Here is a 136,790-nt window from a genome sequence, read left to right as displayed (position 1 = left end):
AGGGTCATCATATTTCTGTGTTTATCCAGGGTCTTCTTATGCCTGTGTTGATCCAGGGTCATCGTTTGCCTGTGTTGATCCAGGGTCTTAATATTTCTGTGTTGATCCAGGGTCTTCATATTTCTGTGTTGATCCAGGGTCTTCATATTTCTGTGTTGATCCAGGGTCATCGTTTGCCTGTGTTGATCCAGGGTCTTCATATTTCTGTGTTGATCCAGAGTCTTCATATTTCTGTGTTGATCCAGGGTCATCGTTTGCCTGTGTTGATCCAGGGTCATCGCATTTCTGTGTTTATCCAGGGTCTTCTTATTTCTGTGTTGATCCAGGGTCATCATATTTCTGTGTTTATCCAGGGTCTTCATATTTCTGTGTTGATCCAGGGTCTTCATATTTCTGTGTTGATCCAGGGTCTTCATATTTCTGTGTTGATCCAGGGTCTTCTTATGCCTGTGTTGATCCAGGGTCATCGTTTGCCTGTGTTGATCCAGGGTCTTCATATTTCTGTGCTGATCCAGGGTCATCGTTTGCCTGTGTTGATCCAGGGTCTTCATATTTCTGTGTTGATCCAGGGTCATCATATTTCTGTGTTGATCCAGGGTCTTCATATTTCTGTGTTGATCCAGGTTCTTCATATTTCTGTGTTGATCCAGGGTCTTCATATTTCTGTGTTGATCCAGGGTCTTCATATTTCTGTGTTGATCCAGGGTCTTCTTATGCCTGTGTTGATCCAGGGTCATCGTTTGCCTGTGTTGATCCAGGGTCTTCATATTTCTGTGCTGATCCAGGGTCATCGTTTGCCTGTGTTGATCCAGGGTCTTCATATTTCTGTGTTGATCCAGGGTCATCATATATTTCTGTGTTGATCCAGGGTCTTCATATTTCTGTGTTGATCCAGGGTCTTCATATTTCTGTGTTGATCCAGGGTCTTCATATTTCTGTGTTGATCCAGGGTCATCGTTTGCCTGTGTTGATCCAGGGTCATCAAATTTCTGTGTTGATCCAGGGTCTTCATATTTCTGTGTTGATCCAGGGTCATCATATTTCTGTGTTGATCCAGGGTCTTCATATTTCTGTGTTGATCCAGGGTCTTCATATTTCTGTGTTGATCCAGGGTCTTCATATTTCTGTGTTGATCCAGGGTCATCGTTTGCCTGTGTTGATCCAGGGGCATCAAATTTCTGTGTTGATCCAGGGTCTTCATATTTCTGTGTTGAACCAGGGTCTTCATATTTCTGTGTTGATCCAGGGTCTTCATATTTCTGTGTTGATCCAGGGTCTTCATATTTCTGTGTTGATCCAGGGTCATCGTTTGCCTGTGTTGATCCAGGGTCTTCATATTTCTGTGTTGATCCAGGGTCTTCATATTTCTGTGTTGAACCAGGGTCTTCATATTTCTGTGTTGATCCAGGGTCATCGTTTGCCTGTGTTGATCCAGGGTCATCAAATTTTTGTGTTGATCCAGGGTCTTCATATTTCTGTGTTGATCCAGGGTCTTCATATTTCTGTGTTGATCCAGGGTCATCATATTTCTGTGTTGATCCAGGGTCTTCATATTTCTGTGTTGATCCAGGGTCTTCATATTTCTGTGTTGATCCAGGGTCTTCATATTTCTGTGTTGATCCAGGGTCTTCATATTTCTGTGTTGATCCAGAGTCATCGTTTGCCTGTGTTGATCCAGGGTCTTCATATTTCTGTGTTGATCCAGGGTCTTCATATTTCTGTGTTGATCCAGGGTCTTCATATTTCTGTGTTGATCCAGGGTCATCGTTTGCCTGTGTTGATCCAGGGTCTTCATATTTCTGTGTTGATCCAGGGTCATCATATTTCTGTGTTGATCCAGGGTCTTCATATTTCTGTGTTGATCCAGGGTCTTCATATTTCTGTGTTGATCCAGGGTCTTCATATTTCTGTGTTGATCCAAGGTCATCGTTTGCCTGTGTTGATCCAGGGTCATCATATTTCTGTGTTGATCCAGGGTCTTCATATTTCTGTGTTGATCCAGGGTCTTCATATTTCTGTGTTGATCCAGGGTCTTCATATTTCTGTGTTGATCCAGGGTCTTCATATTTCTGTGTTGATCCAGGGTCATCGTTTGCCTGTGTTGATCCAGGGTCTTCATATTTCTGTGTTTATCCAGGGTCTTCTTATGCCTGTGTTGATCCAGGGTCATCGTTTGCCTGTGTTGATCCAGGGTCTTAATATTTCTGTGTTGATCCAGGGTCTTCATATTTCTGTGTTGATCCAGGGTCTTCATATTTCTGTGTTGATCCAGGGTCATCGTTTGCCTGTGTTGATCCAGGGTCTTAATATTTCTGTGTTGATCCAGGGTCTTCATATTTCTGTGTTGATCCAGAGTCTTCATATTTCTGTGTTGATCCAGGGTCATCGTTTGCCTGTGTTGATCCAGGGTCATCACATTTCTGTGTTTATCCAGGGTCTTCTTATTTCTGTGTTGATCCAGGGTCATCATATTTCTGTGTTTATCCAGGGTCTTCTTATGCCTGTGTTGATCCAGGGTCATCGTTTGCCTGTGTTGATCCAGGGTCTTAATATTTCTGTGTTGATCCAGGGTCTTCATATTTCTGTGTTGATCCAGGGTCTTCTTATGCCTGTGTTGATCCAGGGTCATCGTTTGCCTGTGTTGATCCAGGGTCTTCATCTTTCTGTGTTGATCCAGGGTCTTCATATTTCTGTGTTGATCCAGGGTCATCGTTTGCCTGTGTTGATCCAGGGTCTTCATATTTCTGTGTTGATCCAGGGTCATCATATTTCTGTGTTGATCCAGGGTCTTCATATTTCTGTGTTGATCCAGGGTCTTCATATTTCTGTGTTGATCCAGGGTCTTCATATTTCTGTGTTGATCCAGGGTCATCGTTTGCCTGTGTTGATCCAGGGTCATCAAATTTCTGTGTTGATCCAGGGTCTTCATATTTCTGTGTTGATCCAGGGTCATCGTTTGCCTGTGTTGATCCAGGGTCTTCATATTTCTGTGTGGATCCAGGGTCATCATATTTCTGTGTTGATCCAGGGTCTTCATATTTCTGTGTTGATCCAGGGTCATCGTTTGCCTGTGTTGATCCAGGGTCTTCATATTTCTGTGTTGATCCAGGGTCTTCATATTTCTGTGTTGATCCAGGGTCTTCATATTTCTGTGTTGATCCAGGGTCTTCTTATGCCTGTGTTGATCCAGGGTCATCGTTTGCCTGTGTTGATCCAGGGTCTTCATATTTCTGTGTTGATCCAGGGTCTTCATATTTCTGTGTTGATCCAGGGTCATCGTTTGCCTGTGTTGATCCAGGGTCTTAATATTTCTGTGTTGATCCAGGGTCTTCATATTTCTGTGTTGATCCAGAGTCTTCATATTTCTGTGTTGATCCAGGGTCATCGTTTGCCTGTGTTGATCCAGGGTCATCACATTTCTGTGTTTATCCAGGGTCTTCTTATTTCTGTGTTGATCCAGGGTCATCATATTTCTGTGTTTATCCAGGGTCTTCTTATGCCTGTGTTGATCCAGGGTCATCGTTTGCCTGTGTTGATCCAGGGTCTTAATATTTCTGTGTTGATCCAGGGTCTTCATATTTCTGTGTTGATCCAGGGTCTTCATATTTCTGTGTTGATCCAGGGTCATCGTTTGCCTGTGTTGATCCAGGGTCTTCATATTTCTGTGTTGATCCAGAGTCTTCATATTTCTGTGTTGATCCAGGGTCATCGTTTGCCTGTGTTGATCCAGGGTCATCACATTTCTGTGTTTATCCAGGGTCTTCTTATTTCTGTGTTGATCCAGGGTCATCATATTTCTGTGTTTATCCAGGGTCTTCTTATGCCTGTGTTGATCCAGGGTCATCGTTTGCCTGTGTTGATCCAGGGTCTTCATCTTTCTGTGTTGATCCAGGGTCTTCATATTTCTGTGTTGATCCAGGGTCATCGTTTGCCTGTGTTGATCCAGGGTCTTCATATTTCTGTGTTGATCCAGGGTCATCATATTTCTGTGTTGATCCAGGGTCTTCATATTTCTGTGTTGATCCAGGGTCTTCATATTTCTGTGTTGATCCAGGGTCTTCATATTTCTGTGTTGATCCAGGGTCATAGTTTGCCTGTGTTGATCCAGGGTCATCAAATTTCTGTGTTGATCCAGGGTCTTCATATTTCTGTGTTGATCCAGGGTCATCGTTTGCCTGTGTTGATCCAGGGTCTTCATATTTCTGTGTTGATCCAGGGTCATCATATTTCTGTGTTGATCCAGGGTCTTCATATTTCTGTGTTGATCCAGGGTCTTCATATTTCTGTGTTGATCCAGGGTCTTCATATTTCTGTGTTGATCCAGGGTCTTCTTATGCCTGTGTTGATCCAGGGTCATCGTTTGCCTGTGTTGATCCAGGGTCTTCATATTTCTGTGCTGATCCAGGGTCATCGTTTGCCTGTGTTGATCCAGGGTCTTCATATTTCTGTGTTGATCCAGGGTCATCATATTTCTGTGTTGATCCAGGGTCTTCATGTTTCTGTGTTGATCCAGGGTCTTCATATTTCTGTGTTGATCCAGGGTCTTCATATTTCTGTGTTGATCCAGGGTCATCGTTTGCCTGTGTTGATCCAGGGTCATCAAATTTCTGTGTTGATCCAGGGTCTTCATATTTCTGTGTTGATCCAGGGTCTTCATATTTCTGTGTTGATCCAGGGTCTTCATATTTCTGTGTTTATCCAGGGTCTTCATATTTCTGTGTTGATCCAGGGTCTTCATATTTCTGTGTTGATCCAGGGTCATCGTTTGCCTGTGTTGATCCAGGGTCTTCATATTTCTGTGTTGATCCAGGGTCATCATATTTCTGTGTTGATCCAGGGTCATCGTTTGCCTGTGTTGATCCAGGGTCTTAATATTTCTGTGTTGATCCAGGGTCTTCATATTTCTGTGTTGATCCAGGGTCTTCATATTTCCTTGTTGATCCAGGGTCATCGTTTGCCTGTGTTGATCCAGGGTCATCATATTTCTGTGTTGATCCAGGGTCTTCATATTTCTGTGTTGATCCAGGGTCTTCATATTTCTGTGTTGATCCAGGGTCTTCATATTTCTGTGTTGATCCAGAGTCATCGTTTGCCTGTGTTGATCCAGGGTCTTCATATTTCTGTGTTGATCCAGGGTCATCATATTTCTGTGTTGATCCAGGGTCATCGTTTGCCTGTGTTGATCCAGGGTCTTCATCTTTCTGTGTTGATCCAGGGTCTTCATATTTCTGTGTTGATCCAGGGTCATCGTTTGCCTGTGTTGATCCAGGGTCTTCATATTTCTGTGTTGATCCAGGGTCTTCATATTTCTGTGTTGATCCAGGGTCTTAATATTTCTGTGTTGATCCAGGGTCTTCATATTTCTGTGTTGATCCAGGGTCATCGTTTGCCTGTGTTGATCCAGGGTCATCAAATTTCTGTGTTGATCCAGGGTCTTCATATTTCTGTGTTGATCCAGGGTCATCGTTTGCCTGTGTTGATCCAGGGTCTTCATATTTCTGTGTTGATCCAGGGTCATCATATTTCTGTGTTGATCCAGGGTCTTCATATTTCTGTGTTGATCCAGGGTCTTCATATTTCTGTGTTGATCCAGGGTCTTCATATTTCTGTGTTGATCCAGGGTCTTCTTATGCCTGTGTTGATCCAGGGTCATCGTTTGCCTGTGTTGATCCAGGGTCTTCATATTTCTGTGCTGATCCAGGGTCATCATATTTCTGTGTTGATCCAGGGTCTTCATATTTCTGTGTTGATCCAGTGTCTTCATATTTCTGTGTTGATCCAGGGTCTTCATATTTCTGTGTTGATCCAGGGTCATCGTTTGCCTGTGTTGATCCAGGGTCATCAAATTTCTGTGTTGATCCAGGGTCTTCATATTTCTGTGTTGATCCATGGTCTTCATATTTCTGTGTTTATCCAGGGTCTTCATATTTCTGTGTTGATCCAGGGTCTTCATATTTCTGTGTTGATCCAGTTTCATCGTTTGCCTGTGTTGATCCAGGGTCTTCATATTTCTGTGTTGATCCAGGGTCATCATATTTCTGTGTTGATCCAGGGTCTTCATATTTCTGTGTTGGTCCAGGGTCTACATATTTCTGTGTTGATCCAGGGTCTTCATATTTCTGTGTTGATCCAGGGTCATCGTTTGCCTGTGTTGATCCAGGGTCATCAAATTTCTGTGTTGATCCAGGGTCTTCATATTTCTGTGTTGATCCAGGGTCTTCATATTTCTGTGTTGATCCAGGGTCTTCATATTTCTGTGTTGATCCAGGGTCATCATATTTCTGTGTTGATCCAGGGTCTTCATATTTCTGTGTTGATCCAGGGTCTTCATATTTCTGTGTTGATCCAGGGTCTTCATATTTCTGTGTTGATCCAGAGTCATCGTTTGCCTGTGTTGATCCAGGGTCTTCATATTTCTGTGTTGATCCAGGGTCATCATATTTCTGTGTTTATCCAGGGTCTTCTTATGCCTGTGTTGATCCAGGGTCATCGTTTGCCTGTGTTGATCCAGGGTCTTCATATTTCTGTGTTGATCCAGGGTCTTCATATTTCTGTGTTGATCCAGGGTCTTCATATTTCTGTGTTGATCCAGGGTCATCGTTTGCCTGTGTTGATCCAGGGTCTTCATATTTCTGTGTTGATCCAGGGTCATCATATTTCTGTGTTGATCCAGGGTCTTCATATTTCTGTGTTGATCCAGGGTCTTCATATTTCTGTGTTGATCCAGGGTCATCATATTTCTGTGTTTATCCAGGGTCTTCTTATGCCTGTGTTGATCCAGGGTCATCGTTTGCCTGTGTTGATCCAGGGTCTTCATATTTCTGTGTTGATCCAGAGTCTTCATATTTCTGTGTTGATCCAGGGTCATCGTTTGCCTGTGTTGATCCAGGGTCATCACATTTCTGTGTTTATCCAGGGTCTTCTTATTTCTGTGTTGATCCAGGGTCATCATATTTCTGTGTTTATCCAGGGTCTTCTTATGCCTGTGTTGATCCAGGGTCATCGTTTGCCTGTGTTGATGCAGGGTCTTCATATTTCTGTGTTGATCCAGGGTCTTCATATTTCTGTGTTGATCCAGGGTCATCGTTTGCCTGTGTTGATCCAGGGTCTTCATATTTCTGTGTTGATCCAGGGTCATCATATTTCTGTGTTGATCCAGGGTCTTCATATTTCTGTGTTGATCCAGGGTCTTCATATTTCTGTGTTGATCCAGGGTCTTCATATTTCTGTGTTGATCCAGGGTCATCGTTTGCCTGTGTTGATCCAGGGTCATCAAATTTCTGTGTTGATCCAGGGTCTTCATATTTCTGTGTTGATCCAGGGTCTTCATATTTCTGTGTTGATCCAGGGTCTTCATATTTCTGTGTTGATCCAGGGTCTTCATATTTCTGTGTTGATCCAGGGTCATCGTTTGCCTGTGTTGATCCGGGGTCTTCATATTTCTGTGTTGATCCAGGGTCTTCATATTTCTGTGTTGATCCAGGGTCTTCATATTTCTGTGTTGATCCAGGGTCTTCATATTTCTGTGTTGATCCAGGGTCTTCATATTTCTGTGTTGATCCAGGGTCATCGTTTGCCTGTGTTGATCCAGGGTCATCAAATTTCTGTGTTGATCCAGGGTCATCATATTTCTGTGTTGATCCAGGGTCTTCATATTTCTGTGTTGATCCAGGGTCTTCATATTTCTGTGTTGATCCAGGGTCATCGTTTGCCTGTGTTGATCCAGGGTCTTCATATTTCTGTGTTGATCCAGGGTCATCATATTTCTGTGTTGATCCAGGGTCTTCATATTTCTTACTTCATATTTCATGGCAATCACAATAATTCCAAACACAATCAGTAGAGGAATTAAATGATCCTTCTTTGTACAGTTCAATCTGCGTGTTCAGGTACTCACGTCTCGTCAGCACTCTTAACAGACTTTCCGAAAAGCCCGCTCACAGTAACGTGCACGAGAACAAAGCGCGTTATTGCACAAGATTAAAAAGCTGCGCACGAGCACAAAGCGCATCCTCGCCTGAATTTACGCTCTTTGCATAGAGAATTGTCGACAGTGACAACAGCGCCTACTGCGGTCACAAAATATCACGGGTAACAGAAAATTTTGTAACACCGTTACAAAATAACAGTGTGATAATTTCTTGACAGTTACATCCCTAACGTTAGTTGGATTACATTTCTGTATAAGTACGGTTTTAAGTGTAAGTTACTCTGTTTAATTTGCTTAGAGTTTGTTTGTAGAGTCACTTATACTAAAATGTAGTTTAAATGTAAAATGCTTAAAGATAATTGTATAGTCACTATTAACTATTGCTATTGTCACATGTATAATTGTTTGTTTTAGGACACACTTTGCCATGCAGGCCACTGGATGCTGTCTACTGAAGGTTACGTTGTGTGTGACGGTGCTCAGCACAGCTTCATGTCTGGCCTTCATGTTCATAGCATGTTACATATTCAATCTTGAGTACCAGGATGGGGCAGCGTATATCTTGGAGTCCACTGAAAGGTATTAGTTGAACAACTTCCTTACCTGCTTTTTATAGATATGTTAATGTTATATACCTGTTAAGACCTTTAAAACAATATTTCTCAACGAGAGATGGATTTTTTTTGGGCAAATTATTTAGAAGTCTCCCCTATTTAACACTAGCAAGCTGATGATTTAATTCATGTGTTTTAATATAATATATTTTGTATATTTAATAAATAACATTTTGTTTTTCCTGACTCTTTGTAGATATTAATCCAGAGAGTGGAACAAGAAGAAGCGTCATCTAAAATGCCAGGATACAGAAGAAACAGTTTGCAGTGAACCCACATGTCGCCGCTCTTCTAAACACAATGATGAATTTTCAGTGTAATCGATGATAAGAAGCACGCACACAGACACACGCACACAGACACACACACACACAGACACACGCACACACACACACACAAGCACACACACAGACATACACACACACGCACACACACACACAGATCTCATCATTGAATAACATCATTTTATTATTCTCTGACTGTATATGTTGTCCTGTTTTTTTCTCTGACTATAAATTGAATATCTAACATTATTCTCTTGTTTCGTTTCCATAGTTCCAGCTACTTGTTGTGCTCTGATGGATCAAGATGTGGACCGTTTTACAGACTCACTCGGGCCTTGTTTTGCAATGTTGTTTCATGATGGTAATGTTGGTTAACGTGTTGTTTAAACATGAATGTTTAAAGAGACATGTTGGATACTATGAAGTTGTAACTGAATAAAATTATTTCATGTACAACAACGTACACAATTTGTCTGTAATGTATTTTTGTATCAATTAAAAAAACATAAACACTGTATATCCAGTATGCAAAACGTACTGGATATACAGTGATGTATGTATTTCTTCTAAATAAAATAAATTAAAATCAAGCAATTTGCTGTAAAAAATACAGCATTATACTGTTGCTATTCAAAATTACAGTTTTTCCTGTATTCTACAATTACAGTAAATGGCTGTAAATTAAATTACAGTACTGCGGCTGTACAATTTACAGTAACTGGCTGGCAACCCTGCTGCCAGTAGTTTACTGTAAATTTTACAGGATTTTTTTTACAGTGTACCTAATAGACTTTTTGGATTTTAAAGCGATTATTTATATTTAACGATTATCCACACAAAACGATGATACGGAGGATTTACAGATTCGTATTTCTTAACTTTTATTAATACATTTTAATTTATTTTTCAGCTTTTTCATTGCATTATTTAATGTTGTATTAACTTATTTACGTCTAAGAGTTTAATATTTTACATGTTCTTTTATGATATCGTTCGAAGGTCGTTTGCACATGACGTCACGTCACTGCTTTTCTTAAGCGCAAAACGCAGATGAAGAGCCGTTTATGATCGAAAATTCATGTTTTGCGTCCTTTACGCCAGCTCAAATCGATAGAAACGAGAAGCCACAAGGGAATATGAGCGTACCAAAGATACTAAGAGGAAAAATACAATTGTCGACTGATAAGCGCAGGAAAAAAAGCGCATTGTTAACCTGCGTCTGCGGTCCGGAGGAGCCGAGTTGGAAAACTTTCGCCAGAGTACGTGTAGTGACCACTTCGTCAAAGGTTGAATGCAACTTTCATGGATGGTGTTACGTCATAGGATGACCGGCTCTAGGATGTTGAACAACAAGGCAGGCTCTGGGTTTTAGTGTGTCATTGACATCAGGGAAATGGCTGTGAAGACTCTCAGTTAATGTCTTGACGCATGAATGCTGTATGTTAAAATTTAGTTGACTGTTTGGTCTTTAACTTGGTATGAATGCATTGTAAATAAAGCTGTTTAAAAGCCAAATAACATTCTTGTTTTCATTTATATCATTGTATCCTGCACAATCCTACGAAACATTTACATTCTTCAATTAACTTTCAAGGAGTCATACAAAATCCCACTAAACGTACACAAGCTTGGCTCTTCAAGTTTGCCTCTTGTTTGCTTTTTATCCAAAGTGACTTCAGGTTGCATTAAAGTTGTAGATTCTATCAACATGTGTTCCCTGAGAATCTAATTCCTGACCTTTGCAATACAAACAAATCTGAGCTACAGGAACATTTTATGAGCAATGTAAAGTGTTCGATATGGTACATACATTCATAAAAAGTAAAGTGATGTGTTTGCTGATAAAACACTTTTCTGTATCTATATTGTTTACAAAAGCAGCTTTTAAAGCTGACCCAGATCAATAAAAAGTCTATGCTTAGAAAAATTCAGACTCAAATTCATTCTTATGCTATTTTATTTACATTATGTACAGTTATTTACAATGAAAAGCTTTGACGTGTTCATCAAAGCTTCATGTTGGTCTTGTTCCGCGGGATTCTTCTGCCATAGATCCATTTGTCTGTAAAAACACAGACACGAGTGGTTACACACTAACACAAGCACAACCGTTACATTTAACGCCACATAACAACTCTGTCTGCTCAAGCACAACCTCATAGCATTGATTCACGCATTGCTATATTTTAACAGCAAAATTCCGACACTTACAATGTCTGCGTGTTGTCTGTAGATTCACGATGCTCCAGCTGGTGGGGCAGCTCAGGCTTCTGTACTCCGAACATCTATTTAATGTCGTCCAGAACCGGCGCCCCCACGTGGATGGTGACCGATGTGAAGGCTCACCCAGCTGTTATAGTAGAGAGAAAGATGTGTAAGCCATTGTTTAATTCAACTCAAAGTTTGAATGATCCAAAGTTTCATAAAGAGATTTCTACCTGTTGAGCTTGTGTTTTGACGGGAGCTGTTGCACCATCAGGCAGAATTTTGGGAATCTGAGATACTGCGGGAAACAAGAGAAAAGACAGTCGTATGAAGCAATTAAAGCTCTCCAAGAGTGTTTGTTTGTCTTATTAAATCTAAAGTGATAATCCAAGAGAAACATACACAAGTCTGATTAATAAAACGTGAAGCTACTCACAGTGAGTGATAACTTCCGTATCATCACTGGGTGCAGGCAGGGCGAGCAGTTGCATAGGACGCAAGACATCCAGCTCTGCTTGGCTTGCCTGCGCACACCAACATACATCAGTCTATTATTTGAATACTATTCCTCACTTGTTTCTGTAATCTAGAAGTGGTCGAAGTGAGATCAGATGCATGATGCGTGAGCACTGTCCCGGTATTCCAGAAGCACCTGAGAGACCAGCAGGCGCTGAGGCCGAGTACGAACATCATCCCACAGGACGACAGGCATCGGTGGGCGGAGACTCTCACCTGTAGACATGGAAAGATGTACATCCTCTATAAATACTTGGGAGTGAATAATAATGTGAATACGAAGGGGCTGACGAAGCATCATTTACAGAATGAGTAAGATATGAAAAGGCTACTGACTCTGAGCGAGGTCGCACGCTGCTGTCTGTCGACTGACGGGCTGGAGCGCGAGCTGGTTTTCAGGCTGAACGTCAAGGCGTTTTTGAACCTGCCACATGCAAAAACGAAGTTCAGCTAATTACATGAATTGTTATTGCCTTTCAATCTCGAGAAACCTGTAATAGTGGCTCATCTCACTTGAGGAACAGCAGACGTAAACCGTCCAGCAGGAAGCGATTCACTGCTGCTGTCCTGCTTCTCAGCCTGGGTCTTCTGCTCATTGTGACGAGACAGAGTGACCCGCAACGCCCTGCCGGCAACCACTCGCCCGTTCATGACAGACGCGGCCGTGGTCGCATCGTTGAGGGTGGAGAAGCTGACGAATCCAAAGCCTCGGCTGCGTCCGGCCTCCATCATCAACTGAACAGAGAAAAGCACTCGTTTAAGTCTTTCACTTCGATTGTTAATTACTAATCACAATAAAACAATGAGCGTCATACCTTGGCACTGATGATGCTTCCAAAGGGTGAAAACGCTCTGTACAGCTGCTGCTCACTGAAGCTATAGGGCAGGTTACACACGTACAGACTCAACCCCTGTCGAACAGACAAGATCCAGTCAGTAACACAAGAACGCTTCAACATTCGCTAAAGATTCGTTAGGTGATCAAAGGGTTTGGATACCGGGTAGTGCCTCTCGTTGTCCTGAGCCATGACCTGCTGCTCAACATGACGCTCTTGAAAGGTTTTAAAGTGGCCAATGGACCTTTAAAACACAAACCAAACGAGCTCAACACTATTCGATTAGACAAGACAAAGTACAAGAAGTACAACTGAAATCCACTTACACTAGCTGGTCGTCCAACAACATGCCATCAAGCGCTTTGATGGCCTTCTCTGCCGCTTCAAAGGTGGCAAAGTGGACGAATCCATAACCTTTGGATCCATGTGCATCGCAGACCACCTTGACGACCGACATGAATTCAGACATCAACACATGATCTACCTTATACAAGAAAACAATCAAACTGCAGATATTACCTTGCAGGACAGGATCTTCCCAAAAATTGAGAAGCTGTCATAAAGGCTGGCACCATCGATGCTGCTGGCCAGACCCTTGATGAAGATGTTCCCGACCCCAGTCGTCCTCAGAGTGGAATCACGCTGGGAGAACATGATCCGCATGGGTCTGCCCAGAAGATCCTGACACATCAGGCTGTCCATGGCGCTCTCAGCTGAAAGACAGAGTTGATAAGAGACAAGACCTAGCAAGTTTGTTTGTACGGCACACTTCACATAGCCTAATTTAAAGATGATTTACAGGAAACAACATCGAGGAGAAAAATACACAAGGCTGAAATTTCAAATTCAAATGTTTATTACCAAGATGTCAAGGTGAAGAACGGAGAGATAACTTACCATTGGCGTGGTTAACAAAGTTAACATAACCATACCGCAGGGATCGCCGAGTCACCCTGTCTCTGCAGACCCGCACGGACTGGATCGGACCGAACGGGCTGAACGTCTGATGGAGGACGAACTCGGACACTTCTGGATAAAGGTCCCCCACGAACAACGAGGCGATCTGATCCCTCGGTACGCCAGCTCCACAAGAGCTTCCTCCGATGAACGATGTCATCTGACCTCTGAAAATAACAACTCACGGACTGAGAATACGTTAAAAACAAGAAATGTTAAAACCAGACAAAAATATGACACTGAGTAATTCAGATGAAAATGTATTGATAAATGAATAAATTAACGAAATGAATGTATCAATAAAGTCAAGAAATGGAAAATGCAAATCTGAAGATCGCTCCGTCTCATCCAGCGCCTCGTCAAATCAATGTTTGTTGTTTGTAGAAGGTACGCTACGCGCTCGTTGCCTAGTGATCGACGTTTAAGGTGATACGCAGATGACCACGTCAACGTCATGCGTCGTTTTGTAATGGGACAAAATCGATTTCTTTTTTTAATACTAATCGCGTTTATTTAAAATAATACAAATGAGAAATAGATTTAGTAATAAATTATTAACAAATTAATACATCGCCGGAATGTGGCGTTGCTTTGTATGGAGTCCGATTAAAGTGAGGACTCTTTTGACATAAATGTTTTTTTATGGGTGACCAAAAATCACAATACTAAAATAAAACATCGTACAGTAGAAACTAAAACGATCAAATTAAAATAAAAGACCCAACTGGTCTAAAAAATAAAAAACGAGCAGCGGAACTAATACGAAGTGACGTAGGCTCAATGAACGCCTTCTCCCAAGCTGCGCGTGCCCTACAACATAACGGTATGATTAATGCATTATTTATATTCATTTATTATTCATCTAATTTATTCATTTGTAGATTTTTTATTACTGAAACCGGCTATTAGACTTTTAGTTTTTAAAGCGATTTTTAATGTTTTACGAATTAGGCCGATTTAAAATTCTACACAAAACGATGGATTTACAGATTCGTATTTCTTAACTGTTACTAATACATTTTTATTTAATTTTCAGCTTTTCCATTGCATTATTTTGTGTCGTATAAACTTATTTACGTCTCAACTCAACTCAACTCAACTTTATTTATATAGCGCTTTTTACAATTTTCATTGTTACAAAGCAGCTGTACATGAGACACATTTAATACAAGTATGAATTCTAAAGCAGCCCCCCCGGCCAGGCAGATAGTGCAAAACAATATGCAAACGGTGGTGAGGAACCCAAAACTCCCATCGAGAAAAAAAACCTCAGGGGAACCCAGGCCCAACCAGGGGATTCCAGTTCCCCTCTGGCAAAAGCTGCTGCCTCTGCACAAGCTCATCAGTGCTTGCACAACAAGGCTTAATAAAAATATAAAAATTAAAGATTATCATTAACAATCTAATAGCATTTGAAATGTTGTAGAAAAAAACAAAGTTGTCGCGTCCTTTATCCAGCTCTATCCTCTTAGCACTTGTCAGGTCACCGCTTCCCATTCTCAGCTCTGCCATCAGGTCTGGGCATGAACTGCATCCTGCGGTAACCTTGGAACAAAGAGACAAGACTGGCTGAGAGTAGAGTACTGTTCTGCACTCTTTGATGCAACAAGTACATCATTTGTTGTTGGATGTGTTCCTGGTTCCGGTTGATCTAAATAATGCAGCCTAAATCCTCTGAGGATTAATATTATGGAGGTGTAGTGTATGCAAGATTAAAAAGATGAGTCTTTAGTCTAGATGTAAACTGACAGAGTGTGTCTGCCTCCCGGACCGTGCAGGGAAGAATATTCCAAAGTTTAGGCGCTAGATAAGAAAAGGATCTACCACCTGCACTTGATTTTGAAATTCTAGGTATTACCAACTGACAGGACCCCTTAGAGCGTAATGTACGTGGTGGTCTGTAATACAATAGAAGTTCATTCAAATACTGCGGCGCTAGACCATGTAGGGCTTTATAGGTAATAAGCAAGATCTTAAAGTTAATGCGATGCTTTATAGGTAACCAGTGCAAGGTTGACAGAACCGGGGTTATATGCTCATACTTTTTTGTACGTGTAAGAACTCGAGCTGCCGCGTTTTGAACCAGTTGCAGTTTTTGTAATAGGCCCGCAGGGCAACCACCTAGAAGTGCATTACAGTAATCTAGTCTTGATGTCATGAATGCATGAATTAATTTCTCTGCATCTGACAGTGACAGCATATGACGTAATTTAGATATATTCTTAAGATGGAAAAATGCAATTTTACAGGTGTTTGCGACATGGCTTTCAAATGAGAGAGTACTGTCAAATACAACGCCAAGATTCTTAGCTGATGACGAGGATTTTATGGAGCATCCGTCAATCGTTAAGCAGTATTCTTGGTTGTTACGCATAGCAGTTTTCGGTCCAGTAAGTAACAATTCTGTTTTGTCCGAGTTTAGTAGTAAAAAATTGTTACTCATCCACATTTTTAAGTCAACTATGCAATCCTTTATTCGATGAAACTGCTGGGTTTCATGAGGCATCGAGGAAATATAAAGTTGAGTATCATCAGCATAACAGTGAAAGCTAATTCCGTGTCGCTTTATTATATCTCCTAGAGGTAGCATGTATAATGCGAAGAGCAGGGGTCCCAAGACTGAGCCCTGTGGAACACCGTACTGGACTTGTGATTTGCGGGACACCTCATTGTTTAATGCTACAAATTGAAAACGGTCGGATAAATAAGACTTAAACCATTTCAATGCTATTCCGTTAATGCCGACGTAATTTTCGAGTCTATGTAGAAGTATGCTGTGGTCAATGGTGTCAAATGCAGCACTGAGGTCTAGCAGCACCAATAACGAAATACAGCCACGGTCAGACGCTAAAAGCAGATCATTTGTAACTCTGATCAAAGCAGTCTCTGTACTGTGACATGCTCGAAATCCAGACTGGAATTCATCATTAATGTCATTCCTTTGGAGGAAGGAGCATAATTGGGTTGAAACTACTTTTTCCAGAACTTTAGATATAAAAGGTAAATTCGATATAGGCCTGTAATTCCCTAGTTCTTTAGGGTCGAGTTTGGGTTTTTTTAAAAGAGGCCTTATAACAGCCACCTTAAATGCTTTAGGCACATGTCCTAATGTCAGAGATGAGTTAATAATACTAAGAAGAGGATCTATAATTTCGGGGAGCATTTCTTTCAGTAGTTTTGTAGGTATAGGGTCTAGCATGCATGTTGATGATTTAGATGATTTAATGATTTTAGACAGTTCATCGTGATCTACTGTAGAAAATAATTGCAATTTCTCCTTAGGGGTGCTGTAGTTAGTTTGTTCAGCGGATTTCACTACAGGTTGCATTGTTATAATTTTTTCTCTTATATCTTGGATTTTACTTGTGAAGTAGTTCATAAATTCATCACTGTTATGCTGATAATCAGAATCTGACGTCGATGACGACTTATTTTTTGTTAATTTAGCCACGGTGTTAAATAAGAACCTAGGGTTGTGATGGTTTTCCTCTATTAGTGTTGAAAAGTAGGCGGATCTAGACGTTTTTATTGCATTCCTGTAATTTCGAGTACTATCCTTCCATGCTATACGAAATACCTCTAGATTCGTTTTCTTAAAGTTGCGCTCCATTTTACGGGATGCTTTTTTTAGAGTCTGAGTGTGTTCATTATACCACGGTGTTGGGCTGCTATTTTTAATTTTCTTTAAACGCAGAGGAGCAACTGTGTCTAATATTTCCGAGAAAGTAGAGTTAAAATTTTCAATAGTAGTGTCAAAATCGTCAACGTTATTACTCATGCTGGATATTTTAGACAATTCAGGCAGATTATCGAGAAACGCATCTTTGGTAGTTGAAGTAATCGTTCTACCATATTTGTAACAAGGAGTTTGATTTGCAGCCGTAGGCCATTGAAGCAAACATAATATCAGATAATGATCCGAAATATCTTCACTCTGCTGAACGATTTTAACGTCGTCCACATTTATACCATAAGAAAGTATTAAATCTAAAGTATGATTACGAAGGTGAGTGGGTCCTGACACATGTTGACTAACGCCCATGGAGTTAAGAGTGTCTTTGAAAGCCAGTCCCAAGGCATCTGTATCATTGTCTACATGGATATTAAAGTCACCGACGACAAGGACTCTATCTGCGGCCAGTACTAGTTCTGATAAGAACCCACCAAAATCTTTAATAAAATCTGTGTGGTGCCCTGGAGGCCTATATACAATAGCTAGAATAAATTTTAAAAATGTTTTGTCCTTAGTAATAGGTGTCGATACGTGAAGTACCATGACTTCAAAAGAACTGTACTTAAAATTAGACTTCTGAGAGGTAATAAAAGAATTCTTGTAAAGTGCAGCGACACCTCCCCCTCTACCTTTTAGACGAGGCTCGTGTTTATAGTAATAATCATGGGGAACGGATTCATTTAGAGTAATAAAATCATCTGGCTTTAGCCATGTTTCTGTCAAACAAAGCATGTCTATTTTATGATCGGTTATCAAATCGTTAACAAAAAGTGCTTTATTTGAGAGAGATCTAATATTAAGCAATCCGAGTCGTAACAGCTGATAATCTGTATTTTGTTCATGTTTGATTTGTTTAACGTTTATTAAATTACTTTCAAGAGGTTTACGCAATATCTTATGTTTGCTAATCCGGGGGACAGACACAGTCTCTATTTTATGTTGTTTGTAAGAAGGGATTATTACATGTTGTATATTTTGTGTATTCTGTAACGCGAGACGGCAAGCAGACAGTTGGTTAAGCCATTCTGTCTCCTTCCTGACCTGGGCCCTAGGTAGTCAGCCTTTAGCATTATTAAGACTGTGTGCCAAATTTCTAGAGAGGAGGAAAACCCCATCCCAGGAGGGATGGAGACCATCTCGTTTCAACAGGTCAGGTCTGCCCTCAAAACTCTTCCAGTTATTTATAAAATCTATATTATTCTGCAGGCACCACTCAGACAACCAGCCATTTAGTGATGATAATCTGCTATAAATCTCATCACCACGGTAAGCAGTAAGGGGGCCAGAGAATATTACAGTGTCTGACATCGTTTTTGCGAGCTCACACACCTCTTTAATATTATCTTTAGTGATCTCCGATTGACGGAGTCTAACATCATTTGTGCCGACATGAATAACAATCTTACTGAATTTACGATTAGTCTTAGCCAGCACATTTAAATTTGACTTGATGTCAGGCGCTCTGGCTCCCGGTAAACATTTGACTATGGTGGCTGGTGCCTCTATGTTAACGTTCCGGACAATAGAATCACCGATCACTAGGGCACTTTCAGCAGGTTTCTCAGTCGGTGCGTCACTGAGCGGGGCAAACCTGTTCGAGACTTTAATCGGAACGGTTGAGTGATGTTTTGTCCTGCGACTATGCCGTCTCACCGTCACAAAGTTTCCCAGCTGCAGGGGATTTTCAACCGGAACCGAGCTGTGTGCGCTAACATTGCTCGCATCCGAAGTGTTTTCTACGGTTCTTACACTCTTACTATCCTCAAATAAAGATTGGATGCGAGACTCTAATTCTAAAATCTTCTCCGTCAGCCTAACTACTTCCCTGCATTTATCACATGTAAAACCCTCGCCGCTGACAGAGAAGGCTAAACTAAACATATGACATGAGGTGCAAGTAACAACAATAGGAATAGAAGCCATAACTCACCGGGTATGAAGTGCAATCCTAACTTACCAAGGTTGCTTGATGAGTCTTAGTATATACACTTAAAAAGAGAAACAGTTAGCACACAAGACAAATAGGGGGAGATGATATTCCACAATGTAAACAGAAGGCAAGCTAACACGCTAATATGCTAGCGGCGTTACGTTTCAATGAATATAGGTTTAAAATATAAAGTTATAAATAATTCGGCAACGACAGTGATATGTAACGACAGTGATATGTAACGACAGTGATATGTAACGATAGTAAAATACACTAATAATAAGACCAAGAACAAATGTGAGGTGAAGCAAGTGTCAGAGGATACAAACTAGCCGCCGGCAGCGATGCAATCAGGAACCGGAGTTTAATTACGTCTGCGAGTTTAATATTTTTACAGATTCTTTTAAGATATCGTTCGAATGTCGTTTTCACATGACGTCACGTCACTGCTTTTCTGAAGCGCAAAACGCAGATGAAGAGCCGTAACTTTCGCCAGAGTACGTGTAGTGACCACTTCGTCAAAGGTTGAATGCAACTTTCATGGATGGTGTTACGTCATAGGATGACGGGCTCTATGATGTTGAACAACAAGGCAGGCTCTGGGTTTTAGTGTGTCATTGACATCAGGGAAATGGCTGTGAAGACTCTCAGTTAATGTCTTGACGCATGAATGCTGTATGTTAAAATTTAGTTGACTGTTTGGTCTTTAACTTGGTATGAATGCATTGTAAATAAAGCTGTTTAAAAGCCAAATAACATTCTTGTTTTCATTTATATCATTGTATCCTGCACAATCCTCGAAACATTTACATTCTTCAATTAACTTTCAAGGCGTCATACAAAATCCCACTAAATGTACACAAGCTTGGCTCTTAAAATTCATGTTTGCCTCTTGTTTGCTTTTTATCCAAAGTGACTTCAGGTTGCATTAAAGTTGTAGATTCTATCAACATGTGTTCCCTGAGAATCTAATTCCTGACCTTTGCAATACAAACAAATCTGAGCTACAGGAACATTTTATGAGCAATGTAAAGTGTTCGATATGGTACATACATTCATAAAAAGTAAAGTGATGTGTTTGCTGATAAAACACTTTTCTGTATCTATATTGTTTACAAAAGCAGCTTTTAAAGCTGACCCAGATCAATAAAAAGTCTATGCTTAGAAAAATTCAGACTCAAATTCATTCTTATGCTATTTTATTTACATTATGTACAGTTATTTACAATGAAAAGCTTTGACGTGTTCATCAAAGCTTCATGTTGGTCTTGTTCCGCGGGATTGTTCTGCCATAGATCCATTTGTCTGTAAAAACACAGACACGAGTGGTTACACACTAACACAAGCACAACCGTTACATTTAACGCCATATAACAACTCTGTCTGCTCAAGCACAACCTCATAGCATTGATTCACGCATTGCTATATTTTAACAGCAGAATTCCGACACTTACAATGTCTGCGTGTCGTCTGTAGATTCACGATGCTCCAGCTGGTGGGGCAGCTCAGGCTTCTGGACTCCGAACATCTATTTAATGTCGTCCAGAACCGGCGCCCCCACGTGGATGGTGACCGATGTGAAGACTCACCAAGCTGTTACAGTAGAGAGAAAGATGTGTAAGCCATTGTTTAATTCAACTCAAAGTTTGAATGATCCAAAGTTTCATAAAGAGATTTCTACCTGTTGAGCTTGTGTTTTGACGGGAGCTGTTGCACCATCAGGCAGAATTTTGGGAATCTGAGATACTGCGGGAAACAAGAGAAAAGACAGTCGTATGAAGCAATTAAAGCTCTCCAAGAGTGTTTGTTTTTTTTTCTTATTAAATCTAAAGTGATAATCCAAGAGAAACATACACAAGTCTGATTAATAAAACGTGAAGCTACTCACAGTGAGTGATAACTTCCGTATCATCACTGGGTGCAGGCAGGGCGAGCAGTCGCATAGGACGCAAGACATCCAGCTCTGCTTGGCTTGCCTGCGCACACCAACATACATCAGTCTATTATTTGAATACTATTCCTCACTTGTTTCTGTAATCTAGAAGTGGTCGAAGTGAGATCAGATGCATGATGCGTGAGCACTGACCCGGTATTCCAGAAGCACCTGAGAGACCAGCAGGTGCTGAGGCCGAGTACGAACATCATCCCACAGGACGACAGGCGTCGGTGGGCGGAGACTCTCACCTGGAGACATGGAAAGATGTACATCCTCTATAAATACTTGGGAGTGAATAATAATGTGAATACGAAGGGGCTGACGAAGCATCATTTACAGAATGAGTAAGATATGAAGAGGCTACTGACTCTGAGCGAGGTCGCACGCTGCTGTCTGTCGACTGACGGGCTGGAGCGCGAGCTGGTTTTCAGGCTGAACGTCAAGGCGTTTTTGAACCTGCCACCTGCAAAAACGAAGTTCAGCTAATTACATGAATTGTTATTGCCTTTCAATCTCGAGAAACCTGTAATAGTGGCTCATCTCACTTGAGGAACAGCAGACGTAAACCGTCCAGCAGGAAGCGATTCACTGCTGCTGTCCTGCTTCTCAGCCTGGGTCTTCTGCTCATTGTGACGAGACAGAGTGACCCGCAACGCCCTGCCGGCAACCACTCGCCCGTTCATGACAGACGCGGCCGTGGTCGCATAGTTGAGGGTGGAGAAGCTGACGAATCCAAAGCCTCGGCTGCGTCCGGCCTCCATCATCAACTGAACAGAGAAAAGCACTCGTTTAAGTCTTTCACTTCGATTGTTAATTACTAATCTCAATAAAACAATGAGCGTCATACCTTGGCACTGATGATGCTTCCAAAGGGTGAAAACGCTCTGTACAGCTGCTGCTCACTGAAGCTATAGGGCAGGTTACACACGTACAGACTCACCCCCTGTCGAACAGACAAGATCCAGTCAGTAACACAAGAACGCTTCAACATTCGCTAAAGATTCGTTAGGTGATCAAAGGGTTTGGATACCGGGTAGTGCCTCTCGTTGTCCTGAGCCATGACCTGCTGCTCAACATGACGCTCTTGAAAGGTTTTAAAGTGGCCAATGGACCTTTAAAACACAAACCAAACGAGCTCAACACTATTCGATTAGACAAGACAAAGTACAAGAAGTACAACTGAAATCCACTTACACTAGCTGGTCGTCCAACAACATGCCATCAAGCGCTTTGATGGCCTTCTCTGCCGCTTCAAAGGTGGCAAAGTGGACGAATCCATAACCTTTGGATCCATGTGCATCGCAGACCGCCTTGACGACCAACATGAATTCAGACATCAACACATGATCTACCTTATACAAGAAAACAATCAAACTGCAGATATTACCTTGCAGGACAGGATCTTCCCAAAAATTGAGAAGCAGTCATAAAGGCTGGCACCATCGATGCTGCTGGCCAGACCCTTGATGAAGATGTTCCCGACCCCAGTCGTCCTCAGAGTGGGATCACGCTGGGAGAACATGATCCGCATGGGTCTGCCCAGAAGATCCTGACACATCAGGCTGTCCATGGCGCTCTCAGCTGAAAGACAGAGTTGATAAGAGACAAGACCTAGCAAGTTTGTTTGTACGGCACACTTCACATAGCCTAATTTAAAGATGATTTACAGGAAACAACATCGAGGAGAAAAATACACAAGGCTGAAATTTCAAATTCAAATGTTTATTACCAAGATGTCAAGGTGAAGAACGGAGAGATAACTTACCATTGGCGTGGTTAACAAAGTTAACATAACCATACCGCAGGGATCGCCGAGTCACCCTGTCTCTGCAGACCCGCACGGACTGGATCGGACCGAACGGGCTGAACGTCTGATGGAGGACGAACTCGGACACTTCTGGATGAAGGTCCCCCACGAACAACGAGGCGATCTGATCCCTCGGTACGCCAGCTCCACAAGAGCTTCCTCCGATGAACGATGTCATCTGACCTGTGAAAATAACAACTCACGGACTGAGAATACGTTAAAAACAAGAAATGTTAAAACCAGACAAAAATATGACACTGAGTAATTCAGATGAAAATGTATTGATAAATGAATAAATTAACGAAATGAATGAATCAATAAAGTCAAGAAATGGAAAATGCAAATCTGAAGATCGCTCAGTCTCATCCAGCGGCTCGTCAAATCAATGTTTGTTGTTTGTAGAAGGTACGCTACGTTCGTTGCCTAGTGATCGACGTTTAAGGTGATACGCAGATGACCACGTCAACGTCATGCGTCGTTTTGTAATGGGACAAAATCGATTTCTTTTTTTAATACTAATCGCGTTTATTTAAAATAATACAAATGAGAAATAGATTTAGTAATAAATTATTAACAAATTAATACATCGCCGGAATGTGGCGTTGCTTTGTATGGAGTCCGATTAAAGTGAGGACTCTTTTGACATAAATGTTTTTTTATGGGTGACCAAAAATCACAATACTAAAATAAAACATCGTACAGTAGAAACTAAAACGATCAAATTAAAATAAAAGACCCAACTGGTCTAAAAAATAAAAAACGAGCAGCGGAACTAATACGAAGTGACGTAGGCTCAATGAACGCCTTCTCCCAAGCTGCGCGTGCCCTACAACATAACGGTATGATTAATGCATTATTTATATTCATTTATTATTCATCTAATTTATTCATTTGTAGATTTTTTATTACTGAAACCGGCTATTAGACTTTTAGTTTTTAAAGCGATTTTTAATGTTTTACGAATTAGGCCGATTTAAAATTCTACACAAAACGATGGATTTACAGATTCGTATTTCTTAACTGTTACTAATACATTTTTATTTAATTTTCAGCTTTTCCATTGCATTATTTTGTGTCGTATAAACTTATTTACGTCTGCGAGTTTAATATTTTTACAGATTCTTTTAAGATATCGTTCGAATGTCGTTTTCACATGACGTCACGTCACTGCTTTTCTGAAGCGCAAAACGCAGATGAAGAGCCGTAACTTTCGCCAGAGTACGTGTAGTGACCACTTCGTCAAAGGTTGAATGCAACTTTCATGGATGGTGTTACGTCATAGGATGACGGGCTCTATGATGTTGAACAACAAGGCAGGCTCTGGGTTTTAGTGTGTCATTGACATCAGGGAAATGGCTGTGAAGACTCTCAGTTAATCTCTTGACGCATGAATGCTGTATGTTAAAATTTAGTTGACTGTTTGGTCTTTAACTTGGTATGAATGCATTGTAAATAAAGCTGTTTAAAAGCCAAATAACATTCTTGTTTTCATTTATATCATTGTATCCTGCCAGGGGCGTCGCAACCGTGGGGGATGTGGGTGTTTTAACACCCACACTTTTCCCGGTGAAAGGGTTAAACACCCGCACTTTTTTTGCAGTTTTTCAGCAGTTTTTACAAAACGCCTTACAGCAGTCACTCCAGCGTTTCTCTGTCCGCTCTGTGTCTGCGCTCGATGCGGCTGCTTCCTCTCCTCTCCCCTCCCACTCAATCAGAACACCGGCTTTGAGTGTGACCGGATGATGATTGGCTGTTCTGCCTTAAGTCCCGCCTCTCTTGGTGTGTTAGATTTATCGGTTAGCTCGTGCTGAGGAGGCGGGAACGGTTATGGTTATTTACGTCTTCCTTTTCCAGCGACTTTGAATGAGTGTTTATGCTTTCAAAGTTTTTAAATAACCTTGATATGTGTTTGGGGAGATGTTCTGTTTATGTTTTGTTGATATGTCGAGTGTTTTCTGAATTATATTTAGTTTTTAGACTAATGCTAATTGGAAATTGGGATATTGTTCAGAAATAGCTAAATTGGGTTATTTATGTGGCATGCAATGTATAAAGTAACTGTGATGAAGAAGGCAGGGAATTGACGAGGAGGAGGGACAAATTGTCCTTGTTAAGCACTGTATTTATGGGTTTATTGATTTTGATATTTTGAACATTGCTTTTTTTGTTTAGCTGAATACTTTTGTGGATACTTACCTATTATGTTTGATTGTACCTGTTGAAGAACTATGAACGAAAAGTGTATATTATTTTAATGTTTAAAAACAGAAAATTGTTACATTATTTATACCACCAGAGAAAAAGCTTTGTGTGGGCGTTTTTTTATATCTCCCCTTTTTAAGGTGCAAGTAAGCAAACTTTAGCGGTCACAGTCCTGCCAGACCAATGTCACTATCAAGCTTTCCACTGTCTTCCCCCCTGTGATTATTAAAGTTTTTCTGATTCATTAGCAAGGTTGTGTATTTTCACAACAGAGTTTTGACTTATTTTCTGTGTGTTCCGAATGTGTTTTTATACTTTACTAGTATCACACATTTAAATGGGAAGCTTTTTATATCTTGTATGTTATACCTTTTGTACCTTTCTGTCATTACGTTCAAGGTTTTCATTGTTTACAAACAAAACACATCCATCCCCCGCACTTTTGAAAAGCTTGCTACGCCCCTGTATCCTGCACAATCCTACGAAACATTTACATTCTTCAATTAACTTTCAAGGAGTCATACAAAATCCCACTAAACGTACACAAGCTTGGCTCTTCAAGTTTGCCTCTTGTTTGCTTTTTATCCAAAGTGACTTCAGGTTGCATTAAAGTTGTAGATTCTATCAACATGTGTTCCCTGAGAATCTAATTCCTGACCTTTGCAATACAAACAAATCTGAGCTACAGGAACATTTTATGAGCAATGTAAAGTGTTCGATATGGTACATACATTCATAAAAAGTAAAGTGATGTGTTTGCTGATAAAACACTTTTCTGTATCTATATTGTTTACAAAAGCAGCTTTTAAAGCTGACCCAGATCAATAAAAAGTCTATGCTTAGAAAAATTCAGACTCAAATTCATTCTTATGCTATTTTATTTACATTATGTACAGTTATTTACAATGAAAAGCTTTGACGTGTTCATCAAAGCTTCATGTTGGTCTTGTTCCGCGGGATTCTTCTGCCATAGATCCATTTGTCTGTAAAAACACAGACACGAGTGGTTACACACTAACACAAGCACAACCGTTACATTTAACGCCACATAACAACTCTGTCTGCTCAAGCACAACCTCATAGCATTGATTCACGCATTGCTATATTTTAACAGCAAAATTCCGACACTTACAATGTCTGCGTGTTGTCTGTAGATTCACGATGCTCCAGCTGGTGGGGCAGCTCAGGCTTCTGTACTCCGAACATCTATTTAATGTCGTCCAGAACCGGCGCCCCCACGTGGATGGTGACCGATGTGAAGGCTCACCCAGCTGTTATAGTAGAGAGAAAGATGTGTAAGCCATTGTTTAATTCAACTCAAAGTTTGAATGATCCAAAGTTTCATAAAGAGATTTCTACCTGTTGAGCTTGTGTTTTGACGGGAGCTGTTGCACCATCAGGCAGAATTTTGGGAATCTGAGATACTGCGGGAAACAAGAGAAAAGACAGTCGTATGAAGCAATTAAAGCTCTCCAAGAGTGTTTGTTTGTCTTATTAAATCTAAAGTGATAATCCAAGAGAAACATACACAAGTCTGATTAATAAAACGTGAAGCTACTCACAGTGAGTGATAACTTCCGTATCATCACTGGGTGCAGGCAGGGCGAGCAGTTGCATAGGACGCAAGACATCCAGCTCTGCTTGGCTTGCCTGCGCACACCAACATACATCAGTCTATTATTTGAATACTATTCCTCACTTGTTTCTGTAATCTAGAAGTGGTCGAAGTGAGATCAGATGCATGATGCGTGAGCACTGACCCGGTATTCCAGAAGCACCTGAGAGACCAGCAGGCGCTGAGGCCGAGTACGAACATCATCCCACAGGACGACAGGCATCGGTGGGCGGAGACTCTCACCTGTAGACATGGAAAGATGTACATCCTCTATAAATACTTGGGAGTGAATAATAATGTGAATACGAAGGGGCTGACGAAGCATCATTTACAGAATGAGTAAGATATGAAAAGGCTACTGACTCTGAGCGAGGTCGCACGCTGCTGTCTGTCGACTGACGGGCTGGAGCGCGAGCTGGTTTTCAGGCTGAACGTCAAGGCGTTTTTGAACCTGCCACATGCAAAAACGAAGTTCAGCTAATTACATGAATTGTTATTGCCTTTCAATCTCGAGAAACCTGTAATAGTGGCTCATCTCACTTGAGGAACAGCAGACGTAAACCGTCCAGCAGGAAGCGATTCACTGCTGCTGTCCTGCTTCTCAGCCTGGGTCTTCTGCTCATTGTGACGAGACAGAGTGACCCGCAACGCCCTGCCGGCAACCACTCGCCCGTTCATGACAGACGCGGCCGTGGTCGCATCGTTGAGGGTGGAGAAGCTGACGAATCCAAAGCCTCGGCTGCGTCCGGCCTCCATCATCAACTGAACAGAGAAAAGCACTCGTTTAAGTCTTTCACTTCGATTGTTAATTACTAATCACAATAAAACAATGAGCGTCATACCTTGGCACTGATGATGCTTCCAAAGGGTGAAAACGCTCTGTACAGCTGCTGCTCACTGAAGCTATAGGGCAGGTTACACACGTACAGACTCAACCCCTGTCGAACAGACAAGATCCAGTCAGTAACACAAGAACGCTTCAACATTCGCTAAAGATTCGTTAGGTGATCAAAGGGTTTGGATACCGGGTAGTGCCTCTCGTTGTCCTGAGCCATGACCTGCTGCTCAACATGACGCTCTTGAAAGGTTTTAAAGTGGCCAATGGACCTTTAAAACACAAACCAAACGAGCTCAACACTATTCGATTAGACAAGACAAAGTACAAGAAGTACAACTGAAATCCACTTACACTAGCTGGTCGTCCAACAACATGCCATCAAGCGCTTTGATGGCCTTCTCTGCCGCTTCAAAGGTGGCAAAGTGGACGAATCCATAACCTTTGGATCCATGTGCATAGCAGACCACCTTGACGACCGACATGAATTCAGACATCAACACATGATCTACCTTATACAAGAAAACAATCAAACTGCAGATATTACCTTGCAGGACAGGATCTTCCCAAAAATTGAGAAGCTGTCATAAAGGCTGGCACCATCGATGCTGCTGGCCAGACCCTTGATGAAGATGTTCCCGACCCCAGTCGTCCTCAGAGTGGAATCACGCTGGGAGAACATGATCCGCATGGGTCTGCCCAGAAGATCCTGACACATCAGGCTGTCCATGGCGCTCTCAGCTGAAAGACAGAGTTGATAAGAGACAAGACCTAGCAAGTTTGTTTGTACGGCACACTTCACATAGCCTAATTTAAAGATGATTTACAGGAAACAACATCGAGGAGAAAAATACACAAGGCTGAAATTTCAAATTCAAATGTTTATTACCAAGATGTCAAGGTGAAGAACGGAGAGATAACTTACCATTGGCGTGGTTAACAAAGTTAACATAACCATACCGCAGGGATCGCCGAGTCACCCTGTCTCTGCAGACCCGCACGGACTGGATCGGACCGAACGGGCTGAACGTCTGATGGAGGACGAACTCGGACACTTCTGGATAAAGGTCCCCCACGAACAACGAGGCGATCTGATCCCTCGGTACGCCAGCTCCACAAGAGCTTCCTCCGATGAACGATGTCATCTGACCTCTGAAAATAACAACTCACGGACTGAGAATACGTTAAAAACAAGAAATGTTAAAACCAGACAAAAATATGACACTGAGTAATTCAAATGAAAATGTATTGATAAATGAATAAATTAACGAAATGAATGTATCAATAAAGTCAAGAAATGGAAAATGCAAATCTGAAGATCGCTCCGTCTCATCCAGCGCCTCGTCAAATCAATGTTTGTTGTTTGTAGAAGGTACGCTACGCGCTCGTTGCCTAGTGATCGACGTTTAAGGTGATACGCAGATGACCACGTCAACGTCATGCGTCGTTTTGTAATGGGACAAAATCGATTTCTTTTTTTAATACTAATCGCGTTTATTTAAAATAATACAAATGAGAAATAGATTTAGTTATAAATTATTAACAAATTAATACATCGCCGGAATGTGGCGTTGCTTTGTATGGAGTCCGATTAAAGTGAGGACTCTTTTGACATAAATGTTTTTTTATGGGTGACCAAAAATCACAATACTAAAATAAAACATCGTACAGTAGAAACTAAAACGATCAAATTAAAATAAAAGACCCAACTGGTCTAAAAAATAAAAAACGAGCAGCGGAACTAATACGAAGTGACGTAGGCTCAATGAACGCCTTCTCCCAAGCTGCGCGTGCCCTACAACATAACGGTATGATTAATGCATTATTTATATTCATTTATTATTCATCTAATTTATTCATTTGTAGATTTTTTATTACTGAAACCGGCTATTAGACTTTTAGTTTTTAAAGCGATTTTTAATGTTTTACGAATTAGGCCGATTTAAAATTCTACACAAAACGATGGATTTACAGATTCGTATTTCTTAACTGTTACTAATACATTTTTTTTTAATTTTCAGCTTTTCCATTGCATTATTTTGTGTCGTATAAACTTATTTACGTCTCAACTCAACTCAACTCAACTCAACTTTATTTATATAGCGCTTTTTACAATTTTCATTGTTACAAAGCAGCTGTACATGAGACACATTTAATACAAGTATGAATTCTAAAGCAGCCCCCCCGGCCAGGCAGATAGTGCAAAACAATATGCAAACGGTGGTGAGGAACCCAAAACTCCCATCGAGAAAAAAAACCTCAGGGGAACCCAGGCCCAACCAGGGGATTCCAGTTCCCCTCTGGCAAAAGCTGCTGCCTCTGCACAAGCTCATCAGTGCTTGCACAACAAGGCTTAATAAAAATATAAAAATTAAAGATTATCATTAACAATCTAATAGCATTTGAAATGTTGTAGAAAAAAACAAAGTTGTCGCGTCCTTTATCCAGCTCTATCCTCTTAGCACTTGTCAGGTCACCGCTTCCCATTCTCAGCTCTGCCATCAGGTCTGGGCATGAACTGCATCCTGCGGTAACCTTGGAACAAAGAGACAAGACTGGCTGAGAGTAGAGTACTGTTCTGCACTCTTTGATGCAACAAGTACATCATTTGTTGTTGGATGTGTTCCTGGTTCCGGTTGATCTAAATAATGCAGCCTAAATCCTCTGAGGATTAATATTATGGAGGTGTAGTGTATGCAAGATTAAAAAGATGAGTCTTTAGTCTAGATGTAAACTGACAGAGTGTGTCTGCCTCCCGGACCGTGCAGGGAAGAATATTCCAAAGTTTAGGCGCTAGATAAGAAAAGGATCTACCACCTGCACTTGATTTTGAAATTCTAGGTATTACCAACTGACAGGACCCCTTAGCGCGTAATGTACGTGGTGGTCTGTAATACAATAGAAGTTCATTCAAATACTGCGGCGCTAGACCATGTAGGGCTTTATAGGTAATAAGCAAGATCTTAAAGTTAATGCGATGCTTTATAGGTAACCAGTGCAAGGTTGACAGAACCGGGGTTATATGCTCATACTTTTTTGTACGTGTAAGAACTCGAGCTGCCGCGTTTTGAACCAGTTGCAGTTTTTGTAATAGGCCCGCAGGGCAACCACCTAGAAGTGCATTACAGTAATCTAGTCTTGATGTCATGAATGCATGAATTAATTTCTCTGCATCTGACAGTGACAGCATATGACGTAATTTAGATATATTCTTAAGATGGAAAAATGCAATTTTACAGGTGTTTGCGACATGGCTTTCAAATGAGAGAGTACTGTCAAATACAACGCCAAGATTCTTAGCTGATGACGAGGATTTTATGGAGCATCCGTCAATCGTTAAGCAGTATTCTTGGTTGTTACGCATAGCAGTTTTCGGTCCAGTAAGTAACAATTCTGTTTTGTCCGAGTTTAGTAGTAAAAAATTGTTACTCATCCACATTTTTAAGTCAACTATGCAATCCTTTATTCGATGAAACTGCTGGGTTTCATGAGGCATCGAGGAAATATAAAGTTGAGTATCATCAGCATAACAGTGAAAGCTAATTCCGTGTCGCTTTATTATATCTCCTAGAGGTAGCATGTATAATGCGAAGAGCAGGGGTCCCAAGACTGAGCCCTGTGGAACACCGTACTGGACTTGTGATTTGCGGGACACCTCATTGTTTAATGCTACAAATTGAAAACGGTCGGATAAATAAGACTTAAACCATTTCAATGCTATTCCGTTAATGCCGACGTAATTTTCGAGTCTATGTAGAAGTATGCTGTGGTCAATGGTGTCAAATGCAGCACTGAGGTCTAGCAGCACCAATAACGAAATACAGCCACGGTCATACGCTAAAAGCAGATCATTTGTAACTCTGATCAAAGCAGTCTCTGTACTGTGACATGCTCGAAATCCAGACTGGAATTCATCATTAATGTCATTCCTTTGGAGGAAGGAGCATAATTGGGTTGAAACTACTTTTTCCAGAACTTTAGATATAAAAGGTAAATTCGATATAGGCCTGTAATTCCCTAGTTCTTTAGGGTCGAGTTTGGGTTTTTTTAAAAGAGGCCTTATAACAGCCACCTTAAATGCTTTAGGCACATGTCCTAATGTCAGAGATGAGTTAATAATACTAAGAAGAGGATCTATAATTTCGGGGAGCATTTCTTTCAGTAGTTTTGTAGGTATAGGGTCTAGCATGCATGTTGATGATTTAGATGATTTAATGATTTTAGACAGTTCATCGTGATCTACTGTAGAAAATAATTGCAATTTCTCCTTAGGGGTGCTGTAGTTAGTTTGTTCAGCGGATTTCACTACAGGTTGCATTGTTATAATTTTTTCTCTTATATCTTGGATTTTACTTGTGAAGTAGTTCATAAATTCATCACTGTTATGCTGATAATCAGAATCTGACGTCGATGACGACTTATTTTTTGTTAATTTAGCCACGGTGTTAAATAAGAACCTAGGGTTGTGATGGTTTTCCTCTATTAGTGTTGAAAAGTAGGCGGATCTAGACGTTTTTATTGCATTCCTGTAATTTCGAGTACTATCCTTCCATGCTATACGAAATACCTCTAGATTCGTTTTCTTAAAGTTGCGCTCCATTTTACGGGATGCTTTTTTTAGAGTCTGAGTGTGTTCATTATACCACGGTGTTGGGCTGCTATTTTTAATTTTCTTTAAACGCAGAGGAGCAACTGTGTCTAATATTTCCGAGAAAGTAGAGTTAAAATTTTCAATAGTAGTGTCAAAATCGTCAACGTTATTACTCATGCTGGATATTTTAGACAATTCAGGCAGATTATCGAGAAACGCATCTTTGGTAGTTGAAGTAATCGTTCTACCATATTTGTAACAAGGAGTTTGATTTGCAGCCGTAGGCCATTGAAGCAAACATAATATCAGATAATGATCCGAAATATCTTCACTCTGCTGAACGATTTTAACGTCGTCCACATTTATACCATAAGAAAGTATTAAATCTAAAGTATGATTACGAAGGTGAGTGGGTCCTGACACATGTTGACTAACGCCCATGGAGTTAAGAGTGTCTTTGAAAGCCAGTCCCAAGGCATCTGTATCATTGTCTACATGGATATTAAAGTCACCGACGACAAGGACTCTATCTGCGGCCAGTACTAGTTCTGATAAGAACCCACCAAAATCTTTAATAAAATCTGTGTGGTGCCCTGGAGGCCTATATACAATAGCTAGAATAAATTTTAAAAATGTTTTGTCCTTAGTAATAGGTGTCGATACGTGAAGTACCATGACTTCAAAAGAACTGTACTTAAAATTAGACTTCTGAGAGGTAATAAAAGAATTCTTGTAAAGTGCAGCGACACCTCCCCCTCTACCTTTTAGACGAGGCTCGTGTTTATAGTAATAATCATGGGGAACGGATTCATTTAGAGTAATAAAATCATCTGGCTTTAGCCATGTTTCTGTCAAACAAAGCATGTCTATTTTATGATCGGTTATCAAATCGTTAACAAAAAGTGCTTTATTTGAGAGAGATCTAATATTAAGCAATCCGAGTCGTAACAGCTGATAATCTGTATTTTGTTCATGTTTGATTTGTTTAACGTTTATTAAATTACTTTCAAGAGGTTTACGCAATATCTTATGTTTGCTAATCCGGGGGACAGACACAGTCTCTATTTTATGTTGTTTGTAAGAAGGGATTATTACATGTTGTATATTTTGTGTATTCTGTAACGCGAGACGGCAAGCAGACAGTTGGTTAAGCCATTCTGTCTCCTTCCTGACCTGGGCCCTAGGTAGTCAGCCTTTAGCATTATTAAGACTGTGTGCCAAATTTCTAGAGAGGAGGAAAACCCCATCCCAGGAGGGATGGAGACCATCTCGTTTCAACAGGTCAGGTCTGCCCTCAAAACTCTTCCAGTTATTTATAAAATCTATATTATTCTGCAGGCACCACTCAGACAACCAGCCATTTAGTGATGATAATCTGCTATAAATCTCATCACCACGGTAAGCAGTAAGGGGGCCAGAGAATATTACAGTGTCTGACATCGTTTTTGCGAGCTCACACACCTCTTTAATATTATCTTTAGTGATCTCCGATTGACGGAGTCTAACATCATTTGTGCCGACATGAATAACAATCTTACTGAATTTACGATTAGTCTTAGCCAGCACATTTAAATTTGACTTGATGTCAGGCGCTCTGGCTCCCGGTAAACATTTGACTATGGTGGCTGGTGCCTCTATGTTAACGTTCCGGACAATAGAATCACCGATCACTAGGGCACTTTCAGCAGGTTTCTCAGTCGGTGCGTCACTGAGCGGGGCAAACCTGTTCGAGACTTTAATCGGAACGGTTGAGTGATGTTTTGTCCTGCGACTATGCCGTCTCACCGTCACAAAGTTTCCCAGCTGCAGGGGATTTTCAACCGGAACCGAGCTGTGTGCGCTAACATTGCTCGCATCCGAAGTGTTTTCTACGGTTCTTACACTCTTACTATCCTCAAATAAAGATTGGATGCGAGACTCTAATTCTAAAATCTTCTCCGTCAGCCTAACTACTTCCCTGCATTTATCACATGTAAAACCCTCGCCGCTGACAGAGAAGGCTAAACTAAACATATGACATGAGGTGCAAGTAACAACAATAGGAATAGAAGCCATAACTCACCGGGTATGAAGTGCAATCCTAACTTACCAAGGTTGCTTGATGAGTCTTAGTATATACACTTAAAAAGAGAAACAGTTAGCACACAAGACAAATAGGGGGAGATGATATTCCACAATGTAAACAGAAGGCAAGCTAACACGCTAATATGCTAGCGGCGTTACGTTTCAATGAATATAGGTTTAAAATATAAAGTTATAAATAATTCGGCAACGACAGTGATATGTAACGACAGTGATATGTAACGATAGTGATATGTAACGACAGTGATATGTAACGACAGTGATATGTAACGACAGTGATATGTAACGACAGTGATATGTAACGATAGTAAAATACACTAATAATAAGACCAAGAACAAATGTGAGGTGAAGCAAGTGTCAGAGGATACAAACTAGCCGCCGGCAGCGATGCAATCAGGAACCGGAGTTTAATTACGTCTGCGAGTTTAATATTTTTACAGATTCTTTTAAGATATCGTTCGAATGTCGTTTTCACATGACGTCACGTCACTGCTTTTCTGAAGCGCAAAACGCAGATGAAGAGCCGTAACTTTCGCCAGAGTACGTGTAGTGACCACTTCGTCAAAGGTTGAATGCAACTTTCATGGATGGTGTTACGTCATAGGATGACGGGCTCTATGATGTTGAACAACAAGGCAGGCTCTGGGTTTTAGTGTGTCATTGACATCAGGGAAATGGCTGTGAAGACTCTCAGTTAATGTCTTGACGCATGAATGCTGTATGTTAAAATTTAGTTGACTGTTTGGTCTTTAACTTGGTATGAATGCATTGTAAATAAAGCTGTTTAAAAGCCAAATAACATTCTTGTTTTCATTTATATCATTGTATCCTGCACAATCCTCGAAACATTTACATTCTTCAATTAACTTTCAAGGCGTCATACAAAATCCCACTAAACGTACACAAGCTTGGCTCTTAAAATTCATGTTTGCCTCTTGTTTGCTTTTTATCCAAAGTGACTTCAGGTTGCATTAAAGTTGTAGATTCTATCAACATGTGTTCCCTGAGAATCTAATTCCTGACCTTTGCAATACAAACAAATCTGAGCTACAGGAACATTTTATGAGCAATGTAAAGTGTTCGATATGGTACATACATTCATAAAAAGTAAAGTGATGTGTTTGCTGATAAAACACTTTTCTGTATCTATATTGTTTACAAAAGCAGCTTTTAAAGCTGACCCAGATCAATAAAAAGTCTATGCTTAGAAAAATTCAGACTCAAATTCATTCTTATGCTATTTTATTTACATTATGTACAGTTATTTACAATGAAAAGCTTTGACGTGTTCATCAAAGCTTCATGTTGGTCTTGTTCCGCGGGATTGTTCTGCCATAGATCCATTTGTCTGTAAAAACACAGACACGAGTGGTTACACACTAACACAAGCACAACCGTTACATTTAACGCCATATAACAACTCTGTCTGCTCAAGCACAACCTCATAGCATTGATTCACGCATTGCTATATTTTAACAGCAGAATTCCGACACTTACAATGTCTGCGTGTCGTCTGTAGATTCACGATGCTCCAGCTGGTGGGGCAGCTCAGGCTTCTGGACTCCGAACATCTATTTAATGTCGTCCAGAACCGGCGCCCCCACGTGGATGGTGACCGATGTGAAGACTCACCAAGCTGTTACAGTAGAGAGAAAGATGTGTAAGCCATTGTTTAATTCAACTCAAAGTTTGAATGATCCAAAGTTTCATAAAGAGATTTCTACCTGTTGAGCTTGTGTTTTGACGGGAGCTGTTGCACCATCAGGCAGAATTTTGGGAATCTGAGATACTGCGGGAAACAAGAGAAAAGACAGTCGTATGAAGCAATTAAAGCTCTCCAAGAGTGTTTGTTTGTCTTATTAAATCTAAAGTGATAATCCAAGAGAAACATACACAAGTCTGATTAATAAAACGTGAAGCTACTCACAGTGAGTGATAACTTCCGTATCATCACTGGGTGCAGGCAGGGCGAGCAGTCGCATAGGACGCAAGACATCCAGCTCTGCTTGGCTTGCCTGCGCACACCAACATACATCAGTCTATTATTTGAATACTATTCCTCACTTGTTTCTGTAATCTAGAAGTGGTCGAAGTGAGATCAGATGCATGATGCGTGAGCACTGACCCGGTATTCCAGAAGCACCTGAGAGACCAGCAGGTGCTGAGGCCGAGTACGAACATCATCCCACAGGACGACAGGCGTCGGTGGGCGGAGACTCTCACCTGGAGACATGGAAAGATGTACATCCTCTATAAATACTTGGGAGTGAATAATAATGTGAATACGAAGGGGCTGACGAAGCATCATTTACAGAATGAGTAAGATATGAAGAGGCTACTGACTCTGAGCGAGGTCGCACGCTGCTGTCTGTCGACTGACGGGCTGGAGCGCGAGCTGGTTTTCAGGCTGAACGTCAAGGCGTTTTTGAACCTGCCACCTGCAAAAACGAAGTTCAGCTAATTACATGAATTGTTATTGCCTTTCAATCTCGAGAAACCTGTAATAGTGGCTCATCTCACTTGAGGAACAGCAGACGTAAACCGTCCAGCAGGAAGCGATTCACTGCTGCTGTCCTGCTTCTCAGCCTGGGTCTTCTGCTCATTGTGACGAGACAGAGTGACCCGCAACGCCCTGCCGGCAACCACTCGCCCGTTCATGACAGACGCGGCCGTGGTCGCATAGTTGAGGGTGGAGAAGCTGACGAATCCAAAGCCTCGGCTGCGTCCGGCCTCCATCATCAACTGAACAGAGAAAAGCACTCGTTTAAGTCTTTCACTTCGATTGTTAATTACTAATCTCAATAAAACAATGAGCGTCATACCTTGGCACTGATGATGCTTCCAAAGGGTGAAAACGCTCTGTACAGCTGCTGCTCACTGAAGCTATAGGGCAGGTTACACACGTACAGACTCACCCCCTGTCGAACAGACAAGATCCAGTCAGTAACACAAGAACGCTTCAACATTCGCTAAAGATTCGTTAGGTGATCAAAGGGTTTGGATACCGGGTAGTGCCTCTCGTTGTCCTGAGCCATGACCTGCTGCTCAACATGACGCTCTTGAAAGGTTTTAAAGTGGCCAATGGACCTTTAAAACACAAACCAAACGAGCTCAACACTATTCGATTAGACAAGACAAAGTACAAGAAGTACAACTGAAATCCACTTACACTAGCTGGTCGTCCAACAACATGCCATCAAGCGCTTTGATGGCCTTCTCTGCCGCTTCAAAGGTGGCAAAGTGGACGAATCCATAACCTTTGGATCCATGTGCATCGCAGACCGCCTTGACGACCAACATGAATTCAGACATCAACACATGATCTACCTTATACAAGAAAACAATCAAACTGCAGATATTACCTTGCAGGACAGGATCTTCCCAAAAATTGAGAAGCAGTCATAAAGGCTGGCACCATCGATGCTGCTGGCCAGACCCTTGATGAAGATGTTCCCGACCCCAGTCGTCCTCAGAGTGGGATCACGCTGGGAGAACATGATCCGCATGGGTCTGCCCAGAAGATCCTGACACATCAGGCTGTCCATGGCGCTCTCAGCTGAAAGACAGAGTTGATAAGAGACAAGACCTAGCAAGTTTGTTTGTACGGCACACTTCACATAGCCTAATTTAAAGATGATTTACAGGAAACAACATCGAGGAGAAAAATACACAAGGCTGAAATTTCAAATTCAAATGTTTATTACCAAGATGTCAAGGTGAAGAACGGAGAGATAACTTACCATTGGCGTGGTTAACAAAGTTAACATAACCATACCGCAGGGATCGCCGAGTCACCCTGTCTCTGCAGACCCGCACGGACTGGATCGGACCGAACGGGCTGAACGTCTGATGGAGGACGAACTCGGACACTTCTGGATGAAGGTCCCCCACGAACAACGAGGCGATCTGATCCCTCGGTACGCCAGCTCCACAAGAGCTTCCTCCGATGAACGATGTCATCTGACCTGTGAAAATAACAACTCACGGACTGAGAATACGTTAAAAACAAGAAATGTTAAAACCAGACAAAAAAATGACACTGAGTAATTCAGATGAAAATGTATTGATAAATGAATAAATTAACGAAATGAATGAATCAATAAAGTCAAGAAATGGAAAATGCAAATCTGAAGATCGCTCAGTCTCATCCAGCGGCTCGTCAAATCAATGTTTGTTGTTTGTAGAAGGTACGCTACGTTCGTTGCCTAGTGATCGACGTTTAAGGTGATACGCAGATGACCACGTCAACGTCATGCGTCGTTTTGTAATGGGACAAAATCGATTTCTTTTTTTAATACTAATCGCGTTTATTTAAAATAATACAAATGAGAAATAGATTTAGTAATAAATTATTAACAAATTAATACATCGCCGGAATGTGGCGTTGCTTTGTATGGAGTCCGATTAAAGTGAGGACTCTTTTGACATAAATGTTTTTTTATGGGTGACCAAAAATCACAATACTAAAATAAAACATCGTACAGTAGAAACTAAAACGATCAAATTAAAATAAAAGACCCAACTGGTCTAAAAAATAAAAAACGAGCAGCGGAACTAATACGAAGTGACGTAGGCTCAATGAACGCCTTCTCCCAAGCTGCGCGTGCCCTACAACATAACGGTATGATTAATGCATTATTTATATTCATTTATTATTCATCTAATTTATTCATTTGTAGATTTTTTATTACTGAAACCGGCTATTAGACTTTTAGTTTTTAAAGCGATTTTTAATGTTTTACGAATTAGGCCGATTTAAAATTCTACACAAAACGATGGATTTACAGATTCGTATTTCTTAACTGTTACTAATACATTTTTATTTAATTTTCAGCTTTTCCATTGCATTATTTTGTGTCGTATAAACTTATTTACGTCTGCGAGTTTAATATTTTTACAGATTCTTTTAAGATATCGTTCGAATGTCGTTTTCACATGACGTCACGTCACTGCTTTTCTGAAGCGCAAAACGCAGATGAAGAGCCGTAACTTTCGCCAGAGTACGTGTAGTGACCACTTCGTCAAAGGTTGAATGCAACTTTCATGGATGGTGTTACGTCATAGGATGACGGGCTCTATGATGTTGAACAACAAGGCAGGCTCTGGGTTTTAGTGTGTCATTGACATCAGGGAAATGGCTGTGAAGACTCTCAGTTAATCTCTTGACGCATGAATGCTGTATGTTAAAATTTAGTTGACTGTTTGGTCTTTAACTTGGTATGAATGCATTGTAAATAAAGCTGTTTAAAAGCCAAATAACATTCTTGTTTTCATTTATATCATTGTATCCTGCACAATCCTACGAAACATTTACATTCTTCAATTAACTTTCAAGGCGTCATACAAAATCCCACTAAACGTACACAAGCTTGGCTCTTAAAATTCATGTTTGCCTCTTGTTTGCTTTTTATCCAAAGTGACTTCAGGTTGCATTAAAGTTGTAGATTCTATCAACATGTGTTCCCTGAGAATCTAATTCCTGACCTTTGCAATACAAACAAATCTGAGCTACAGGAACATTTTATGAGCAATGTAAAGTGTTCGATATGGTACATACATTCATAAAAAGTAAAGTGATGTGTTTGCTGATAAAACACTTTTCTGTATCTATATTGTTTACAAAAGCAGCTTTTAAAGCTGACCCAGATCAATAAAAAGTCTATGCTTAGAAAAATTCAGACTCAAATTCATTCTTATGCTATTTTATTTACATTATGTACAGTTATTTACAATGAAAAGCTTTGACGTGTTCATCAAAGCTTCATGTTGGTCTTGTTCCGCGGGACTGTTCTGCCATAGATCCATTTGTCTGTAAAAACACAGACACGAGTGTTTACACACTAACACAAGCACAACCGTTACATTTAACGCCACATAACAACTCTGTCTGCTCAAGCACAACCTCATAGCATTGATTCACGCATTGCTATATTTTAACAGCAGAATTCTGACACTTACAATGTCTGCGTGTTGTCTGTAGATTCACGATGCTCCAGCTGGTGGGGCAGCTCAGGCTTCTGGACTCCGAACATCTATTTAATGTCGTCCAGAACCGGCGCCCCCACGTGGATGGTGACCGATGTGAAGACTCACCAAGCTGTTACAGTAGAGAGAAAGATGTGTAAGCCATTGTTTAATTCAACTCAAAGTTTGAATGATCCAAAGTTTCATAAAGAGATTTCTACCTGTTGAGCTTGTGTTTTGACGGGAGCTGTTGCACCATCAGGCAGAATTTTGGGAATCTGAGATACTGCGGGAAACAAGAGAAAAGACAGTCGTATGAAGCAATTAAAGCTCTCCAAGAGTGTTTGTTTGTCTTATTAAATCTAAAGTGATAATCCAAGAGAAACATACACAAGTCTGATTAATAAAACGTGAAGCTACTCACAGTGAGTGATAACTTCCGTATCATCACTGGGTGCAGGCAGGGCGAGCAGTCGCATAGGACGCAAGACATCCAGCTCTGCTTGGCTTGCCTGCGCACACCAACATACATCAGTCTATTATTTGAATACTATTCCTCACTTGTTTCTGTAATCTAGAAGTGGTCGAAGTGAGATCAGATGCATGATGCGTGAGCACTGACCCGGTATTCCAGAAGCACCTGAGAGACCAGCAGGCGCTGAGGCCGAGTACGAACATCATCCCACAGGACGACAGGCATCGGTGGGCGGAGACTCTCACCTGTAGACATGGAAAGATGTACATCCTCTATAAATACTTGGGAGTGAATAATAATGTGAATACGAAGGGGCTGACGAAGCATCATTTGCAGAATGAGTAAGATATGAAGAGGCTACTGACTCTGAGCGAGGTCGCACGCTGCTGTCTGTCGACTGACGGGCTGGAGCGCGAGCTGGTTTTCAGGCTGAACGTCAAGGCGTTTTTGAACCTGCCACATGCAAAAACGAAGTTCAGCTAATTACATGAATTGTTATTGCCTTTCAATCTCGAGAAACCTGTAATAGTGGCTCATCTCACTTGAGGAACAGCAGACGTAAACCGTCCAGCAGGAAGCGATTCACTGCTGCTGTCCTGCTTCTCAGCCTGGGTCTTCTGCTCATTGTGACGAGACAGAGTGACCCGCAACGCCCTGCCGGCAACCACTCGCCCGTTCATGACAGACGCGGCCGTGGTCGCATAGTTGAGGTTGGAGAAGCTGACGAATCCAAAGCCTCGGCTGCGTCCGGCCTCCATCATCAACTGAACAGAGAAAAGCACTCGTTTAAGTCTTTCACTTCGATTGTTAATTACTAATCTCAATAAAACAATGAGCGTCATACCTTGGCACTGATGATGCTTCCAAAGGGTGAAAACGCTCTGTACAGCTGCTGCTCACTGAAGCTATAGGGCAGGTTACACACGTACAGACTCACCCCCTGTCGAACAGACAAGATCCAGTCAGTAACACAAGAACGCTTCAACATTCGCTAAAGATTCGTTAGGTGATCAAAGGGTTTGGATACCGGGTAGTGCCTCTCGTTGTCCTGAGCCATGACCTGCTGCTCAACATGACGCTCTTGAAAGGTTTTAAAGTGGCCAATGGACCTTTAAAACACAAACCAAACGAGCTCAACACTATTCGATTAGACAAGACAAAGTACAAGAAGTACAACTGAAATCCACTTACACTAGCTGGTCGTCCAACAACATGCCATCAAGCGCTTTGATGGCCTTCTCTGCCGCTTCAAGGGTGGCAAAGTGGACGAATCCATAACCTTTGGATCCATGTGCATCGCAGACCGCCTTGACGACCAACATGAATTCAGACATCAACACATGATCTACCTTATACAAGAAAACAATCAAACTGCAGATATTACCTTGCAGGACAGGATCTTCCCAAAAATTGAGAAGCAGTCATAAAGGCTGGCACCATCGATGCTGCTGGCCAGACCCTTGATGAAGATGTTCCCGACCCCAGTCGTCCTCAGAGTGGGATCACGCTGGGAGAACATGATCCGCATGGGTCTGCCCAGAAGATCCTGACACATCAGGCTGTCCATGGCGCTCTCAGCTGAAAGACAGAGTTGATAAGAGACAAGACCTAGCAAGTTTGTTTGTACGGCACACTTCACATAGCCTAATTTAAAGATGATTTACAGGAAACAACATCGAGGAGAAAAATACACAAGGCTGAAATTTCAAATTCAAATGTTTATTACCAAGATGTCAAGGTGAAGAACGGAGAGATAACTTACCATTGGCGTGGTTAACAAAGTTAACATAACCATACCGCAGGGATCGCCGAGTCACCCTGTCTCTGCAGACCCGCACGGACTGGATCGGACCGAACGGGCTGAACGTCTGATGGAGGACGAACTCGGACACTTCTGGATGAAGGTCCCCCACGAACAACGAGGCGATCTGATCCCTCGGTACGCCAGCTCCACAAGAGCTTCCTCCGATGAACGATGTCATCTGACCTGTGAAAATAACAACTCACGGACTGAGAATACGTTAAAAACAAGAAATGTTAAAACCAGACAAAAATATGACACTGAGTAATTCAGATGAAAATGTATTGATAAATGAATAAATTAACGAAATGAATGAATCAATAAAGTCAAGAAATGGAAAATGCAAATCTGAAGATCGCTCCGTCTCATCCAGCGGCTCGTCAAATCAATGTTTGTTGTTTGTAGAAGGTACGCTACGTTCGTTGCCTAGTGATCGACGTTTAAGGTGATACGCAGATGACCACGTCAACGTCATGCGTCGTTTTGTAATGGGACAAAATCGATTTCTTTTTTTAATACTAATCGCGTTTATTTAAAATAATACAAATGAGAAATAGATTTAGTAATAAATTATTAACAAATTAATACATCGCCGGAATGTGGCGTTGCTTTGTATGGAGTCCGATTAAAGTGAGGACTCTTTTGACATAAATGTTTTTTTATGGGTGACCAAAAATCACAATACTAAAATAAAACATCGTACAGTAGAAACTAAAACGATCAAATTAAAATAAAAGACCCAACTGGTCTAAAAAATAAAAAACGAGCAGCGGAACTAATACGAAGTGACGTAGGCTCAATGAACGCCTTCTCCCAAGCTGCGCGTGCCCTACAACATAACGGTATGATTAATGCATTATTTATATTCATTTATTATTCATCTAATTTATTCATTTGTAGATTTTTTTAGACTTTTAGTTTTTAAAGCGATTTTTAATGTTTTACGAATTAGGCCGATTTAAAATTCTACACAAAACGATGGATTTACAGATTCGTATTTCTTAACTGTTACTAATACATTTTTATTTAATTTTCAGCTTTTCCATTGCATTATTTTGTGTCGTATAAACTTATTTACGTCTGCGAGTTTAATATTTTTACAGATTCTTTTAAGATATCGTTCGAATGTCGTTTTCACATGACGTCACGTCACTGCTTTTCTGAAGCGCAAAACGCAGATGAAGAGCCGTAACTTTCGCCAGAGTACGTGTAGTGACCACTTCGTCAAAGGTTGAATGCAACTTTCATGGATGGTGTTACGTCATAGGATGACGGGCTCTATGATGTTGAACAACAAGGCAGGCTCTGGGTTTTAGTGTGTCATTGACATCAGGGAAATGGCTGTGAAGACTCTCAGTTAATGTCTTTACGCATGAATGCTGTATGTTAAAATTTAGTTGACTGTTTGGTCTTTAACTTGGTATGAATGCATTGTAAATAAAGCTGTTTAAAAGCCAAATAACATTCTTGTTTTCATTTATATCATTGTATCCTGCACAATCCTACGAAACATTTACATTCTTCAATGAACTTTCAAGGCGTCATACAAAATCCCACTAAACGTACACAAGCTTGGCTCTTAAAATTCATGTTTGCCTCTTGTTTGCTTTTTATCCAAAGTGACTTCAGGTTGCATTAAAGTTGTAGATTCTATCAACATGTGTTCCCTGAGAATCTAATTCCTGACCTTTGCAATACAAACAAATCTGAGCTACAGGAACATTTTATGAGCAATGTAAAGTGTTCGATATGGTACATACATTCATAAAAAGTAAAGTGATGTGTTTGCTGATAAAACACTTTTCTGTATCTATATTGTTTACAAAAGCAGCTTTTAAAGCTGACCCAGATCAATAAAAAGTCTATGCTTAGAAAAATTCAGACTCAAATTCATTCTTATGCTATTTTATTTACATTATGTACAGTTATTTACAATGAAAAGCTTTGACGTGTTCATCAAAGCTTCATGTTGGTCTTGTTCCGCGGGACTGTTCTGCCATAGATCCATTTGTCTGTAAAAACACAGACACGAGTGTTTACACACTAACACAAGCACAACCTTTACTTTTAACGCCACATAACAACTCTGTCTGCTCAAGCACAGCCTCATAGCATTGATTCACGCATTGCTATATTTTAACAGCAGAATTCTGACACTTACAATGTCTGCGTGTTGTCTGTAGATTCACGATGCTCCAGCTGGTGGGGCAGCTCAGGCTTCTGGACTCCGAACATCTATTTAATGTCGTCCAGAACCGGCGCCCCCACGTGGATGGTGACCGATGTGAAGACTCACCAAGCTGTTACAGTAGAGAGAAAGATGTGTAAGCCATTGTTTAATTCAACTCAAAGTTTGAATGATCCAAAGTTTCATAAAGAGATTTCTACCTGTTGAGCTTGTGTTTTGACGGGAGCTGTTGCACCATCAGGCAGAATTTTGGGAATCTGAGATACTGCGGGAAACAAGAGAAAAGACAGTCGTATGAAGCAATTAAAGCTCTCCAAGAGTGTTTGTTTGTCTTATTAAATCTAAAGTGATAATCCAAGAGAAACATACACAAGTCTGATTAATAAAACGTGAAGCTACTCACAGTGAGTGATAACTTCCGTATCATCACTGGGTGCAGGCAGGGCGAGCAGTCGCATAGGACGCAAGACATCCAGCTCTGCTTGGCTTGCCTGCGCACACCAACATACATCAGTCTATTATTTGAATACTATTCCTCACTTGTTTCTGTAATCTAGAAGTGGTCGAAGTGAGATCAGATGCATGATGCGTGAGCACTGACCCGGTATTCCAGAAGCACCTGAGAGACCAGCAGGCGCTGAGGCCGAGTACGAACATCATCCCACAGGACGACAGGCATCGGTGGACAGAGACTCTCACCTGTAGACATGGAAAGATGTACATCCTCTATAAATACTTGGGAGTGAATAATAATGTGAATACGAAGGGGCTGACGAAGCATCATTTGCAGAATGAGTAAGATATGAAGAGGCTACTGACTCTGAGCGAGGTCGCACGCTGCTGTCTGTCGACTGACGGGCTGGAGCGCGAGCTGGTTTTCAGGCTGAACGTCAAGGCGTTTTTGAACCTGCCACATGCAAAAACGAAGTTCAGCTAATTACATGAATTGTTATTGCCTTTCAATCTCGAGAAACCTGTAATAGTGGCTCATCTCACTTGTGGAACAGCAGACGTAAACCGTCCAGCAGGAAGCGATTCACTGCTGCTGTCCTGCTTCTCAGCCTGGGTCTTCTGCTCATAGTGACGAGACAGAGTGACCCGCAACGCCCTGCCGGCAACCACTCGCCCGTTCATGACAGACGCGGCCGTGGTCGCATCGTTGAGGGTGGAGAAGCTGACGAATCCAAAGCCTCGGCTGCGTCCGGCCTCCATTATCAACTGAACAGAGAAAAGCACTCGATTTAGTCTTTCACTTCGATTGTTAATTACTAATCTCAATAAAACAATGAGCGTCATACCTTGGCACTGATGATGCTTCCAAAGGGTGAAAACGCTCTGTACAGCTGCTGCTCACTGAAGCTATAGGGCAGGTTACACACGTACAGACTCACCCCCTGTCGAACAGACAAGATCCAGTCAGTAACACAAGAACGCTTCAACATTCGCTAAAGATTCGTTAGGTGATCAAAGGGTTTGGATACCGGGTAGTGCCTCTCGTTGTCCTGAGCCATGACCTGCTGCTCAACATGACGCTCTTGAAAGGTTTTAAAGTGGCCAATGGACCTTTAAAACACAAACCAAACGAGCTCAACACTATTCGATTAGACAAGACAAAGTACAAGAAGTACAACTGAAATCCACTTACACTAGCTGGTCGTCCAACAACATGCCATCAAGCGCTTTGATGGCCTTCTCTGCCGCTTCAAAGGTGGCAAAGTGGACGAATCCATAACCTTTGGATCCATGTGCATCGCAGACCGCCTTGACGACCAACATGAATTCAGACATCAACACATGATCTACCTTATACAAGAAAACAATCAAACTGCAGATATTACCTTGCAGGACAGGATCTTCCCAAAAATTGAGAAGCAGTCATAAAGGCTGGCACCATCGATGCTGCTGGCCAGACCCTTGATGAAGATGTTCCCGACCCCAGTCGTCCTCAGAGTGGAATCACGCTGGGAGAACATGATCCGCATGGGTCTGCCCAGAAGATCCTGACACATCAGGCTGTCCATGGCGCTCTCAGCTGAAAGACAGAGTTGATAAGAGACAAGACCTAGCAAGTTTGTTTGTACGGCACACTTCACATAGCCTAATTTAAAGATGATTTACAGGAAACAACATCGAGGAGAAAAATACACAAGGCTGAAATTTCAAATTCAAATGTTTATTACCAAGATGTCAAGGTGAAGAACGGAGAGATAACTTACCATTGGCGTGGTTAACAAAGTTAACATAACCATACCGCAGGGATCGCCGAGTCACCCTGTCTCTGCAGACCCGCACGGACTGGATCGGACCGAACGGGCTGAACGTCTGATGGAGGACGAACTCGGACACTTCTGGATGAAGGTCCCCCACGAACAACGAGGCGATCTGATCCCTCGGTACGCCAGCTCCACAAGAGCTTCCTCCGATGAACGATGTCATCTGACCTGTGAAAATAACAACTCACGGACTGAGAATACGTTAAAAACAAGAAATGTTAAAACCAGACAAAAATATGACACTGAGTAATTCAGATGAAAATGTATTGATAAATGAATAAATTAACGAAATGAATGTATCAATAAAGTCAAGAAATGGAAAATGCAAATCTGAAGATCGCTCCGTCTCATCCAGCGGCTCGTCAAATCAATGTTTGTTGTTTGTAGAAGGTACGCTACGCGCTCGTTGCCTAGTGATCGACGTTTAAGGTGATACGCAGATGACCACGTCAACGTCATGCGTCGTTTTGTAATGGGACAAAATCGATTTCTTTTTTTAATACTAATCGCGTTTATTTAAAATAATACAAATGAGAAATAGATTTAGTAATAAATTATTAACAAATTAATACATCGCCGGAATGTGGCGTTGCTTTGTATGGAGTCCGATTAAAGTGAGGACTCTTTTGACATAAATGTTTTTTTATGGGTGACCAAAAATCACAATACTAAAATAAAACATCGTACAGTAGAAACTAAAACGATCAAATTAAAATAAAAGACCCAACTGGTCTAAAAAATAAAAAACGAGCAGCGGAACTAATACGAAGTGACGTAGGCTCAATGAACGCCTTCTCCCAAGCTGCGCGTGCCCTACAACATAACGGTATGATTAATGCATTATTTATATTCATTTATTATTCATCTAATTTATTCATTTGTAGATTTTTTATTACTGAAACCGGCTATTAGACTTTTAGTTTTTAAAGCGATTTTTAATGTTTTACGAATTAGGCCGATTTAAAATTCTACACAAAACGATGGATTTACAGATTCGTATTTCTTAACTGTTACTAATACATTTTTATTTAATTTTCAGCTTTTCCATTGCATTATTTTGTGTCGTATAAACTTATTTACGTCTGCGAGTTTAATATTTTTACAGATTCTTTTAAGATATCGTTCGAATGTCGTTTTCACATGACGTCACGTCACTGCTTTTCTGAAGCGCAAAACGCAGATGAAGAGCCGTAACTTTCGCCAGAGTACGTGTAGTGACCACTTCGTCAAAGGTTGAATGCAACTTTCATGGATGGTGTTACGTCATAGGATGACGGGCTCTATGATGTTGAACAACAAGGCAGGCTCTGGGTTTTAGTGTGTCATTGACATCAGGGAAATGGCTGTGAAGACTCTCAGTTAATCTCTTGACGCATGAATGCTGTATGTTAAAATTTAGTTGACTGTTTGGTCTTTAACTTGGTATGAATGCATTGTAAATAAAGCTGTTTAAAAGCCAAATAACATTCTTGTTTTCATTTATATCATTGTATCCTGCACAATCCTACGAAACATTTACATTCTTCAATTAACTTTCAAGGCGTCATACAAAATCCCACTAAACGTACACAAGCTTGGCTCTTAAAATTCATGTTTGCCTCTTGTTTGCTTTTTATCCAAAGTGACTTCAGGTTGCATTAAAGTTGTAGATTCTATCAACATGTGTTCCCTGAGAATCTAATTCCTGACCTTTGCAATACAAACAAATCTGAGCTACAGGAACATTTTATGAGCAATGTAAAGTGTTCGATATGGTACATACATTCATAAAAAGTAAAGTGATGTGTTTGCTGATAAAACACTTTTCTGTATCTATATTGTTTACAAAAGCAGCTTTTAAAGCTGACCCAGATCAATAAAAAGTCTATGCTTAGAAAAATTCAGACTCAAATTCATTCTTATGCTATTTTATTTACATTATGTACAGTTATTTACAATGAAAAGCTTTGACGTGTTCATCAAAGCTTCATGTTGGTCTTGTTCCGCGGGATTGTTCTGCCATAGATCCATTTGTCTGTAAAAACACAGACACGAGTGGTTACACACTAACACAAGCACAACCGTTACATTTAACGCCACATAACAACTCTGTCTGCTCAAGCACAACCTCATAGCATTGATTCACGCATTGCTATATTTTAACAGCAGAATTCCGACACTTACAATGTCTGCGTGTCGTCTGTAGATTCACGATGCTCCAGCTGGTGGGGCAGCTCAGGCTTCTGTACTCCGAACATCTATTTAATGTCGTCCAGAACCGGCGCCCCCACGTGGATGGTGACCGATGTGAAGACTCACCAAGCTGTTACAGTAGAGAGAAAGATGTGTAAGCCATTGTTTAATTCAACTCAAAGTTTGAATGATCCAACGTTTCATAAAGAGATTTCTACCTGTTGAGCTTGTGTTTTGACGGGAGCTGTTGCACCATCAGGCAGAATTTTGGGAATCTGAGATACTGCGGAAACACGAGAAAAGACAGTCGTATGAAGCAATTAAAGCTCTCCAAGAGTGTTTGTTTGTCTTATTAAATCTAAAGTGATAATCCAAGAGAAACATACACAAGTCTGATTAATAAAACGTGAAGCTACTCACAGTGAGTGATAACTTCCGTATCATCACTGGGTGCAGGCAGGGCGAGCAGTCGCATAGGACGCAAGACATCCAGCTCTGCTTGGCTTGCCTGCGCACACCAACATACATCAGTCTATTATTTGAATACTATTCCTCACTTGTTTCTGTAATCTAGAAGTGGTCGAAGTGAGATCAGATGCATGATGCGTGAGCACTGACCCGGTATTCCAGAAGCACCTGAGAGACCAGCAGGCGCTGAGGCCGAGTACGAACATCATCCCACAGGACGACAGGCATCGGTGGGCGGAGACTCTCACCTGTAGACATGGAAAGATGTACATCCTCTATAAATACTTGGGAGTGAATAATAATGTGAATACGAAGGGGCTTACGAAGCATCATTTACAGAATGAGTAAGATATGAAGAGGCTACTGACTCTGAGCGAGGTCGCACGCTGCTGTCTGTCGACTGACGGGCTGGAGCGCGAGCTGGTTTTCAGGCTGAACGTCAAGGCGTTTTTGAACCTGCCACATGCAAAAACGAAGTTCAGCTAATTACATGAATTGTTATTGCCTTTCAATCTCGAGAAACCTGTAATAGTGGCTCATCTCACTTGAGGAACAGCAGACGTAAACCGTCCAGCAGGAAGCGATTCACTGCTGCTGTCCTGCTTCTCAGCCTGGGTCTTCTGCTCATAGTGACGAGACAGAGTGACCCGCAACGCCCTGCCGGCAACCACTCGCCCGTTCATGACAGACGCGGCCGTGGTCGCATCGTTGAGGGTGGAGAAGCTGACGAATCCAAAGCCTCGGCTGCGTCCGGCCTCCATCATCAACTGAACAGAGAAAAGCACTCGTTTAAGTCTTTCACTTCGATTGTTAATTACTAATCTCAATAAAACAATGATTGTCATACCTTGGCACTGATGATGCTTCCAAAGGGTGAAAACGCTCTGTACAGCTGCTGCTCACTGAAGCTATAGGGCAGGTTACACACGTACAGACTCACCCCCTGTCGAACAGACAAGATCCAGTCAGTAACACAAGAACGCTTCAACATTCGCTAAAGATTCGTTAGGTGATCAAAGGGTTTGGATACCGGGTAGTGCCTCTCGTTGTCCTGAGCCATGACCTGCTGCTCAACATGACGCTCTTGAAAGGTTTTAAAGTGGCCAATGGACCTTTAAAACACAAACCAAACGAGCTCAACACTATTCGATTAGACAAGACAAAGTACAAGAAGTACAACTGAAATCCACTTACACTAGCTGGTCGTCCAACAACATGCCATCAAGCGCTTTGATGGCCTTCTCTGCCGCTTCAAAGGTGGCAAAGTGGACGAATCCATAACCTTTGGATCCATGTGCATCGCAGACCGCCTTGACGACCAACATGAATTCAGACATCAACACATGATCTACCTTATACAAGAAAACAATCAAACTGCAGATATTACCTTGCAGGACAGGATCTTCCCAAAAATTGAGAAGCAGTCATAAAGGCTGGCACCATCGATGCTGCTGGCCAGACCCTTGATGAAGATGTTCCCGACCCCAGTCGTCCTCAGAGTGGAATCACGCTAGGAGAACATGATCCGCATGGGTCTGCCCAGAAGATCCTGACACATCAGGCTGTCCATGGCGCTCTCAGCTGAAAGACAGAGTTGATAAGAGACAAGACCTAGCAAGTTTGTTTGTACGGCACACTTCACATAGCCTAATTTAAAGATGATTTACAGGAAACAACATCGAGGAGAAAAATACACAAGGCTGAAATTTCAAATTCAAATGTTTATTACCAAGATGTCAAGGTGAAGAACGGAGAGATAACTTACCATTGGCGTGGTTAACAAAGTTAACATAACCATACCGCAGGGATCGCCGAGTCACCCTGTCTCTGCAGACCCGCACGGACTGGATCGGACCGAACGGGCTGAACGTCTGATGGAGGACGAACTCGGACACTTCTGGATGAAGGTCCCCCACGAACAACGAGGCGATCTGATCCCTCGGTACGCCAGCTCCACAAGAGCTTCCTCCGATGAACGATGTCATCTGACCTGTGAAAATAACAACTCACGGACTGAGAATACGTTAAAAACAAGAAATGTTAAAACCAGACAAAAATATGACACTGAGTAATTCAGATGAAAATGTATCGATAAATGAATAAATTAACGAAATGAATGAATCAATAAAGTCAAGAAATGGAAAATGCAAATCTGAAGATCGCTCCGTCTCATCCAGCGGCTCGTCAAATCAATGTTTGTTGTTTGTAGAAGGTACGCTACGCGCTCGTTGCCTAGTGATCGACGTTTAAGGTGATACGCAGATGACCACGTCAACGTCATGCGTCGTTTTGTAATGGGACAAAATCGATTTCTTTTTTTAATACTAATCGCGTTTATTTAAAATAATACAAATGAGAAATAGATTTAGTAATAAATTATTAACAAATTAATACATCGCCGGAATGTGGCGTTGCTTTGTATGTAGTCCGATTAAAGTGAGGACTCTTTTGACATAAATGTTTTTTTATGGGTGACCAAAAATCACAATACTAAAATAAAACATCGTACAGTAGAAACTAAAACGATCAAATTAAAATAAAAGACCCAACTGGTCTAAAAAATAAAAAACGAGCAGCGGAACTAATACGAAGTGACGTAGGCTCAATGAACGCCTTCTCCCAAGCTGCGCGTGCCCTACAACATAACGGTATGATTAATGCATTATTTATATTCATTTATTATTCATCTAATTTATTCATTTGTAGATTTTTTATTACTGAAACCGGCTATTAGACTTTTAGTTTTTAAAGCGATTTTTAATGTTTTACGAATTAGGCCGATTTAAAATTCTACACAAAACGATGGATTTACAGATTCGTATTTCTTAACTGTTACTAATACATTTTTATTTAATTTTCAGCTTTTCCATTGCATTATTTTGTGTCGTATAAACTTATTTACGTCTGCGAGTTTAATATTTTTACAGATTCTTTTAAGATATCGTTCGAATGTCGTTTTCACATGACGTCACGTCACTGCTTTTCTGAAGCGCAAAACGCAGATGAAGAGCCGTAACTTTCGCCAGAGTACGTGTAGTGACCACTTCGTCAAAGGTTGAATGCAACTTTCATGGATGGTGTTACGTCATAGGATGACGGGCTCTATGATGTTGAACAACAAGGCAGGCTCTGGGTTTTAGTGTGTCATTGACATCAGGGAAATGGCTGTGAAGACTCTCAGTTAATCTCTTGACGCATGAATGCTGTATGTTAAAATTTAGTTGACTGTTTGGTCTTTAACTTGGTATGAATGCATTGTAAATAAAGCTGTTTAAAAGCCAAATAACATTCTTGTTTTCATTTATATCATTGTATCCTGCACAATCCTACGAAACATTTACATTCTTCAATTAACTTTCAAGGCGTCATACAAAATCCCACTAAACGTACACAAGCTTGGCTCTTAAAATTCATGTTTGCCTCTTGTTTGCTTTTTATCCAAAGTGACTTCAGGTTGCATTAAAGTTGTAGATTCTATCAACATGTGTTCCCTGAGAATCTAATTCCTGACCTTTGCAATACAAACAAATCTGAGCTACAGGAACATTTTATGAGCAATGTAAAGTGTTCGATATGGTACATACATTCATAAAAAGTAAAGTGATGTGTTTGCTGATAAAACACTTTTCTGTATCTATATTGTTTACAAAAGCAGCTTTTAAAGCTGACCCAGATCAATAAAAAGTCTATGCTTAGAAAAATTCAGACTCAAATTCATTCTTATGCTATTTTATTTACATTATGTACAGTTATTTACAATGAAAAGCTTTGACGTGTTCATCAAGGCTTCATGTTGGTCTTGTTCCGCGGGATTGTTCTGCCATAGATCCATTTGTCTGTAAAAACACAGACACGAGTGGTTACACACTAACACAAGCACAACCGTTACATTTAACGCCACATAACAACTCTGTCTGCTCAAGCACAACCTCATAGCATTGATTCACGCATTGCTATATTTTAACAGCAGAATTCCGACACTTACAATGTCTGCGTGTCGTCTGTAGATTCACGATGCTCCAGCTGGTGGGGCAGCTCAGGCTTCTGTACTCCGAACATCTATTTAATGTCGTCCAGAACCGGCGCCCCCACGTGGATGGTGACCGATGTGAAGACTCACCAAGCTGTTACAGTAGAGAGAAAGATGTGTAAGCCATTGTTTAATTCAACTCAAAGTTTGAATGATCCAACGTTTCATAAAGAGATTTCTACCTGTTGAGCTTGTGTTTTGACGGGAGCTGTTGCACCATCAGGCAGAATTTTGGGAATCTGAGATACTGCGGAAACACGAGAAAAGACAGTCGTATGAAGCAATTAAAGCTCTCCAAGAGTGTTTGTTTGTCTTATTAAATCTAAAGTGATAATCCAAGAGAAACATACACAAGTCTGATTAATAAAACGTGAAGCTACTCACAGTGAGTGATAACTTCCGTATCATCACTGGGTGCAGGCAGGGCGAGCAGTCGCATAGGACGCAAGACATCCAGCTCTGCTTGGCTTGCCTGCGCACACCAACATACATCAGTCTATTATTTGAATACTATTCCTCACTTGTTTCTGTAATCTAGAAGTGGTCGAAGTGAGATCAGATGCATGATGCGTGAGCACTGACCCGGTATTCCAGAAGCACCTGAGAGACCAGCAGGCGCTGAGGCCGAGTACGAACATCATCCCACAGGACGACAGGCATCGGTGGGCGGAGACTCTCACCTGTAGACATGGAAAGATGTACATCCTCTATAAATACTTGGGAGTGAATAATAATGTGAATACGAAGGGGCTTACGAAGCATCATTTACAGAATGAGTAAGATATGAAGAGGCTACTGACTCTGAGCGAGGTCGCACGCTGCTGTCTGTCGACTGACGGGCTGGAGCGCGAGCTGGTTTTCAGGCTGAACGTCAAGGCGTTTTTGAACCTGCCACATGCAAAAACGAAGTTCAGCTAATTACATGAATTGTTATTGCCTTTCAATCTCGAGAAACCTGTAATAGTGGCTCATCTCACTTGAGGAACAGCAGACGTAAACCGTCCAGCAGGAAGCGATTCACTGCTGCTGTCCTGCTTCTCAGCCTGGGTCTTCTGCTCATAGTGACGAGACAGAGTGACCCGCAACGCCCTGCCGGCAACCACTCGCCCGTTCATGACAGACGCGGCCGTGGTCGCATCGTTGAGGGTGGAGAAGCTGACGAATCCAAAGCCTCGGCTGCGTCCGGCCTCCATCATCAACTGAACAGAGAAAAGCACTCGTTTAAGTCTTTCACTTCGATTGTTAATTACTAATCTCAATAAAACAATGATTGTCATACCTTGGCACTGATGATGCTTCCAAAGGGTGAAAACGCTCTGTACAGCTGCTGCTCACTGAAGCTATAGGGCAGGTTACACACGTACAGACTCACCCCCTGTCGAACAGACAAGATCCAGTCAGTAACACAAGAACGCTTCAACATTCGCTAAAGATTCGTTAGGTGATCAAAGGGTTTGGATACCGGGTAGTGCCTCTCGTTGTCCTGAGCCATGACCTGCTGCTCAACATGACGCTCTTGAAAGGTTTTAAAGTGGCCAATGGACCTTTAAAACACAAACCAAACGAGCTCAACACTATTCGATTAGACAAGACAAAGTACAAGAAGTACAACTGAAATCCACTTACACTAGCTGGTCGTCCAACAACATGCCATCAAGCGCTTTGATGGCCTTCTCTGCCGCTTCAAAGGTGGCAAAGTGGACGAATCCATAACCTTTGGATCCATGTGCATCGCAGACCGCCTTGACGACCAACATGAATTCAGACATCAACACATGATCTACCTTATACAAGAAAACAATCAAACTGCAGATATTACCTTGCAGGACAGGATCTTCCCAAAAATTGAGAAGCAGTCATAAAGGCTGGCACCATCGATGCTGCTGGCCAGACCCTTGATGAAGATGTTCCCGACCCCAGTCGTCCTCAGAGTGGAATCACGCTAGGAGAACATGATCCGCATGGGTCTGCCCAGAAGATCCTGACACATCAGGCTGTCCATGGCGCTCTCAGCTGAAAGACAGAGTTGATAAGAGACAAGACCTAGCAAGTTTGTTTGTACGGCACACTTCACATAGCCTAATTTAAAGATGATTTACAGGAAACAACATCGAGGAGAAAAATACACAAGGCTGAAATTTCAAATTCAAATGTTTATTACCAAGATGTCAAGGTGAAGAACGGAGAGATAACTTACCATTGGCGTGGTTAACAAAGTTAACATAACCATACCGCAGGGATCGCCGAGTCACCCTGTCTCTGCAGACCCGCACGGACTGGATCGGACCGAACGGGCTGAACGTCTGATGGAGGACGAACTCGGACACTTCTGGATGAAGGTCCCCCACGAACAACGAGGCGATCTGATCCCTCGGTACGCCAGCTCCACAAGAGCTTCCTCCGATGAACGATGTCATCTGACCTGTGAAAATAACAACTCACGGACTGAGAATACGTTAAAAACAAGAAATGTTAAAACCAGACAAAAATATGACACTGAGTAATTCAGATGAAAATGTATCGATAAATGAATAAATTAACGAAATGAATGAATCAATAAAGTCAAGAAATGGAAAATGCAAATCTGAAGATCGCTCCGTCTCATCCAGCGGCTCGTCAAATCAATGTTTGTTGTTTGTAGAAGGTACGCTACGCGCTCGTTGCCTAGTGATCGACGTTTAAGGTGATACGCAGATGACCACGTCAACGTCATGCGTCGTTTTGTAATGGGACAAAATCGATTTCTTTTTTTAATACTAATCGCGTTTATTTAAAATAATACAAATGAGAAATAGATTTAGTAATAAATTATTAACAAATTAATACATCGCCGGAATGTGGCGTTGCTTTGTATGTAGTCCGATTAAAGTGAGGACTCTTTTGACATAAATGTTTTTTTATGGGTGACCAAAAATCACAATACTAAAATAAAACATCGTACAGTAGAAACTAAAACGATCAAATTAAAATAAAAGACCCAACTGGTCTAAAAAATAAAAAACGAGCAGCGGAACTAATACGAAGTGACGTAGGCTCAATGAACGCCTTCTCCCAAGCTGCGCGTGCCCTACAACATAACGGTATGATTAATGCATTATTTATATTCATTTATTATTCATCTAATTTATTCATTTGTAGATTTTTTATTACTGAAACCGGCTATTAGACTTTTAGTTTTTAAAGCGATTTTTAATGTTTTACGAATTAGGCCGATTTAAAATTCTACACAAAACGATGGATTTACAGATTCGTATTTCTTAACTGTTACTAATACATTTTTATTTAATTTTCAGCTTTTCCATTGCATTATTTTGTGTCGTATAAACTTATTTACGTCTGCGAGTTTAATATTTTTACAGATTCTTTTAAGATATCGTTCGAATGTCGTTTTCACATGACGTCACGTCACTGCTTTTCTGAAGCGCAAAACGCAGATGAAGAGCCGTAACTTTCGCCAGAGTACGTGTAGTGACCACTTCGTCAAAGGTTGAATGCAACTTTCATGGATGGTGTTACGTCATAGGATGACGGGCTCTATGATGTTGAACAACAAGGCAGGCTCTGGGTTTTAGTGTGTCATTGACATCAGGGAAATGGCTGTGAAGACTCTCAGTTAATCTCTTGACGCATGAATGCTGTATGTTAAAATTTAGTTGACTGTTTGGTCTTTAACTTGGTATGAATGCATTGTAAATAAAGCTGTTTAAAAGCCAAATAACATTCTTGTTTTCATTTATATCATTGTATCCTGCACAATCCTACGAAACATTTACATTCTTCAATTAACTTTCAAGGCGTCATACAAAATCCCACTAAACGTACACAAGCTTGGCTCTTAAAATTCATGTTTGCCTCTTGTTTGCTTTTTATCCAAAGTGACTTCAGGTTGCATTAAAGTTGTAGATTCTATCAACATGTGTTCCCTGAGAATCTAATTCCTGACCTTTGCAATACAAACAAATCTGAGCTACAGGAACATTTTATGAGCAATGTAAAGTGTTCGATATGGTACATACATTCATAAAAAGTAAAGTGATGTGTTTGCTGATAAAACACTTTTCTGTATCTATATTGTTTACAAAAGCAGCTTTTAAAGCTGACCCAGATCAATAAAAAGTCTATGCTTAGAAAAATTCAGACTCAAATTCATTCTTATGCTATTTTATTTACATTATGTACAGTTATTTACAATGAAAAGCTTTGACGTGTTCATCAAGGCTTCATGTTGGTCTTGTTCCGCGGGATTGTTCTGCCATAGATCCATTTGTCTGTAAAAACACAGACACGAGTGGTTACACACTAACACAAGCACAACCGTTACATTTAACGCCACATAACAACTCTGTCTGCTCAAGCACAACCTCATAGCATTGATTCACGCATTGCTATATTTTAACAGCAGAATTCCGACACTTACAATGTCTGCGTGTCGTCTGTAGATTCACGATGCTCCAGCTGGTGGGGCAGCTCAGGCTTCTGTACTCCGAACATCTATTTAATGTCGTCCAGAACCGGCGCCCCCACGTGGATGGTGACCGATGTGAAGACTCACCAAGCTGTTACAGTAGAGAGAAAGATGTGTAAGCCATTGTTTAATTCAACTCAAAGTTTGAATGATCCAAAGTTTCATAAAGAGATTTCTACCTGTTGAGCTTGTGTTTTGACGGGAGCTGTTGCACCATCAGGCAGAATTTTGGGAATCTGAGATACTGCGGGAAACAAGAGAAAAGACAGTCGTATGAAGCAATTAAAGCTCTCCAAGAGTGTTTGTTTGTCTTATTAAATCTAAAGTGATAATCCAAGAGAAACATACACAAGTCTGATTAATAAAACGTGAAGCTACTCACAGTGAGTGATAACTTCCGTATCATCACTGGGTGCAGGCAGGGCGAGCAGTCGCATAGGACGCAAGACATCCAGCTCTGCTTGGCTTGCCTGCGCACACCAACATACATCAGTCTATTATTTGAATACTATTCCTCACTTGTTTCTGTAATCTAGAAGTGGTCGAAGTGAGATCAGATGCATGATGCGTGAGCACTGACCCGGTATTCCAGAAGCACCTGAGAGACCAGCAGGCGCTGAGGCCGAGTACGAACATCATCCCACAGGACGACAGGCATCGGTGGGCGGAGACTCTCACCTGTAGACATGGAAAGATGTACATCCTCTATAAATACTTGGGAGTGAATAATAATGTGAATACGAAGGGGCTGACGAAGCATCATTTACAGAATGAGTAAGATATGAAGAGGCTACTGACTCTGAGCGAGGTCGCACGCTGCTGTCTGTCGACTGACGGGCTGGAGCGCGAGCTGGTTTTCAGGCTGAACGTCAAGGCGTTTTTGAACCTGCCACATGCAAAAACGAAGTTCAGCTAATTACATGAATTGTTATTGCCTTTCAATCTCGAGAAACCTGTAATAGTGGCTCATCTCACTTGAGGAACAGCAGACGTAAACCGTCCAGCAGGAAGCGATTCACTGCTGCTGTCCTGCTTCTCAGCCTGGGTCTTCTGCTCATTGTGACGAGACAGAGTGACCCGCAACGCCCTGCCGGCAACCACTCGCCCGTTCATGACAGACGCGGCAGTGGTCGCATCGTTGAGGGTGGAGAAGCTGACGAATCCAAAGCCTCGGCTGCGTCCGGCCTCCATCATCAACTGAACAGAGAAAAGCACTCGTTTAAGTCTTTCACTTCGATTGTTAATTACTAATCTCAATAAAACAATGAGCGTCATACCTTGGCACTGATGATGCTTCCAAAGGGTGAAAACGCTCTGTACAGCTGCTGCTCACTGAAGCTATAGGGCAGGTTACACACGTACAGACTCACCCCCTGTCGAACAGACAAGATCCAGTCAGTAACACAAGAACGCTTCAACATTCGCTAAAGATTCGTTAGGTGATCAAAGGGTTTGGATACCGGGTAGTGCCTCTCGTTGTCCTGAGCCATGACCTGCTGCTCAACATGACGCTCTTGAAAGGTTTTAAAGTGGCCAATGGACCTTTAAAACACAAACCAAACGAGCTCAACACTATTCGATTAGACAAGACAAAGTACAAGAAGTACAACTGAAATCCACTTACACTAGCTGGTCGTCCAACAACATGCCATCAAGCGCTTTGATGGCCTTCTCTGCCGCTTCAAAGGTGGCAAAGTGGACGAATCCATAACCTTTGGATCCATGTGCATCGCAGACCGCCTTGACGACCAACATGAATTCAGACATCAACACATGATCTACCTTATACAAGAAAACAATCAAACTGCAGATATTACCTTGCAGGACAGGATCTTCCCAAAAATTGAGAAGCAGTCATAAAGGCTGGCACCATCGATGCTGCTGGCCAGACCCTTGATGAAGATGTTCCCGACCCCAGTCGTCCTCAGAGTGGAATCACGCTGGGAGAACATGATCCGCATGGGTCTGCCCAGAAGATCCTGACACATCAGGCTGTCCATGGCGCTCTCAGCTGAAAGACAGAGTTGATAAGAGACAAGACCTAGCAAGTTTGTTTGTACGGCACACTTCACATAGCCTAATTTAAAGATGATTTACAGGAAACAACATCGAGGAGAAAAATACACAAGGCTGAAATTTCAAATTCAAATGTTTATTACCAAGATGTCAAGGTGAAGAACGGAGAGATAACTTACCATTGGCGTAACATAACCATACCGCAGGGATCGCCGAGTCACCCTGTCTCTGCAGACCCGCACGGACTGGATCGGACCGAACGGGCTGAACGTCTGATGGAGGACGAACTCGGACACTTCTGGAAGAAGGTCCCCCACGAACAACGAGGCGATTTGATCCCTCGGTACGCCAGCTCCACAAGAGCTTCCTCCGATGAACGATGTCATCTGACCTGTGAAAATAACAACTCACGGACTGAGAATACGTTAAAAACAAGAAATGTTAAAACCAGACAAAAATATGACACTGAGTAATTCAGATGAAAATGTATTGATAAATGAATAAATTAACGAAATGAATATATCAATAAAGTCAAGAAATGGAAAATGCAAATCTGAAGATCGCTCCGTCTCATCCAGCGGCTCGTCAAATCAATGTTTGTTGTTTGTAGAAGGTACGCTACGCGCTCGTTGCCTAGTGATCGACGTTTAAGGTGATACGCAGATGACCACGTCAACGTCATGCGTCGTTTTGTAATGGGACAAAATCGATTTCTTTTTTTAATACTAATCGCGTTTATTTAAAATAATACAAATGAGAAATAGATTTAGTAATAAATTATTAACAAATTAATACATCGCCGGAATGTGGCGTTGCTTTGTATGGAGTCCGATTAAAGTGAGGACTCTTTTGACATAAATGTTTTTTTATGGGTGACCAAAAATCACAATACTAAAATAAAACATCGTACAGTAGAAACTAAAACGATCAAATTAAAATAAAAGACCCAACTGGTCTAAAAAATAAAAAACGAGCAGCGGAACTAATACGAAGTGACGTAGGCTCAATGAACGCCTTCTCCCAAGCTGCGCGTGCCCTACAACATAACGGTATGATTAATGCATTATTTATATTCATTTATTATTCATCTAATTTATTAATTTGTAGATTTTTTATTACTGAAACCGGCTATTAGACTTTTAGTTTTTAAAGCGATTTTTAATGTTTTACGAATTAGGCCGATTTAAAATTCTACACAAAACGATGGATTTACAGATTCGTATTTCTTAACTGTTACTAATACATTTTTATTTAATTTTCAGCTTTTACATTGCATAATTTTGTGTCGTATAAACTTATTTACGTCTGCGAGTTTAATATTTTTACAGATTCTTTTAAGATATCGTTCGAATGTCGTTTTCACATGACGTCACGTCACTGCTTTTCTGAAGCGCAAAACGCAGATGAAGAGCCGTAACTTTCGCCAGAGTACGTGTAGTGACCACTTCGTCAAAGGTTGAATGCAACTTTCATGGATGGTGTTACGTCATAGGATGACGGGCTCTATGATGTTGAACAACAAGGCAGGCTCTGGGTTTTAGTGTGTCATTGACATCAGGGAAATGGCTGTGAAGACTCTCAGTTAATCTCTTGACGCATGATTGCTGTATGTTAAAATTTAGTTGACTGTTTGGTCTTTAACTTGGTATGAATGCATTGTAAATAAAGCTGTTTAAAAGCCAAATAACATTCTTGTTTTCATTTATATCATTGTATCCTGCACAATCCTACGGAACATTTACATTCTTCAATTAACTTTCAAGGCGTCATACAAAATCCCACTAAACGTACACAAGCTTGGCTCTTAAAATTCATGTTTGCCTCTTGTTTGCTTTTTATCCAAAGTGACTTCAGGTTGCATTAAAGTTGTAGATTCTATCAACATGTGTTCCCTGAGAATCTAATTCCTGACCTTTGCAATACAAACAAATCTGAGCTACAGGAACATTTTATGAGCAATGTAAAGTGTTCGATATGGTACATACATTCATCAAAAAGTAAAGTGATGTGTTTGCTGATAAAACACTTTTCTGTATCTATATTGTTTACAAAAGCAGCTTTTAAAGCTGACCCAGATCAATAAAAAGTCTATGCTTAGAAAAATTCAGACTCAAATTCATTCTTATGCTATTTTATTTACATTATGTACAGTTATTTACAATGAAAAGCTTTGACGTGTTCATCAAGGCTTCATGTTGGTCTTGTTCCGCGGGATTGTTCTGCCATAGATCCATTTGTCTGTAAAAACACAGACACGAGTGGTTACACACTAACACAAGCACAACCGTTACATTTAACGCCACATAACAACTCTGTCTGCTCAAGCACAACCTCATAGCATTGATTCACGCATTGCTATATTTTAACAGCAGAATTCCGACACTTACAATGTCTGCGTGTCGTCTGTAGATTCACGATGCTCCAGCTGGTGGGGCAGCTCAGGCTTCTGTACTCCGAACATCTGTTTAATGTCGTCCAGAACCGGCGCCCCCACGTGGATGGTGACCGATGTGAAGACTCACCAAGCTGTTACAGTAGAGAGAAAGATGTGTAAGCCATTGTTTAATTCAACTCAAAGTTTGAATGATCCAACGTTTCATAAAGAGATTTCTACCTGTTGAGCTTGTGTTTTGACGGGAGCTGTTGCACCATCAGGCAGAATTTTGGGAATCTGAGATACTGCGGAAACACGAGAAAAGACAGTCGTATGAAGCAATTAAAGCTCTCCAAGAGTGTTTGTTTGTCTTATTAAATCTAAAGTGATAATCCAAGAGAAACATACACAAGTCTGATTAATAAAACGTGAAGCTACTCACAGTGAGTGATAACTTCCGTATCATCACTGGGTGCAGGCAGGGCGAGCAGTCGCATAGGACGCAAGACATCCAGCTCTGCTTGGCTTGCCTGCGCACACCAACATACATCAGTCTATTATTTGAATACTATTCCTCACTTGTTTCTGTAATCTAGAAGTGGTCGAAGTGAGATCAGATGCATGATGCGTGAGCACTGACCCGGTATTCCAGAAGCACCTGAGAGACCAGCAGGCGCTGAGGCCGAGTACGAACATCATCCCACAGGACGACAGGCATCGGTGGGCGGAGACTCTCACCTGTAGACATGGAAAGATGTACATCCTCTATAAATACTTGGGAGTGAATAATAATGTGAATACGTAGGGGCTGACGAAGCATCATTTACAGAATGAGTAAGATATGAAGAGGCTACTGACTCTGAGCGAGGTCGCACGCTGCTGTCTGTCGACTGACGGGCTGGAGCGCGAGCTGGTTTTCAGGCTGAACGTCAAGGCGTTTTTGAACCTGCCACATGCAAAAACGAAGTTCAGCTAATTACATGAATTGTTATTGCCTTTCAATCTCGAGAAACCTGTAATAGTGGCTCATCTCACTTGAGGAACAGCAGACGTAAACCGTCCAGCAGGAAGCGATTCACTGCTGCTGTCCTGCTTCTCAGCCTGGGTCTTCTGCTCATAGTGACGAGACAGAGTGACCCGCAACGCCCTGCCGGCAACCACTCGCCCGTTCATGACAGACGCGGCCGTGGTCGCATCGTTGAGGGTGGAGAAGCTGACGAATCCAAAGCCTCGGCTGCGTCCGGCCTCCATCATCAACTGAACAGAGAAAAGCACTCGTTTAAGTCTTTCACTTCGATTGTTAATTACTAATCTCAATAAAACAATGAGCGTCATACCTTGGCACTGATGATGCTTCCAAAGGGTGAAAACGCTCTGTACAGCTGCTGCTCACTGAAGCTATAGGGCAGGTGTGACGGGGTACGAGACACGGCAGACACAGAGCAACGGTGCAAGCAACCCCAGCGGGGAATTTATTAAACAACTTAAAATATACTGTCCCACAAGGTAACATCCTGGGTGCTCTTAAATCATAATTGGCCAGTCCGTGCTCGTGTATGAAGGTCCTCGTCCCTGCTTCCCTCGCTGTCCTTCCGTTTTCCATTCCGGGGCAAATGGTGACAGCGGTGTTGTCTCTCGACCCAGGACCTCGAGTGATCTTCGCACGCGGCCTTTATGCCCGGCAGCTAATCCAGCGCAGGTGTAGCGCAATCAGCGCTAGCTGCCGGGCTGTTGCCCAGGTGACGCTGATCCCAAGTCAGCTCCGCGTCACAGCAGGTTACACACGTACAGACTCACCCCCTGTCGAACAGACAAGATCCAGTCAGTAACACAAGAACGCTTCAACATTCGCTAAAGATTCGTTAGGTGATCAAAGGGTTTGGATACCGGGTAGTGCCTCTCGTTGTCCTGAGCCATGACCTGCTGCTCAACATGACGCTCTTGAAAGGTTTTAAAGTGGCCAATGGACCTTTAAAACACAAACCAAACGAGCTCGACACTATTCGATTAGACAAGACAAAGTACAAGAAGTACAACTGAAATCCACTTACACTAGCTGGTCGTCCAACAACATGCCATCAAGCGCTTTGATGGCCTTCTCTGCCGCTTCAAAGGTGGCAAAGTGGACGAATCCATAACCTTTGGATCCATGTGCATCGCAGACCGCCTTGACGACCGACATGAATTCAGACATCAACACATGATCTACCTTATACAAGAAAACAATCAACTGCGGATATTACCTTGCAGGACAGGATCTTCCCAAAAATTGAGAAGCAGTCATAAAGGCTGGCACCATCGATGCTGCTGGCCAGACCCTTGATGAAGATGTTCCCGACCCCAGTCGTCCTCAGAGTGGAATCACGCTGGGAGAACATGATCCGCATGGGTCTGCCCAGAAGATCCTGACACATCAGGCTGTCCATGGCGCTCTCAGCTGAAAGACAGAGTTGATAAGAGACAAGACCTAGCAAGTTTGTTTGTACGGCACACTTCACATAGCCTAATTTAAAGATGATTTACAGGAAACAACATCGAGGAGAAAAATACACAAGGCTGAAATTTCAAATTCAAATGTTTATTACCAAGATGTCAAGGTGAAGAACGGAGAGATAACTTACCATTGGCGTGGTTAACAAAGTTAACATAACCATACCGCAGGGATCGCCGAGTCACCCTGTCTCTGCAGACCCGCACGGACTGGATCGGACCGAACGGGCTGAACGTCTGATGGAGGACGAACTCGGACACTTCTGGATGAAGGTCCCCCACGAACAACGAGGCGATCTGATCCCTCGGTACGCCAGCTCCACAAGAGCTTCCTCCGATGAACGATGTCATCTGACCTGTGAAAATAACAACTCACGGACTGAGAATACGTTAAAAACAAGAAATGTTAAAACCAGACAAAAATATGACACTGAGTAATTCAGATGAAAATGTATTGATAAATGAATAAATTAACGAAATGAATGTATCAATAAAGTCAAGAAATGGAAAATGCAAATCTGAAGATCGCTCAGTCTCATCCAGCGGCTCGTCAAATCAATGTTTGTTGTTTGTAGAAGGTACGCTACGCGCTCGTTGCCTAGTGATCGACGTTTAAGGTGATACGCAGATGACCACGTCAACGTCATGCGTCGTTTTGTAATGGGACAAAATCGATTTCTTTTTTTAATACTAATCGCGTTTATTTAAAATAATACAAATGAGAAATAGATTTAGTAATAAATTATTAACAAATTAATACATCGCCGGAATGTGGCGTTGCTTTGTATGGAGTCCGATTAAAGTGAGGACTCTTTTGACATAAATGTTTTTTTATGGGTGACCAAAAATCACAATACTAAAATAAAACATCGTACAGTAGAAACTAAAACGATCAAATTAAAATAAAAGACCCAACTGGTCTAAAAAATAAAAAACGAGCAGCGGAACTAATACGAAGTGACGTAGGCTCAATGAACGCCTTCTCCCAAGCTGCGCGTGCCCTACAACATAACGGTATGATTAATGCATTATTTATATTCATTTATTATTCATCTAATTTATTCATTTGTAGATTTTTTATTACTGAAACCGGCTATTAGACTTTTAGTTTTTAAAGCGATTTTTAATGTTTTACGAATTAGGCCGATTTAAAATTCTACACAAAACGATGGATTTACAGATTCGTATTTCTTAACTGTTACTAATACATTTTTATTTAATTTTCAGCTTTTCCATTGCATTATTTTGTGTCGTATAAACTTATTTACGTCTGCGAGTTTAATATTTTTACAGATTCTTTTAAGATATCGTTCGAATGTCGTTTTCACATGACGTCACGTCACTGCTTTTCTGAAGCGCAAAACGCAGATGAAGAGCCGTAACTTTCGCCAGAGTACGTGTAGTGACCACTTCGTCAAAGGTTGAATGCAACTTTCATGGATGGTGTTACGTCATAGGATGACGGGCTCTATGATGTTGAACAACAAGGCAGGCTCTGGGTTTTAGTGTGTCATTGACATCAGGGAAATGGCTGTGAAGACTCTCAGTTAATCTCTTGACGCATGAATGCTGTATGTTAAAATTTAGTTGACTGTTTGGTCTTTAACTTGGTATGAATGCATTGTAAATAAAGCTGTTTAAAAGCCAAATAACATTCTTGTTTTCATTTATATCATTGTATCCTGCACAATCCTACGGAACATTTACATTCTTCAATTAACTTTCAAGGCGTCATACAAAATCCCACTAAACGTACACAAGCTTGGCTCTTAAAATTCATGTTTGCCTCTTGTTTGCTTTTTATCCAAAGTGACTTCAGGTTGCATTAAAGTTGTAGATTCTATCAACATGTGTTCCCTGAGAATCTAATTCCTGACCTTTGCAATACAAACAAATCTGAGCTACAGGAACATTTTATGAGCAATGTAAAGTGTTCGATATGGTACATACATTCATAAAAAGTAAAGTGATGTGTCTGCTGATAAAACACTTTTCTGTATCTATATTGTTTACAAAAGCAGCTTTTAAAGCTGACCCAGATCAATAAAAAGTCTATGCTTAGAAAAATTCAGACTCAAATTCATTCTTATGCTATTTTATTTACATTATGTACAGTTATTTACAATGAAAAGCTTTGACGTGTTCATCAAGGCTTCATGTTGGTCTTGTTCCGCGGGATTGTTCTGCCATAGATCCATTTGTCTGTAAAAACACAGACACGAGTGGTTACACACTAACACAAGCACAACCGTTACATTTAACGCCACATAACAACTCTGTCTGCTCAAGCACAACCTCATAGCATTGATTCACGCATTGCTATATTTTAACAGCAGAATTCCGACACTTACAATGTCTGCGTGTCGTCTGTAGATTCACGATGCTCCAGCTGGTGGGGCAGCTCAGGCTTCTGTACTCCGAACATCTGTTTAATGTCGTCCAGAACCGGCGCCCCCACGTGGATGGTGACCGATGTGAAGACTCACCAAGCTGTTACAGTAGAGAGAAAGATGTGTAAGCCATTGTTTAATTCAACTCAAAGTTTGAATGATCCAACGTTTCATAAAGAGATTTCTACCTGTTGAGCTTGTGTTTTGACGGGAGCTGTTGCACCATCAGGCAGAATTTTGGGAATCTGAGATACTGCGGAAACACGAGAAAAGACAGTCGTATGAAGCAATTAAAGCTCTCCAAGAGTGTTTGTTTGTCTTATTAAATCTAAAGTGATAATCCAAGAGAAACATACACAAGTCTGATTAATAAAACGTGAAGCTACTCACAGTGAGTGATAACTTCCGTATCATCACTGGGTGCAGGCAGGGCGAGCAGTCGCATAGGACGCAAGACATCCAGCTCTGCTTGGCTTGCCTGCGCACACCAACATACATCAGTCTATTATTTGAATACTATTCCTCACTTGTTTCTGTAATCTAGAAGTGGTCGAAGTGAGATCAGATGCATGATGCGTGAGCACTGACCCGGTATTCCAGAAGCACCTGAGAGACCAGCAGGCGCTGAGGCCGAGTACGAACATCATCCCACAGGACGACAGGCATCGGTGGGCGGAGACTCTCACCTGTAGACATGGAAAGATGTACATCCTCTATAAATACTTGGGAGTGAATAATAATGTGAATACGTAGGGGCTGACGAAGCATCATTTACAGAATGAGTAAGATATGAAGAGGCTACTGACTCTGAGCGAGGTCGCACGCTGCTGTCTGTCGACTGACGGGCTGGAGCGCGAGCTGGTTTTCAGGCTGAACGTCAAGGCGTTTTTGAACCTGCCACATGCAAAAACGAAGTTCAGCTAATTACATGAATTGTTATTGCCTTTCAATCTCGAGAAACCTGTAATAGTGGCTCATCTCACTTGAGGAACAGCAGACGTAAACCGTCCAGCAGGAAGCGATTCACTGCTGCTGTCCTGCTTCTCAGCCTGGGTCTTCTGCTCATAGTGACGAGACAGAGTGACCCGCAACGCCCTGCCGGCAACCACTCGCCCGTTCATGACAGACGCGGCCGTGGTCGCATCGTTGAGGGTGGAGAAGCTGACGAATCCAAAGCCTCGGCTGCGTCCGGCCTCCATCATCAACTGAACAGAGAAAAGCACTCGTTTAAGTCTTTCACTTCGATTGTTAATTACTAATCTCAATAAAACAATGAGCGTCATACCTTGGCACTGATGATGCTTCCAAAGGGTGAAAACGCTCTGTACAGCTGCTGCTCACTGAAGCTATAGGGCAGGTGTGACGGGGTACGAGACACGGCAGACACAGAGCAACGGTGCAAGCAACCCCAGCGGGGAATTTATTAAACAACTTAAAATATACTGTCCCACAAGGTAACATCCTGGGTGCTCTTAAATCATAATTGGCCAGTCCGTGCTCGTGTATGAAGGTCCTCGTCCCTGCTTCCCTCGCTGTCCTTCCGTTTTCCATTCCGGGGCAAATGGTGACAGCGGTGTTGTCTCTCGACCCAGGACCTCGAGTGATCTTCGCACGCGGCCTTTATGCCCGGCAGCTAATCCAGCGCAGGTGTAGCGCAATCAGCGCTAGCTGCCGGGCTGTTGCCCAGGTGACGCTGATCCCAAGTCAGCTCCGCGTCACAGCAGGTTACACACGTACAGACTCACCCCCTGTCGAACAGACAAGATCCAGTCAGTAACACAAGAACGCTTCAACATTCGCTAAAGATTCGTTAGGTGATCAAAGGGTTTGGATACCGGGTAGTGCCTCTCGTTGTCCTGAGCCATGACCTGCTGCTCAACATGACGCTCTTGAAAGGTTTTAAAGTGGCCAATGGACCTTTAAAACACAAACCAAACGAGCTCGACACTATTCGATTAGACAAGACAAAGTACAAGAAGTACAACTGAAATCCACTTACACTAGCTGGTCGTCCAACAACATGCCATCAAGCGCTTTGATGGCCTTCTCTGCCGCTTCAAAGGTGGCAAAGTGGACGAATCCATAACCTTTGGATCCATGTGCATCGCAGACCGCCTTGACGACCGACATGAATTCAGACATCAACACATGATCTACCTTATACAAGAAAACAATCAACTGCGGATATTACCTTGCAGGACAGGATCTTCCCAAAAATTGAGAAGCAGTCATAAAGGCTGGCACCATCGATGCTGCTGGCCAGACCCTTGATGAAGATGTTCCCGACCCCAGTCGTCCTCAGAGTGGAATCACGCTGGGAGAACATGATCCGCATGGGTCTGCCCAGAAGATCCTGACACATCAGGCTGTCCATGGCGCTCTCAGCTGAAAGACAGAGTTGATAAGAGACAAGACCTAGCAAGTTTGTTTGTACGGCACACTTCACATAGCCTAATTTAAAGATGATTTACAGGAAACAACATCGAGGAGAAAAATACACAAGGCTGAAATTTCAAATTCAAATGTTTATTACCAAGATGTCAAGGTGAAGAACGGAGAGATAACTTACCATTGGCGTGGTTAACAAAGTTAACATAACCATACCGCAGGGATCGCCGAGTCACCCTGTCTCTGCAGACCCGCACGGACTGGATCGGACCGAACGGGCTGAACGTCTGATGGAGGACGAACTCGGACACTTCTGGATGAAGGTCCCCCACGAACAACGAGGCGATCTGATCCCTCGGTACGCCAGCTCCACAAGAGCTTCCTCCGATGAACGATGTCATCTGACCTGTGAAAATAACAACTCACGGACTGAGAATACGTTAAAAACAAGAAATGTTAAAACCAGACAAAAATATGACACTGAGTAATTCAGATGAAAATGTATTGATAAATGAATAAATTAACGAAATGAATGTATCAATAAAGTCAAGAAATGGAAAATGCAAATCTGAAGATCGCTCCGTCTCATCCAGCGGCTCGTCAAATCAATGTTTGTTGTTTGTAGAAGGTACGCTACGCGCTCGTTGCCTAGTGATCGACGTTTAAGGTGATACGCAGATGACCACGTCAACGTCATGCGTCGTTTTGTAATGGGACAAAATCGATTTCTTTTTTTAATACTAATCGCGTTTATTTAAAATAATACAAATGAGAAATAGATTTAGTAATAAATTATTAACAAATTAATACATCGCCGGAATGTGGCGTTGCTTTGTATGGAGTCCGATTAAAGTGAGGACTCTTTTGACATAAATGTTTTTTTATGGGTGACCAAAAATCACAATACTAAAATAAAACATCGTACAGTAGAAACTAAAACGATCAAATTAAAATAAAAGACCCAACTGGTCTAAAAAATAAAAAACGAGCAGCGGAACTAATACGAAGTGACGTAGGCTCAATGAACGCCTTCTCCCAAGCTGCGCGTGCCCTACAACATAACGGTATGATTAATGCATTATTTATATTCATTTATTATTCATCTAATTTATTCATTTGTAGATTTTTTATTACTGAAACCGGCTATTAGACTTTTAGTTTTTAAAGCGATTTTTAATGTTTTACGAATTAGGCCGATTTAAAATTCTACACAAAACGATGGATTTACAGATTCGTATTTCTTAACTGTTACTAATACATTTTTATTTAATTTTCAGCTTTTCCATTGCATTATTTTGTGTCGTATAAACTTATTTACGTCTGCGAGTTTAATATTTTTACAGATTCTTTTAAGATATCGTTCGAATGTCGTTTTCACATGACGTCACGTCACTGCTTTTCTGAAGCGCAAAACGCAGATGAAGAGCCGTAACTTTCGCCAGAGTACGTGTAGTGACCACTTCGTCAAAGGTTGAATGCAACTTTCATGGATGGTGTTACGTCATAGGATGACGGGCTCTATGATGTTGAACAACAAGGCAGGCTCTGGGTTTTAGTGTGTCATTGACATCAGGGAAATGGCTGTGAAGACTCTCAGTTAATCTCTTGACGCATGAATGCTGTATGTTAAAATTTAGTTGACTGTTTGGTCTTTAACTTGGTATGAATGCATTGTAAATAAAGCTGTTTAAAAGCCAAATAACATTCTTGTTTTCATTTATATCATTGTATCCTGCACAATCCTACGAAACATTTACATTCTTCAATTAACTTTCAAGGCGTCATACAAAATCCCACTAAACGTACACAAGCTTGGCTCTTAAAATTCATGTTTGCCTCTTGTTTGCTTTTTATCCAAAGTGACTTCAGGTTGCATTAAAGTTGTAGATTCTATCAACATGTGTTCCCTGAGAATCTAATTCCTGACCTTTGCAATACAAACAAATCTGAGCTACAGGAACATTTTATGAGCAATGTAAAGTGTTCGATATGGTACATACATTCATAAAAAGTAAAGTGATGTGTTTGCTGATAAAACACTTTTCTGTATCTATATTGTTTACAAAAGCAGCTTTTAAAGCTGACCCAGATCAATAAAAAGTCTATGCTTAGAAAAATTCAGACTCAAATTCATTCTTATGCTATTTTATTTACATTATGTACAGTTATTTACAATGAAAAGCTTTGACGTGTTCATCAAGGCTTCATGTTGGTCTTGTTCCGCGGGATTGTTCTGCCATAGATCCATTTGTCTGTAAAAACACAGACACGAGTGGTTACACACTAACACAAGCACAACCGTTACATTTAACGCCACATAACAACTCTGTCTGCTCAAGCACAACCTCATAGCATTGATTCACGCATTGCTATATTTTAACAGCAGAATTCCGACACTTACAATGTCTGCGTGTCGTCTGTAGATTCACGATGCTCCAGCTGGTGGGGCAGCTCAGGCTTCTGTACTCCGAACATCTATTTAATGTCGTCCAGAACCGGCGCCCCCACGTGGATGGTGACCGATGTGAAGACTCACCAAGCTGTTACAGTAGAGAGAAAGATGTGTAAGCCATTGTTTAATTCAACTCAAAGTTTGAATGATCCAAAGTTTCATAAAGAGATTTCTACCTGTTGAGCTTGTGTTTTGACGGGAGCTGTTGCACCATCAGGCAGAATTTTGGGAATCTGAGATACTGCGGGAAACAAGAGAAAAGACAGTCGTATGAAGCAATTAAAGCTCTCCAAGAGTGTTTGTTTGTCTTATTAAATCTAAAGTGATAATCCAAGAGAAACATACACAAGTCTGATTAATAAAACGTGAAGCTACTCACAGTGAGTGATAACTTCCGTATCATCACTGGGTGCAGGCAGGGCGAGCAGTCGCATAGGACGCAAGACATCCAGCTCTGCTTGGCTTGCCTGCGCACACCAACATACATCAGTCTATTATTTGAATACTATTCCTCACTTGTTTCTGTAATCTAGAAGTGGTCGAAGTGAGATCAGATGCATGATGCGTGAGCACTGACCCGGTATTCCAGAAGCACCTGAGAGACCAGCAGGCGCTGAGGCCGAGTACGAACATCATCCCACAGGACGACAGGCATCGGTGGGCGGAGACTCTCACCTGTAGACATGGAAAGATGTACATCCTCTATAAATACTTGGGAGTGAATAATAATGTGAATACGAAGGGGCTGACGAAGCATCATTTACAGAATGAGTAAGATATGAAGAGGCTACTGACTCTGAGCGAGGTCGCACGCTGCTGTCTGTCGACTGACGGGCTGGAGCGCGAGCTGGTTTTCAGGCTGAACGTCAAGGCGTTTTTGAACCTGCCACATGCAAAAACGAAGTTCAGCTAATTACATGAATTGTTATTGCCTTTCAATCTCGAGAAACCTGTAATAGTGGCTCATCTCACTTGAGGAACAGCAGACGTAAACCGTCCAGCAGGAAGCGATTCACTGCTGCTGTCCTGCTTCTCAGCCTGGGTCTTCTGCTCATTGTGACGAGACAGAGTGACCCGCAACGCCCTGCCGGCAACCACTCGCCCGTTCATGACAGACGCGGCCGTGGTCGCATCGTTGAGGGTGGAGAAGCTGACGAATCCAAAGCCTCGGCTGCGTCCGGCCTCCATCATCAACTGAACAGAGAAAAGCACTCGTTTAAGTCTTTCACTTCGATTGTTAATTACTAATCACAATAAAACAATGAGCGTCATACCTTGGAACTGATGATGCTTCCAAAGGGTGAAAACGCTCTGTACAGCTGCTGCTCACTGAAGCTATAGGGCAGGTTACACACGTACAGACTCACCCCCTGTCGAACAGACAAGATCCAGTCAGTAACACAAGAACGCTTCAACATTCGCTAAAGATTCGTTAGGTGATCAAAGGGTTTGGATACCGGGTAGTGCCTCTCGTTGTCCTGAGCCATGACCTGCTGCTCAACATGACGCTCTTGAAAGGTTTTAAAGTGGCCAATGGACCTTTAAAACACAAACCAAACGAGCTCGACACTATTCGATTAGACAAGACAAAGTACAAGAAGTACAACTGAAATCCACTTACACTAGCTGGTCGTCCAACAACATGCCATCAAGCGCTTTGATGGCCTTCTCTGCCGCTTCAAAGGTGGCAAAGTGGACGAATCCATAACCTTTGGATCCATGTGCATCGCAGACCGCCTTGACGACCGACATGAATTCAGACATCAACACATGATCTACCTTATACAAGAAAACAATCAACTGCGGATATTACCTTGCAGGACAGGATCTTCCCAAAAATTGAGAAGCAGTCATAAAGGCTGGCACCATCGATGCTGCTGGCCAGACCCTTGATGAAGATGTTCCCGACCCCAGTCGTCCTCAGAGTGGAATCACGCTGGGAGAACATGATCCGCATGGGTCTGCCCAGAAGATCCTGACACATCAGGCTGTCCATGGCGCTCTCAGCTGAAAGACAGAGTTGATAAGAGACAAGACCTAGCAAGTTTGTTTGTACGGCACACTTCACATAGCCTAATTTAAAGATGATTTACAGGAAACAACATCGAGGAGAAAAATACACAAGGCTGAAATTTCAAATTCAAATGTTTATTACCAAGATGTCAAGGTGAAGAACGGAGAGATAACTTACCATTGGCGTGGTTAACAAAGTTAACATAACCATACCGCAGGGATCGCCGAGTCACCCTGTCTCTGCAGACCCGCACGGACTGGATCGGACCGAACGGGCTGAACGTCTGATGGAGGACGAACTCGGACACTTCTGGATGAAGGTCCCCCACGAACAACGAGGCGATCTGATCCCTCGGTACGCCAGCTCCACAAGAGCTTCCTCCGATGAACGATGTCATCTGACCTGTGAAAATAACAACTCACGGACTGAGAATACGTTAAAAACAAGAAATGTTAAAACCAGACAAAAATATGACACTGAGTAATTCAGATGAAATGTATTGATAAATGAATAAATTAACGAAATGAATGTATCAATAAAGTCAAGAAATGGAAAATGCAAATCTGAAGATCGCTCCGTCTCATCCAGCGGCTCGTCAAATCAATGTTTGTTGTTTGTAGAAGGTACGCTACGCGCTCGTTGCCTAGTGATCGACGTTTAAGGTGATACGCAGATGACCACGTCAACGTCATGCGTCGTTTTGTAATGGGACAAAATCGATTTCTTTTTTTAATACTAATCGCGTTTATTTAAAATAATACAAATGAGAAATAGATTTAGTAATAAATTATTAACAAATTAATACATCGCCGGAATGTGGCGTTGCTTTGTATGGAGTCCGATTAAAGTGAGGACTCTTTTGACATAAATGTTTTTTTATGGGTGACCAAAAATCACAATACTAAAATAAAACATCGTACAGTAGAAACTAAAACGATCAAATTAAAATAAAAGACCCAACTGGTCTAAAAAATAAAAAACGAGCAGCGGAACTAATACGAAGTGACGTAGGCTCAATGAACGCCTTCTCCCAAGCTGCGCGTGCCCTACAACATAACGGTATGATTAATGCATTATTTATATTCATTTATTATTCATCTAATTTATTCATTTGTAGATTTTTTATTACTGAAACCGGCTATTAGACTTTTAGTTTTTAAAGCGATTTTTAATGTTTTACGAATTAGGCCGATTTAAAATTCTACACAAAACGATGGATTTACAGATTCGTATTTCTTAACTGTTACTAATACATTTTTATTTAATTTTCAGCTTTTCCATTGCATTATTTTGTGTCGTATAAACTTATTTACGTCTGCGAGTTTAATATTTTTACAGATTCTTTTAAGATATCGTTCGAATGTCGTTTTCACATGACGTCACGTCACTGCTTTTCTGAAGCGCAAAACGCAGATGAAGAGCCGTAACTTTCGCCAGAGTACGTGTAGTGACCACTTCGTCAAAGGTTGAATGCAACTTTCATGGATGGTGTTACGTCATAGGATGACGGGCTCTATGATGTTGAACAACAAGGCAGGCTCTGGGTTTTAGTGTGTCATTGACATCAGGGAAATGGCTGTGAAGACTCTCAGTTAATCTCTTGACGCATGAATGCTGTATGTTAAAATTTAGTTGACTGTTTGGTCTTTAACTTGGTATGAATGCATTGTAAATAAAGCTGTTTAAAAGCCAAATAACATTCTTGTTTTCATTTATATCATTGTATCCTGCACAATCCTACGAAACATTTACATTCTTCAATTAACTTTCAAGGCGTCATACAAAATCCCACTAAACGTACACAAGCTTGGCTCTTAAAATTCATGTTTGCCTCTTGTTTGCTTTTTATCCAAAGTGACTTCAGGTTGCATTAAAGTTGTAGATTCTATCAACATGTGTTCCCTGAGAATCTAATTCCTGACCTTTGCAATACAAACAAATCTGAGCTACAGGAACATTTTATGAGCAATGTAAAGTGTTCGATATGGTACATACATTCATAAAAAGTAAAGTGATGTGTTTGCTGATAAAACACTTTTCTGTATCTATATTGTTTACAAAAGCAGCTTTTAAAGCTGACCCAGATCAATAAAAAGTCTATGCTTAGAAAAATTCAGACTCAAATTCATTCTTATGCTATTTTATTTACATTATGTACAGTTATTTACAATGAAAAGCTTTGACGTGTTCATCAAGGCTTCATGTTGGTCTTGTTCCGCGGGATTGTTCTGCCATAGATCCATTTGTCTGTAAAAACACAGACACGAGTGGTTACACACTAACACAAGCACAACCGTTACATTTAACGCCACATAACAACTCTGTCTGCTCAAGCACAACCTCATAGCATTGATTCACGCATTGCTATATTTTAACAGCAGAATTCCGACACTTACAATGTCTGCGTGTCGTCTGTAGATTCACGATGCTCCAGCTGGTGGGGCAGCTCAGGCTTCTGTACTCCGAACATCTATTTAATGTCGTCCAGAACCGGCGCCCCCACGTGGATGGTGACCGATGTGAAGACTCACCAAGCTGTTACAGTAGAGAGAAAGATGTGTAAGCCATTGTTTAATTCAACTCAAAGTTTGAATGATCCAAAGTTTCATAAAGAGATTTCTACCTGTTGAGCTTGTGTTTTGACGGGAGCTGTTGCACCATCAGGCAGAATTTTGGGAATCTGAGATACTGCGGGAAACAAGAGAAAAGACAGTCGTATGAAGCAATTAAAGCTCTCCAAGAGTGTTTGTTTGTCTTATTAAATCTAAAGTGATAATCCAAGAGAAACATACACAAGTCTGATTAATAAAACGTGAAGCTACTCACAGTGAGTGATAACTTCCGTATCATCACTGGGTGCAGGCAGGGCGAGCAGTCGCATAGGACGCAAGACATCCAGCTCTGCTTGGCTTGCCTGCGCACACCAACATACATCAGTCTATTATTTGAATACTATTCCTCACTTGTTTCTGTAATCTAGAAGTGGTCGAAGTGAGATCAGATGCATGATGCGTGAGCACTGACCCGGTATTCCAGAAGCACCTGAGAGACCAGCAGGCGCTGAGGCCGAGTACGAACATCATCCCACAGGACGACAGGCATCGGTGGGCGGAGACTCTCACCTGTAGACATGGAAAGATGTACATCCTCTATAAATACTTGGGAGTGAATAATAATGTGAATACGAAGGGGCTGACGAAGCATCATTTACAGAATGAGTAAGATATGAAGAGGCTACTGACTCTGAGCGAGGTCGCACGCTGCTGTCTGTCGACTGACGGGCTGGAGCGCGAGCTGGTTTTCAGGCTGAACGTCAAGGCGTTTTTGAACCTGCCACATGCAAAAACGAAGTTCAGCTAATTACATGAATTGTTATTGCCTTTCAATCTCGAGAAACCTGTAATAGTGGCTCATCTCACTTGAGGAACAGCAGACGTAAACCGTCCAGCAGGAAGCGATTCACTGCTGCTGTCCTGCTTCTCAGCCTGGGTCTTCTGCTCATTGTGACGAGACAGAGTGACCCGCAACGCCCTGCCGGCAACCACTCGCCCGTTCATGACAGACGCGGCCGTGGTCGCATCGTTGAGGGTGGAGAAGCTGACGAATCCAAAGCCTCGGCTGCGTCCGGCCTCCATCATCAACTGAACAGAGAAAAGCACTCGTTTAAGTCTTTCACTTCGATTGTTAATTACTAATCACAATAAAACAATGAGCGTCATACCTTGGAACTGATGATGCTTCCAAAGGGTGAAAACGCTCTGTACAGCTGCTGCTCACTGAAGCTATAGGGCAGGTTACACACGTACAGACTCACCCCCTGTCGAACAGACAAGATCCAGTCAGTAACACAAGAACGCTTCAACATTCGCTAAAGATTCGTTAGGTGATCAAAGGGTTTGGATACCGGGTAGTGCCTCTCGTTGTCCTGAGCCATGACCTGCTGCTCAACATGACGCTCTTGAAAGGTTTTAAAGTGGCCGATGGACCTTTAAAACACAAACCAAACGAGCTCAACACTATTCGATTAGACAAGACAAAGTACAAGAAGTACAACTGAAATCCACTTACACTAGCTGGTCGTCCAACAACATGCCATCAAGCGCTTTGATGGCCTTCTCTGCCGCTTCAAAGGTGGCAAAGTGGACGAATCCATAACCTTTGGATCCATGTGCATCGCAGACCGCCTTGACGACCAACATGAATTCAGACATCAACACATGATCTACCTTATACAAGAAAACAATCAAACTGCAGATATTACCTTGCAGGACAGGATCTTCCCAAAAATTGAGAAGCAGTCATAAAGGCTGGCACCATCGATGCTGCTGGCCAGACCCTTGATGAAGATGTTCCCGACCCCAGTCGTCCTCAGAGTGGAATCACGCTGGGAGAACATGATCCGCATGGGTCTGCCCAGAAGATCCTGACACATCAGGCTGTCCATGGCGCTCTCAGCTGAAAGACAGAGTTGATAAGAGACAAGACCTAGCAAGTTTGTTTGTACGGCACACTTCACATAGCCTAATTTAAAGATGATTTACAGGAAACAACATCGAGGAGAAAAATACACAAGGCTGAAATTTCAAATTCAAATGTTTATTACCAAGATGTCAAGGTGAAGAACGGAGAGATAACTTACCATTGGCGTGGTTAACAAAGTTAACATAACCATACCGCAGGGATCGCCGAGTCACCCTGTCTCTGCAGACCCGCACGGACTGGATCGGACCGAACGGGCTGAACGTCTGATGGAGGACGAACTCGGACACTTCTGGATGAAGGTCCCCCACGAACAACGAGGCGATCTGATCCCTCGGTACGCCAGCTCCACAAGAGCTTCCTCCGATGAACGATGTCATCTGACCTGTGAAAATAACAACTCACGGACTGAGAATACGTTAAAAACAAGAAATGTTAAAACCAGACAAAAATATGACACTGAGTAATTCAGATGGAAATGTATTGATAAATGAATAAATTAACGAAATGAATGTATCAATAAAGTCAAGAAATGGAAAATGCAAATCTGAAGATCGCTCCGTCTCATCCAGCGGCTCGTCAAATCAATGTTTGTTGTTTGTAGAAGGTACGCTACGCGCTCGTTGCCTAGTGATCGACGTTTAAGGTGATACGCAGATGACCACGTCAACGTCATGCGTCGTTTTGTAATGGGACAAAATCGATTTCTTTTTTTAATACTAATCGCGTTTATTTAAAATAATACAAATGAGAAATAGATTTAGTAATAAATTATTAACAAATTAATACATCGCCGGAATGTGGCGTTGCTTTGTATGGAGTCCGATTAAAGTGAGGACTCTTTTGACATAAATGTTTTTTTATGGGTGACCAAAAATCACAATACTAAAATAAAACATCGTACAGTAGAAACTAAAACGATCAAATTAAAATAAAAGACCCAACTGGTCTAAAAAATAAAAAACGAGCAGCGGAACTAATACGAAGTGACGTAGGCTCAATGAACGCCTTCTCCCAAGCTGCGCGTGCCCTACAACATAACGGTATGATTAATGCATTATTTATATTCATTTATTATTCATCTAATTTATTCATTTGTAGATTTTTTATTACTGAAACCGGCTATTAGACTTTTAGTTTTTAAAGCGATTTTTAATGTTTTACGAATTAGGCCGATTTAAAATTCTACACAAAACGATGGATTTACAGATTCGTATTTCTTAACTGTTACTAATACATTTTTATTTAATTTTCAGCTTTTCCATTGCATTATTTTGTGTCGTATAAACTTATTTACGTCTGCGAGTTTAATATTTTTACAGATTCTTTTAAGATATCGTTCGAATGTCGTTTTCACATGACGTCACGTCACTGCTTTTCTGAAGCGCAAAACGCAGATGAAGAGCCGTAACTTTCGCCAGAGTACGTGTAGTGACCACTTCGTCAAAGGTTGAATGCAACTTTCATGGATGGTGTTACGTCATAGGATGACGGGCTCTATGATGTTGAACAACAAGGCAGGCTCTGGGTTTTAGTGTGTCATTGACATCAGGGAAATGGCTGTGAAGACTCTCAGTTAATCTCTTGACGCATGAATGCTGTATGTTAAAATTTAGTTGACTGTTTGGTCTTTAACTTGGTATGAATGCATTGTAAATAAAGCTGTTTAAAAGCCAAATAACATTCTTGTTTTCATTTATATCATTGTATCCTGCACAATCCTACGAAACATTTACATTCTTCAATTAACTTTCAAGGCGTCATACAAAATCCCACTAAACGTACACAAGCTTGGCTCTTAAAATTCATGTTTGCCTCTTGTTTGCTTTTTATCCAAAGTGACTTCAGGTTGCATTAAAGTTGTAGATTCTATCAACATGTGTTCCCTGAGAATCTAATTCCTGACCTTTGCAATACAAACAAATCTGAGCTACAGGAACATTTTATGAGCAATGTAAAGTGTTCGATATGGTACATACATTCATAAAAAGTAAAGTGATGTGTTTGCTGATAAAACACTTTTCTGTATCTATATTGTTTACAAAAGCAGCTTTTAAAGCTGACCCAGATCAATAAAAAGTCTATGCTTAGAAAAATTCAGACTCAAATTCATTCTTATGCTATTTTATTTACATTATGTACAGTTATTTACAATGAAAAGCTTTGACGTGTTCATCAAAGCTTCATGTTGGTCTTGTTCCGCGGGATTTTTCTGCCATAGATCCATTTGTCTGTAAAAACACAGACACGAGTGGTTACACACTAACACAAGCACAACCGTTACATTTAACGCCACATAACAACTCTGTCTGCTCAAGCACAACCTCATAGCATTGATTCACGCATTGCTATATTTTAACAGCAGAATTCCGATACTTACAATGTCTGCGTGTCGTCTGTAGATTCACGATGCTCCAGCTGGTGGGGCAGCTCAGGCTTCTGTACTCCGAACATCTATTTAATGTCGTCCAGAACCGGCGCCCCCACGTGGATGGTGACCGATGTGAAGACTCACCAAGCTGTTACAGTAGAGAGAAAGATGTGTAAGCCATTGTTTAATTCAACTCAAAGTTTGAATGATCCAAAGTTTCATAAAGAGATTTCTACCTGTTGAGCTTGTGTTTTGACGGGAGCTGTTGCACCATCAGGCAGAATTTTGGGAATCTGAGATACTGCGGGAAACAAGAGAAAAGACAGTCGTATGAAGCAATTAAAGCTATTCAAGAGTGTTTGTTTGTCTTATTAAATCTAAAGTGATAATCCAAGAGAAACATACACAAGTCTGATTAATAAAACGTGAAGCTACTCACAGTGAGTGATAACTTCCGTATCATCACTGGGTGCAGGCAGGGCGAGCAGTCGCATAGGACGCAAGACATCCAGCTCTGCTTGGCTTGCCTGCGCACACCAACATACATCAGTCTATTATTTGAATACTATTCCTCACTTGTTTCTGTAATCTAGAAGTGGTCGAAGTGAGATCAGATGCATGATGCGTGAGCACTGACCCGGTATTCCAGAAGCACCTGAGAGACCAGCAGGCGCTGAGGCCGAGTACGAACATCATCCCACAGGACGACAGGCATCGGTGGGCGGAGACTCTCACCTGTAGACATGGAAAGATGTACATCCTCTATAAATACTTGGGAGTGAATAATAATGTGAATACGAAGGGGCTGACGAAGCATCATTTGCAGAATGAGTAAGATATGAAGAGGCTACTGACTCTGAGCGAGGTCGCACGCTGCTGTCTGTCGACTGACGGGCTGGAGCGCGAGCTGGTTTTCAGGCTGAACGTCAAGGCGTTTTTGAACCTGCCACATGCAAAAACGAAGTTCAGCTAATTACATGAATTGTTATTGCCTTTCAATCTCGAGAAACCTGTAATAGTGGCTCATCTCACTTGAGGAACAGCAGACGTAAACCGTCCAGCAGGAAGCGATTCACTGCTGCTGTCCTGCTTCTCAGCCTGGGTCTTCTGCTCATTGTGACGAGACAGAGTGACCCGCAACGCCCTGCCGGCAACCACTCGCCCGTTCATGACAGACGCGGCCGTGGTCGCATCGTTGAGGGTGGAGAAGCTGACGAATCCAAAGCCTCGGCTGCGTCCGGCCTCCATCATCAACTGAACACAGAAAAGCACTCGTTTAAGTCTTTCACTTCGATTGTTAATTACTAATCTCAATAAAACAATGAGCGTCATACCTTGGCACTGATGATGCTTCCAAAGGGTGAAAACGCTCTGTACAGCTGCTGCTCACTGAAGCTATAGGGCAGGTTACACACGTACAGACTCACCCCCTGTCGAACAGACAAGATCCAGTCAGTAACACAAGAACGCTTCAACATTCGCTAAAGATTCGTTAGGTGATCAAAGGGTTTGGATACCGGGTAGTGCCTCTCGTTGTCCTGAGCCATGACCTGCTGCTCAACATGACGCTCTTGAAAGGTTTTAAAGTGGCCAATGGACCTTTAAAACACAAACCAAACGAGCTCGACACTATTCGATTAGACAAGACAAAGTACAAGTAGTACAACTGAAATCCACTTACACTAGCTGGTCGTCCAACAACATGCCATCAAGCGCTTTGATGGCCTTCTCTGCCGCTTCAAAGGTGGCAAAGTGGACGAATCCATAACCTTTGGATCCATGTGCATCGCAGACCACCTTGACGACCGACATGAATTCAGACATCAACACATGATCTACCTTATACAAGAAAACAATCAAACTGCAGATATTACCTTGCAGGACAGGATCTTCCCAAAAATTGAGAAGCAGTCATAAAGGCTGGCACCATCGATGCTGCTGGCCAGACCCTTGATGAAGATGTTCCCGACCCCAGTCGTCCTCAGAGTGGAATCACGCTGGGAGAACATGATCCGCATGGGTCTGCCCAGAAGATCCTGACACATCAGGCTGTCCATGGCGCTCTCAGCTGAAAGACAGAGTTGATAAGAGACAAGACCTAGCAAGTTTGTTTGTACGGCACACTTCACATAGCCTAATTTAAAGATGATTTACAGGAAACAACATCGAGGAGAAAAATACACAAGGCTGAAATTTCAAATTCAAATGTTTATTACCAAGATGTCAAGGTGAAGAACGGAGAGATAACTTACCATTGGCGTGGTTAACAAAGTTAACATAACCATACCGCAGGGATCGCCGAGTCACCCTGTCTCTGCAGACCCGCACGGACTGGATCGGACCGAACGGGCTGAACGTCTGATGGAGGACGAACTCGGACACTTCTGGATGAAGGTCCCCCACGAACAACGAGGCGATCTGATCCCTCGGTACGCCAGCTCCACAAGAGCTTCCTCCGATGAACGATGTCATCTGACCTGTGAAAATAACAACTCACGGACTGAGAATACGTTAAAAACAAGAAATGTTAAAACCAGACAAAAATATGACACTGAGTAATTCAGATGAAAATGTATTGATAAATGAATAAATTAACGAAATGAATGTATCAATAAAGTCAAGAAATGGAAAATGCAAATCTGAAGATCGCTCCGTCTCATCCAGCGGCTCGTCAAATCAATGTTTGTTGTTTGTAGAAGGTACGCTACGCGCTCGTTGCCTAGTGATCGACGTTTAAGGTGATACGCAGATGACCACGTCAACGTCATGCGTCGTTTTGTAATGGGACAAAATCGATTTCTTTTTTTAATACTAATCGCGTTTATTTAAAATAATACAAATGAGAAATAGATTTAGTAATAAATTATTAACAAATTAATACATCGCCGGAATGTGGCGTTGCTTTGTATGGAGTCCGATTAAAGTGAGGACTCTTTTGACATAAATGTTTTTTTATGGGTGACCAAAAATCACAATACTAAAATAAAACATCGTACAGTAGAAACTAAAACGATCAAATTAAAATAAAAGACCCAACTGGTCTAAAAAATAAAAAAACGAGCAGCGGAACTAATACGAAGTGACGTAGGCTCAATGAACGCCTTCTCCCAAGCTGCGCGTGCCCTACAACATAACGGTATGATTAATGCATTATTTATATTCATTTATTATTCATCTAATTTATTCATTTGTAGATTTTTTATTACTGAAACCGGCTATTAGACTTTTAGTTTTTAAAGCGATTTTTAATGTTTTACGAATTAGGCCGATTTAAAATTCTACACAAAACGATGGATTTACAGATTCGTATTTCTTAACTGTTACTAATACATTTTTATTTAATTTTCAGCTTTTCCATTGCATTATTTTGTGTCGTATAAACTTATTTACGTCTGCGAGTTTAATATTTTTACAGATTCTTTTAAGATATCGTTCGAATGTCGTTTTCACATGACGTCACGTCACTGCTTTTCTGAAGCGCAAAACGCAGATGAAGAGCCGTAACTTTCGCCAGAGTACGTGTAGTGACCACTTCGTCAAAGGTTGAATGCAACTTTCATGGATGGTGTTACGTCATAGGATGACGGGCTCTATGATGTTGAACAACAAGGCAGGCTCTGGGTTTTAGTGTGTCATTGACATCAGGGAAATGGCTGTGAAGACTCTCAGTTAATCTCTTGACGCATGAATGCTGTATGTTAAAATTTAGTTGACTGTTTGGTCTTTAACTTGGTATGAATGCATTGTAAATAAAGCTGTTTAAAAGCCAAATAACATTCTTGTTTTCATTTATATCATTGTATCCTGCACAATCCTACGAAACATTTACATTCTTCAATTAACTTTCAAGGCGTCATACAAAATCCCACTAAACGTACACAAGCTTGGCTCTTAAAATTCATGTTTGCCTCTTGTTTGCTTTTTATCCAAAGTGACTTCAGGTTGCATTAAAGTTGTAGATTCTATCAACATGTGTTCCCTGAGAATCTAATTCCTGACCTTTGCAATACAAACAAATCTGAGCTACAGGAACATTTTATGAGCAATGTAAAGTGTTCGATATGGTACATACATTCATAAAAAGTAAAGTGATGTGTTTGCTGATAAAACACTTTTCTGTATCTATATTGTTTACAAAAGCAGCTTTTAAAGCTGACCCAGATCAATAAAAAGTCTATGCTTAGAAAAATTCAGACTCAAATTCATTCTTATGCTATTTTATTTACATTATGTACAGTTATTTACAATGAAAAGCTTTGACGTGTTCATCAAAGCTTCATGTTGGTCTTGTTCCGCGGGATTTTTCTGCCATAGATCCATTTGTCTGTAAAAACACAGACACGAGTGGTTACACACTAACACAAGCACAACCGTTACATTTAACGCCACATAACAACTCTGTCTGCTCAAGCACAACCTCATAGCATTGATTCACGCATTGCTATATTTTAACAGCAGAATTCCGATACTTACAATGTCTGCGTGTCGTCTGTAGATTCACGATGCTCCAGCTGGTGGGGCAGCTCAGGCTTCTGTACTCCGAACATCTATTTAATGTCGTCCAGAACCGGCGCCCCCACGTGGATGGTGACCGATGTGAAGACTCACCAAGCTGTTACAGTAGAGAGAAAGATGTGTAAGCCATTGTTTAATTCAACTCAAAGTTTGAATGATCCAAAGTTTCATAAAGAGATTTCTACCTGTTGAGCTTGTGTTTTGACGGGAGCTGTTGCACCATCAGGCAGAATTTTGGGAATCTGAGATACTGCGGGAAACAAGAGAAAAGACAGTCGTATGAAGCAATTAAAGCTATTCAAGAGTGTTTGTTTGTCTTATTAAATCTAAAGTGATAATCCAAGAGAAACATACACAAGTCTGATTAATAAAACGTGAAGCTACTCACAGTGAGTGATAACTTCCGTATCATCACTGGGTGCAGGCAGGGCGAGCAGTCGCATAGGACGCAAGACATCCAGCTCTGCTTGGCTTGCCTGCGCACACCAACATACATCAGTCTATTATTTGAATACTATTCCTCACTTGTTTCTGTAATCTAGAAGTGGTCGAAGTGAGATCAGATGCATGATGCGTGAGCACTGACCCGGTATTCCAGAAGCACCTGAGAGACCAGCAGGCGCTGAGGCCGAGTACGAACATCATCCCACAGGACGACAGGCATCGGTGGGCGGAGACTCTCACCTGTAGACATGGAAAGATGTACATCCTCTATAAATACTTGGGAGTGAATAATAATGTGAATACGAAGGGGCTGACGAAGCATCATTTACAGAATGAGTAAGATATGAAGAGGCTACTGACTCTGAGCGAGGTCGCACGCTGCTGTCTGTCGACTGACGGGCTGGAGCGCGAGCTGGTTTTCAGGCTGAACGTCAAGGCGTTTTTGAACCTGCCACATGCAAAAACGAAGTTCAGCTAATTACATGAATTGTTATTGCCTTTCAATCTCGAGAAACCTGTAATAGTGGCTCATCTCACTTGAGGAACAGCAGACGTAAACCGTCCAGCAGGAAGCGATTCACTGCTGCTGTCCTGCTTCTCAGCCTGGGTCTTCTGCTCATTGTGACGAGACAGAGTGACCCGCAACGCCCTGCCGGCAACCACTCGCCCGTTCATGACAGACGCGGCCGTGGTCGCATCGTTGAGGGTGGAGAAGCTGACGAATCCAAAGCCTCGGCTGCGTCCGGCCTCCATCATCAACTGAACACAGAAAAGCACTCGTTTAAGTCTTTCACTTCGATTGTTAATTACTAATCTCAATAAAACAATGAGCGTCATACCTTGGCACTGATGATGCTTCCAAAGGGTGAAAACGCTCTGTACAGCTGCTGCTCACTGAAGCTATAGGGCAGGTTACACACGTACAGACTCACCCCCTGTCGAACAGACAAGATCCAGTCAGTAACACAAGAACGCTTCAACATTCGCTAAAGATTCGTTAGGTGATCAAAGGGTTTGGATACCGGGTAGTGCCTCTCGTTGTCCTGAGCCATGACCTGCTGCTCAACATGACGCTCTTGAAAGGTTTTAAAGTGGCCAATGGACCTTTAAAACACAAACCAAACGAGCTCGACACTATTCGATTAGACAAGACAAAGTACAAGTAGTACAACTGAAATCCACTTACACTAGCTGGTCGTCCAACAACATGCCATCAAGCGCTTTGATGGCCTTCTCTGCCGCTTCAAAGGTGGCAAAGTGGACGAATCCATAACCTTTGGATCCATGTGCATCGCAGACCACCTTGACGACCGACATGAATTCAGACATCAACACATGATCTACCTTATACAAGAAAACAATCAAACTGCAGATATTACCTTGCAGGACAGGATCTTCCCAAAAATTGAGAAGCAGTCATAAAGGCTGGCACCATCGATGCTGCTGGCCAGACCCTTGATGAAGATGTTCCCGACCCCAGTCGTCCTCAGAGTGGAATCACGCTGGGAGAACATGATCCGCATGGGTCTGCCCAGAAGATCCTGACACATCAGGCTGTCCATGGCGCTCTCAGCTGAAAGACAGAGTTGATAAGAGACAAGACCTAGCAAGTTTGTTTGTACGGCACACTTCACATAGCCTAATTTAAAGATGATTTACAGGAAACAACAAACTAATAAGAAAATAACACAAGGCTGAAATTTCAAATTCAAATGTTTATTACCAAGATGTCAAGGTGAAGAACGGAGAGATAACTTACCATTGGCGTGGTTAACAAAGTTAACATAACCATACCGCAGGGATCGCCGAGTCACCCTGTCTCTGCAGACCCGCACGGACTGGATCGGACCGAACGGGCTGAACGTCTGATGGAGGACGAACTCGGACACTTCTGGATGAAGATCCCCCACGAACAACGAGGCGATCTGATCCCTCGGTACGCCAGCTCCACAAGAGCTTCCTCCGATGAACGATGTCATCTGACCTGTGAAAATAACAACTCACGGACTGAGAATACGTTAAAAACAAGAAATGTTAAAACCAGACAAAAATATGACACTGAGTAATTCAGATGAAAATGTATTGATAAATGAATAAATTAACGAAATGAATGTATCAATAAAGTCAAGAAATGGAAAATGCAAATCTGAAGATCGCTCCGTCTCATCCAGCGGCTCGTCAAATCAATGTTTGTTGTTTGTAGAAGGTACGCTACGCGCTCGTTGCCTAGTGATCGACGTTTAAGGTGATACGCAGATGACCACGTCAACGTCATGCGTCGTTTTGTAATGGGACAAAATCGATTTCTTTTTTTAATACTAATCGCGTTTATTTAAAATAAAACAAATGAGAAATAGATTTAGTAATAAATTATTAACAAATTAATACATCGCCGGAATGTGGCGTTGCTTTGTATGGAGTCCGATTAAAGTGAGGACTCTTTTGACATAAATGTTTTTTTATGGGTGACCAAAAATCACAATACTAAAATAAAACATCGTACAGTAGAAACTAAAACGATCAAATTAAAATAAAAGACCCAACTGGTCTAAAAAATAAAAAACGAGCAGCGGAACTAATACGAAGTGACGTAGGCTCAATGAACGCCTTCTCCCAAGCTGCGCGTGCCCTACAACATAACGGTATGATTAATGCATTATTTATATTCATTTATTATTCATCTAATTTATTCATTTGTAGATTTTTTATTACTGAAACCGGCTATTAGACTTTTAGTTTTTAAAGCGATTTTTAATGTTTTACGAATTAGGCCGATTTAAAATTCTACACAAAACTATGGATTTACAGATTCGTATTTCTTAACTGTTACTAATACATTTTTATTTAATTTTCAGCTTTTCCATTGCATTATTTTGTGTCGTATAAACTTATTTACGTCTGCGAGTTTAATATTTTTACAGATTCTTTTAAGATATCGTTCGAATGTCGTTTTCACATGACGTCACGTCACTGCTTTTCTGAAGCGCAAAACGCAGATGAAGAGCCGTAACTTTCGCCAGAGTACGTGTAGTGACCACTTCGTCAAAGGTTGAATGCAACTTTCATGCATGGTGTTACGTCATAGGATGACGGGCTCTATGATGTTGAACAACAAGGCAGGCTCTGGGTTTTAGTGTGTCATTGACATCAAGGAAATGGCTGTGAAGACTCTCAGTTAATCTCTTGACGCATGAATGCTGTATGTTAAAATTTAGTTGACTGTTTGGTCTTTAACTTGGTATGAATGCATTGTAAATAAAGCTGTTTAAAAGCCAAATAACATTCTTGTTTTCATTTATATCATTGTATCCTGCACAATCCTACGAAACATTTACATTCTTCAATTAACTTTCAAGGCGTCATACAAAATCCCACTAAACGTACACAAGCTTGGCTCTTAAAATTCATGTTTGCCTCTTGTTTGCTTTTCATCCAAAGTGACTTCAGGTTGCATTAAAGTTGTAGATTCTATCAACATGTGTTCCCTGAGAATCTAATTCCTGACCTTTGCAATACAAACAAATCTGAGCTACAGGAACATTTTATGAGCAATGTAAAGTGTTCGATATGGTACATACATTCATAAAAAGTAAAGTGATGTGTTTGCTGATAAAACACTTTTCTGTATCTATATTGTTTACAAAAGCAGCTTTTAAAGCTGACCCAGATCAATAAAAAGTCTATGCTTAGAAAAATTCAGACTCAAATTCATTCTTATGCTATTTTATTTACATTATGTACAGTTATTTACAATGAAAAGCTTTGACGTGTTCATCAAAGCTTCATGTTGGTCTTGTTCCGCGGGATTTTTCTGCCATAGATCCATTTGTCTGTAAAAACACAGACACGAGTGGTTACACACTAACACAAGCACAACCGTTACATTTAACGCCACATAACAACTCTGTCTGCTCAAGCACAACCTCATAGCATTGATTCACGCATTGCTATATTTTAACAGCAGAATTCCGACACTTACAATGTCTGCGTGTCGTCTGTAGATTCACGATGCTCCAGCTGGTGGGGCAGCTCAGGCTTCTGTACTCCGAACATCTATTTAATGTCGTCCAGAACCGGCGCCCCCACGTGGATGGTGACCGATGTGAAGACTCACCAAGCTGTTACAGTAGAGAGAAAGATGTGTAAGCCATTGTTTAATTCAACTCAAAGTTTGAATGATCCAAAGTTTCATAAAGAGATTTCTACCTGTTGAGCTCGTGTTTTGACGGGAGCTGTTGCACCATCAGGCAGAATTTTGGGAATCTGAGATACTGCGGGAAACAAGAGAAAAGACAGTCGTATGAAGCAATTAAAGCTATTCAAGAGTGTTTGTTTGTCTTATTAAATCTAAAGTGATAATCCAAGAGAAACATACACAAGTCTGATTAATAAAACGTGAAGCTACTCACAGTGAGTGATAACTTCCGTATCATCACTGGGTGCAGGCAGGGCGAGCAGTCGCATAGGACGCAAGACATCCAGCTCTGCTTGGCTTGCCTGCGCACACCAACATACATCAGTCTATTATTTGAATACTATTCCTCACTTGTTTCTGTAATCTAGAAGTGGTCGAAGTGAGATCAGATGCATGATGCGTGAGCACTGACCCGGTATTCCAGAAGCACCTGAGAGACCAGCAGGCGCTGAGGCCGAGTACGAACATCATCCCACAGGACGACAGGCATCGGTGGGCGGAGACTCTCACCTGTAGACATGGAAAGATGTACATCCTCTATAAATACTTGGGAGTGAATAATAATGTGAATACGAAGGGGCTGACGAAGCATCATTTACAGAATGAGTAAGATATGAAGAGGCTACTGACTCTGAGCGAGGTCGCACGCTGCTGTCTGTCGACTGACGGGCTGGAGCGCGAGCTGGTTTTCAGGCTGAACGTCAAGGCGTTTTTGAACCTGCCACATGCAAAAACGAAGTTCAGCTAATTACATGAATTGTTATTGCCTTTCAATCTCGAGAAACCTGTAATAGTGGCTCATCTCACTTGAGGAACAGCAGACGTAAACCGTCCAGCAGGAAGCGATTCACTGCTGCTGTCCTGCTTCTCAGCCTGGGTCTTCTGCTCATTGTGACGAGACAGAGTGACCCGCAACGCCCTGCCGGCAACCACTCGCCCGTTCATGACAGACGCGGCCGTGGTCGCATCGTTGAGGGTGGAGAAGCTGACGAATCCAAAGCCTCGGCTGCGTCCGGCCTCCATCATCAACTGAACACAGAAAAGCACTCGTTTAAGTCTTTCACTTCGATTGTTAATTACTAATCTCAATAAAACAATGAGCGTCATACCTTGGCACTGATGATGCTTCCAAAGGGTGAAAACGCTCTGTACAGCTGCTGCTCACTGAAGCTATAGGGCAGGTTACACACGTACAGACTCACCCCCTGTCGAACAGACAAGATCCAGTCAGTAACACAAGAACGCTTCAACATTCGCTAAAGATTCGTTAGGTGATCAAAGGGTTTGGATACCGGGTAGTGCCTCTCGTTGTCCTGAGCCATGACCTGCTGCTCAACATGACGCTCTTGAAAGGTTTTAAAGTGGCCAATGGACCTTTAAAACACAAACCAAACGAGCTCGACACTATTCGATTAGACAAGACAAAGTACAAGTAGTACAACTGAAATCCACTTACACTAGCTGGTCGTCCAACAACATGCCATCAAGCGCTTTGATGGCCTTCTCTGCCGCTTCAAAGGTGGCAAAGTGGACGAATCCATAACCTTTGGATCCATGTGCATCGCAGACCACCTTGACGACCGACATGAATTCAGACATCAACACATGATCTACCTTATACAAGAAAACAATCAAACTGCAGATATTACCTTGCAGGACAGGATCTTCCCAAAAATTGAGAAGCAGTCATAAAGGCTGGCACCATCGATGCTGCTGGCCAGACCCTTGATGAAGATGTTCCCGACCCCAGTCGTCCTCAGAGTGGAATCACGCTGGGAGAACATGATCCGCATGGGTCTGCCCAGAAGATCCTGACACATCAGGCTGTCCATGGCGCTCTCAGCTGAAAGACAGAGTTGATAAGAGACAAGACCTAGCAAGTTTGTTTGTACGGCACACTTCACATAGCCTAATTTAAAGATGATTTACAGGAAACAACAAACTAATAAGAAAATAACACAAGGCTGAAATTTCAAATTCAAATGTTTATTACCAAGATGTCAAGGTGAAGAACGGAGAGATAACTTACCATTGGCGTGGTTAACAAAGTTAACATAACCATACCGCAGGGATCGCCGAGTCACCCTGTCTCTGCAGACCCGCACGGACTGGATCGGACCGAACGGGCTGAACGTCTGATGGAGGACGAACTCGGACACTTCTGGATGAAGGTCCCCCACGAACAACGAGGCGATCTGATCCCTCGGTACGCCAGCTCCACAAGAGCTTCCTCCGATGAACGATGTCATCTGACCTGTGAAAATAACAACTCACGGACTGAGAATACGTTAAAAACAAGAAATGTTAAAACCAGACAAAAATATGACACTGAGTAATTCAGATGAAAATGTATTGATAAATGAATAAATTAACGAAATGAATGTATCAATAAAGTCAAGAAATGGAAAATGCAAATCTGAAGATCGCTCCGTCTCATCCAGCGGCTCGTCAAATCAATGTTTGTTGTTTGTAGAAGGTACGCTACGCGCTCGTTGCCTAGTGATCGACGTTTAAGGTGATACGCAGATGACCACGTCAACGTCATGCGTCGTTTTGTAATGGGACAAAATCGATTTCTTTTTTTAATACTAATCGCGTTTATTTAAAATAATACAAATGAGAAATAGATTTAGTAATAAATTATTAACAAATTAATACATCGCCGGAATGTGGCGTTGCTTTGTATGGAGTCCGATTAAAGTGAGGACTCTTTTGACATAAATGTTTTTTTATGGGTGACCAAAAATCACAATACTAAAATAAAACATCGTACAGTAGAAACTAAAACGATCAAATTAAAATAAAAGACCCAACTGGTCTAAAAAATAAAAAACGAGCAGCGGAACTAATACGAAGTGACGTAGGCTCAATGAACGCCTTCTCCCAAGCTGCGCGTGCCCTACAACATAACGGTATGATTAATGCATTATTTATATTCATTTATTATTCATCTAATTTATTCATTTGTAGATTTTTTATTACTGAAACCGGCTATTAGACTTTTAGTTTTTAAAGCGATTTTTAATGTTTTACGAATTAGGCCGATTTAAAATTCTACACAAAACTATGGATTTACAGATTCGTATTTCTTAACTGTTACTAATACATTTTTATTTAATTTTCAGCTTTTCCATTGCATTATTTTGTGTCGTATAAACTTATTTACGTCTGCGAGTTTAATATTTTTACAGATTCTTTTAAGATATCGTTCGAATGTCGTTTTCACATGACGTCACGTCACTGCTTTTCTGAAGCGCAAAACGCAGATGAAGAGCCGTAACTTTCGCCAGAGTACGTGTAGTGACCACTTCGTCAAAGGTTGAATGCAACTTTCATGGATGGTGTTACGTCATAGGATGACGGGCTCTATGATGTTGAACAACAAGGCAGGCTCTGGGTTTTAGTGTGTCATTGACATCAGGGAAATGGCTGTGAAGACTCTCAGTTAATCTCTTGAGCTGTATGTTAAAATTTAGTTGACTGTTTGGTCTTTAACTTGGTATGAATGCATTGTAAATAAAGCTGTTTAAAAGCCAAATAACATTCTTGTTTTCATTTATATCATTGTATCCTGCACAATCCTACGAAACATTTACATTCTTCAATTAACTTTCAAGGCGTCATACAAAATCCCACTAAACGTACACAAGCTTGGCTCTTAAAATTCATGTTTGCCTCTTGTTTGCTTTTTATCCAAAGTGACTTCAGGTTGCATTAAAGTTGTAGATTCTATCAACATGTGTTCCCTGAGAATCTAATTCCTGACCTTTGTAATACAAACAAATCTGAGCTACAGGAACATTTTATGAGCAATGTAAAGTGTTCGATATGGTACATACATTCATAAAAAGTAAAGTGATGTGTTTGCTGATAAAACACTTTTCTGTATCTATATTGTTTACAAAAGCAGCTTTTAAAGCTGACCCAGATCAATAAAAAGTCTATGCTTAGAAAAATTCAGACTCAAATTCATTCTTATGCTATTTTATTTACATTATGTACAGTTATTTACAATGAAAATCTTTGACGTGTTCATCAAAGCTTCATGTTGGTCTTGTTCCGCGGGATTTTTCTGCCATAGATCCATTTGTCTGTAAAAACACAGACACGAGTGGTTACACACTAACACAAGCACAACCGTTACATTTAACGCCACATAACAACTCTGTCTGCTCAAGCACAACCTCATAGCATTGATTCACGCATTGCTATATTTTAACAGCAGAATTCCGACACTTACAATGTCTGCGTGTCGTCTGTAGATTCACGATGCTCCAGCTGGTGGGGCAGCTCAGGCTTCTGTACTCCGAACATCTATTTAATGTCGTCCAGAACCGGCGCCCCCACGTGGATGGTGACCGATGTGAAGACTCACCAAGCTGTTACAGTAGAGAGAAAGATGTGTAAGCCATTGTTTAATTCAACTCAAAGTTTGAATGATCCAAAGTTTCATAAAGAGATTTCTACCTGTTGAGCTTGTGTTTTGACGGGAGCTGTTGCACCATCAGGCAGAATTTTGGGAATCTGAGATACTGCGGGAAACAAGAGAAAAGACAGTCGTATGAAGCAATTAAAGCTATTCAAGAGTGTTTGTTTGTCTTATTAAATCTAAAGTGATAATCCAAGAGAAACATACACAAGTCTGATTAATAAAACGTGAAGCTACTCACAGTGAGTGATAACTTCCGTATCATCACTGGGTGCAGGCAGGGCGAGCAGTCGCATAGGACGCAAGACATCCAGCTCTGCTTGGCTTGCCTGCGCACACCAACATACATCAGTCTATTATTTGAATACTATTCCTCACTTGTTTCTGTAATCTAGAAGTGGTCGAAGTGAGATCAGATGCATGATGCGTGAGCACTGACCCGGTATTCCAGAAGCACCTGAGAGACCAGCAGGCGCTGAGGCCGAGTACGAACATCATCCCACAGGACGACAGGCATCGGTGGGCGGAGACTCTCACCTGTAGACATGGAAAGATGTACATCCTCTATAAATACTTGGGAGTGAATAATAATGTGAATACGAAGGGGCTGACGAAGCATCATTTACAGAATGAGTAAGATATGAAGAGGCTACTGACTCTGAGCGAGGTCGCACGCTGCTGTCTGTCGACTGACGGGCTGGAGCGCGAGCTGGTTTTCAGGCTGAACGTCAAGGCGTTTTTGAACCTGCCACATGCAAAAACGAAGTTCAGCTAATTACATGAATTGTTATTGCCTTTCAATCTCGAGAAACCTGTAATAGTGGCTCATCTCACTTGAGGAACAGCAGACGTAAACCGTCCAGCAGGAAGCGATTCACTGCTGCTGTCCTGCTTCTCAGCCTGGGTCTTCTGCTCATAGTGACGAGACAGAGTGACCCGCAACGCCCTGCCGGCAACCACTCGCCCGTTCATGACAGACGCGGCCGTGGTCGCATCGTTGAGGGTGGAGAAGCTGACGAATCCAAAGCCTCGGCTGCGTCCGGCCTCCATCATCAACTGAACACAGAAAAGCACTCGTTTAAGTCTTTCACTTCGATTGTTAATTACTAATCTCAATAAAACAATGAGCGTCATACCATGGCACTGATGATGCTTCCAAAGGGTGAAAACGCTCTGTACAGCTGCTGCTCACTGAAGCTATAGGGCAGGTTACACACGTACAGACTCACCCCCTGTCGAACAGACAAGATCCAGTCAGTAACACAAGAACGCTTCAACATTCGCTAAAGATTCGTTAGGTGATCAAAGGGTTTGGATACCGGGTAGTGCCTCTCGTTGTCCTGAGCCATGACCTGCTGCTCAACATGACGCTCTTGAAAGGTTTTAAAGTGGCCAATGGACCTTTAAAACACAATCCAAACGAGCTCAACACTATTCGATTAGACAAGACAAAGTACAAGAAGTACAACTGAAATCCACTTACACTAGCTGGTCGTCCAACAACATGCCATCAAGCGCTTTGATGGCCTTCTCTGCCGCTTCAAAGGTGGCAAAGTGGACGAATCCATAACCTTTGGATCCATGTGCATCGCAGACCACCTTGACGACCAACATGAATTCAGACATCAACACATGATCTACCTTATACAAGAAAACAATCAAACTGCAGATATTACCTTGCAGGACAGGATCTTCCCAAAAATTGAGAAGCAGTCATAAAGGCTGGCACCATCGATGCTGCTGGCCAGACCCTTGATGAAGATGTTCCCGACCCCAGTCGTCCTCAGAGTGGAATCACGCTGGGAGAACATGATCCGCATGGGTCTGCCCAGAAGATCCTGACACATCAGGCTGTCCATGGCGCTCTCAGCTGAAAGACAGAGTTGATAAGAGACAAGACCTAGCAAGTTTGTTTGTACGGCACACTTCACATAGCCTAATTTAAAGATGATTTACAGGAAACAACATCGAGGAGAAAAATACACAAGGCTGAAATTTCAAATTCAAATGTTTATTACCAAGATGTCAAGGTGAAGAACGGAGAGAAAACTTACCATTGGCGATGTTAACAAAGTTAACATAACCATACCGCAGGGATCGCCGAGTCACCCTGTCTCTGCAGACCCGCACGGACTGGATCGGACCGAACGGGCTGAACGTCTGATGGAGGACGAACTCGGACACTTCTGGATGAAGGTCCCCCACGAACAACGAGGCGATCTGATCCCTCGGTACGCCAGCTCCACAAGAGCTTCCTCCGATGAACGATGTCATCTGACCTGTGAAAATAACAACTCACGGACTGAGAATACGTTAAAAACAAGAAATGTTAAAACCAGACAAAATTATGACACTGAGTAATTCAGATGAAAATGTATTGATAAATGAATAAATTAACGAAATGAATGTATCAATAAAGTCAAGAAATGGAAAATGCAAATCTGAAGATCGCTCCGTCTCATCCAGCGGCTCGTCAAATCAATGTTTGTTGTTTGTAGAAGGTACGCTACGCGCTCGTTGCCTAGTGATCGACGTTTAAGGTGATACGCAGATGACCACGTCAACGTCATGCGTCGTTTTGTAATGGGACAAAATCGATTTCTTTTTTTAATACTAATCGCGTTTATTTAAAATAATACAAATGAGAAATAGATTTAGTAATAAATTATTAACAAATTAATACATCGCCGGAATGTGGCGTTGCTTTGTATGGAGTCCGATTAAAGTGAGGACTCTTTTGACATAAATGTTTTTTTATGGGTGACCAAAAATCACAATACTAAAATAAAACATCGTACAGTAGAAACTAAAACGATCAAATTAAAATAAAAGACCCAACTGGTCTAAAAAATAAAAAACGAGCAGCGGAACTAATACGAAGTGACGTAGGCTCAATGAACGCCTTCTCCCAAGCTGCGCGTGCCCTACAACATAACGGTATGATTAATGCATTATTTATATTCATTTATTATTCATCTAATTTATTCATTTGTAGATTTTTTATTACTGAAACCGGCTATTAGACTTTTAGTTTTTAAAGCGATTTTTAATGTTTTACGAATTAGGCCGATTTAAAATTCTACACAAAACTATGGATTTACAGATTCGTATTTCTTAACTGTTACTAATACATTTTTATTTAATTTTCAGCTTTTCCATTGCATTATTTTGTGTCGTATAAACTTATTTACGTCTGCGAGTTTAATATTTTTACAGATTCTTTTAAGATATCGTTCGAATGTCGTTTTCACATGACGTCACGTCACTGCTTTTCTGAAGCGCAAAACGCAGATGAAGAGCCGTAACTTTCGCCAGAGTACGTGTAGTGACCACTTCGTCAAAGGTTGAATGCAACTTTCATGGATGGTGTTACGTCATAGGATGACGGGCTCTATGATGTTGAACAACAAGGCAGGCTCTGGGTTTTAGTGTGTCATTGACATCAGGGAAATGGCTGTGAAGACTCTCAGTTAATCTCTTGACGCATGAATGCTGTATGTTAAAATTTAGTTGACTGTTTGGTCTTTAACTTGGTATGAATGCATTGTAAATAAAGCTGTTTAAAAGCCAAATAACATTCTTGTTTTCATTTATATCATTGTATCCTGCACAATCCTACGAAACATTTACATTCTTCAATTAACTTTCAAGGCGTCATACAAAATCCCACTAAACGTACACAAGCTTGGCTCTTAAAATTCATGTTTGCCTCTTGTTTGCTTTTTATCCAAAGTGACTTCAGGTTGCATTAAAGTTGTAGATTCTATCAACATGTGTTCCCTGAGAATCTAATTCCTGACCTTTGCAATACAAACAAATCTGAGCTACAGGAACATTTTATGAGCAATGTAAAGTGTTCGATATGGTACATACATTCATAAAAAGTAAAGTGATGTGTTTGCTGATAAAACACTTTTCTGTATCTATATTGTTTACAAAAGCAGCTTTTAAAGCTGACCCAGATCAATAAAAAGTCTATGCTTAGAAAAATTCAGACTCAAATTCATTCTTATGCTATTTTATTTACATTATGTACAGTTATTTACAATGAAAAGCTTTGACGTGTTCATCAAAGCTTCATGTTGGTCTTGTTCCGCGGGATTGTTCTGCCATAGATCCATTTGTCTGTAAAAACACAGACACGAGTGGTTACACACTAACACAAGCACAACCGTTACATTTAACGCCACATAACAACTCTGTCTGCTCAAGCACAACCTCATAGCATTGATTCACGCATTGCTATATTTTAACAGCAGAATTCCGACACTTACAATGTCTGCGTGTCGTCTGTAGATTCACGATGCTCCAGCTGGTGGGGCAGCTCAGGCTTCTGTACTCCGAACATCTATTTAATGTCGTCCAGAACCGGCGCCCCCACGTGGATGGTGACCGATGTGAAGACTCACCAAGCTGTTACAGTAGAGAGAAAGATGTGTAAGCCATTGTTTAATTCAACTCAAAGTTTGAATGATCCAAAGTTTCATAAAGAGATTTCTACCTGTTGAGCTTGTGTTTTGACGGGAGCTGTTGCACCATCAGGCAGAATTTTGGGAATCTGAGATACTGCGGGAAACAAGAGAAAAGACAGTCGTATGAAGCAATTAAAGCTCTCCAAGAGTGTTTGTTTGTCTTATTAAATCTAAAGTGATAATCCAAGAGAAACATACACAAGTCTGATTAATAAAACGTGAAGCTACTCACAGTGAGTGATAACTTCCGTATCATCACTGGGTGCAGGCAGGGCGAGCAGTCGCATAGGACGCAAGACATCCAGCTCTGCTTGGCTTGCCTGCGCACACCAACATACATCAGTCTATTATTTGAATACTATTCCTCACTTGTTTCTGTAATCTAGAAGTGGTCGAAGTGAGATCAGATGCATGATGCGTGAGCACTGACCCGGTATTCCAGAAGCACCTGAGAGACCAGCAGGCGCTGAGGCCGAGTACGAACATCATCCCACAGGACGACAGGCATCGGTGGGCGGAGACTCTCACCTGTAGACATGGAAAGATGTACATCCTCTATAAATACTTGGGAGTGAATAATAATGTGAATACGAAGGGGCTGACGAAGCATCATTTACAGAATGAGTAAGATATGAAGAGGCTACTGACTCTGAGCGAGGTCGCACGCTGCTGTCTGTCGACTGACGGGCTGGAGCGCGAGCTGGTTTTCAGGCTGAACGTCAAGGCGTTTTTGAACCTGCCACATGCAAAAACGAAGTTCAGCTAATTACATGAATTGTTATTGCCTTTCAATCTCGAGAAACCTGTAATAGTGGCTCATCTCACTTGAGGAACAGCAGACGTAAACCGTCCAGCAGGAAGCGATTCACTGCTGCTGTCCTGCTTCTCAGCCTGGGTCTTCTGCTCATTGTGACGAGACAGAGTGACCCGCAACGCCCTGCCGGCAACCACTCGCCCGTTCATGACAGACGCGGCCGTGGTCGCATCGTTGAGGGTGGAGAAGCTGACGAATCCAAAGCCTCGGCTGCGTCCGGCCTCCATCATCAACTGAACAGAGAAAAGCACTCGTTTAAGTCTTTCACTTCGATTGTTAATTACTAATCTCAATAAAACAATGAGCGTCATACCTTGGCACTGATGATGCTTCCAAAGGGTGAAAACGCTCTGTACAGCTGCTGCTCACTGAAGCTATAGGGCAGGTTACACACGTACAGACTCACCCCCTGTCGAACAGACAAGATCCAGTCAGTAACACAAGAACGCTTCAACATTCGCTAAAGATTCGTTAGGTGATCAAAGGGTTTGGATACCGGGTAGTGCCTCTCGTTGTCCTGAGCCATGACCTGCTGCTCAACATGACGCTCTTGAAAGGTTTTAAAGTGGCCAATGGACCTTTAAAACACAAACCAAACGAGCTCGACACTATTCGATTAGACAAGACAAAGTACAAGTAGTACAACTGAAATCCACTTACACTAGCTGGTCGTCCAACAACATGCCATCAAGCGCTTTGATGGCCTTCTCTGCCGCTTCAAAGGTGGCAAAGTGGACGAATCCATAACCTTTGGATCCATGTGCATCGCAGACCACCTTGACGACCGACATGAATTCAGACATCAACACATGATCTACCTTATACAAGAAAACGTCTCCGGTTACTTTCGTAACCTCGGTTCCCTGAGAAGCGGGAACGAGACATTGCGGAGACCGCATATGAAACTCCTCCTCTTTTTCACTTTTCCTGAAATCTTATAGGATAACGCCAGTAAAAAAACTGGCCAATTGTCGCAAGAATGCAACCGTATGCAAATACTGACGAATCCAGACAGTATAAATACAGTGCATGTGACGACAATCCTCAGAATCTACGAGAGAACGCCTGCACGGTGATAAGCGGCGAACACGGCGTTCTCCGCAATGTCTCGTTCCCGCTTCTCAGGGAACCGAGGTTACGAAAGTAACCGGAGACGTTCCCTTTCGAGAGCGGTCACTTCGACATTGCGGAGACCGCATATGGAACGGTAGTACAATCCCGCCGTGAGAGCTTGCAAAATCAGCCAGAAAAACTGGGTTAAAACACACAAGCATGGGAAGCATACTATTTTAACCATTCACGAGGTCGCTAAGCGTCAACAGCTGATTGGCTTAAATCGGCCAATAAACTGCTAAATCACTGAACCGGCCAATGAACTGCTATATCGGGCTCCTGCCAAATTTGCATATCCAAACCCAACCAATGCAGCGGGCTGCGCTGAAACAGGGCAGACACCACAACAGTAAGAGCCAGCACGGTATCCCGGGCGGATATAACAGAGATATAAAAGTACACCAAGCACAGCATAAACAGCAACGCGGCAACCACTGTGTAGCATAAGCGATTATAAAGTAGAAGATAAAGAGTCATCAGCACTCACCGAGAGGACTTGAGACGACAAAGAGGACACGTCCAATCTGTAGAACCTGGCGAAAGTGTTCTGCGAAGACCAGCCAGCCGCACAGCATATGTCCTGAATAGATGTGCCCCTAGACCAAGCCCACGAAGAGGCGATAGCCCTAGTCGAATGAGCTCTGATACCGAATGGGCAGTTCTGTCCCTGACTCTCATACGCTAAGGTAATAGCGTCCACCACCCAGTGAGAGAGCCTCTGCTTTGATACAGCCCGACCTTTAGTTCCCCCACCATAGCAGATGAAGAGCTGTTCAGACTGCCGAAAACCGGCCGTGCGATCAATGTAAGCCCGCAAAACCCTTACCGGGCAGACCGCTCTCGGAGCGTTTGCATTCTGCGAGTCTGACGACTCGGAAAACAAAGCGGGCAAAGAAATGACCTGTGCTCTAAATGGGGTAGACATAGACTTTGGCACATAACCCGATTTCGGCCGGAGAGTGACCTTGCAGTCGCCGGTTCCAAAACGAATGAAATCAGCGCCGACTGAGAGCGCTTGTAAATCCCCTATGCGCTTAGCCGAAGCAAGGGCAAGAAGGAGAACGGTTTTTAGAGTGAGCTCTCTTAGGGAAGCCGCGTCCAGAGGCTCGAATGGGGGAAAGGAGAGAGCCTTCAACACCAGCGCTAAGTCCCAAGGCGGCACCGAAGGGGATCGCGGTGGAAAAAGTCTCCTCGCTCCTCTGAGGAATCTGACTACCAGCATGTGCCTTCCAATGGATTGCCCATCAACCGGGGAACGAAACGAGGCGATAGCAGCCACATAAACCTTCAGTGTTGACGGGAGTCCGCCGCTGTCCAGCCTGTGCTGCAGGAAGCATAAAATATCAGACACGGGGCAGGACATCGGGTCGATATTGTTACTACTGCACCATTTAACAAACACCCCCCATTTGAGAGCGTATAAACGCCTGGTGGAAGGCACTCGACACTCCGAAATAGTGTCAAGTACACGCTGAGGAAGTGCATTTAAAACCCCCGAAGAGGCCAGGCATGAAGACTCCACAGCTGCGGGCTGGGGTGAAATATCGTGCCGTTCGCTTGGGACAACAGGTCTCTCCTGAGGGGAATCCGCCACGGCGGTGCCGTTAACAATTCGCTTAGGTCCGGAAACCACGGTTGATTCGGCCAAAACGGAGCGACGAGGATCACCGTCGCCGTCTCCTCTCTGATTTTGCACAGCACCAGGGGCAAAATCTTCACCGGAGGAAACACGTAAAGCCGAACGTTCGGCCATCGCACCGTCAGAGCGTCGCTCCCCATGGGGGAATGGGTCAGCGAGAAATACAGCGGGCAGTGCGCGTTCTCGCTCGTCGCGAATAAATCCACTTCCGCCGTCCCAAAGCGCTCCCAAATTGACCGCACTGAGTCTGGATGAAGCCTCCATTCTCCGTGCGGAAGACCCTCCCTCGAAAGCATGTCCGCTCCGCAGTTCAGACGACCGGGGATATGCACTGCCCTGACAGAGAGTAGATGCCGATCTGCCCACAGTAGGAGACTCGCAGCCTGTTTGAAAAGAGTTCCTGAGCGGACTTCTCCCTGGCGATTTATGTACGAAACCACGGACATGTTGTCGGTGCGAATCAGGACATGTTTCTTCTCCAGTCTCGACTGGAAAGTATGGAGAGCTAGAGACACCGCCATCAGCTCCAAGCAATTTATATGCCATTTTCTCTGTGACTGTGTCCAAAGGCCGGATGCCGGCATGCCCTCGCACACTGCACCCCATCCCGAGGACGACGCATCCGTCGTAACGACTATGCGTCTCGTAACCAGCCCCAGGGGAACTCCCCGACTGAACATGCTTGGGTCGCGCCATGGGCTCAGGGCACTGAGGCAACTGAGTGTAACCGGGACTCGCACTCGACCCGAGGACCATGCTTTCCATGGAACACGAGCCTTCAGCCAAAACTGTAGCGGTCGCATGTGCAGAAGACCCAGGTGGCAGACCGCCGAGGCTGACGCCATGAGACCCAAAAGCCTCTGAAACTCCCTCAGTGGAACAGACCGACCCGGCCTGAGCAGATGTAGAGCTGAAGAGATGGACTCCGTCCGCTCTTGAGAGAGGCGGCCGCGCATCTCCACTGAGTCGAAACATACCCCCAGATACGTTATTGACTGACTCGGAGTGAGCTTGCTTTTCTGCATGTTCACGCGTAGCCCCAGGGATGTCAAGTGACGAAGCAGCATTTGCGTATGACCGGATAGCGCCTCCCGTGAGTGGGCTAAAATTAACCAGTCGTCCAGATAATTCAGAATGCGCATACCGCTCGCTCTGAGAGGGGAAAGCGCCGCGTCCACGCACTTCGAGAATGTGCGCGGTGCTAATGCCAGTCCGAACGGGAGTACGGCAAATTGGTACGCTGAACCCGCGAAAGCGAATCGCAGAAACTTTCGGTGGCGCTTGGCTATCTGAACATGAAAGTACGCATCCTTCAGATCCACGGATGCAAACCAGTCCCCGGGACGCACTTGTGCCAGGATCTGTTTTAGAGTTTTCATTCTGAACGCTCGCTTGTGAAGGGCTCGGTTGACGGGTCTCAAGTCCAGAATCGGACGCAGACCACCATCTCTCTTGGGCACTACAAAGTACCGGCTGTAAAACCCGCTTTCTCGCTCGTTCGGAGGGACACGCTCGATCGCTCCTTTCGCGAGCAGGCTGCCGATTTCCTGCCTCAACACAGGCGCATTTTGCGCTGACGTAAGCGACGGAACCACACCGCTGAAGCGGGGAGGTCTTCGTCTGAACTGCAGGGTGTACCCGTGTTCTATCACATTTAGTAGCCAATGAGAAATGTCCGGAATGGCCTTCCACGCGTCCAGAAACAGACATAATGGCCGAATCTCTTCGGGCGTTACCGTCAGCGGACCGTTTAGGGAAGCACGCTGGTGCAGCGAGGCTAATTGCACTGGCGGGGAAATAGCCCGTGCGTGAGACTCCAGCCGTCTCTCGCCCACGGGAAAGACCGTGGACGAGGGAAGGCTGGTTATAGTCGGGATTAACTGCGGCTTCGCGCTGCACCGTGGCAGGGCAAGGAACGCAGCATTGGTCGTGTGAGGGGGAAAGAGCTCTTTTTGTGAACAGGTATGTGTTTTTATTGCATTTACACAGACATTTACAACATTGCAATGTTCGCCCGCAACCGCGGGGGAAAACTGATGCAAACAGCGGCGTTTGGGGGCCACCGGAACGCTCACAAACTCTCTCCTCCTCTTTATAGGTCCGTCAGGATGACGGCTTGGCAGACGATGACGCTCCGCCGTCGTGGCGCGGCGGTCCTCTCTGCGGTCCTCCCTTCGGCCCGTACCTCTTCTTAGGCGGGCCCGACCATTGTTTAGGCCGTGCATCCGGCTCACGACCTCGAGAAGCCTGGGCGGAAGCAGCGTGCTGTTTGGTCGGCCTCTGCGCGGAGTGCGACGCGGATGAAGAACGGGCTCTAGGAGACGGTTGATAAGAGCGTCGCGGGAGCACGTGACTCATGGCCTTGGCGCGCTTTTGCGTCTCCCCGAAGCGCTCCACCACCGACTCCACGACGTCACCAAAGAGGCCGGAGGGAGTGATCGGGGCGTTGAGGAGAGACTTACGGTCAGCGTCTTTCAGGTCCGCCAACGTAAGCCAGAGATGACGGTGTAGGACGACCATGAACCCCATGGATCGGCCGATAGCTTGTGCGGTCCGCTTCGTTGCCATCAGAGCGAAGTCGGTCGCTGCCCTCAGATCCCTCGTGGCGTCCGCCTCCAGGCTGCCGCTATCCAGCGACTGAAGGATCTTAGCCTGGAACACCTGCAGCACCGCCATTGCGTGCAAAGCGGAAGCGGCTTCTCCGGCGGATGCGTAAGCCTTACCGGCGAGATGAGCGGTAAACCTGCACGGCTTCGACGGCAGGCCTGGGTCCGAGCCCAGCGAGATGGTAGAAGGGCACAAATGAGCGGCGAGGGTCTCCTCGACGGGTGGCATGCGCACGTAACCGTGGGCCTCCGCTCCGACCACGTGGGCGAACATGGATTGCGTAGCGGCGTGAAGCAGACCACGATTTCACCACGTGCTCGTGGACATCTGGAAAGAATGGCGCACTCCTCTTTGATGTGGCCTGACGGCGGCCCGCCTGAAGGGTACCACGAGTCGAGCTTACTTTTTGCCGGCTCCTCAGGTGAACTCCAGGTGATGTCGAGCTCGCTGACGGCCTTCTCGAGGACCCTCATGAACTCCTCGTGGAGGTCCGGGGTGCTCTCTAGGTCGGGGCGATCCCGCTCCGACCCTGCCCAGTCCTTGTCTGAAGCCGAGATGGACATGGAGTCGTCGTCCTCCTCAGCGCCGAAGGAAACGGCGCCCAAGACGGAAGGCGGGGGACGAAGACTCTCGTCGGCGTAGAGGACTGGGGAATGGGGTGACGGCAGAGGACAGCGGCCCGGAGCCGTGTCGTCGCCGCTCCCCCTTGGAGCGGGTAGACTCACCAGCGACTCGTTGGTGGCAGTGAGCCTTGACCCTATATTTCCACGAGCGATGTTCCTGCGAGTTCTCAAGACACGCGCCGGCAGGTCCGCACAGTGCACGCAATCGGACTCGCAGAATGCAGCCTCCGCATGAGCCAGGCCCAGGCAGGCAATGCAGTGCTCGTGCGTATCCTGCGGGTCAATGGGACCCGCGCAAAAACGACAGTATGAAGCCATCGGATGCGGTGAAAAATATCCAGTTGCGTCTTCAACGATGGCAGCGTGAAAAAGAAGATTCTGAGGATTGTCGTCACATGCACTGTATTTATACTGTCTGGATTCGTCAGTATTTGCATACGGTTGCATTCTTGCGACAATTGGCCAGTTTTTTTACTGGCGTTATCCTATAAGATTTCAGGAAAAGTGAAAAAGAGGAGGAGTTTCATATGCGGTCTCCGCAATGTCGAAGTGACCGCTCTCGAAAGGGAACAATCAAACTGCAGATATTACCTTGCAGGACAGGATCTTCCCAAAAATTGAGAAGCAGTCATAAAGGCTGGCACCATCGATGCTGCTGGCCAGACCCTTGATGAAGATGTTCCCGACCCCAGTCGTCCTCAGAGTGGAATCACGCTGGGAGAACATGATCCGCATGGGTCTGCCCAGAAGATCCTGACACATCAGGCTGTCCATGGCGCTCTCAGCTGAAAGACAGAGTTGATAAGAGACAAGACCTAGCAAGTTTGTTTGTACGGCACACTTCACATAGCCTAATTTAAAGATGATTTACAGGAAACAACATCGAGGAGAAAAATACACAAGGCTGAAATTTCAAATTCAAATGTTTATTACCAAGATGTCAAGGTGAAGAACGGAGAGATAACTTACCATTGGCGTGGTTAACAAAGTTAACATAACCATACCGCAGGGATCGCCGAGTCACCCTGTCTCTGCAGACCCGCACGGACTGGATCGGACCGAACGGGCTGAACGTCTGATGGAGGACGAACTCGGACACTTCTGGATGAAGGTCCCCCACGAACAACGAGGCGATCTGATCCCTCGGTACGCCAGCTCCACAAGAGCTTCCTCCGATGAACGATGTCATCTGACCTGTGAAAATAACAACTCACGGACTGAGAATACGTTAAAAACAAGAAATGTTAAAACCAGACAAAAATATGACACTGAGTAATTCAGATGAAAATGTATTGATAAATGAATAAATTAACGAAATGAATGTATCAATAAAGTCAAGAAATGGAAAATGCAAATCTGAAGATCGCTCCGTCTCATCCAGCGGCTCGTCAAATCAATGTTTGTTGTTTGTAGAAGGTACGCTACGCGCTCGTTGCCTAGTGATCGACGTTTAAGGTGATACGCAGATGACCACGTCAACGTCATGCGTCGTTTTGTAATGGGACAAAATCGATTTCTTTTTTTAATACTAATCGCGTTTATTTAAAATAATACAAATGAGAAATAGATTTAGTAATAAATTATTAACAAATTAATACATCGCCGGAATGTGGCGTTGCTTTGTATGGAGTCCGATTAAAGTGAGGACTCTTTTGACATAAATGTTTTTTTATGGGTGACCAAAAATCACAATACTAAAATAAAACATCGTACAGTAGAAACTAAAACGATCAAATTAAAATAAAAGACCCAACTGGTCTAAAAAAATTAAAAACGAGCAGCGGAACTAATACGAAGTGACGTAGGCTCAATGAACGCCTTCTCCCAAGCTGCGCGTGCCCTACAACATAACGGTATGATTAATGCATTATTTATATTCATTTATTATTCATCTAATTTATTCATTTGTAGATTTTTTATTACTGAAACCGGCTATTAGACTTTTAGTTTTTAAAGCGATTTTTAATGTTTTACGAATTAGGCCGATTTAAAATTCTACACAAAACGATGGATTTACAGATTCGTATTTCTTAACTGTTACTAATACATTTTTATTTAATTTTCAGCTTTTCCATTGCATTATTTTGTGTCGTATAAACTTATTTACGTCTGCGAGTTTAATATTTTTACAGATTCTTTTAAGATATCGTTCGAATGTCGTTTTCACATGACGTCACGTCACTGCTTTTCTGAAGCGCAAAACGCAGATGAAGAGCCGTAACTTTCGCCAGAGTACGTGTAGTGACCACTTCGTCAAAGGTTGAATGCAACTTTCATGGATGGTGTTACGTCATAGGATGACGGGCTCTATGATGTTGAACAACAAGGCAGGCTCTGGGTTTTAGTGTGTCATTGACATCAGGGAAATGGCTGTGAAGACTCTCAGTTAATCTCTTCAGCTGTATGTTAAAATTTAGTTGACTGTTTGGTCTTTAACTTGGTATGAATGCATTGTAAATAAAGCTGTTTAAAAGCCAAAGAACATTCTTGTTTTCATTTATATCATTGTATCCTGCACAATCCTACGAAACATTTACATTCTTCAATTAACTTTCAAGGCGTCATACAAAATCCCACTAAACGTACACAAGCTTGGCTCTTAAAATTCATGTTTGCCTCTTGTTTGCTTTTTATCCAAAGTGACTTCAGGTTGCATTAAAGTTGTAGATTCTATCAACATGTGTTCCCTGAGAATCTAATTCCTGACCTTTGCAATACAAACAAATCTGAGCTACAGGAACATTTTATGAGCAATGTAAAGTGTTCGATATGGTACATACATTCATAAAAAGTAAAGTGATGTGTTTGCTGATAAAACACTTTTCTGTATCTATATTGTTTACAAAAGCAGCTTTTAAAGCTGACCCAGATCAATAAAAAGTCTATGCTTAGAAAAATTCAGACTCAAATTCATTCTTATGCTATTTTATTTACATTATGTACAGTTATTTACAATGAAAAGCTTTGACGTGTTCATCAAAGCTTCATGTTGGTCTTGTTCCGCGGGACTGTTCTGCCATAGATCCATTTGTCTGTAAAAACACAAACACGAGTGGTTACACACTAACACAAGCACAACCGTTACATTTAACGCCACATAACAACTCTGTCTGCTCAAGCACAGCCTCATAGCATTGATTCACGCATTGCTATATTTTAACAGCAGAATTCCGACACTTACAATGTCTGCGTGTCGTCTGTAGATTCACGATGCTCCAGCTGGTGGGGCAGCTCAGGCTTCTGGACTCCGAACATCTATTTAATGTCGTCCAGAACCGGCGCCCCCACGTGGATGGTGACCGATGTGAAGACTCACCAAGCTGTTACAGTAGAGAGAAAGATGTGTAAGCCATTGTTTAATTCAACTCAAAGTTTGAATGATCCAAAGTTTCATAAAGAGATTTCTACCTGTTGAGCTTGTGTTTTGACGGGAGCTGTTGCACCATCAGGCAGAATTTTGGGAATCTGAGATACTGCGGGAAACAAGAGAAAAGACAGTCGTATGAAGCAATTAAAGCTCTCCAAGAGTGTTTGTTTGTCTTATTAAATCTAAAGTGATAATCCAAGAGAAACATACACAAGTCTGATTAATAAAACGTGAAGCTACTGACAGTGAGTGATAACTTCCGTATCATCACTGGGTGCAGGCAGGGCGAGCAGTCGCATAGGACGCAAGACATCCAGCTCTGCTTGGCTTGCCTGCGCACACCAACATACATCAGTCTATTATTTGAATACTATTCCTCACTTGTTTCTGTAATCTAGAAGTGGTCGAAGTGAGATCAGATGCATGATGCGTGAGCACTGACCCGGTATTCCAGAAGCACCTGAGAGACCAGCAGGCGCTGAGGCCGAGTACGAACATCATCCCACAGGACGACAGGCATCGGTGGGCGGAGACTCTCACCTGTAGACATGGAAAGATGTACATCCTCTATAAATACTTGGGAGTGAATAATAATGTGAATACGAAGGGGCTGACGAAGCATCATTTACAGAATGAGTAAGATATGAAGAGGCTACTGACTCTGAGCGAGGTCGCACGCTGCTGTCTGTCGACTGACGGGCTGGAGCGCGAGCTGGTTTTCAGGCTGAACGTCAAGGCGTTTTTGAACCTGCCACATGCAAAAACGAAGTTCAGCTAATTACATGAATTGTTATTGCCTTTCAATCTCGAGAAACCTGTAATAGTGGCTCATCTCACTTGAGGAACAGCAGACGTAAACCGTCCAGCAGGAAGCGATTCACTGCTGCTGTCCTGCTTCTCAGCCTGGGTCTTCTGCTCATTGTGACGAGACAGAGTGACCCGCAACGCCCTGCCGGCAACCACTCGCCCGTTCATGACAGACGCGGCCGTGGTCGCATCGTTGAGGGTGGAGAAGCTGACGAATCCAAAGCCTCGGCTGCGTCCGGCCTCCATCATCAACTGAACAGAGAAAAGCACTCGTTTAAGTCTTTCACTTCGATTGTTAATTACTAATCTCAATAAAACAATGAGCGTCATACCTTGGCACTGATGATGCTTCCAAAGGGTGAAAACGCTCTGTACAGCTGCTGCTCACTGAAGCTATAGGGCAGGTTACACACGTACAGACTCACCCCCTGTCGAACAGACAAGATCCAGTCAGTAACACAAGAACGCTTCAACATTCGCTAAAGATTCGTTAGGTGATCAAAGGGTTTGGATACCGGGTAGTGCCTCTCGTTGTCCTGAGCCATGACCTGCTGCTCAACATGACGCTCTTGAAAGGTTTTAAAGTGGCCAATGGACCTTTAAAACACAAACCAAACGAGCTCAACACTATTCGATTAGACAAGACAAAGTACAAGAAGTACAACTGAAATCCACTTACACTAGCTGGTCGTCCAACAACATGCCATCAAGCGCTTTGATGGCCTTCTCTGCCGCTTCAAAGGTGGCAAAGTGGACGAATCCATAACCTTTGGATCCATGTGCATCGCAGACCGCCTTGACGACCAACATGAATTCAGACATCAACACATGATCTACCTTATACAAGAAAACAATCAAACTGCAGATATTACCTTGCAGGACAGGATCTTCCCAAAAATTGAGAAGCTGTCATAAAGGCTGGCACCATCGATGCTGCTGGCCAGACCCTTGATGAAGATGTTCCCGACCCCAGTCGTCCTCAGAGTGGAATCACGCTGGGAGAACATGATCCGCATGGGTCTGCCCAGAAGATCCTGACACATCAGGCTGTCCATGGCGCTCTCAGCTGAAAGACAGAGTTGATAAGAGACAAGACCTAGCAAGTTTGTTTGTACGGCACACTTCACATAGCCTAATTTAAAGATGATTTACAGGAAACAACATCGAGGAGAAAAATACACAAGGCTGAAATTTCAAATTCAAATGTTTATTACCAAGATGTCAAGGTGAAGAACGGAGAGAAAACTTACCATTGGCGATGTTAACAAAGTTAACATAACCATACCGCAGGGATCGCCGAGTCACCCTGTCTCTGCAGACCCGCACGGACTGGATCGGACCGAACGGGCTGAACGTCTGATGGAGGACGAACTCGGACACTTCTGGATGAAGGTCCCCCACGAACAACGAGGCGATCTGATCCCTCGGTACGCCAGCTCCACAAGAGCTTCCTCCGATGAACGATGTCATCTGACCTGTGAAAATAACAACTCACGGACTGAGAATACGTTAAAAACAAGAAATGTTAAAACCAGACAAAAATATCCAGCGGCTCGTCAAATCAATGTTTGTTGTTTGTAGAAGGTACGCTACGCGCTCGTTGCCTAGTGATCGACGTTTAAGGTGATACGCAGATGACCACGTCAACGTCATGCGTCGTTTTGTAATGGGACAAAATCGATTTCTTTTTTAATACTAATCGCGTTTATTTAAAATAATACAAATGAGAAATAGATTTAGTAATAAATTATTAACAAATTAATACATCGCCAGTTGTCTCCATCACTACTGACGGTGCGCCCTCAATGACGGGAAAACACAAGGGTCTCGTAGCTGAAATGCGAAAAATCTCCCCTGACTTGTTGGCATTTCACTGTATTGTGCATCAACAAGCACTATGCAGCAAGTTAGTTGATGGATACTTCGTGGAGGTTATGAACACTGTGGTCAAGGTGGTAAACTTCATTCGAGCGCGGCCTCTAATGCACCGACGTTTTATTACGTTGTTGGGCGAACTGGACAGTGCTTACGGAGACCTCATTCTGCACAGTGAAGTGAGAAGGCTAAGTCGTGGAAAAGTCTTGCTTCCCTTTCTGGCTGTACTCCCCGAGATAGTAAACTTTCTTAATGACATCGGCGAGGGGGAAAGATTCCCAGTCTTGAGAGACAATGAGTGGAAAACAAACGTTGATTTTCTTTCAGACGTCAAAGCTCACCAAAACAAGCTGAATTTACAACTTCAAGGTGACAAAAAACATGTGGATGAACTGTTGGGCTGTGTTGAGAGTTTCAAAATGAAGCTAGGGCTGTACACTGCATAACTCAAAGATGATGATTTAACTCACTTTCCACTTCTGAATGACGTGTGTGAGGTTGTACACCGCGGTCAAGCCAGCCGCAGTTTGAAAATACACGGTCAAGCCAGCCGCAGTTTGAAAATACACGGTCAAGCCAGCCGCCGTCTAGATTCATTATGCGCGTATACTTAGTAAACTACGGTAATTTCCAGAAACACCGCTTTTAAAGCTTTATTTAAAAGCGGATCGTCTGTGTGTCTCCTCGGCCCGGTTTTTCAAAAGTAATCCACTAGGATTTTGGATAAGGGATTGGATCAAATCTTGAAAATGTGTTTTTCAAAAGATAAAACTGATTACATAATCGGATCAGATCACGTAATCCAATGTTGGTTTTGATCCGGATCAAACCTTTAGTTTGGGTTTTTCAGAACTTTTTTGTAGGATTTGGATCACTTCGATCCAAACAATCTGGATTAAACTGATCCCATCAGAAGGGTGGATTCAGCGTGGAATCAATGCCCAAAATGTAATGAAAACTTAAAAAATGTATCAAATAATACTATATTTGGATCATGCAGTATCTTACAAGATATTCTATTTATACATAAGGTTTTATTTTTATTTGTTCATCCGTCGGGCTACAGTGATTAGGTAGGCTTTAACGTATTCAGCCTTTCAGTATAGGCCTACAGCAAAGTAGAAAGAGTTTGGCCTCATAAAATAATCCTCCAAACAGCTGTCAAAATTGACCAAAAACAATAAATTTTATTCTGTCACTAATTGATATATATATTCATCACCATCGAAAATATTTTTGTTTTTAGAATATGTATTAGTGATGCATGCAATGATTACAGAATAACCAAAAAAATGCAAAGAATGGCAATCACTGATTTTTGAAATCCAAAAAATTCCAGATGAGAAATAGTGTCTAACTATTTCAACCCTTGTTGCACGTCCTGTCGTTCTGGCAGAATGCAGGAGGTTGGTTAGGATCTCCAAGGGGCTCAGGTGCATCATTGTCAGCACAGCACATTACGCTCAGTAGCGATGTTGTGCAGGACAATACAGGCAAGGGTTATGTTGCATGCTCTCTGTGTTTCCGCTCTCAGAACTCCATTTAAACGCTCAATTGCTCAATTGTTTGTGTTGTAGGTCTCAGATGAGCGGACTGCTGGAAGAGGATGGGGTGGGGTTTTTCTTGTTTTGAGATTTTTTTTAAATGTGTGTGTTTTCATTTCAAATAAAAATAAACTTATATTGACCCCACACTGGCTATTCTACTTGTTGCTCTTTACATATCTATAGTTCTACATTGTGATTTCCTATCCTTTTTGAGCACTGGTTATCCAGCACTGGTTATCCAGATTTGGTGATCCTGAAAAGTTCCTATCCGGATCAGATTGATCCAATCCGATGTTGCTTTAAAAAACTGGTTCCTAAAGTAAGCTGGATAACGTGATCGCGGATCGCGAAAAAAGGATTACTAAATCCGGATCAATTTTATCCGGATTAAACCTTTTGAAAAACCGGGGCCTCAATATTATATATTGTGGTTTAGGTTTAGAAGATGTAGTTTTTGTAGTTATTTATGTATTTTTCGGAATGTTTGCATTATAATTTATGTTGACTAAAGTAGGCCTACTTTATTGTAAAAACAATGTCTCCGTCTAAAACTAGCCTATTATTATTGACATTTTTCCTGCAAATAAAACAGTTTATCCAATTCAATTATTTGTCTAATATCTATACTCCTACGACAATTAACCATGATTTTTATTTGTTCAAAACAAGTTTAGTGGTTTTATACAAAATTTCTAATAAGTTTCACAAACGGATGGTCTCTTCCTGTAGGGGGCATATATGTAAACCATATATGGACTTATTTTACAGTAGCATTTAGGAGAAATGGTCATTTTCCACTTTAAATGCCTATAGAAACTTGATTTCTAAAAAGTTTCACAAACGGATGGTCTGTTCTTGTAGGGGGCATCCCACACTATATACACACCATATATGGACTTATTTTACTGCAGCATTTGGGAGAAAAGGTCATTTTTCCACTTTAAATGCCTATAGAAACTTGATTTCTAAAAAGTTTCACAAACGGATGGTCTCTTCCTGTAGGGGGCATCCCACACTATATACATACCATATATGGACTTATTTTACTGTAGCATTTGGGAGACATAGTCATTTTTCCACTTTAAATGCCTATAGAAACACTATTTCTAAAAAGTTTCACAAACGGATGGTCTCTTCTTGTAGGGGGGCATCCCACACTATATACATACCATATATGGACTTATTTTACTGTAGCATTTGGGAGACATAGTCATTTTTCCACTTTAAATGCCTATAGAAACACTATTTCTAAAAAGTTTCACAAACGGATGGTCTCTTCTTGTAGGGGGCATCCCACACTATATACATACCATATATGGACTTATTTTACAGTAGCATTTGGGAGAAATTGTCATTTTTCCACTTTAAATGCCTATAGAAACTTGATTTCTAATAAGTTTCACAAACGGATTGTCTCTTCGTGTAGGGGGCATCCCACACTATATACATACCATATATGGACTTATTTTACTGCAGCATTTAGGAGAAATGGTCATTTTCCACTTTAAATGCCTATAGAAACTTGATTTCTAAAAAGTTTCACAAACGGATGGTCTCTTCCTGTAGGGGGCATCCCACACTATATACATACCATATATGGACTTATTTTACTGTAGCATTTGGGAGACATAGTCATTTTTCCACTTTAAATGCCTATAGAAACACTATTTCTAAAAAGTTTCACAAACGGATGGTCTCTTCTTGTAGGGGGGCATCCCACACTATATACATACCATATATGGACTTATTTTACTGTAGCATTTGGGAGACATAGTCATTTTTCCACTTTAAATGCCTATAGAAACACTATTTCTAAAAAGTTTCACAAACGGATGGTCTCTTCTTGTAGGGGGCATCCCACACTATATACATACCATATATGGACTTATTTTACAGTAGCATTTGGGAGAAATTGTCATTTTTCCACTTTAAATGCCTATAGAAACTTGATTTCTAATAAGTTTCACAAACGGATTGTCTCTTCGTGTAGGGGGCATCCCACACTATATACATACCATATATGGACTTATTTTACTGCAGCATTTGGGAGAAATTGTCATTTTTCCACTTTAAATGCCTATAGAAACTTGATTTCTAATAAGTTTCACAAACGGATGGTCTCTTCGTGTAGGGGGTATCCCACACTATATACATACCATATATGGACTTATTTTACTGCAGCATTTGGGAGACATAGTCATTTTTCCACTTTAATTGCCTATAGAAACACTATTTCTAAAAAGTTTCACAAACGGATGGTCTCTTCTTGTAGGGGGCATCCCACACTATATACATACCATATATGGACTTATTTTACAGTAGCATTTGGGAGAAATTGTCATTTTTCCACTTTAAATGCCTATAGAAACTTGATTTCTAATAAGTTTCACAAACGGATTGTCTCTTCGTGTAGGGGGCATCCCACACTATATACATACCATATATGGACTTATTTGACTGTAGCCTTTGGTAGAAATTGTCATTTTGCCACTTTAAATGCATATTAAAATACAATTTCTAATAAGTTTCCCAAACGGATGTTCTCTTCCTGTAGGGGGCATCCCACATTATATACATACCATATATGGACTTATTTTACTGTAGCATTTGGGAGAAATTGTCATTTTGCCACTTTAAATGCATATAAAAATACAATTTCTAAAAAGTTTCACAAACGGATGTTCTCTTCTTGTAGGGGGCATCCCACACTATATACATACCATATATGGACTTATTTTACGGTAGCATTTGGGAGAAATGGTCATTTTTCTGCTTCAAAAGTATAAGAAACATCTCGGTTACGTCTGTAACCTTCGTTCCCTGATAGAGGGAACGAGTCGTTGTTGAGAGACAGACTGGGGTTTGATTCTGAGAACCTATCATCTCCGAGATGTCTCCGAAATAAAACGGCAATAGTGATTGGCGAATAGCCCGCCCACGCCAGTCTCCGCCCCGTACATACGGGTATAAAAGGAAGATGGCGGCGGTCATTCATCACCCTTTGTGCTGAGGAACCTGAGCTCCTTGCAGCGGATCGGCAAAGCGTTGTGGCATGAAGACACAACGTCTCGTTCCTTCCATCAGGGAACGAAGGTTACAGACGTAACCGAGATGTTCCCCTTCAGTTGGTCCCTCGATGTTGTTGAGAAACAGACTGGGGATATATATTAACACGCCACGACGCTGAACCGTATTACGACCTCAAGCTGAGCGACACTGACTAGGCTAGCGAGTCAAGTGAGCGGTGCAGCGAAATGTAATCTTCCAGTGAATAATATCAGACATACTGCGAAGCCTGTACTGACAGTCATAACGGAGAGGATGATAGACTTGTAAGTGAGGCGCCATCCGGAGCTGCTCGCACTGGGAAGAACAATGTTCTCTTCCTGGAGAGTGTGTTGCGGAGACCACATCCTGCCATATGGGAGGTAACATGTGGAAAAACTAACATGGTCTTCTGTAAGAGATAACATGCGAAACGTAGCCGGCCGTAGGGGGCCAGCCTTCGTAGCTATGCCACTGGAGGGGAGGTATCAGATTCACCAACAGGGGAATTGAGAGTGAGGAATCATCATACGGGACTACCCAACGGGGGGAGTCACTACGTATGGAGCAATAGTCCTAGAATAGGGGTCCACCTAAGTAGGGGCGACTCTACCAGTACTGGACTTGGTTCCAACAGAACGCTCCGCCTGGTCTGTTACCAATTGGGATGGATGGAATGCCTATACTTCACCCAAGAGAGGGGGAAGTAGGGAGGCAAGGAATATCGCACTGTACCTACCTGGTTAGGCAGTATGTCGCTGTGCAGGCGTACGCCCAGACCAGACACCTGTCTTACACAGAAGTATGTAAACCATTGGCTGACATTAGTTCCACTCGAAGGTTATAGAACCTTGTGAAGGTGCGGGGCATAGCCCAACCCGCAGGTTAACAAATGTCTGCCAGAGAGGCACCCTTGGCCAGTGCCCAGGAGGAGGCCATACTCCGAGTGGAATGGGCTCTCACTGTAAGCGGGCACGGGCTATCTTGGGATCGGTATGCCATGGAGATGGCGTCCACGATTCAGTGTGCCAATCTCTGTTTGGAGACAGCCCTTCCCTGGTGCTGTCTTCCAAAACAGACAAATGGCTGCCCAGACCTTCTCAGGTCCTGTGTGCGGTCCAGGTAGAGGCGCAATGCGCGTACCGGACACAGCACATCGGAGGTTGGGTCTTCTTCCCTAGAGGGGAGCGCCTGCAGGTTCATCACCTGGTCCCTCAAGGGAGTAGTGAGAACCTTTGGCACGCATCCGGTCCTGGGTCTCATGATAGCGTGCGAGTTTCCAGGGCCGAATTCAAGGCAATCCGGAGACACGGAGGATGCTTGGCAGTCCCCTACCCTCTTGAAGGAAGTGAGCGCCATCAGGAGGGCTGTCTTACTCCGTGAGTAAGATTGGAACCTCCGAGGGGCTCATGGGGGGCCTCTGTGGGTCTTTCTCGTTGAGAGGGACACCAGGACGAGAAGAGGCACCGTCTAGAGGCGTGTAACCGCCTAGTAGATGGGGCCCTAGCCTGGGTGATGGTCTCTGCCGTAGAGGGGGAGTAGCCATCTCAGGATCTTCTCGTCCCGTCTAGAGACATGGGTGTTCCAGAGATCTGATCTGGGATGCCAGAATGTGTCCTTCCCCTGATAGAGCAGGTCCTCTGTCAGGGGAATGGTTCAAGGGGATTCGCTGTCCAAAGCATCAGCTCTGAAGCCAAGTGCGGTTAGACCAGTATGGTGTAACCAATAACACTTGGTGCTCCTGCTCCCTGACCTTGCACAGTGTCTGTGTCAGTGTCTCCTGGGAGGGAAGGTGTGCTTCCGCCCGTCCCGCGGTCAAATGTGCGCAAGGATATTCATGCCAAGGGCCTCGGACAGGGAATACCAAAGCGGGTAAATGGTAGTGTTGCGGGAGGCAAACAGGTTACCTGGGCCTACCCGAACAGCATCCAAAAGACCTGGACTGCGCAGGGGATGAGTCGCCACTCTCCACGAGGCATAAACTGACAAGAAAGTGCGTCGGCTGTCTAGTTCAGTTTGCCCGGGGTGTGTGTAGCTCGCAGGGAACGGGTCACCTGTTGACTCCACCGGAGGAGGCGTTGAGCAAGTTGTGTTAGCTGCTGTGAGTGAACGCCACCCTGACGATCTGATGTACGCTACAGCTGTAGTGCTGTCCTCGGACCAGCACGTGCTTGTCCCGCACGAGAGGCCGCAGCCTGCTCAGTGCAAGTAGCACAGCCCACAACTCTTGGCAATTGATTTGCCAGCGCAGGCGGGGGTTCGTCCAACGCCCCGCCTGCGTGCCAGTTACACACTGGACTGCACCCCTGCAGGGAGGCGTCAGTTGTCACCACGACCTACCTCGTAATCTGCCCAGAGGGACCTGAGTCCATCGAAAAAAAGGGGTAATGGTGCGTCGGCAGCAGGGCGTCATCATCATGCGCCTGCTGCCGGTGTGCCACGTTCTCCTTGGAACTCGACTCTGAAGCCAGTGTTGGAGCGGTCTCATGTGTATTACCCCGCGAGGACGCCATGTGTCCCAGGAGCATCTGAATTGTTTCGGGGGACTGCTGTTTGCCTGAAATGTTCCTTTCAGGCAGTTCAACACAGGCTGGGTGCGTACTGCGGACAGTTGTGCAGACATGGTGACAGAGTTGAGTTCCATACCGAGAAAGAGGATGCTCTGCACTGGGGAGAGCTTGCCCTTCTCTGGGTTGACCTGGAGTCCCAATCGATCTAGGTGCCGGAGCACCAGGTCCCTTTGTGTACATAACAGATCTCCATGGAGGTTTCCCCCTTGACTTCCGCTTCCGAGGGCCGCCTGTGGGGGCACAGGAGACGAAGTCGAAGGGGTCCTGGGCTGCTGGGAAGCAGACATCACGCGAGATCTCTGAGGCCTCTGGGCGGCCGAGTCGCAGCGCAGTAAAATGTTGCTAATCGCCACTGTCTGCTTCTTCATCGCCCAAAACTGCTGAGCGCAGTCCTCGACGGTGTTACCAACAACCCACCCTACGAGACGGATGCATCAAGAAAGCGTCAAGAAAGCAGACTTTCTCAGTGTCATTCATCTGCGCAAGGTTCAGCCGGGGGTGTCTCTACTGGACCACTACCGTGGACATCGTCCGACCTAGGGCCCGCGCCGCCACCTTGGTCGCCCGTAGAGTGCTGTCAGTGGCGGCACGGAGATCCTGCATTCTACCCGGGTCGGCCTTACCCTTGTGGGGCTCTCTCAACACCCTGGCCTGGCGGACCTGCAGAATGGCCATTGTGTAGAGAGAGGAGGCAGCCTGGCCCGCGGCAATGCAAGGCTTCGACACCAGTGATGCCGAAGTCCTAGACGCTTTGGACGGTAGGCGTGCCGGATTCCCCCCAGGTGGTAGCCGTCTGCAGCACAGGTGCACCGCAGGCACACGTTCCACCCGTGGGATCTCGACGTAGCCTTTGTTGCCCCACAAACGAGGGAAGTAAGGGAGCCGGAGCTGGTTTCACTGGAGCGGGCCATGAGTGGAGCGCTCAAAGTTTTACATAGCTTCTCATGCACCTCCTGGAAAAAAATGGCACCTGGGGTGGGCAAGGTTTGCACCGCGCTCCGACCTCAGGAACCACGTATCCCTGGGTCAGCACAGTTGACATCAACTCTTCTTTCTCCTGAGCTCGACCGCTGGGGGTGGAGCTCGGATTCGTCAGAGTTGGATGCCAGTCTCCCTCCGATGCTGCGAGCGACATCTCATCTACGTCACGCATCGTTTCCGAGTGCGTGCCTGAGGATCCGGACGGTATGCCACTGCCGGTTGGGGAATGTTCAGAAGAGCGAATCGGGGTGCGATCGACCCGTGAGGACTTGGCTGGCGGGTTTACGTTCGCAGAGGTCCCCACATCACTAATGCTGCTAATACAGGCGGACATCAGGGCCGTAGCCACCGATGTCACGGCCCGGGTAGTAGACGAAATGGTGGCTGGTCCCGTAGGAAGACAGCCACCCGTGACCGCAACTTCTGAATGACAATCTGCCCGCAATCTGACAATCTGCCCGTTCTCGACACGCGTCGAGAGACCGACAGAAAGGGAACATAATTTGATTCTTCTAATAATTCTATTTTACTATAGGCCAATCATTAGAAGTCCTTTGACATGTTTTTTACTGTTTGTGTGAAAATCACATACTTTTTACAAAAGTAAAATTCAAATCTGCTTTGCTTATGTATGATTTCTGTATGTTTTGATGTCTAAATGTCACAAACAATTATAACATTTTAATGACGAAATTGGTGAAATCAAAAGTAAATACCTAGTAAAACAATTCTAATGACTTATACATGTAGTATAGTAAAGCACTTAAATTAACATTTAGTATGACGTTAACATTAATTAAAAAAAGATTTAAAGCCCTTTCAATATATATATATTTTTTGTCAAACTTAACAGAAATCATGTTTCTATAGGCATTTCAAGTGAAAAATGACCATTTCTCCCAAATGCTACAGTACAATGAAGCCATATATGGTGTGTATATAGTGTGGGATGCCCCCTACAGGAAGAGACCATCCGTATGTGAATCTTATTAAAAATTGTATTTCTATAGGCATTTAAAGTTGAAAATGACCATTTCTCCCAAATGCTACGGTAAAATAAGTCCATATATGGTGTGCATACAGTGTGGTACAATTTCTTACTGTAAGAATATATATAACTTACGTCCCCTTGTCTAAAAAATATTCTACAGTTGAAGAGTTTAGTCGACTGAACACACAATGTTTCAGGCCTGGAGACAAAGTTTGACACAGACACAAGTGCTTGTTCAATCAGAGTCCAAAGTTTATTGTATTAAGGACTAATATTTATATTCTTGAAACAGGAGATGTCATATAAAACCACCAGAGTGGAAAATCACCAGACTTTCTGTTTAGTCATATTCCTCCTGAACAATCAGATATGATCACATATTTAATATTACAATATCAAAACAATTGTCCCTAGATATCATTAGGAACCTTGAGATGGAGAACAACAGATACTTATATCAACATAAGACAGCATAAGATACGATACAACTTTCAACGAGGTTAAACAACAAGAAAGTAAGGCACATCTAATATGGATAGAAGCTAATAAATAATAGGAATGAATACGAATGAATACATATGATATATGAACTTTGTATTAAACACAGATGCAATATTTATAGAGGACAGGACGAAATCCAGATTCTCACAATGCCCACTTTCTATGGGATCAGAATTGTTTCATTAATCTGTATAAATAAACTACGATTCGCAAATAAATATAGACAATTTCACAAACATTTTTTAAATCCACATATGCACAAAAAGCGAACCATAAATACATGTTAGACGTTCCACAAAAATAAATGGAATTCACAAATAAATACAATGAGATTTGCAAATAAAAAATATTTACAAATGTATTTTAATTACATTTATTTGTAGATCACCTTCTTAAGATTTGTGGATCGCTTTCTGCACATTTGTGAATCGCTTTCTGTGCATTTGTGAATCGCTTTCTGTGCATTTGTGAATCGCTGCACGCATTTGTGAATCAGTGCACGCATTTGTGGATCAGTGCACGCATTTGTGGATCAGTGCACACATTTGTGGATTGCTCTCTGTGCATTTGTGGATTTTGAAACATTTCTAACGTCAAATCGTGCGCTGAATCCACAAATAGGTGGACTCCGCCCACTATCAACGCAAGCCAATCGGTTAACTTCCGCTTTTGTTGTCCAATAGGCCACGTTCTAACTTCAGCCAATCACGTTTTGCTCTGCACTAAGATTCAGGGAGCTAACATGGCGACTAGTGGTGGTCTAAAATCTGTGTTATACTAAGAAATGATAATGGCCTCTTCTTTATACTATGTAATGATCGCTTGTGTTCATATACATTGTCCGTATTGTTACATATCTGCTGTATTTAAACGTGTATGACTTGATAACAGCGTGCACGGACTGGAGTGGAAAATCCCGGTGACTAGGGAGTCGGTACTGATTTGGTCTGCTGCCAGCCGTTTTATTGTGTTTATGTTCCAAAGGGCTAAATTCCGATTTTTTGCAACTGTCGGTGTACTACCAGTATAACGATGGCAGAATTAACGTGAGGGGAATCATTGTGAATTTCTATGGCATTCATAATTCAAAATAAAACATAATTTCTACAGTCATCTAGGTTTATCCCATTCCTGAATGATCTCTGCTGCTATCGCTTAACTGTTCTGTTTACTATCTAACTCTTTGCCATGCCAAAACTATATGATACCTGTTTTATACATTAACAATAGCAAGCGTAGTCTTTAGTGGCAACAGCGTAAGTAGACTATATTGCAAGATTATCATGTGGGACAAGTCTATCCACAATTCCCCACATATAAATACTGTAGTTGTATTATACATTTACTAAACAGCTCAAATAAAGTGACAAGACACAGGTAACAAAATAATAAAAATGAATATGTAATAGACAATACACATATGAAAAAAAACCAATACATGTCAAAAGAGAACCGGATGCTATATTTTATGCATGTGCCATATATACAAGTTATTATATGTGCTATAAAAATTGTGTAAGGTAATGGGATAGCTATAATATATATTAAATCAGTAACATATTTATAATAAATAAATACAAGTGTGGGTGAGTAGTTTAGTATTGCACATATTTATTGCACAGTGGGGAGAACATTTAACTGTTCAACTGTTCATGGCGTAGATGGCCTGAGGAAAGAAACTTGTCCTATGTTTGGCTGTTTTGGTGCTCAGGGCTCTGTAGCGATGACCAGAAGGCAGCAGTTCAAAGAGATAGTGTGCTGGGTGTGAGGGGTCCAGCGAGATCTTGGGAGCCATTTTACTCGCTCACTCTGGATGAGTAAAGTTCTTGCAGTGATAACAGTAGTCTAACAGTGATTCGCTCAGCAGTCTGAAATATCCGCAGTAGTATTCGGAGTTTGTATGTGTCCCGAGCATGTTCACTGAAATTGTGAGAGAATAGGCTATGACGCCTCTATATGCAGCAAGTTTTAAATGACTTCGATCAACACAAAATTACAATGCTAGAATACTTCAATTAACTTGAACGTTGAGCAATCTTTAAAAGTACGTCTCTTGATGTACACGACGTGGAAGATACTTTTTTTTAACAGACTGATTCGAGCCTACCTGAGCATGCTTGTTTTTCTAAACAAAAACAAGTAATTCAAAATAATTGCCTTTTTATTGCAGGTCACTGGCATTGTAAACCAAAATCAACCGATCCGGTCCTCCCGGGACACCTTCCGCATATTTTCGGGGATCTATTTATGAAAAGGGCTTTACTGAAATGACCAGTAGCCTAATGTCCAGTGCCTTTTGTGCATTTGTATAGAGAACTCATTCATTTGTACAATTGGCTTCAATTCATTTTTTATTTGGCAGTTTCATATTTTGCTTCATACTTTTTTCAGTGAAGAAAAAGTTGTTGCCTCCCTTGCATTCTTAATGCCCCCGTTGTTTTTTATTTGCCATTAAATAATGGAAATAAACAGTATTTTAAAGCTGTCCCATGTTATTTAAAAGGGAGCAATATATACATAATTATAACCCAACAATAATTATTTATTTAGCTCCAGGTAAAATGGAGACGTTTATCGTTTAACACGCTACTAGGAGCACTGGCACGTCCATTATTATTGTAACAACCAGGCAAATGTAAGTCAGAGACCGAACACCACAGGGACCAGTATGAAAGCTTTATTTAATTAAAACCATAAATACACTCCAGTACGGCACATTACCCCCCTTTAGTCAAGGCTTGCTTCAATCTCCCAGCCAAAAGCGATCACAGGAGACACAGAGTTCGATCTCTCACGGGGTTAGACAGTAGTCCAGGTTTACGTGGCACCAGCACAGGGTATGCAGCAGCACTAGCACGTTGTCAGCTATAATCCAGATTGACGTGGCACCAGCACAGGGTATGCAGCAGCACTAGCACGTTATCAGCTATAATCCAGGTTGACGTGGCACCAGCACAGGGTATGCAGCAGCACTAGCACGTTGTCAGCTAGAGTCCAGGTTTACGTGGCACCAGCACAGGGTATGCAGCAGCACTAGCACGTTGTCAGCTATAATCCAGATTGACGTGGCACCAGCACAGGGTATGCAGCAGCACTAGCACGTTGTCAGCTATAATCCAGATTGACGTGGCACCAGCACAGGGTATGCAGCAGCACTAGCACGTTGTCAGCTATAATCCAGATTGACGTGGCACCAGCACAGGGTATGCAGCAGCACTAGCACGTTGTCAGCTATAATCCAGGTTGACGTGGCACCAGCACAGGGTAGGCAGCAGCACTAGCACGTTGTCAGCTAGAATCCAGGTTTCAGGAGCTACCCTAACCCTAACCCTAACCCTAACCAAACAAGTAGTCCATTGCAAATCCGCCAACACCAAATCCATAAGACGCTGGAAGGTACTAGGTGCATTACATAGTCCAAAGCTCAGAACATTAAATTCAAACAGACCCTGTCGCGTTGTAAATGCGGTCTTATCCCTATCTTTGGGATCCACCTCGACCTGCCAATACCCACTGGCCAGGTCAAGAGTGGAAAACCAGCAGGCGTGAGCAAGGCTGTCCAATGCATCATCTATTCGCGGTAAAGGATACGCATCCTTCCTTGTTACATCATTCAGCCGCCTATAATCTACACAAAATCGTAAGGTCCCATCCTTTTTCCGCACCGGAACCACCGGGGCTCCCCACGGACTACACGAAGGCTGTATGATTCCATTCATCTGCATATCCCTGATATTCACAGCCACTTCCGTTTGTAAATGCAGAGGGACCCGCCGCGGGGATACTTTAATAGGCTTTGCCTCCCCAGTATCAATCTGATGCGTTATTATTTTGGTCCTCCCTAAGTCAGCATTATTTGCACTAAAAACAGACAGGTTTTTACCCAACAGCTCACGTACTGCATGCATCTCACTCTCCCCAAACCCTTTTTCCCGTAAGCCTAACCGATCTAACAGCATGTCCACCGTATTCATAGGATTCCCACAATCCCCACCTCCCTCCTCTACCTCAGCGTCACAGAATAATGTCCCGACTTTCATTCCACGTTTTAAAATACGAGTATCCTCTGTAACATTAATAACACGAACGGGCAAAAGACCCTGTTCTACCTTACGCACCACTCTAGCCACCAAAAGATCACAGTGGGCATTAAGAGAGGTAGATGGCTCCAACATGCCCTGCGAACCATCAACAACCCCCTCTACCGCCCCTGTGATTAGGACCTCACTACGAGGGGGAACAAATGTATCCACATGCACTATAACCTCGCGTACCTGTGCATCCCTATCATTGGCGAAAATAAGAGGTATTTGTTTCCCCATTAATCGGCAGCTCTTTTGCTCAAGGTTAATAACAGCACCGAATTTTAACAAAAAATCTGCACCAAGCAGAATTTCCTGTGGCTCCACATCTGCCACCAGAAACTCTGCTATCACCCCTAATGAGTCAAACTGACATACCGTCTGCCAACGTCCCAAAATCGACAGTTCTCCCCCACTAACCACCCTGACTACACCATCATGATGCTCAAGTCGAGCCCCTCCATCAGTAATGGTCAGCCACCTCTGCTTGGGTATTATTGAAACCTGGGCACCTGTATCAACCAAAAGCTTCACATCACACCCACCTAGTATGGCGGCCAGATAGACCCAAGGATAGCTCTGGAACGGTGAGGCCAATTGACAAAGTTGTTCCCGGGTTGGGGCAGGCATTTGGCCTAACGTGCCTGTCCCCTCCCATTTCCCGATAGATAAGGACATTCTCTCCTCAAATGCCGATTGCACCCGCATTCCCAACACCACCCCAGTAACGGCTGAGCCGGTCTACTTCCGCTCATCGTTGTTACCAAGGACTCTCCGCTATCCTTCTGCAGGGGTGCATTTCTAACTAACGGTGGAGCAACTTCCAGCCATTGCTGCACAGATTTTTTCAATGTTTGCACTTCATTACGCAGTGCATCTACGACCCCGGTCAGCACATCTACTTTAATCTCTACTTCAGGTACATGCAACCCCCGCACTTTTGAATCGGGATGAACCGTACATTGTTCTAATCCCTGAATAAGCTCGAATTCTACGGCAATATTAATCGCTTCCTCTAACGTAAGGGGTTTAAAGCTACGGAGCCGCATGCGAGTTTCTCCATTCCCTACGTGTGTAATAAAATGGTCTCTGGCCAGTAAATCCTGCGTATCTGCCCCTACCGCCGGGTATGCTTTAACCCCCAACCTCCGAAGCGCATTACCAAATTCACGCACTGTTTCATTCGGCTGCCGTTTACGTGATGAAAAACTTACTCGATTCCATTCTGCGGTTTCACATGGTTCAAAACATTTGCCCAACGCATCTTTTAATAACACATAACTATGCTTGGCCTCTAAAGGGAGGCCACTATAGATATCTCGAGCACGACCCGCCAATAAAAGCGCCATAAATTTAAGCTTCGTCCCATCATTCCAATTATTTACCACAGCTGCCATCTCAAACTGCTCTCTCCAATCAGACCACTCCCGTCCCATGCCAGTGAAAGTCTCTGGCATAAATATAGGCCGTGCAAAAGCTCTGTTTGCTGATGCAGCTGTGGCTTCCGACAAAGGTATGGTCGCTGAAATGGCAACATTCGATGGCCCTGCTTGGCCCTCTTGGTGTCCCTCTCTGCCCTCCAATGCCTGTTGTCTAATTGTTACAAGAAAAATATCCCACCGCTGCCACCAGTGTAACAACCAGGCAAATGTAAGTCAGAGACCGAACACCACAGGGACCAGTATGAAAGCTTTATTTAATTAAAACCATAAATACACTCCAGTACGGCACATTACCCCCCTTTAGTCAAGGCTTGCTTCAATCTCCCAGCCAACAGCGATCACAGGAGACACAGAGTTCGATCTCTCACGGGGTCAGACAGTAGTCCAGGTTTACGTGGCACCAGCACAGGGTATGCAGCAGCACTAGCACGTTGTCAGCTATAATCCAGATTGACGTGGCACCAGCACAGGGTATTCAGCAGCACTAGCACGTTGTCAGCTATAATCCAGGTTGACGTGGCACCAGCACAGGGTATGCAGCAGCACTAGCACGTTGTCAGCTATAATCCAGATTGACGTGGCACCAGCACAGGGTATGCAGCAGCACTAGCACGTTGTCAGCTATAATCCAGGTTGACGTGGCACCAGCACAGGGTATGCAGCAGCACGAGCACGTTGTCAGCTATAATCCAGATTGACGTGGCACCAGCACAGGGTATGCAGCAGCACTAGCACGTTGTCAGCTATAATCCAGGTTGACGTGGCACCAGCACAGGGTAGGCAGCAGCACTAGCACGTTGTCAGCTAGAATCCAGGTTTCAGGAGCTCCCCTAACCAACAAAGACAGCCCTCACTGACTAGCTCTATTAACTCCCGCCTCTATCTGGCTACCTGTCTTCACCGCCGGAGACACTATTTATCTCGAGCGGCCGTTTAACGTGTCACCCACACTCGAGCTCCCGAACCACAAGCAGCCTCTCAAACAGTCTTTTTATCAGCCTTTTTAATCCGCATCACCTGTACACTTCAATTACCTCAGTCCCCACCCCTCATTAACTCAAAGACACCTCCACCGTACTCCCTTACATCACATTATTAACTACAGTAAATTGATTATCTGCAGTTGTAGCCCTTACCAATATTTACTATGGTTAGGTTCGATAACACAAATTGTATAGGCTTACATCCTTTACTTTTGGGGTTGAATTTAAGAATATATTGTGTGCACAAGATCATAGTAAAAGAATCGACATCCTTTGTCATGGCAGATAGTTAGACAGTAAACAGAACAGTGTAGCGATAGCAGCAGAGATCATTCAGGAATGGGATAAACCGATGTGACTGATGAAATTACGTTTTATTTTGAATTATGAATGACATAGAAATTAAAAATGCTGATGATTTCCCCCACATTAATTCTGCAATCGTTATACTGGTAGTACACCGACAGCTGCAGTGCGCATTGCAAACTCTGCGCACCTTGAAAGGAGGCACGCCGAGTGTGTGGATCGAAATAGCTGCTTAACCATGCAGTAACAGATTACATTTGATCGAATGCCAAAATCGGAATTAAACCCTTTGGTACATAAACACAATAAAAAGGCTGGCTGGATGATCAAATCAGTACCGACTCCCTAGTCACCGGGATTTTCCACTCCAGGCCGTGCACGCTGTTATCAAGTCATAGACGTTTAAATACAGCAGATATGTAACAATACGGACAATGCATAGGAACACAAGCGATCATTACATAGTATAAAGAAGAGGTCATTATCATTTCTTAGTATAACACACATTTTAGACTGCCACTAGTCGCCATGTTAGCTCCCTGCATTTTAGTGCAGAGCAAAACGTGATTGGCTGAAGTTAGAACGTGGCCTATTGGACAACAAAAGCGGAAGTTAACCGATTGGCTTGCGTTGATAGTGGGCGGAGTCCACCTATTTGTGGATTGTGCGCACGATTTGACGTTAGAAATGTTTCAGAATCCACAAATGCACAGAGAGCAATCCACAAATGCGCGCACTGATCCACAAATGCGTGCACTCATCCACAAATGCGTGCAGCGATTCACAAATGCACAGAAAGCGATCCACAAATGTGCAGAAAGCGATCCACAAATGTGAAGACGGGGATCTACAAATGTGAAGAAGGGGATCTACAAATAAATATCATTTAAATACATTTGTAAATAATTTTTATTTGCAAATGTCATTGTATTTATTTTTTGAATTTCATTTATTTTTGTGGAACGTCTAACATGTATTTATTGTTCGCTTTTTGTGCATATGTGGATCTAAAAAATGTTTGTGAAATTGTCTTTATTTATTAGCGAATCGTAGTTTATTTACTCAGAATAATGAAACAAATTTGATCCTATACTTTCAGACCAACGGTCTTACAGCCAGTCCTGTGTCCCTTTAAAGAACAAGGTGTTAATACAAAATCTTTAATAAAAGGATAGTTGCATTCGCGTATTGTTGTGTGGTTTTCCTTCTTGAATATTCAGAGTCATTTGTACTATTAGAGACATTTGTTTTGGCATCTCGCAGTTACCATCATCATTTAAAATCTTGTCTGTTGTAAGCTGTTCATTTCTCTCTAATTTTACTTCTTAATTTAGGATTATACCAGTTATTATTAGGATTAGAATAATCGTTGTACCACGCAGTCTACCTGGCTGCCTGAACGGGTGCCATGGCCTGTTAGGTTCTATCATTTTAGAATTTAAAAATATCTGGGCCAAACACAATAAGGAATTCTGTAAGTGTGCACGCAGTATAGGAATTGATACAGTTGTGTTCAAAATTATTCAAACCCCACTGAAATTGATTGTTTTGGTCGGTTTGACATTGATTATGATCATTCAGTCATCCTGCTTACAATTAAATCCAAGTGGCACGTTAGGGTCAGACAAATATAACATAACATTTATAATGAAATAACCACAAATGTCTTTTCTGAGCTCACATCATTATCAGTTTTATTCAACCCCCAAGTGACATTCAATCTTAGTACTTAGTACAACATCCTTTTACAGTTATAACAGCTTTTAAACGTGAAGCATAGCTTGACACAAGTGTCTTGCAGCGATCTACGGGTATCTTCGCCCATTCATCATGGGCAAAAGCCTCCAGTTCAGTCACATTCTTAGGCCTGCGCACTGCAACTGCTTTCTTTAAGTCCCACCAGAGGTTCTCAATCGGATTTAAGTCTGGTGACTGCGATGGCCACTTCAAAATGTTCCAGCCTTTAATCTGCAACCATGCTCTAGTGGACTTGGAGGTATGCTTGGGATCATTGTCCTGTTGAAAGGTCCAACGTCTTCCAAGCCTCAGGTTTGTGACGGACTGCATCACATTGTCATCCAATATCTCCTGGAAATGAAGAGAATTCATGGTACCTTGCACACGCCGAAGCTTCCCAGTACCTGCAGAAGCAAAACAGCCCCAAAGCATGATTGACCCCCCCCATGCTTCACAGTAGGCAAGGTGTTCTTTCCTTGTTCTTCCTCCTCCAAACATAGTGTTGATCCATGGGCCAAAACAGTTCTAATTTTGTTTCATCAGTCCACAGAACACTATCCCAAAACTTCTGTGGTTTGTCCACATGACTTTTGGCATACTGCAGTCGACTCTTCTTATTCTTTGGGGACAGCAAGGGGGTTAGCCTGGGAGTTCTGGCATGGAGGCCTTCATTACGCAAGGTGCGCCGTATTGTCTGAGCAGAAACTTCAGTACCCACATCTGACAAATCTTTTCTCAGTTCCTCAGCAGTCACACGGGGACTTTTCTCCACTCTACGCTTCAGGTAGCGCACAGCAGTCGAAGTCAGCATCTTCTTTCTGCCACGACCAGGTAGCGTTTCAACAGTGCCCTTTGCCTTGAATTTGCGAATGATGCTTCCTATGGTGTCTCTTGGTATGTTTAACATCTTTGCAATCTTCTTATAGCCATTGCCCTTCCTGTGAAGAGTAATCACCTGTTCTCTTGTCTTCCTGGACCATTCTCTTGACCTCACCATGTTTGTAACCACACCAGTAAATGTCTAGAAGGAGCTGAGTATCACAGTCATTTTAAAGCTGCCTAATTGGTGCTTATGAGGCTTTATTGCTGCTCCCTGATATCCACAGGTGTTTTCAATACCTGATTGAAAACAATTCATTGAACCTCTGTTCTTCAGAGTTGTAGTCTTCAAGGGGTTGAATAATTATGTCAATGAAGAATTCACAAAAGGAACATTTACTACTGCTATGTTCTTCCTGCTCAGCTACTGTTCGGACGCTCACGCTTACTGCTCCGCGCTTTGCTCTATCGCTTTGACATTTTATCCCCTATTTCTTCTTTTATTATATCTCCTTTTATCACCTAATTTTAACTTTAGCAAATCAGCACAGTGCTCATACGTCAAAGTTTGGATTACTACAAAAACTGAGAATTCTTTTACCCGGCCAGCTTACATTCCGGTAAAGGAAAACACAACTGCCCAAAGGATAAGAGAAAATGCCTCTTCTGGAATCTACTTGCTGCACAAACTGCCACAGACTTTTACAAAGGATTGCAGTTCTTGAAACAAAGTTACTTACGAGACCACCAAACCAGACGGAGCACACAACGGAGCTTCGTCATGGACACCCTCAGCATACCGGTGAGTCCCATAAAACTAGTGCTCCTCGACAGGTAGAGAAACAAGCCGATCGACTTACTAATCGATGGCACAAACAGGGAGCGAGACCCAAAGGCACTCGAGACATCAGACTGTCACGAGCATCACATATTACTGCAGTAGCATCCTCTACCCCAGATACAGCTCTGACAAGGATTGCAAACACTAGTCTCCTACCACCGCCTATACATCTTCAGAACAGATTTGAAGTGCTAATGAATGTAAATGAGGAATCCCCAAACGTGATGAATGTGATCGAACACAGACTGAATGGGCCAGTAGCTAACACTGATGCTAACTGGCGCTCAAGGTTGAGCAGACACCGGCACTCCGCTCAGAGAGCAGCAGAGCCCAGGACTCTGATAGTGGGGGACTCCATAATCAGAAACATTAGCGGCAGGGATACAACTACGTGCTGCCTTCCACAAGCAACAACTTCTGATGTTAACAGGGAACTTCAGAATATTCTGATGAAACATAAGACTGCAAATCAACTCATCATTCATGTGGGGAAGAATGATATTCATAAAGAGCAGTCAGAACTCCTTAAGAAGGATTTCAATGAACTTTTTGAAACACTTGAAAGACTGAAAGTTCAAACATTCATCAGTGGACCTCTCCCAGCAAGAGGAACAAACAGGTTTTCACGGTTACTTGGGCTAAATACGTGGCTGCAAAAAACCTGCAATATAAAAGGAGTGAACTTCATTGACAATTTCAATCTTTTCTGGAGTCAGAGACAACTCTTTCATCGGGATGGGCATCACCCAAACAAACTTGGTTCAATAGTGTTAAAGGATAATATTTACTTCTCCCTCAATCATCCTTCTGCAGTTTGTGCCAATCCACTCAATCTGAACGGCACACACACATCTGGACACAGTATGAATGACCATGGGACTTCACTTCAGCAGCAAAATGGACATGATAACACCACTCCGCCACAACAACCTCTGCTCATGGACACAATCTCAGCTGAGCCCTGCCCACAGAGCTCATCACAGACAGACATATCAGAACTGCTTGAAGATTCAGCACCCAAGGACGACTTCCTGGAAAACAGCCAGGGAAGCCAGGACAGCATATCACAACCTCCGATAACAGCAGAGCAACGGGACCTTTCACCAGACACCTTTTCCCTCTCTCCAGCCTCGCCCCTTCTGTGCTTCTCACAGAAAATGGAAGAACTGGTGTATGCTGGAACCAGACTATCCCACTCTTTTGCTGCAAGCCCCCAGATAACAACCAAAAAAAGACAGGCTCCATTACCACCGACTTCGAAGCCTGCAGCAAAGCTTGCGGGCCCAGCTCGCCCTGCCGCTCCTGTGAGAATTCTTCGGCCTCTGCCACAACGCCAGGCCCCACACCTTCCTTCATCTGCTCGAGGTGAACCGAAAACAACTGATACCAGCTCTCAGTGATGTATGTCGGGTCCCCGTTTTGATAACAGTAACTTTCTCAAATGTTTACAGAACAAGCGGGAACCCAGTGTGCCTGCATCTTCCTCTATTGCTGTTCTATTACAAGATAGAAAGTCTAAGGCCTTCAATAGCCGTACTGCAAACCTAACTAATCTGGTGCCTATTACACGTCGAACTAATATTGCTGTGGGGATAAGTAAGACTGTTAAGTTAGCACTCCTTAACATCCGCTCACTTAAAAATAAATCACTTCTAGTCAACGACTTAATAACCACAAACAATCTGGATTTTATGCTTCTGAATGAAACCTGGCTACAAGACAGCTGCAGTGCAACAATCCTAAATGAAGCAGCCCCCCCTAACTTTACTTTTATGAGTGTTTGCAGAGCTGCTAAGAGAGGTGGGGGTCTAGCTGCTCTTTTTAAAGATATCTATCAATGTAAGCAAAAATCATTTGGGAATTATTTGTCTTTCGAATATCTGGGTATTGTGTTAAAAGGTGCTCCACGCATTTTACTTATCATTATTTACAGGCCTCCAAAATACTCTCCAGCCTTTGCTGAGGACTTTACAGAACTGTTATCGACAATTACCTCAGAGTTTAACTGTTTTGCCATTGCTGGAGATTTTAACATCCACATAGATAATGCAGAAACCAATATGGCAAAAGAAATCAATAATGTTTTAAAAACTTTTGATCTTACTCAGCATGTACATGCACCCACACACAATCGTGGGCACACTCTAGATTTACTTATCAGTAAGGGTCTAAACATTTCATCGATTGTTATCAAGGATTTAGCACTGTCTGATCATTTCTGTATTTTCTTTGATAAATTGATCTCTCCTGCCACTGAAGCTAGGTCTGTGTCTGTCAAGAAGAGATGCTTAAATGAGAACACTAGTGTACTATTTATGAAGGCTATATCCTTAACACCAAGCATATCTGCAGACTCTGTTGATTTTCTCCTTGATTCCTTTAACTCAAAAGTTAAAACTGTAATTGATGATATTGCTCCTGTGAAAGTCAGGAAGAAGAGTGGCAGACAAAAAGCACCTTGGAGAAACTCAACAGCAGTGCAAAATATGAAAAGACAATGCAGAAAAGCAGAACGCATATGGCGGAAGACAAAACTTGTAGTCCATTATAACATCTACAAAGACAGCCTACATGCTTTTAATATGGAACTAGGCAAAGCTAGACAGACTTTCTTCTCAAATATTATAAACAGTAATTTAAACAACACACGCACTCTTTTTGCTACTGTAGAGAGACTGACAAACCCGCCAAACCAGATTCCCAGTGAAATGCTCTCAGACAACAAGTGCAGTGAGTTTGCTTCTTTCTTCTGTGAGAAAATCAATAATATCAGAAAGGTGATCAGCACATCCTTGAGTTGCCCTGGGGTTAGACAGATAATCAAACCACCTGAGAAAGTTGTTACTATGTCTGACTTCAAAGAAATTGATGGCACAATTTTGGAAGAAACCGTACAACACCTTAAAACATCAACCTGTTCTCTTGACACCCTTCCCACATCATTTTTCAAAAGTGTGTTAAACAGCTTAGAAGCAGATCTTCTAGAAGTGGTAAATGCATCACTTCTCTCTGGGAGTTTTCCAAACTCCCTGAAAACTGCAGTTGTAAAGCCCCTCCTGAAAAAGAACAATCTGGATAAGACCATATTAAGCAGCTATAGACCGATCTCAAATCTTCCTTTCATAGGCAAGATCATTGAAAAAGTTGTCTTCAATCAGCTGAATAAATTCTTATGCGCGAATGGATACTTTGACAATTTTCAATCTGGTTTCCGACCACATCACAGCACAGAGACAGCGCTCATAAAGATAATAAACGATATTCGCTTAAATACTGATTCAGGCAAATTATCAGTGCTGATACTACTCGACCTCAGTGCTGCATTTGACACTGTCGATCATAACATACTTCTTGACAGGCTGGAAAACTGGGTGGGGCTTTCTGGGATAGTCCTAAAATGGTTCAGGTCATACTTAGATGGGAGAGGTTATTATGTGAGTATAGGAGATCATAAGTCTGAGTGCCAAATAATGAGAAAGAACCAAATAGCCAAATAATGAGAAAGAACAAAATTGCTTACCACAGCTATGCAGACGACACACAGATCTACTTAGCTCTATCGCCTAACGATTACAGCCCCATTGACTCCCTGTGCCAATGCATCGATGAAGTCAACAATTGGATGTGTCAAAACTTTCTTCAATTAAACAAAGACAAAACTGAAGCAATTGCATTTGGAAACAAAGATGAAGTTCTCAAGGTGAACGCATACCTTCACTCTAGGGGTCAAACAATTAAAAATCAAGTCAGGAATCTTGGTGTGACACTAGAGTCAGACCTTAGTTTCAGTAGTCATGTCAAAGCAATAACCAAATCAGCATACTACCATCTGAAAAATATTGCAAGAATTAGATGCTTTGTTTCCAGACAAGACTTAGAGAAACTTGTTCATGCTTTCATCACCAGCAGGGTGGATTACTGTAACGGACTCCTCACTGGCCTTTCCAAAAAGACCATTAGACAGTTGCAGCTCATACAGAACGCTGCCGCCAGGATTCTGAGCAGAACTAGAAAATATGAACATATCACACCAGTCCTCAGGTCTTTACACTGGCTCCCAGTTAAATTTAGGATTGATTTTAAAGTATTATTACTGGTATATAAATCATTCAATGGCCTAGGACCTCAATACATTGCAGATATGCTCAATGAATATAAACCCAACAGATCACTCAGATCACTAGGATCATATCAGCTAGAAATACCAAGGGTTCACTCAAAGCATGGCGAATCTGCTTTTAGCTATTATGCCAGCCGCAGCTGGAACCAGCTTCCAGAGGAGATCAGATGTGCTCCTACAATAGTCACTTTCAAATCCAGACTCAAAACGCATCTGTTTAGCTATGCATTTAATGAATGAGCACTGTTGCCAATGTTCGTCCGACTGTCTGTACTGTACTGTATTTTACTTTTATAAACTGTTTTAATTACTCTTATTTCTTTTTATTATTTTAATTTCTTCTATGTAAAGCACTTTGAATTGCCACTGTGTATGAAATGTGCTATATAAATAAAATTGCCTTGCCTTGCCTTGCCTTACTGTATTACAAAACTAATTAATGGCATTTTAGTTGCATATGGTTCTTTAAGAAGTCCTTGTAGGATTTCATTCTGAATACAATTACAAATGTACACTAAATTCTCAAAACCATTTACAGCATTGGGGGTTGAATAATTTTGAACACAACTGTATGTCTGTTCGCTGCCTGAACATATCCGAGAGGACTACACCCTTCTTAAAGAGCAGTTAACTCACCGCTTTGGTTTGCGCGACCCCCCGACAACAATCAGAAGGAAACTAGGAGAGATCCGTTAGCTAAAGGAGTCGACAGCCGAGTTTGTAGAAGAGGTGCAACGCTTAGTCACTTTGGCCTACCCTGGCGTGGAGCTCGATCTGCGGGAGCAACTTGCTACAGATTTTTTCCTCAAGGGACTCCACAATCAGAAAGTAGCTTATGAGGTAATGAACAAGGATCCCCGTTCATTGGTGGAGGCTCAAAGATTGGTAGATGCCCATGAGCACAATTATCGAGCTACTGTGGGCCGTGATACTGATGTGAAGGGCAGAGCTAGACGTATTTCCTTGGCGGATGATGAGGACCAGTCCATCGATTCCCCGGCAGTGTCACGCAGAGTTCAAAGCCCGATCTACGCTACTACA

The 136,790-nt window shown here is 42.6% G+C and overlaps 20 protein-coding genes and 2 pseudogenes across 20 annotated transcripts; all 22 read right to left on the bottom strand.

Annotated features, from left to right (window-relative positions):
* Positions 1-12,196: 12,196 nt before the first annotated feature.
* On the bottom strand, positions 12,197-13,098 carry LOC130413125 (polyadenylate-binding protein 1-like). Its single transcript, XM_056738101.1, has 5 exons — positions 12,905-13,098; positions 12,712-12,827; positions 12,548-12,629; positions 12,372-12,460; positions 12,197-12,272 (listed from the first exon to the last, which is right to left on the bottom strand). The coding sequence occupies exons 1-5, from the start codon at positions 13,085-13,087 to the stop codon at positions 12,197-12,199; spliced, it is 546 nt and encodes a 181-aa protein (XP_056594079.1). The 5' UTR covers positions 13,088-13,098.
* An 8,754-nt stretch (positions 13,099-21,852) lies between these two features.
* Positions 21,853-24,005, bottom strand: LOC130413006 (polyadenylate-binding protein 1-like 2). The gene is made up of 2 exons (XM_056737869.1): positions 22,329-24,005; positions 21,853-22,251 (listed from the first exon to the last, which is right to left on the bottom strand). The coding sequence occupies exons 1-2, from the start codon at positions 22,509-22,511 to the stop codon at positions 22,132-22,134; spliced, it is 303 nt and encodes a 100-aa protein (XP_056593847.1). The 5' UTR covers positions 22,512-24,005; the 3' UTR covers positions 21,853-22,131.
* Positions 24,006-27,239: 3,234 nt separating this feature from the next.
* Positions 27,240-28,141, bottom strand: LOC130413124 (polyadenylate-binding protein 1-like). The gene is made up of 5 exons (XM_056738100.1): positions 27,948-28,141; positions 27,755-27,870; positions 27,591-27,672; positions 27,415-27,503; positions 27,240-27,315 (listed from the first exon to the last, which is right to left on the bottom strand). Exons 1-5 carry the CDS (start codon positions 28,128-28,130, stop codon positions 27,240-27,242), a joined length of 546 nt encoding a protein of 181 aa, XP_056594078.1. The 5' UTR covers positions 28,131-28,141.
* Positions 28,142-37,045: 8,904 nt separating this feature from the next.
* On the bottom strand, positions 37,046-39,113 carry LOC130413007 (polyadenylate-binding protein 1-like 2). Its single transcript, XM_056737870.1, has 2 exons — positions 37,437-39,113; positions 37,046-37,359 (listed from the first exon to the last, which is right to left on the bottom strand). Exons 1-2 carry the CDS (start codon positions 37,617-37,619, stop codon positions 37,240-37,242), a joined length of 303 nt encoding a protein of 100 aa, XP_056593848.1. The 5' UTR covers positions 37,620-39,113; the 3' UTR covers positions 37,046-37,239.
* Positions 39,114-40,870: 1,757 nt separating this feature from the next.
* On the bottom strand, positions 40,871-42,687 carry LOC130413123 (embryonic polyadenylate-binding protein-like). The gene is made up of 4 exons (XM_056738099.1): positions 41,898-42,687; positions 41,705-41,820; positions 41,541-41,622; positions 40,871-40,966 (listed from the first exon to the last, which is right to left on the bottom strand). Exons 1-4 carry the CDS (start codon positions 42,078-42,080, stop codon positions 40,871-40,873), a joined length of 477 nt encoding a protein of 158 aa, XP_056594077.1. The 5' UTR covers positions 42,081-42,687.
* Positions 42,688-45,076: 2,389 nt separating this feature from the next.
* Positions 45,077-45,716, bottom strand: LOC130412916 (polyadenylate-binding protein 3-like). The gene is made up of 3 exons (XM_056737717.1): positions 45,499-45,716; positions 45,322-45,409; positions 45,077-45,201 (listed from the first exon to the last, which is right to left on the bottom strand). Exons 1-3 carry the CDS (start codon positions 45,712-45,714, stop codon positions 45,077-45,079), a joined length of 429 nt encoding a protein of 142 aa, XP_056593695.1. The 5' UTR covers positions 45,715-45,716.
* A 159-nt stretch (positions 45,717-45,875) lies between these two features.
* LOC130412998 (embryonic polyadenylate-binding protein A-like) lies at positions 45,876-48,019 on the bottom strand. Its single transcript, XM_056737862.1, has 3 exons — positions 46,341-48,019; positions 46,148-46,263; positions 45,876-46,065 (listed from the first exon to the last, which is right to left on the bottom strand). The coding sequence occupies exons 1-3, from the start codon at positions 46,521-46,523 to the stop codon at positions 45,948-45,950; spliced, it is 417 nt and encodes a 138-aa protein (XP_056593840.1). The 5' UTR covers positions 46,524-48,019; the 3' UTR covers positions 45,876-45,947.
* Positions 48,020-50,405: 2,386 nt separating this feature from the next.
* LOC130413010 (polyadenylate-binding protein 1A-like) lies at positions 50,406-51,821 on the bottom strand (annotated as a pseudogene).
* Positions 51,822-54,867: 3,046 nt separating this feature from the next.
* Positions 54,868-56,283, bottom strand: LOC130413009 (polyadenylate-binding protein 1A-like; annotated as a pseudogene).
* A 2,417-nt stretch (positions 56,284-58,700) lies between these two features.
* Positions 58,701-60,996, bottom strand: LOC130412915 (embryonic polyadenylate-binding protein A-like). The gene is made up of 5 exons (XM_056737716.1): positions 60,106-60,996; positions 59,728-59,921; positions 59,535-59,650; positions 59,371-59,452; positions 58,701-58,796 (listed from the first exon to the last, which is right to left on the bottom strand). Exons 2-5 carry the CDS (start codon positions 59,908-59,910, stop codon positions 58,701-58,703), a joined length of 477 nt encoding a protein of 158 aa, XP_056593694.1. The 5' UTR covers positions 59,911-59,921; positions 60,106-60,996.
* Positions 60,997-62,891: 1,895 nt separating this feature from the next.
* On the bottom strand, positions 62,892-63,771 carry LOC130412997 (polyadenylate-binding protein 3-like). The gene is made up of 4 exons (XM_056737861.1): positions 63,638-63,771; positions 63,336-63,557; positions 63,159-63,246; positions 62,892-63,038 (listed from the first exon to the last, which is right to left on the bottom strand). The coding sequence occupies exons 2-4, from the start codon at positions 63,552-63,554 to the stop codon at positions 62,914-62,916; spliced, it is 432 nt and encodes a 143-aa protein (XP_056593839.1). The 5' UTR covers positions 63,555-63,557; positions 63,638-63,771; the 3' UTR covers positions 62,892-62,913.
* On the bottom strand, positions 63,649-66,222 carry LOC130413005 (embryonic polyadenylate-binding protein A-like). Its single transcript, XM_056737868.1, has 4 exons — positions 64,544-66,222; positions 64,352-64,467; positions 64,188-64,269; positions 63,649-64,100 (listed from the first exon to the last, which is right to left on the bottom strand). The coding sequence occupies exons 1-4, from the start codon at positions 64,724-64,726 to the stop codon at positions 64,068-64,070; spliced, it is 414 nt and encodes a 137-aa protein (XP_056593846.1). The 5' UTR covers positions 64,727-66,222; the 3' UTR covers positions 63,649-64,067.
* Positions 66,223-67,719: 1,497 nt separating this feature from the next.
* LOC130412996 (polyadenylate-binding protein 3-like) lies at positions 67,720-68,599 on the bottom strand. The gene is made up of 4 exons (XM_056737860.1): positions 68,466-68,599; positions 68,164-68,385; positions 67,987-68,074; positions 67,720-67,866 (listed from the first exon to the last, which is right to left on the bottom strand). Exons 2-4 carry the CDS (start codon positions 68,380-68,382, stop codon positions 67,742-67,744), a joined length of 432 nt encoding a protein of 143 aa, XP_056593838.1. The 5' UTR covers positions 68,383-68,385; positions 68,466-68,599; the 3' UTR covers positions 67,720-67,741.
* On the bottom strand, positions 68,477-71,050 carry LOC130413004 (embryonic polyadenylate-binding protein A-like). Its single transcript, XM_056737867.1, has 4 exons — positions 69,372-71,050; positions 69,180-69,295; positions 69,016-69,097; positions 68,477-68,928 (listed from the first exon to the last, which is right to left on the bottom strand). Exons 1-4 carry the CDS (start codon positions 69,552-69,554, stop codon positions 68,896-68,898), a joined length of 414 nt encoding a protein of 137 aa, XP_056593845.1. The 5' UTR covers positions 69,555-71,050; the 3' UTR covers positions 68,477-68,895.
* Positions 71,051-72,807: 1,757 nt separating this feature from the next.
* Positions 72,808-74,523, bottom strand: LOC130412914 (embryonic polyadenylate-binding protein A-like). Its single transcript, XM_056737715.1, has 4 exons — positions 73,834-74,523; positions 73,642-73,757; positions 73,478-73,559; positions 72,808-72,903 (listed from the first exon to the last, which is right to left on the bottom strand). Exons 1-4 carry the CDS (start codon positions 74,014-74,016, stop codon positions 72,808-72,810), a joined length of 477 nt encoding a protein of 158 aa, XP_056593693.1. The 5' UTR covers positions 74,017-74,523.
* A 2,745-nt stretch (positions 74,524-77,268) lies between these two features.
* LOC130412913 (embryonic polyadenylate-binding protein A-like) lies at positions 77,269-79,974 on the bottom strand. The gene is made up of 4 exons (XM_056737714.1): positions 78,296-79,974; positions 78,103-78,218; positions 77,939-78,020; positions 77,269-77,364 (listed from the first exon to the last, which is right to left on the bottom strand). Exons 1-4 carry the CDS (start codon positions 78,476-78,478, stop codon positions 77,269-77,271), a joined length of 477 nt encoding a protein of 158 aa, XP_056593692.1. The 5' UTR covers positions 78,479-79,974.
* Positions 79,975-82,350: 2,376 nt separating this feature from the next.
* On the bottom strand, positions 82,351-83,947 carry LOC130413002 (embryonic polyadenylate-binding protein A-like). The gene is made up of 3 exons (XM_056737865.1): positions 82,759-83,947; positions 82,566-82,681; positions 82,351-82,483 (listed from the first exon to the last, which is right to left on the bottom strand). The coding sequence occupies exons 1-3, from the start codon at positions 82,939-82,941 to the stop codon at positions 82,366-82,368; spliced, it is 417 nt and encodes a 138-aa protein (XP_056593843.1). The 5' UTR covers positions 82,942-83,947; the 3' UTR covers positions 82,351-82,365.
* A 2,867-nt stretch (positions 83,948-86,814) lies between these two features.
* Positions 86,815-88,181, bottom strand: LOC130413001 (embryonic polyadenylate-binding protein A-like). Its single transcript, XM_056737864.1, has 3 exons — positions 87,223-88,181; positions 87,030-87,145; positions 86,815-86,947 (listed from the first exon to the last, which is right to left on the bottom strand). Exons 1-3 carry the CDS (start codon positions 87,403-87,405, stop codon positions 86,830-86,832), a joined length of 417 nt encoding a protein of 138 aa, XP_056593842.1. The 5' UTR covers positions 87,406-88,181; the 3' UTR covers positions 86,815-86,829.
* Positions 88,182-91,279: 3,098 nt separating this feature from the next.
* LOC130413000 (embryonic polyadenylate-binding protein A-like) lies at positions 91,280-93,087 on the bottom strand. The gene is made up of 3 exons (XM_056737863.1): positions 91,688-93,087; positions 91,495-91,610; positions 91,280-91,412 (listed from the first exon to the last, which is right to left on the bottom strand). Exons 1-3 carry the CDS (start codon positions 91,868-91,870, stop codon positions 91,295-91,297), a joined length of 417 nt encoding a protein of 138 aa, XP_056593841.1. The 5' UTR covers positions 91,871-93,087; the 3' UTR covers positions 91,280-91,294.
* Positions 93,088-94,073: 986 nt separating this feature from the next.
* Positions 94,074-97,541, bottom strand: LOC130412912 (embryonic polyadenylate-binding protein A-like). Its single transcript, XM_056737713.1, has 6 exons — positions 96,144-97,541; positions 95,951-96,066; positions 95,787-95,868; positions 95,425-95,523; positions 95,125-95,212; positions 94,074-94,129 (listed from the first exon to the last, which is right to left on the bottom strand). The coding sequence occupies exons 1-6, from the start codon at positions 96,324-96,326 to the stop codon at positions 94,074-94,076; spliced, it is 624 nt and encodes a 207-aa protein (XP_056593691.1). The 5' UTR covers positions 96,327-97,541.
* Positions 97,542-99,548: 2,007 nt separating this feature from the next.
* On the bottom strand, positions 99,549-100,532 carry LOC130412911 (polyadenylate-binding protein 3-like). The gene is made up of 4 exons (XM_056737712.1): positions 100,414-100,532; positions 100,067-100,331; positions 99,769-99,986; positions 99,549-99,675 (listed from the first exon to the last, which is right to left on the bottom strand). The coding sequence occupies exons 2-4, from the start codon at positions 100,208-100,210 to the stop codon at positions 99,549-99,551; spliced, it is 489 nt and encodes a 162-aa protein (XP_056593690.1). The 5' UTR covers positions 100,211-100,331; positions 100,414-100,532.
* Positions 100,533-102,316: 1,784 nt separating this feature from the next.
* Positions 102,317-106,053, bottom strand: LOC130412904 (uncharacterized). Its single transcript, XM_056737699.1, has 3 exons — positions 105,229-106,053; positions 104,829-105,166; positions 102,317-104,785 (listed from the first exon to the last, which is right to left on the bottom strand). Exons 1-3 carry the CDS (start codon positions 106,051-106,053, stop codon positions 102,352-102,354), a joined length of 3,597 nt encoding a protein of 1,198 aa, XP_056593677.1. The 3' UTR covers positions 102,317-102,351.
* Between the last annotated feature and the right edge of the window lie 30,737 nt (positions 106,054-136,790).

This window comes from Triplophysa dalaica, chromosome 23 (assembly GCF_015846415.1).
Source record: "Triplophysa dalaica isolate WHDGS20190420 chromosome 23, ASM1584641v1, whole genome shotgun sequence".
Lineage (NCBI taxonomy): Eukaryota > Metazoa > Chordata > Actinopteri > Cypriniformes > Nemacheilidae > Triplophysa > Triplophysa dalaica.
This window is presented reverse-complemented; position numbering and strand designations above follow the sequence as displayed.

What these genes read in the sequence shown, in the direction of transcription:
- LOC130412914 (XM_056737715.1), bottom strand. Translation starts at nt 74,016, where the DNA reads ATGGACAGCCTGATGTGTCAGGATCTTCTGGGCAGACCCATGCGGATC. An exon ending in GGAAGATCCTGTCCTGCAAG is followed by an intron (nt 73,758 to 73,833) that starts GTAATATCCGCA and finishes TCGGTCGTCAAG; the next exon opens with GCGGTCTGCGATGCACATGG. An exon ending in TTGTTGGACGACCAGCTAGT is followed by an intron (nt 73,560 to 73,641) that starts GTAAGTGGATTT and finishes TGTGTTTTAAAG; the next exon opens with GTCCATTGGCCACTTTAAAA.
- LOC130412915 (XM_056737716.1), bottom strand. Translation starts at nt 59,910, where the DNA reads ATGGACAGCCTGATGTGTCAGGATCTTCTGGGCAGACCCATGCGGATC. An exon ending in GGAAGATCCTGTCCTGCAAG is followed by an intron (nt 59,651 to 59,727) that starts GTAATATCTGCA and finishes TTGGTCGTCAAG; the next exon opens with GCGGTCTGCGATGCACATGG. An exon ending in ACAACGAGAGGCACTACCCG is followed by an intron (nt 58,797 to 59,370) that starts GTATCCAAACCC and finishes TGCATGTGGCAG; the next exon opens with GTTCAAAAACGCCTTGACGT.
- LOC130413006 (XM_056737869.1), bottom strand. Translation starts at nt 22,511, where the DNA reads ATGGACAGCCTGATGTGTCAGGATCTTCTGGGCAGACCCATGCGGATC. An exon ending in GGAAGATCCTGTCCTGCAAG is followed by an intron (nt 22,252 to 22,328) that starts GTAATATCTGCA and finishes TTGGTCGTCAAG; the next exon opens with GCGGTCTGCGATGCACATGG.
- LOC130413123 (XM_056738099.1), bottom strand. Translation starts at nt 42,080, where the DNA reads ATGGACAGCCTGATGTGTCAGGATCTTCTGGGCAGACCCATGCGGATC. An exon ending in GGAAGATCCTGTCCTGCAAG is followed by an intron (nt 41,821 to 41,897) that starts GTAATATCTGCA and finishes TTGGTCGTCAAG; the next exon opens with GCGGTCTGCGATGCACATGG. An exon ending in TTGTTGGACGACCAGCTAGT is followed by an intron (nt 41,623 to 41,704) that starts GTAAGTGGATTT and finishes TGTGTTTTAAAG; the next exon opens with GTCCATTGGCCACTTTAAAA.
- LOC130413124 (XM_056738100.1), bottom strand. Translation starts at nt 28,130, where the DNA reads ATGGACAGCCTGATGTGTCAGGATCTTCTGGGCAGACCCATGCGGATC. An exon ending in GGAAGATCCTGTCCTGCAAG is followed by an intron (nt 27,871 to 27,947) that starts GTAATATCTGCA and finishes TCGGTCGTCAAG; the next exon opens with GTGGTCTGCTATGCACATGG. An exon ending in TTGTTGGACGACCAGCTAGT is followed by an intron (nt 27,673 to 27,754) that starts GTAAGTGGATTT and finishes TGTGTTTTAAAG; the next exon opens with GTCCATTGGCCACTTTAAAA.
- LOC130413002 (XM_056737865.1), bottom strand. Translation starts at nt 82,941, where the DNA reads ATGGACAGCCTGATGTGTCAGGATCTTCTGGGCAGACCCATGCGGATC. An exon ending in GGAAGATCCTGTCCTGCAAG is followed by an intron (nt 82,682 to 82,758) that starts GTAATATCTGCA and finishes TCGGTCGTCAAG; the next exon opens with GTGGTCTGCGATGCACATGG. An exon ending in TTGTTGGACGACCAGCTAGT is followed by an intron (nt 82,484 to 82,565) that starts GTAAGTGGATTT and finishes TGTGTTTTAAAG; the next exon opens with GTCCATTGGCCACTTTAAAA.
- LOC130413125 (XM_056738101.1), bottom strand. Translation starts at nt 13,087, where the DNA reads ATGGACAGCCTGATGTGTCAGGATCTTCTGGGCAGACCCATGCGGATC. An exon ending in GGAAGATCCTGTCCTGCAAG is followed by an intron (nt 12,828 to 12,904) that starts GTAATATCTGCA and finishes TCGGTCGTCAAG; the next exon opens with GTGGTCTGCGATGCACATGG. An exon ending in TTGTTGGACGACCAGCTAGT is followed by an intron (nt 12,630 to 12,711) that starts GTAAGTGGATTT and finishes TGTGTTTTAAAG; the next exon opens with GTCCATTGGCCACTTTAAAA.
- LOC130412997 (XM_056737861.1), bottom strand. Translation starts at nt 63,554, where the DNA reads ATGATGGAGGCCGGACGCAGCCGAGGCTTTGGATTCGTCAGCTTCTCC. An exon ending in TTACGTCTGCTGTTCCTCAA is followed by an intron (nt 63,247 to 63,335) that starts GTGAGATGAGCC and finishes TGCATGTGGCAG; the next exon opens with GTTCAAAAACGCCTTGACGT. An exon ending in AGCGTGCGACCTCGCTCAGA is followed by an intron (nt 63,039 to 63,158) that starts GTCAGTAGCCTC and finishes CCATGTCTACAG; the next exon opens with GTGAGAGTCTCCGCCCACCG.
- LOC130412913 (XM_056737714.1), bottom strand. Translation starts at nt 78,478, where the DNA reads ATGGACAGCCTGATGTGTCAGGATCTTCTGGGCAGACCCATGCGGATC. An exon ending in TTGTTGGACGACCAGCTAGT is followed by an intron (nt 78,021 to 78,102) that starts GTAAGTGGATTT and finishes TGTGTTTTAAAG; the next exon opens with GTCCATCGGCCACTTTAAAA. An exon ending in ACAACGAGAGGCACTACCCG is followed by an intron (nt 77,365 to 77,938) that starts GTATCCAAACCC and finishes TGCATGTGGCAG; the next exon opens with GTTCAAAAACGCCTTGACGT.
- LOC130412996 (XM_056737860.1), bottom strand. Translation starts at nt 68,382, where the DNA reads ATGATGGAGGCCGGACGCAGCCGAGGCTTTGGATTCGTCAGCTTCTCC. An exon ending in TTACGTCTGCTGTTCCTCAA is followed by an intron (nt 68,075 to 68,163) that starts GTGAGATGAGCC and finishes TGCATGTGGCAG; the next exon opens with GTTCAAAAACGCCTTGACGT. An exon ending in AGCGTGCGACCTCGCTCAGA is followed by an intron (nt 67,867 to 67,986) that starts GTCAGTAGCCTC and finishes CCATGTCTACAG; the next exon opens with GTGAGAGTCTCCGCCCACCG.
- LOC130413001 (XM_056737864.1), bottom strand. Translation starts at nt 87,405, where the DNA reads ATGGACAGCCTGATGTGTCAGGATCTTCTGGGCAGACCCATGCGGATC. An exon ending in GGAAGATCCTGTCCTGCAAG is followed by an intron (nt 87,146 to 87,222) that starts GTAATATCTGCA and finishes TCGGTCGTCAAG; the next exon opens with GTGGTCTGCGATGCACATGG. An exon ending in TTGTTGGACGACCAGCTAGT is followed by an intron (nt 86,948 to 87,029) that starts GTAAGTGGATTT and finishes TGTGTTTTAAAG; the next exon opens with GTCCATTGGCCACTTTAAAA.
- LOC130413004 (XM_056737867.1), bottom strand. Translation starts at nt 69,554, where the DNA reads ATGGACAGCCTGATGTGTCAGGATCTTCTGGGCAGACCCATGCGGATC. An exon ending in GGAAGATCCTGTCCTGCAAG is followed by an intron (nt 69,296 to 69,371) that starts GTAATATCCGCA and finishes TCGGTCGTCAAG; the next exon opens with GCGGTCTGCGATGCACATGG. An exon ending in ACAACGAGAGGCACTACCCG is followed by an intron (nt 68,929 to 69,015) that starts GTATCCAAACCC and finishes TCTGTTCGACAG; the next exon opens with GGGGTGAGTCTGTACGTGTG.
- LOC130412911 (XM_056737712.1), bottom strand. Translation starts at nt 100,210, where the DNA reads ATGTTGAAGCGTTCTTGTGTTACTGACTGGATCTTGTCTGTTCGACAG. An exon ending in GAAGCATCATCAGTGCCAAG is followed by an intron (nt 99,987 to 100,066) that starts GTATGACGCTCA and finishes TTCTCTGTTCAG; the next exon opens with TTGATGATGGAGGCCGGACG. An exon ending in CGGTTTACGTCTGCTGTTCC is followed by an intron (nt 99,676 to 99,768) that starts TCAAGTGAGATG and finishes TGCATGTGGCAG; the next exon opens with GTTCAAAAACGCCTTGACGT.
- LOC130412916 (XM_056737717.1), bottom strand. Translation starts at nt 45,714, where the DNA reads ATGGAGGCCGGACGCAGCCGAGGCTTTGGATTCGTCAGCTTCTCCACC. An exon ending in TTACGTCTGCTGTTCCACAA is followed by an intron (nt 45,410 to 45,498) that starts GTGAGATGAGCC and finishes TGCATGTGGCAG; the next exon opens with GTTCAAAAACGCCTTGACGT. An exon ending in AGCGTGCGACCTCGCTCAGA is followed by an intron (nt 45,202 to 45,321) that starts GTCAGTAGCCTC and finishes CCATGTCTACAG; the next exon opens with GTGAGAGTCTCTGTCCACCG.
- LOC130412912 (XM_056737713.1), bottom strand. Translation starts at nt 96,326, where the DNA reads ATGGACAGCCTGATGTGTCAGGATCTTCTGGGCAGACCCATGCGGATC. An exon ending in GGAAGATCCTGTCCTGCAAG is followed by an intron (nt 96,067 to 96,143) that starts GTAATATCTGCA and finishes TTGGTCGTCAAG; the next exon opens with GTGGTCTGCGATGCACATGG. An exon ending in CTGTCATGAACGGGCGAGTG is followed by an intron (nt 95,213 to 95,424) that starts GTTGCCGGCAGG and finishes TGCATGTGGCAG; the next exon opens with GTTCAAAAACGCCTTGACGT.
- LOC130413007 (XM_056737870.1), bottom strand. Translation starts at nt 37,619, where the DNA reads ATGGACAGCCTGATGTGTCAGGATCTTCTGGGCAGACCCATGCGGATC. An exon ending in GGAAGATCCTGTCCTGCAAG is followed by an intron (nt 37,360 to 37,436) that starts GTAATATCTGCA and finishes TTGGTCGTCAAG; the next exon opens with GCGGTCTGCGATGCACATGG.
- LOC130412998 (XM_056737862.1), bottom strand. Translation starts at nt 46,523, where the DNA reads ATGGACAGCCTGATGTGTCAGGATCTTCTGGGCAGACCCATGCGGATC. An exon ending in GGAAGATCCTGTCCTGCAAG is followed by an intron (nt 46,264 to 46,340) that starts GTAATATCTGCA and finishes TTGGTCGTCAAG; the next exon opens with GCGGTCTGCGATGCACATGG. An exon ending in TTGTTGGACGACCAGCTAGT is followed by an intron (nt 46,066 to 46,147) that starts GTAAGTGGATTT and finishes TGTGTTTTAAAG; the next exon opens with GTCCATTGGCCACTTTAAAA.
- LOC130412904 (XM_056737699.1), bottom strand. Translation starts at nt 106,053, where the DNA reads ATGGCTTCATACTGTCGTTTTTGCGCGGGTCCCATTGACCCGCAGGAT. An exon ending in GTTTACCGCTCATCTCGCCG is followed by an intron (nt 105,167 to 105,228) that starts GTAAGGCTTACG and finishes GCGGTGCTGCAG; the next exon opens with GTGTTCCAGGCTAAGATCCT. An exon ending in CCGCGACGCTCTTATCAACC is followed by an intron (nt 104,786 to 104,828) that starts GTCTCCTAGAGC and finishes CACTCCGCGCAG; the next exon opens with AGGCCGACCAAACAGCACGC.
- LOC130413000 (XM_056737863.1), bottom strand. Translation starts at nt 91,870, where the DNA reads ATGGACAGCCTGATGTGTCAGGATCTTCTGGGCAGACCCATGCGGATC. An exon ending in GGAAGATCCTGTCCTGCAAG is followed by an intron (nt 91,611 to 91,687) that starts GTAATATCTGCA and finishes TCGGTCGTCAAG; the next exon opens with GTGGTCTGCGATGCACATGG. An exon ending in TTGTTGGACGACCAGCTAGT is followed by an intron (nt 91,413 to 91,494) that starts GTAAGTGGATTT and finishes TGTGTTTTAAAG; the next exon opens with GTCCATTGGCCACTTTAAAA.
- LOC130413005 (XM_056737868.1), bottom strand. Translation starts at nt 64,726, where the DNA reads ATGGACAGCCTGATGTGTCAGGATCTTCTGGGCAGACCCATGCGGATC. An exon ending in GGAAGATCCTGTCCTGCAAG is followed by an intron (nt 64,468 to 64,543) that starts GTAATATCCGCA and finishes TCGGTCGTCAAG; the next exon opens with GCGGTCTGCGATGCACATGG. An exon ending in ACAACGAGAGGCACTACCCG is followed by an intron (nt 64,101 to 64,187) that starts GTATCCAAACCC and finishes TCTGTTCGACAG; the next exon opens with GGGGTGAGTCTGTACGTGTG.